This window comes from Phyllobates terribilis, unplaced genomic scaffold (genome assembly GCF_046119375.1).
Source record: "Phyllobates terribilis strain yellow unplaced genomic scaffold, ASM4611937v1 Scaffold_5__5_contigs__length_657084704, whole genome shotgun sequence".
Lineage (NCBI taxonomy): Eukaryota > Metazoa > Chordata > Amphibia > Anura > Dendrobatidae > Phyllobates > Phyllobates terribilis.
Window position 1 is genome coordinate 81116155 of NW_027362765.1, and position 144179 is coordinate 81260333.

Consider the following 144179-nt stretch of genomic DNA (forward strand, 5'->3'; position numbering starts at 1 on the left):
GGGGTGTACTCACTTATGCTGAGCACTGTATGTATAACGTACTGAGAATACAGGGGGGTGTACTCACTTATGCTGAGCACTGTATGTATAACGTACTGAGGATACAGGGGGTGTACTCACTTTTGCTGAGCACTGTATGTATAACGTACTAAGGATACAGGGGGTGTACTCACTTATGCTGAGCGCTGTATGTATAACGTACTGAGATTACAGAGGGGCGTACTCACTTTTGCTGAGCGCTGTATGTATAACGTACTAAGGATACAGGGGGGTGTACTCATGCTGAGCGCTGTATGAATAAAGTACTAAGGATACAGGGGGGTGTACTCACGCTGAGCGCTGTATGATTAATGTACTGAGAATACAGGGGGGTGTACTCACTTACACTGAGCGCTGTATGTATAATGTACTAAGAATACAGGGGAGTGTACTCACTTATGCTGAGTGTTGTATGTATAACGTACTGAGAATACAGGGGGGTGTACTCACTTTTGCTGAGCACTGTATGTATAATGTACTGAGAATACAGGGGGGTGTACTCACTTTTGCTGAGCACTGTATGTATAATGTACTGAGAATACAGGGGGATGTACTCACTTATGCTGAGCGCTATATGTATAACGTACTGAGAATACAGAGGGGTGTACTCACTTTTGCTGAGCGCTGTATGTATAACGTACTAAGGATACAGGGGGGTGTACTCACGCTGAGCGCTGCATAAATAACGTACTGAGAATACAGGGGGGTGTACTCACTTACACTGAGCGCTGTATGTATAATGTACTGAGAATACAGGGGAGTGTACTCACTTATGCTGAGCGCTGTATGTATAACGTACTGAGAATATAGAGGGGTGTACTCACCTTTGCTGAGCGCTGTATGTATAACGTACTAAGGATACAGGGGGGTTTACTCACTTATGCTGAGCGCTGTATGTATAACGTACTGAGAATACAGGGGGGTGTACTCACTTATGCTGAGCGCTGTATGTATAACGTACTAAGGATACAGGGGGGTGTACTCACTTATGCTGAGCGCTTTATGTATAACGTACTGAGAATACAGAGGGGTGTACTCACTTACGCTGAGCGCTGTATGTATAACGTACTGAGAATACAGAGGGGTGTACTCACTTATGCTGAGCACTGTATGTATAACGTTCTGAGGATACAGGGGGGTGTACTCACTTATGCTGAGCACTGTATGTATAACGTACAGAGAATACAGGGGGGTGTACTCACTTATGCTGAGCACTGTATGTATAACGTACTGAGGATACAGGGGGGTGTACTCACTTATGCTGAGCACTGTATGTATAACGTACTAAGGATACAGGGGGTGTACTCACTTATGCTGAGCGCCGTATGTATAACGTACTGAGAATACAGAGGGGTGTACTCACTTTTGCTGAGCGCTGTATGTATAACGTACTAAGGATACAGGGGGGTGTACTCATGCTGAGCGCTGTATGAATAACGTACTAAGGATACAGGGGGGTGTACTCACGTTGAGCGCTGTATGATTAACGTACTGAGAATACAGGGGGGTGTACTCACTTACACTGAGCGCTGTATGTATAATGTACTAAGAATACAGGGGAGTGTACTCACTTATGCTGAGTGTTGTATGTATAACGTACTGAGAATACAGGGGGGTGTACTCACTTTTGCTGAGCACTGTATGTATAATGTACTGAGAATACAGGGGGGTGTACTCACTTTTGCTGAGCACTGTATGTATAATGTACTGAGAATACAGGGGGATGTACTCACTTATGCTGAGCGCTGTATATATAACGTACTAAGGATACAGGGGGGTGTACTCACGCTGAGCGCTGTATGAATAACGTATTGAGAATACAGGGGGGTGTACTCACTTACACTGAGCGCTGTATGTATAATGTACTGAGAATACAGGGGAGTGTACTCACTTATGCTGAGCACTGTATGTATAACGGACTAAGGATACAGGGGGGGTGTACTCACTTATGCTGAGCGCTCTATGTATAACGTACTGAGAATACAGAGGGGTATACTCACTTTTTCTGAGCCCTGTATGTATAACGTACTAAGGATACAGGGGGGTATACTCACGCTGAGCGCTGTATGAATAACGTACTGAGAATACAGGGGGGTGTACTCACTTACACTGAGCGCTGTATGTATAATGTACTGAGAATACAGGGGAGTGTACTCACTTATACTGAGCGTTGTATGTATAACGTACTGAGAATACAGGGGGGTGCACTCACTTATGCTGAGCACTGTATGTATAATGTACTGAGAATACAGGGGGGTGTACTCACTTTTGCTGAGCGCTGTATGTATAACGTACTAAGGATACAGGGGGGTGTACTCATGCTGAGCGCTGTATGAATAACGTACTAAGGATACAGGGGGGTGTACTCACGTTGAGCGCTGTATGATTAACGTACTGAGAATACAGGGGGGTGTACTCACTTACACTGAGCGCTGTATGTATAATGTACTAAGAATACAGGGGAGTGTACTCACTTATGCTGAGTGTTGTATGTATAACGTACTGAGAATACAGGGGGGTGTACTCACTTTTGCTGAGCACTGTATGTATAATGTATTGAGAATACAGGGGGATGTACTCACTTATGCTGAGCGCTGTATATATAACGTACTGAGAATACAGAGGGGTGTACTCACTTTTGCTGAGCGCTGTATGTATAACGTACTAAGGATACAGGGGGGTGTACTCATGCTGAGCGCTGTATGAATAACGTACTAAGGATACAGGGGGGTGTACTCACGTTGAGCGCTGTATGATTAACGTACTGAGAATACAGGGGGGTGTACTCACACTGAGCGCTGTATGTATAATGTACTAAGAATACAGGGGAGTGTACTCACTTATGCTGAGTGTTGTATGTATAACGTACTGAGAATACAGGGGGGTGTACTCACTTTTGCTGAGCACTGTATGTATAATGTACTGAGAATACAGGGGGGTGTACTCACTTTTGCTGAGCACTGTATGTATAATGTACTAAGAATACAGGGGGATGTACTCACTTATGCTGAGCGCTGTATATATAACGTACTGAGAATACAGGGGGGTGTACTCACTTATGCTGAGCGCTGTATGAATAACGTACTGAGAATACAGGGGAGTGTACTCACTTATGCTGAGCGCTGTATGAATAACGTACTGAGAATACAGGGGGGTGTACTCACTTACACTGAGTGCTGTATGTATAATGTACTGAGAATACAGGGGAGTGTACTCACTTATGCTGAGCACTGTATGTATAACGTACTAAGGATACAGGGGGGGTGTACTCACTTATTCTGAGCGCTCTATGTATAACGTACTGAGAATACAGAGGGGTATACTCACTTTTTCTGAGCCCTGTATGTATAACGTACTAAGGATACAGGGGGGTATACTCACGCTGAGCGCTGTATGAATAACGTACTGAGAATACAGGGGGGTGTACTCACTTACACTGAGCGCTGTATGTATAATGTACTGAGAATACAGGGGAGTGTACTCACTTATACTGAGCGTTGTATGTATAATGTACTGAGAATACAGGGGGGTGCACTCACTTATGCTGAGCACTGTATGTATAATGTACTGAGAATACAGGGGGGTGTACTCACTTATGCTGAGCACTGTATGTATAATGTACTGAGAATACAGAGGGGTGTGCTCACTTACGCTGAGCGCTGTATGTATAACATACTGAGAATACAGAGGGGTGTACTCACTTATGCTGAGCACTGTATGTATAACGTACTAAGGATACAGGGGGTGTACTCACTTATGCTGAGAGCGGTATGTAAAACGTACTGAGAATACAGAGGGGTGTACTCACTTTTGCTGAGCGCTGTATGTATAACGTACTAAGGATACAGGGCGGTGTACTCATGCTGAGCGCTGTATGAATAACATACTAAGGATACAGGGGGGTCTACTCACGCTGAGCGCTGTATGATTAACGTACTGAGAATACAGGGGGGTGTACTCACTTACAGTGAGCGCTGTATGTATAATGTACTAAGAATACAGGGGAGTGTACTCACTTATGCTGAGTGTTGTATGTATAACGTACTGAGAATACAGGGGGGTGTACTCACTTTTGCTGAGCACTGTATGTATAATGTACTGAGAATACAGGGGGGTGTACTCACTTTTGCTGAGCACTGTATGTATAATGTACTGAGAATACAGGGGGATGTACTCACTTATGCTGAGCGCTGTATGTATAACGTACTGAGAATACAGAGGGGTGTACTCACTTTTGCTGAGCGCTGTATGTATAACGTACTAAGGATACAGGGGGGTGTACTCACGCTGAGCACTGCATGAATAACGTACTGAGAATACAGGGGTGTGTACTCACTTACACTGAGCGCTGTATGTATAATGTACTGAGAATACAGGGGAGTGTACTCACTTATGCTGAGCACTGTATGTATAACGTACTAAGGATACAGGGGGGTGTACTCACTTATGCTGAGCGCTGTATGTATAACGTACTGAGAATACAGAGGGGTATACTCACTTTTGCTGAGCCCTGTATGTATAACGTACTAAGGATACAGGAGGGTGTACTCACGCTGAGCGCTGTATGAATAACGTACTGAGAATACAGGGGGGTGTACTCACTTACACTGAGCGCTGTATGTATAATGTACTGAGAATACAGGGGAGTGTACTCACTTATGCTGAGCGTTGTATGTATAACGTACTGAGAATACAGGGGGGTGCACTCACTTATGCTGAGCACTGTGTGTATAATGTACTGAGAATACAGGGGGGTGTAATCACTTTTGCTGAGCACTGTATGTATAACGTACGGAAAATACAGAGGGGTGTACTCACTTTTGCTGAGCGCTGTATGTATAACGTACTAAGGATACAGGGGGGTGTACTCTCGCTGAGCGCTGTATGAATAACGTACTGAGAATACAGGGGGGTGTACTCACTTACACTGACCGCTGTATGTATAATGTACTGAGAATACAGGGGAGTGTACTCACTTATGCTGAGCCCTGTATGTATAACGTACTAAGGATACAGGGGGTGTACTCACGCTGAGCGCTGTATGAATAACGTACTGAGAATACAGGGGGGTGTACTCACTTACACTGAGCGCTGTATGTATAATGTACTGAGAATACAGGGGAGTGTACTCACTTATGCTGAGCGTTGTATGTATAACGTACTGAGAATACAGCGGGGTGCACTCACTTATGCTGAGCATTGTATGTATAATGTACTGAGAATACAGGGGGGGTGTACTCACTTATGCTGAGCACTGTATGTATAATGTACTGAGAATACAGGGGGGTGTACTCACTTATGCTGAGCGCTGTATGTATAACGTACTGAGGATACAGGGGGGTGTACTCACTTATGCTGAGCACTGTATGTATAACGTACTAATGATACAGGGGGGTGTACTCACTTATGCTGAGCGATGTATGTATAACGTACTAAGGATACAGGGGGGTGTACTCACTTATGCTGAGCGCTGTATGTATAAAGTACTGAGAATACAGAGGGGTGTACTCACTTACGCTGAGCGCTGTATGTATAACGTACTGAGAATACAGGGGGGTGTACTCACTTATGCTGAGCACTGTATGTATAACGTACTGAGGATACAGGGGGGTGTACTCACTTATGCTGAGCACTGTATGTATAACGTACTAAGGATGCAGGGGGTGTACTCACTTATGCTGAGCGCTGTATGTATAACGTACTAAGGATACAGGGGGGTGTACTCACTTATGCTGAGCGCTGTATGTATAACGTACTGAGAATACAGAGGGGTGTACTCACTTTTGCTGAGCGCTGTATTTATAACGTACTAAGGATACAGGGGGGTGTACTCATGCTGAGCGCTGTATAAATAACGTACTAAGGATAGAGGGGGGTGTACTCACGCTGAGCGCTGTATGATTAACGTACTGACAATACAGGGGGGTGTACTCACTTACACTGAGCGCTGTATGTATAATGTACTAAGAATACAGGGGAGTGTACTCACTTATGCTGAGTGTTGTATGTATAACGTACTGAGAATACAGGGGGGTGTACTCACTTTTGCTGAGCACTGTATGTATAATGTACTGAGAATACAGGGGGGTGTACTCACTTTTGCTGAGCACTGTATGTATAATGTACTGAGAATACAGGGTGATGTACTCACTTATGCTGAGCGCTGTATGTATAACGTACTAAGGATACAGGGGGGAGTACTCATGCTGAGCGCTGTATGAATAACGTACTGAGAATACAGGGGGGTGTACTCACTTACACTGAGCGCTGTATGTATAATGTACTGAGAATACAGGGGAGTGTACTCACTTATGCTGAGCACTGTATGTATAACGTACTAAGGATACAGGGGGGTGTACTCACTTATGCTGAGCGCTGTATGTATAACGTACTGAGAATACAGAGGGGTATACTCACTTTTTCTCAGCCCTGTATGTATAACGTACTAAGGATACAGGGGGGTATACTCACGCTGAGCGCTGTATGAATAACGTACTGAGAATACAGGGGGGTGTACTCACACTGAGCGCTGTATGTATAATGTACTGAGAATACAGGGGAGTGTACTCACTTATGCTGAGCGTTGTATGTATAACGTACTGAGAATAAAGGGGGGTACACTCACTTATGCTGAGCACTGTATGTATAACGTACTGAGAATTCAGAGGGGTGTATTCACTTACCCTGAGCACTGTATGTATAACGTACTGAGAATACAGAGGGGTGTACTCACTTTTGCTGAGCGCTGTGTGTATAACGTACTAAGGATACAGGGGGTGTACTCACTTATGCTGAGCGCTGTATGTATAACATACTGAGAATACAGGGGGGTGTACTCACTTATGCTGAGCACTGTATGTATAACGTACTGAGGATACAGGGGGGTGTACTCACGCTGAGCACTGTATGTATAACGTACTGAGAATATAGAGGGGTGTACTCACTTTTGCTGAGCGCTGTATGTATAATGTACTAAGAATACAGGGGAGTGTACTCACTTATTCTGAGCGTTGTATGCATAACGTACTGAGAACACAGGGGGGTGCACTCACTTATGCTGAGCACTGTATGTATAATGTACTGAGAATACAGGGGGTGTACTAACTTTTGCTGAGCACTGTATGTATAACGTACTGAAAATACAGAGGGGTGTACTCACTTTTGCTGAGCGCTGTATGTATAACGTACTAAGGATACAGGGGGGTGTACTCACGCTGAGCGCTGTATGAATAACGTACTGAGAATACAGGGGGGTGTACTCACTTACACTGAGCGCTGTATGTATAATGTACTGAGAATACAGGGGACTGTACTCACTTATGCTGAGCACTGTATGTATAACGTACTAAGGATACAGGGGGGTGTACTCACTTATGGTGAGCGCTGTATGTATAACGTACTGAGAATACAGAGGGGTATACTCACTTTTGCTGAGCCCTGTATGTATAACGTACTAAGGATACAGGGGGTGTACTCACGCTGAGCGCTGTATGAATAACGTACTGAGAATACAGGGGGGTGTACTCACTTACACTGAGCGCTGTATGTATAATGTACTGAGAATACAGGGGAGTGTACTCACTTATGCTGAGCGTTGTATGTATAACGTACTGAGAATACAGGGGGGTGCACTCACTTATGCTGAGCACTGTATGTATAATGTACTGAGAATACAGGGGGTGTACTCACTTATGCTGAGCACTGTATGTATAATGTACTGAGAATACAGGGGGGGTGTACTCACTTATGCTGAGCGCTCTATGTATAACGTACTGAGGATACAGGGGGGTGTACTCACTTATGCTGAGCACTGTATGTATAACGTACTAAGGATACAGGGGGGTGTACTCACTTATGCTTTGCGATGAAAGTATAACGTACTAAGGATACAGGGGGGTGTACTCACTTATGCTGAGTGCTGTATGTATAACGTACTGAGAATACAGAGGGGTGTACTCACTTACGCTGAGCGCTATATGTATAACGTACTAAGAATACAGAGGGGTGTACTCACTTATGCTGAGCACTGTATGTATAACGTACAGAGAATACAGGGGGGTGTACTCACTTATGCTGAGCACTGTATGTATAACATACTGAGGATACAGGGGGGTGTACTCACTTATGCTGAGCACTGTATGTATAATGTACTAAAAATACAGGGGGTGTACTCACTTATGCTGAGCGCTGTATGTATAACGTATTGAGAATACAGAGGGGTGTACTCACTTTTGCTGAGCGCTGTATGTATAACGTACTAAGGATACAGGGGGGTGTACTCATGCTGAGCGCTGTATGAATAACGTACTAAGGATACAGGGGGGTGTACTCACGCTGAGCGCTGTATGATTAACGTACTGAGAATACAGGGGGGTGTACTCACTTACACTGAGCGCTGTATGTATAATGTACTAAGAATACAGGGGAGTGTACTCACTTATGCTGAGTGTTGTATGTATAACGTACTGAGAATACAGGGGGGTGTACTCACTTTTGCTGAGCACTGTATGTATAATGTACTGAGAATACAGGGGGGTGTACTCACTTTTGCTGAGCACTGTATGTATAATGTACTGAGAATACAGGGGGATGTACTCACTTATGCTGAGCGCTGTATGTATAACATACTAAAGATACAGGGGGGTGTACTCACTTATGCTGAGCACTGTATGTACAACGTACTAAGGATACAGGGGGGTGTACTCACTTATGCTGAGCGATGTATGTATAACTTACTAAGGATACAGGGGGGTGTACTCACTTATGCTGAGCGCTCTATGTATAACGTACTGAGAATACAGAGGGGTGTACTCACTTACGCTGAGCGCTGTATGTATAACGTACTGAGAATACAGAGGGGTGTACTCACTTACGCTGAGCACTGTATGTATAACGTACAGAGAATACAGGGGGGTGTACTCACTTATGCTGAGCACTGTATGTATAACGTACTGAAGATACAGGGGGGTGTACTCACTTATGCTGAGCACTGTATGTATAACGTACTAAGGATACAGGGGGTGTACTCACTTATGCTGAGCGCTGTATGTATAACGTACTGAGAATACAGAGGGGTGTACTCACTTTTGCTGAGCGCTGTTTGTATAACGTACTGAGAATACAGGGGGTGTACTCATGCTGAGCGCTGTATGAATAACGTACTAAGGATACAGGGGGGTGTACTCACGCTGAGCGCTGTATGATTAACGTACTGAGAATACAGGGGGGTGTGCTCACTTACACTGAGCGCTGTATGTATAATGTACTAAGAATACAGGGGAGTGTACTCACTTATGCTGAGTGTTGTATGTATAACGTACTGAGAATACAGGGGGGTGTACTCACTTTTGCTGAGCACTGTATGTATAATGTACTGAGAATACAGGGGGGTGTACTCACATTTGCTGAGCACTGTATGTATAATGTACTGAGAATACAGGGGGATGTACTCACTTATGCTGAGCGCTGTATGTATAACGTACTAAGGATACAGGGGGGTGTACTCACGCTGAGCGCTGTATGAATAACGTACTGAGTATACAGGGGGGTGTACTCACACTGAGCGCTGTATGTATAATGTACTGAGAATACAGGGGAGTGTACTCACTTATGCTGAGCACTGTATGTATAACGTACTAAGGATACAGGGGGGTGTACTCACTTATGCTGAGCGCTGTATGCATAACGTACTGAGAATACAGAGGGGTATACTCACTTTTTCTGAGCCCTGTATGTATAACGTACTAAGGATACAGGGGGGTATACTCACGCTGAGCGCTGTATGAATAACGTACTGTGAATACAGGGGGGTGTACTCACTTACACTGAGCGCTGTATGTATAATGTACTGAGAATACAGGGGAGTGTATTCACTTATGCTGAGCGTTGTATGTATAACGTACTGAGAATACAGGGGGGTGCACTCACTTATGCTGAGCACAGTATGTATAACGTACTAAGGATACAGGGGGGTGTACTCACTTATGCTGAGCGCTGTATGTATAACGTACTGAGGATACAGAGGGGCGTATTCACTTACGCTGAGCACTGTATGTATAACGTACTGAGAATACAGAGGGGTGTACTCACTTTTGCTGAGCGCTGTGTGTATAACGTACTAAGGATACAGGGGGTGTACTCACTTATGCTGAGCGCTGTATGTATAACATACTGAGAATACAGGGGGGTGTACTCACTTATGCTGAGCACTGTATGTATAACGTACTGAGGATACAGGGGGGTGTACTCACTTATGCTGAGCACTGTATGTATAACGTACTGAGAATACAGAGGGTGTACTCACTTACGCTGAGCACTGTATGTATAACGTACTGAGAATATAGAGGGGTGTACTCACTTTTGCTGAGCGCTGTATGTATAATGTACTAAGAATACAGGGGAGTGTACTCACTTATTCTGAGCGTTGTATGCATAACGTACTGAGAACACAGGGGGGTGCACTCACTTATGCTGAGCACTGTATGTATAATGTACTGAGAATACAGGGGGTGTACTAACTTTTGCTGAGCACTGTATGTATAACGTACTGAAAATACAGAGGGGTGTACTCACTTTTGCTGAGCGCTGTATGTATAACGTACTAAGGATACAGGGGGGTGTACTCACGCTGAGCGCTGTATGAATAACGTACTGAGAATACAGGGGGGTGTACTCACTTACACTGAGCGCTGTATGTATAATGTACTGAGAATACAGGGGACTGTACTCACTTATGCTGAGCACTGTATGTATAACGTACTAAGGATACAGGGGGGTGTACTCACTTATGGTGAGCGCTGTATGTATAACGTACTGAGAATACAGAGGGGTATACTCACTTTTGCTGAGCCCTGTATGTATAACGTACTAAGGATACAGGGGGTGTACTCACGCTGAGCGCTGTATGAATAACGTACTGAGAATACAGGGGGGTGTACTCACTTACACTGAGCGCTGTATGTATAATGTACTGAGAATACAGGGGAGTGTGCTCACTTATGCTGAGCGTTGTATGTATAACGTACTGAGAATACAGGGGGGTGCACTCACTTATGCTGAGCACTGTATGTATAATGTACTGAGAATACAGGGGGTGTACTCACTTATGCTGAGCACTGTATGTATAATGTACTGAGAATACAGGGGGGGTGTACTCACTTATGCTGAGCGCTCTATGTATAACGTACTGAGGATACAGGGGGGTGTACTCACTTATGCTGAGCACTGTATGTATAACGTACTAAGGATACAGGGGGGTGTACTCACTTATGCTTTGCGATGAAAGTATAACGTACTAAGGATACAGGGGGGTGTACTCACTTATGCTGAGTGCTGTATGTATAACGTACTGAGAATACAGAGGGGTGTACTCGCTTACGCTGAGCGCTGTATGTATAACGTACTAAGAATACAGAGGGGTGTACTCACTTATGCTGAGCACTGTATGTATAACGTACAGAGAATACAGGGGGGTGTACTCACTTATGCTGAGCACTGTATGTATAACATACTGAGGATACAGGGGGGTGTACTCACTTATGCTGAGCACTGTATGTATAATGTACTAAAAATACAGGGGTGTACTCACTTATGCTGAGCGCTGTATGTATAACGTATTGAGAATACAGAGGGGTGTACTCACTTTTGCTGAGCGCTGTATGTATAACGTACTAAGGATACAGGGGGGTGTACTCATGCTGAGCGCTGTATGAATAACGTACTAAGGATACAGGGGGGTGTACTCACGCTGAGCGCTGTATGATTAACGTACTGAGAATACAGGGGGGTGTACTCACTTACACTGAGCGCTGTATGTATAATGTACTAAGAATACAGGGGAGTGTACTCACTTATGCTGAGTGTTGTATGTATAACGTACTGAGAATACAGGGGGGTGTACTCACTTTTGCTGAGCACTGTATGTATAATGTACTGAGAATACAGGGGGGTGTACTCACTTTTGCTGAGCACTGTATGTATAATGTACTGAGAATACAGGGGGATGTACTCACTTATGCTGAGCGCTGTATGTATAACATACTAAAGATACAGGGGGGTGTACTCACTTATGCTGAGCACTGTATGTACAACGTACTAAGGATACAGGGGGGTGTACTCACTTATGCTGAGCGATGTATGTATAACTTACTAAGGATACAGGGGGGTGTACTCACTTATGCTGAGCGCTCTATGTATAACGTACTGAGAATACAGAGGGGTGTACTCACTTACGCTGAGCGCTGTATGTATAACGTACTGAGAATACAGAGGGGTGTACTCACTTACGCTGAGCACTGTATGTATAACGTACAGAGAATACAGGGGGGTGTACTCACTTATGCTGAGCACTGTATGTATAACGTACTGAAGATACAGGGGGGTGTACTCACTTATGCTGAGCACTGTATGTATAACGTACTAAGGATACAGGGGGTGTACTCACTTATGCTGAGCGCTGTATGTATAACGTACTGAGAATACAGAGGGGTGTACTCACTTTTGCTGAGCGCTGTTTGTATAACGTCCTGAGAATACAGGGGGGTGTACTCATGCTGAGCGCTGTATGAATAACGTACTAAGGATACAGGGGGGTGTACTCACGCTGAGCGCTGTATGATTAACGTACTGAGAATACAGGGGGGTGTACTCACTTACACTGAGCGCTGTATGTATAATGTACTAAGAATACAGGGGAGTGTACTCACTTATGCTGAGTGTTGTATGTATAACGTACTGAGAATACAGGGGGGTGTACTCACTTTTGCTGAGCACTGTATGTATAATGTACTGAGAATACAGGGGGGTGTACTCACATTTGCTGAGCACTGTATGTATAATGTACTGAGAATACAGGGGGATGTACTCACTTATGCTGAGCGCTGTATGTATAACGTACTAAGGATACAGGGGGGTGTACTCACGTTGAGCGCTGTATGAATAACGTACTGAGTATACAGGGGGGTGTACTCACACTGAGCGCTGTATGTATAATGTACTGAGAATACAGGGGAGTGTACTCACTTATGCTGAGCACTGTATGTATAACGTACTAAGGATACAGGGGGGTGTACTCACTTATGCTGAGCGCTGTATGCATAACGTACTGAGAATACAGAGGGGTATACTCACTTTTTCTGAGCCCTGTATGTATAACGTACTAAGGATACAGGGGGGTATACTCACGCTGAGCGCTGTATGAATAACGTACTGTGAATACAGGGGGGTGTACTCACTTACACTGAGCGCTGTATGTATAATGTACTGAGAATACAGGGGAGTGTATTCACTTATGCTGAGCGTTGTATGTATAACGTACTGAGAATACAGGGGGGTGCACTCACTTATGCTGAGCACAGTATGTATAACGTACTAAGGATACAGGGGGGTGTACTCACTTATGCTGAGCGCTGTATGTATAACGTACTGAGGATACAGAGGGGCGTATTCACTTACGCTGAGCACTGTATGTATAACGTACTGAGAATACCGAGGGGTGTACTCACTTTTGCTGAGCGCTGTATGTATAACGTACTAAGGATACAGGGGGTGTACTCACTTATGCTGAGCGCTGTATGTATAACGTACTGAGAATACAGGGGGGTGTACTCACTTATGCTGAGCACTGTATGTATAAGGTACTGAGGATACAGGGGGGTGTACTCACTTATGCTGAGCACTGTATGTATAACGTACTGAGAATACAGAGGGTGTACTCACTTACGCTGAGCACTGTATGTATAACGTACTGAGAATATAGAGGGGTGTACTCACTTTTGCTGAGCGCTGTATGCATAACGTACTAAGGATACAGGGGGGTTTACTCATTTATGCTGAGCGCTGTATGTATAACGTACTGAGAATACAGGGGTGTGTACTCACTTATGCTGAGCGCTGTATGTATAACGTACTAAGGATACAGGGGGGTGTACTCACTTATGCTGAGCGCTGTATGTATAACGTACTGAGAATACAGAGGGGTGTACTCACTTACGCTGAGCGCTGTATGTATAACGTACTGAGAATACAGAAGGGTGTACTCACTTATGCTAAGCACTGTATGTATAACGTACTGAGGATACAGGGGGGTGTACTCACTTATGCTGAGCACTGTATGTATAACGTACTGAGAATACAGGGGGGTGTACTCACTTATGCTGAGCGCTGTATGTATAACGTACTGAGAATACAGAGGGGTGTACTCACTTTTGCTGAACGCTGTATGTATAACGTACTAAGGATACAGGGGGGTGTACTCATGCTGAGCGCTGTATGAATAACATACTAAGGATACAGTGGGGTGTACTCACGCTGAGCGCTGTATGATTAACGTACTGAGAATACAGGGGGGTGTACTCACACTGAGCGCTATATGTATAATGTACTAAGAATACAGGGGAGTGTACTCACTTATGCTGAGTGTTGTATGTATAACGTACTGAGAATACAGGGGGGTGTACTCACTTTTGCTGAGCACTGTATGTATAATGTACTGAGAATACAGGGGGGTGTACTCACTTTTGTTGAGCACTGTATGTATAATGTACTGAGAATACAGGTGGATGTACTCACTTATGCTGAGCGCTGTATGTATAACGTGCTGAGAATACAGAGGGGTGTACTCACTTTTGCTGAGCGCTGTATGTATAACGTACTAAGGATACAGGGGGGTGTACTCACGCTGAGCGCTGTATGAATAACGTACTGAGAATACAGTGGGGTGTACTCAGTTGCACTGAGCGCTGTATGTATAATGTACTGAGAATACAGGGGAGTGTACTCACTTATGCTGAGCAGTGTATGTATAACATACTAAGGATACAGGGGGGTGTACTCACTTATGCTGAGCGCTGTATGTATAACGTAATGAGAATACAGAGGGGTATACTCACTTTTGCTGAGCCCTGTATGTATAACGTACTAAGGATACAGGGGGGTTTACTCACGCTGAGCGCTGTATGAATAACGTACTGAGAATACAGGGGGGTGTACTCACTTACACTGAGCGCAGTATGTATAATGTACTGAGAATACAGGGGAGTGTAATCACTTATGCTGAGCGTTGTATGTATAACGTACTGAGAATACAGGGGTGTGTACTCACTTACAATGAGCGCTGTATGTATAATGTACTGAGAATACAGGGTAATGTACTCACTTATGCTGAGCGTTGTATGTATAACGTACTGAGAATACAGGGGGGTGCACTCACTTATGCTGAGCACTGTATGTATAATGTACTGAGAATACAGGGGGGTGTACTCACTTATGCTGAGCACTGTATGTAAAATGTACTGAGAATACGGGGGGGTGTACTCACTTATGCTGAGCGCTGTATGTATAACGTACTGAGGATACAGGGGGGTGTACTCACTTATGCTGAGCACTGTATGTATAACGTACTAAGGATACAGGGGGGTGTACTCACTTGTGCTGAGCGCTGTATGTATAACGTACTGAGAATACAGAGGGGTGTACTCACTTTTGCTGAGCGCTGTATGTATAACGTACTAAGGATACAGGGGGGTGTACTCACGCTGAGCGCTGTATGAATAACGTACTGAGAATACAGGGGGGTGTACTCACTTATGCTGGGCACTGTATGTATAACGTACTGAGGATACAGGGGGGTGTACTCACTTATGCTGAGCACTGTATGTATAACGTACTAAGGATACAGGGGGGTGTACTCACTTGTGCTGAGCGCTGTATGTATAACGTACTGAGAATACAGAGGGGTGTACTCACTTTTGCTGAGCGCTGTATGTATAACGTACTAAGGATACAGGGGGTGTACTCACGCTGAGCGCTGTATGAATAACGTACTGAGAATACAGGGGGGTGTACGCACTTACACTGAGCGCTGTATGTATAATGTACTAAGAATACAGGGGAGTGTACTCACTTATGCTGAGTGTTGTATGTATAATGTACTGAGAATACAGGGGGGTGTACTCACTTTTGCTGAGCACTGTATGTATAATGTACTGAGAATACAGGGGATGTACTCACTTTTCCTGAACACTGTATGTATAATGTACTGAGAATACAGGGGGATGTACTCACTTATGCTGAGCGCTGTATGTATAACGTACTGAGAATATAGAGGGGTGTACTCACTTTTGCTGAGCGCTGTATGTATAACGTACTAAGGATACAGGGGGGTGTACTCACACTGAGCGCTGTATGAATAACGTACTGAGAATACAGGGGGGTGTACTCACTTACACTGAGCGCAGTATGTATAATGTACTGAGAATACAGGGGAGTGTACTCACTTATGCTGAGCGTTGTATGTATAACGTACTGAGAATACAGGGGGGTGCACTCACTTATGCTGAGCACTGTATGTATAATGTACTGAGAATACAGGGGGGTGTACTCACTTTTGCTGAGCACTGTATGTATAACGTACTGAGAATACAGAGGGGTGTTCTCACTTTTGCTGAGCGCTGTATGTATAACGTACTAAGGATACAGGGGGGTGTACTCACTTACACTGAGCGCTGTATGTATAATGTACTGAGAATACAGGGGAGTGTACTCACTTACACTGAGCGCTGTATGTATAATGTACTGAGAATACAGGGGAGTGTACTCACTTTTGCTGAGCACTGTATGTATAACGTACTGAGAATACAGAGGGGTGTGCTCACTTTTGCTGAGCGCTGTATGTATAACGTACTAAGGATACAGGGGGGTGTACTCACGCTGAGCGCTGTATGAATAACGTACTGAGAATACAGGGGGGTGTACTCACTTACACTGAGCGCTGTATGTATAATGTACTGAGAATACAGGGGAGTGCACTCACTTATGGTTAGCACTGTATATATAACGTACTAAGGATACAGGGGGGTGTAATCACTTATGGTGAGAGCTGTATGTATAACGTACTGAGAATACAGAGGGGTATACTCACTTTTGCTGAGCGCTGTATGTATAACGTACTAAGGATACAGGGGGTGTACTCACGCTGAGCGCTGTATGAATAACGTACTGAGAATACAGGGGGGTGTACTCACTTACAATGAGCTCTGTATGTATAATGTACTGAGAATACAGGGGAGTGTACTCACTTATGCTAAGCGTTGTATGTATAACGTACTGAGAATACAGGGGGGTGCACTCACTTATGCTGAGCACTGTATGTATAATGTACTGAGAATACAGGGGGGTGTACTCACTTATGCTGAGCATTGCATGTATAATGTACTGAGAATACAGGGGGGTGTACTCACTTATGCTGAGCACTGTATGTATAACGTACTAAGGATACAGGGGGGTGTACTCACTTGTGCTGAGCGCTGTATGTATAACGTACTGAGAATACAGAGGGGTGTACTCACTTTTGCTGAGCGCTGTATGTATAACGTACTAAGGATACAGGGGGGTGTACTCACGCTGAGCGCTGTATGAATAACGTACTGAGAATACAGGGGGGTGTACGCACTTACACTGAGCGCTGTATGTATAATGTACTAAGAATACAGGGGAGTGTACTCACTTATGCTGAGTGTTGTATGTATAACGTACTGAGAATACAGGGGGGTGTACTCACTTCTGCTGAGCACTGTATGTATAATGTACTGAGAATACAGGGGGTGTACTCACTTTTGCTGAGCACTGTATGTATAATGTACTGAGAATACAGGGGGATGTACTCACTTATGCTGAGCTCTGTATGTATAACGTACTGAGAATACAGAGGGGTGTACTCACTTTTGCTGAGCGCTGCATGTATAACGTACTAAGGATACAGGGGGGTGTACTCACACTGAGCGCTGTATGAATAACGTACTGAGAATACAGGGGGGTGTACTCACTTACACTGAGCGCTGTATGTATAATGTACTGAGAATACAGGGGAGTGTACTCACTGACGCTGAGCGCTGTATGTATAACGTACTGAGAATACAGGGGGGTGCACTCACTTATGCTGAGCACTGTATGTATAATGTACTGAGAATACAGGGGGGTGTACTCACTTATGCTGAGCGTTGTATGTATAAAGTACTGAGAATACAGGGGGGTGTACTCACTTATGCTGAGCGATGTATGTATAACGTACTGAGAATGCAGGGGGGTGTACTCACTTATGCTGAGCACTGTGTGTATAATGTACTGAGATTACAGGGGGGTGTACTCATTTATGCTGAGCGCTGTATGTATAACGTACTGAGAATCCAGGGGGTGTACTCACTTACACTGAGCGCTGTATGTATAATGTACTGAGAATACAGGGGGTGTACTCACTTATGCTGAGCGCAGTATGTATAATATACTGAGAATACAGGGGGGTGTACTCACTTATGCTGAGCACTGTATGTATAACTTACTGAGAATACAGGGGGGTGTACTCACTTATGCTGAGCGCTGTATGTATAACGTACTGAGAATACAGGGGGGTGCACTCACTTATGCTGAGCACTGTATGTATAACGTACTGAGAATACAGGGGGGTGTACTCACTTATGCTGAGCGCTGTATGTATAACGTACTGAGAATACAGGGGGGTGCACTCACTTATGCTCAGCACTGTATGTATAACGTACTGAGAATACAGGGGGGTGCACTCACTTATGCTGAGCACTGTATGTATAACGTACTGAGAATACAGGGGGGTGTACTCACTTATGCTGAGCGCTGTATGTATAACGTACTGAGAATACAGGGGTGTGTGCTCACTTACGCTGAGCACTGTATGTATAACGTACTGAGAATACAGGGGGGTGTACTCACTTATGCTGAGCGCTGTATGTATAATGTACTGATAACATAGGAGTGTACTCACGAATGTGTCTCTCTCTTCCTCTCTCTCTTGTCCTGGACATATTGTCGTCATGGCGCCACACTGAGCATGCTCAGTCTATCGAGGCTTCAGACAGAGACACGCATCCCCGGTTATATTATAGATGTATATATATCCTGTATATAGGTGCAAGACTTAAACTAATAATAAAATCGTGTTTTTATTTATCAATTTAAAAGAACATGATATTAAAGGGAATCTGTCACCCCCTGGGACTTTTCAGACCTCTACTATGGGCATACAGGTGATAGAAATGTAAATCTATACTTACCTGTATGGCCCATATTAGAGGTCTGCTTGCTTTGATATATCTTTTTATAAAATCCATTTTCCTAGGCTTAGCGACCGGGGGACGCCAAGAAATGCCTGCCTACCTGTGAGGGGTGTAACCCTGCCCCTCGTTACATACCTACTTAATTTAAATATTCCCCCCCTCTCCTGCACGTCACAGGGCCCAGTGACGTGCACTGTAGATCTGTACATCCCACGCATGCGCAATGCGCCTATAACTTGAGGCGCTTTTTTTTCTCTCTGCCCTATTTTACACTGCTGTGCTCTAGTGCGGGGAGTTGTGTCACCCTGGCCTGGATGCCACAAGTGTAATTAAAGCTGTGTCTGAGAGCAAGGGGGAGGTTCTCTAGTCAGGGGAACATTAGCATGCAATGCCTCCTGTCTCAGGCCAGTAGGGGGAGCTGGCTGCCCCTATAAAAGCTGGTACTGGGGGCAGGGTTAGAGAGAACTTGAAGGCCTGTCTCAGGACTGAGACTTGTCCCAGAGCAGATCAGGGACAGACAGTTGTATTGCACCTAAGAGGAAGTGTGGCAGGAGGAGAGCCACAAGCCAGAGACAAGAGGCGAAGAGAGCCTGTCTTGGCAGATAACGGACTTAATCTACCAGACTTTGGTGTCTGAGGCTGGGAGGATTCTACATCCTCCAGCAGATAACCAGTCCGCAGGGGACTGTATATTACTTGGCCTAAGAAGCCTGAAGGCCCTGCCACAACAGAAGGGACCAGCAAAGCCGTACAAGGCTGGAAGCAGAAAGGAACCCATGTCGCAGGCCATACAGGCGAGAATACACGGAGAGCTCGGAAACGTGGGCTGTTACCCTATAAGAGGAGATAGCCAGAAGGAGCACTGAAAGCACCGTAGGCCTACACCCTCACCCTGACCAGGGCCAATTTCCCCGTTGCTCTCAGACATCCAGGTCCCCTCCTAGCCGGGACTGTTTGTGGGTCAGTTTACCTGTTCTAGTAAAGACCCTGGACTGCAACCTGTTGTCTTTGTGCTCCTTGCTCCTCCAGCACTATCAGCACTGGGACTCTCACTACCATCACTCCCACCATCCATTATACTGCCCTGGGGCCGCACTCTTCCCGTGTAGAGTCACACTACCCTACCTGCACACCTCATCAGCCCCAGCGGTCTGCATGCAGCGGCGGTTCCTAATAACCGCAATCCACGGGTGGCGTAGTCGGACATTATCATCAGCACATAACGGACTACCACTGGCCTGACCACCCTGAGCCACGGAACCGGGTTGCCACTACTACTCCCATCGTTCCCCTATTGCCCGGATCCGAGTGCCCCACGGCCCAGGGGGCGAGTCAGCTTTGGCGTAGTCGGCAGGATTTCGTGCCTGCAACCACCGGGTATTGCGTGCCTTCAAAAGACTGTCATACCTGCCGTGGTGAAGGTTCCCGCCATCCGGAGCCGTTTCCCGCCATCTTCAGTCGGTTCCCGCAATCTTCAGCTGTTTTCCCGCCATCCGAAGTCGTTTTCCCGCCGTCGGACGCCATCTTCAGGACGCCGCGCGGGAAGAAGAGGGACGTGGACGTCCAAACCGCGCGAGAACCGAAGCTCCGCCCCACGCACCGACGCTGCGCAAGGTCCTGGAAGGGAGAGAGAGCGACGCTGACGTCATCAGGATGCGACGCCAGGTACTCGTCCATAGCAGCAGCAGCGGAGCCGCGGCCTACAGAAGAGGATCGTCGGAAGGTAGGCCACGCTTAACTAGGGGGGAGGAAGATGTCGGATACAGAGGCGCCCACTACCACCAACGCAGCTGCAGCAGCGGTGATGCCCTTTTCCCTGCCCTACATCCCTGGAGCGGCCTGGCTGCCCAAGTACTCAGGGGAGCCCCATGCCCTAACTGACTTTAAGGAAAGGCTGTACAGTTTGTTCCAGGTTTACCCCCTGACAGAGGAACAGAAGGTCAGCATATTAACAGGGCAGTTAACTGGCGCAGCCCAAAGGGAGGTAAAATCATGGCCCACTGAGGAGAAAAGGACTGTGAAGGGTATTCTGGCCCGACTGCGGGGTACCTTTGACACACGTACCTCCTCTGAGATTAAAATGAGGTTCTATGGATGTAAGCAGCAGGCACAGGACAGCATCAGAGACTATGCCCTAAATCTGCAGGAAGCCTTGAGGGCTATTCAACAAACTGACCCTGGCAGTGTGCAGGAAACGGATAAGCTGCTAACAGAACAATTCATAGAAGGTCTGCTGTCTAGCGCCCACAGGGCCCAACTGCGCCTCATGTTCTTTCAGAACCCCGACCTGACCTTTGCCCAATTTAAGGACAGGGCCATAAGGGTGCTCCGTGAATCTGCAACCAGTGGCGCTATAAACCCCCGGCACCCTGCTCTCACCTACCACCAGGAGGCGGCGCCCTCCTCTATGGACCCCGTGGGGGCTGATGCACAGGCCCTGAACCAAGCCCCGTCGAAAGACCTGCACCACCAAGTCCAGGAGCTGACCAGGAGCGTCGCGGCGTTGACCAGGACCTTCCAGGCCTTGCAAGTAGACCCGTCAAGACCCACCGAGCTGGCTTCAAGTCCGGAGGATGTCCCGTGGCGTCGAAAGAGGAGGATCCCGTCGTTCCGAGGGAGGCCCACAGACCGCTACGCAGAGGATGGACAGCCCATTTGTCGTCGATGCAACCAGCCCGGACACATTTCCAGGTACTGTAATTTAAACGGGTCCAACCTGGGGCAGAGGGCCAAACCCCAGGCATAAGATCACCAGGCCCTTATAATTGGCGTGATAAGTACGTTGGGGGGCGCCCGGTTTTACCCGTGGTGATGGACGGTATCCCCATGAGTGCCTTGCTGGATACTGGGTCGCAAGTAACCACTATCCCTTATGTACTTTTTAAGCAGTATTGGACTGATGCTGATATAACACGGTATCCAGACAGTGACTTGAGCATCATCGCCAGTAATGGCTTACCCGTGCCGCAGATGGGGTTCAAGGAGATGACCATTAAGATTGGTAAAGATGAACTGCCGGCACAGGGAGTGATTATTGTGGACATTGACCGACGTGAAAGTCACCCTAAAATAACTGTGGGTACTAACGTGATTGAAAATTGTCTTTCAGAGGTAATTGTAATTCTACAACAGATGGCGGTGAATGCTAGTTCCAGCCAACAGAGAGTCCTCAACAAGGAGATAAAAGCCCTGATGAGACGGCAGCAGGTAGAACTGTCTGGTGGTGAGATCGGTAGCGTAAGAATGAGTGACCCATTCCCCATTTCCATGCCTCCCAAAAGTGAAATGATGATCTGGTGTCGGACTGCAATCGGGTTGAGAGGTAGAGACTACCAAGCCATGGTAGAACCCGTGTACTCAGACAGCAGGCCCACCATTTTGACAGCCCGGGGGGTGGTTGATGTCCGTCATGGGAGGGTGCCCGTCCGCATCCTCAACATTGGGGAGAGGGAAGTACACTTACCCAGGTACGCTACACTCGCCAAACTGTTTGTTGTCGAACACCAAGCTATCAGGGCCGTGGAACCCTTGCCTCCATCTCCACAGGCGGAGGGTAATGGCTCCCAGAAACAAAAGGAGGACTGGTGCCAGAAACTCCACGTGGGTGCTGACTCCACTCCCCTGCACCAAAAACAAGGAGTCTACCGGGTGGTACAGGAGTACGAGAGAGTCTTTAGTAAGCACCCGCTAGACTTCGGCAGAGTAAAAGGGATAGAACACCACATCCCCACAGGGAGCCACCCACCGATAAAACAAAGACACCGACCTGTACCCCCTGCACATTATCAGAACGCAAAGGGCATGCTAAGAGAAATGAAGGAAGCTGGGGTCATTAGAGATAGCTGTAGCCCCTGGGCAGCCCCCTTGGTTCTGGTGAAAAAGAAAGACGGCACCATGAGAATGTGCGTGGACTATAGACAAATCAACCGTATCACCCACAAAGACGCATATCCGCTGCCTAGAATAGAAGAGTCTTTAGCCGCACTAAAATCAGCTAACTTCTTTTCTACTTTGGACCTTACTAGCGGGTACTGGCAGGTTCCTGTGGCAGAGGCTGACAAGGAGAAGACCGCCTTCACCACCCCGATGGGACTGAGTGAGTTCAACTGTATGCCTTTCGGGCTCTGCAACACACCAGGGACCTTCCAGCGGCTGATGGAATGCTGTCTAGGGCACCGAAACTTCGAGACGGTCCTCCTTTACCTGGACGACGTGATCGTCTATTCGAAGACCTACGAGGACCATCTAAAGCACCTGGCCGAGGTGTTCGAAGCCCTGGCAGGCTACGGCCTGAAGGTGAAACCATCGAAGTGTCACCTGTTGAAACCAAAGGTCCAGTACCTAGGGCACGTGGTAAGCGCGGAAGGAGTGGCCCCCGACCCTGACAAGGTCACGGCAATCAAGAGCTGGCCAAGCCCCTCGAACATCAAAGAGGTGAGACAGTTTCTCGGGTTGGTAGGCTACTACCGAAGGTTCATCCCCGGGTTCACTAAGATGGCAGCTCCTATGCAGGACCTCCTGATCGGACAGTCTAAGTCCAGAAGTCAAAAGCCACCCTTCAAGTGGGATAAACCGGGAGAGGAGTCCTTCCGCCAGCTAAAGATGGCCCTCACGGGGGATGAGATCCTGGCCTACCCTGACTATGGCCAGCCTTTTATTCTCCACACAGATGCCAGTAATGTGGGACTGGGAGCCGTACTGTCCCAAAACCAACAGGGCAGAGAACGGGTGATCGCATACGCCAGTCGGAAGCTGAGGCCCACCGAGAGGAACCCGGAGAATTACAGCTCCTTCAAGCTAGAATTCTTGGCGGTGGTGTGGGCCGTGACGGAACGCTTCAAGCATTACCTGGCCTCCGCAAAGTTCACCGTGTACACGGACAACAACCCGTTGACACACCTGGACAATGCAAGACTGGGTGCCCTAGAACAGCGGTGGATGGCCCGTCTCTCCAACTATGACTTCGTGATCAAGTACCGGGCCGGCAAAACCAATGCCAACGCTGACGCCCTATCGAGGATGCCTCACTTACCTGAAGGTGACGAAGACCCAGAAGAGCTGGAGGAGGTAGAACTCCCCGCGTTTCACCGGTATGGAGCCGCTCAATACTCCCACCGCGTGAAGGAGGAGGATCTAACAACCGTGATGATAAATCCCCTACCTCACCACAGCTGGGCCGAGACCCAAGATAGTGACCCTGCCATCCGCCTGGTGAAAGATCTGCTGACCCAGGAAGACGCCCGCATGGATCCGGATGCCCCAGAGGAAGCCAAGCAGCTATGGAAAGAGAAGAGCAAGCTGTTCCTCTACGAAGGCAAGTTGTGCAGAAGGATTGTCAACCACCGGACGCACGAGCTGACCTGGCAAGTCGTGGTCCCAAGGCGGGATGCAGCTATGGTCCTGGGGGCTTACCATGACAGAGCGGGGCACTTCGGTTGGAAGAAACTGGAGTTCCTGCTAAGAGGAAGGTTCTTTTGGGTCGGCATGAGAGGAGCTGTAGAAAAATGGTGCAGAGACTGTGGCCCTTGTCACCTAAGGAGGAAGGACCGTGCCAGCCAGAAGACACCCTTGAGGCCCATCGTCACCACGCAGCCTCTTGAGCTGGTAGCTCTGGACCACGTCAAATTGGCTCCAAGCCGGTCTGGATACATCTATGCCCTGACAATCGTGGACCACTATTCCCGTTTTCTAGTGGTGGTCCCGGTAAAGGACTTGACAGCCCAAACAGCGGCCAGAGCCTTCCAGCAGTACTTCTGCCGTCCACACGGGTATTCGGAACAGGTCCTGACAGACCAGGGTCCAGCGTTCGAGGCTGAAATCTTCCAGGAGTTCTGCAACCTCTATGGCTGTAAGAAGATTCGGACAACGCCTTACCACCCACAAACCAACGGGATGTGTGAGAAAATGAACAATATAGTCATTGATCTCCTAAAGACGTTGCCCCTGGAGGAACGCAGCCTGTGTCCAGAAAAACTGCCCGACCTGATAGACTTATACAATCATATCCCGGTGAATGCTACCAACTGCACCCCGGCTTACCTGATGCGGGCCAGACCAGGTAAGCTGCCTGTAGACCTGGAGATGGGAGTCCTAACACCTGAGGACACCTCCCCGGATGCGGACTGGGATACGGAAAGGCAACTGCAGTACAAGAAGGTACAGGAAAGTGTGGAGAAGAGCCTGGCCCAGGTGAGAGAGAGGCAAGAAAAATTCTTCAAACAACACGCCCCTGCTGGTCCCCTAGAACCTGGTGAGCAGGTCCTGAAGCGGAAGAGAAGGCTACATAAGTTGGACGACCAGTGGGAAAGGGAACCCTACACCGTACTGCAGTCTGACCACGACAACCCAAAGGTGTGCGTAATCACCAAGGACGGAGGAGAAACCACTAGTGTCGTCTCCAGAGACCACCTCAAAAGGTGCCCCGAGCAACTCCGTAGTGCAGAAGAGGATCAGAGTGACCTTGAACCCGCAGAGGACAAGGAAGAAATGATCAGCACCGTTCTCGGAGAGTTCCCTCAGTCCTGGACTCGCATAAATGATGCCATAGTGGTACCCGTCCTGCATTTCCTGCAACCGGCACAGCAACAACCAACACCAGAGCCGGAAGGTGAAGAGGAGCGAGCGGTTCCAGAGGCAGAAGAGCCTGTACCAGCAGCCCAGGAGAGTCAACCCTCTGCTGACAGTGAGCCTGCCATGCCTGCGGTAAGCCAAAGGACCCGCAGACAGCTGCCTGCCCTACCTGTACACCCAGCTGGTAGCTGTACCCCTAACGCTAGTGGGGAAAGCCAAGTCAGTCCACCGCCAGACAGTGGGTTAAGGAGGTCAACTAGGAGCACAAAGGGGCAGATACCCGCTAGCTGGAAAATATAGAGTGCACTAATTGTAAATAACCATGTTGCCAAATGTTGAAAATGTTTGCAAAGTTACATGCATGTTTGGTAATTCTGTGTTTCAGTTTCTTGCAGCTACCATAAGGACTCAAAGGTTATGGACTTTTTATAACAGGGACCTTGTATGGACTGCGTTCGGAGCCTAACCCAGGAATGAACTAAGACTGTAAAGGACTTGGGGTAGGACAGACCCCCACCTGGTTAAGGCTCCCCGTTGTGCTGGTGATATGGACACCCGGTCACAGGCCACACTGTGACCTTAAGAACTCAAACTGTGCGTCGTTTGTCTATTAATGTTTTATAGTCATGTATATTATCTTTGTTTACTGTTTAGTCCCGGAGTACTAAATTTCACTAGGGGGGAATGTGTCACCCTGGCCTGGATGCCACAAGTGTAATTAAAGCTGTGTCTGAGAGCAAGGGGGAGGTTCTCTAGTCAGGGGAACATTAGCATGCAATGCCTCCTGTCTCAGGCCAGTAGGGGGAGCTGGCTGCCCCTATAAAAGCTGGTACTGGGGGCAGGGTTAGAGAGAACTTAAAGGCCTGTCTCAGGACTGAGACTTGTCCCAGAGCAGAGCAGGGACAGACAGTTGTATTGCACCTAAGAGGAAGTGTGGCAGGAGGAGAGCCACAAGCCAGAGACAAGAGGTGAAGATAGCCTGTCTTGGCAGATAACGGACTTAATCTACCAGACTTTGGTGTCTGAGGCTGGGAGGATTCCACATTCTCCAGCAGATAACCAGTCAGCAGGGGACTGTATATTCCTTGGCCTAAGAAGCCTGAAGGCCCTGCCACAACAGAAGGGACCAGCAAAGCCGTACAAGGCTGGGAGCAGAAAGGAACCCACGTCGCAGGCCATACAGGCGAGAATACACGGAGAGCTCGGAAACGTGGGCTGTTACCCTATAAGAGGAGATAGCCAGAAGGAGCACAGAAAGCACGGTAGGCCTACACCCTCACCCTGACCAGGGCCAATTTCCCCGTTGCTCTCAGACATCCAGGTCCCCTCCTAGCCGGGACTGTTTGTGGGTCAGTTTACCTGTTCTAGTAAAGACCCTGGACTGCAACCTGTTGTCTGTGTGCTCCTTGCTCCTCCAGCACTATCAGCACTGGGACTCTCACTACCATCACTCCCACCATCCATTATACTGCCCTGGGGCCGCACTCTTCCCGTGGGGAGTCACACTACCCTAGCTGCACACCTCATCAGCCCCAGCGGTCTGCATGCAGCGGCGGTTCCTAATAACCGCAATCCACGGGTGGCGTAGTCGGACATTATCATCAGCACATAACGGACTACCACTGGCCTGACCACCCTGAGCCACGGAACCGGGTTGCCACTACTACTCCCATCGTTCCCCTATTGCCCGGATCCGAGTGCCCCACGGCCCAGGGGGCGAGTCAGAGTCACTGTGACTTCCGCTCCAGTGACCTCCGGCGTGCGCAACAATGAGGTTTGGTCCCCACTTCCTCCCGGAAAGTTGCTATCAGGATGCCAGGAGGAAGTAGGGACCAAACCTCATTGTTGGGCACGCCGGAGGTCACTTGAGCGGAAGTCACAGTGACTCCCCGGCGCCTGCGCACTCGACCACAGCAGTAAAATAGGGCAGGGAGAAAAAAAAAAGTTATAGGCGCATTGAGCATAAGTGGGATGTGCAGATCTATAGTGCACGTCACTGGGCCCTCTGACGTGCAGGGGTGGGGGGGCATATTTAAATTAAGTAGGTAGGGCGGGCATTTCTTGGCGTCCCCCGGTTGCCAAGCCTAGGAAAAAGGATTTTATAAAAAGATATATCAAAGCAAGCAGACCGCTAATATGGGCCATACAGGTATGTATAGATTTACATTTCTATCACCCGTATGCCCATATTAGAGGTCTGAAAAGTCCCAGGGGGTGACAGATTCCCTTTAAGACAGTAAGAACAGCTGTATAAATCAGAGATGCTAAAGGCAATATCAGAAAAAATCCAGAGGCAGGGAATATAGACTGCATAGAGAGGGTGGGACCAAAACAGATGGCTTGGTGTTAGTAAAAGTCACAAGCTAGGCCCCAGTAAAATGTATAGTGCAAATGTAACAGAAGATAAATCCTAAGGCTATGTGCCCACGATGCAGAAATGAAGCAGAAAATTTCTGCAGCATTTCTGCATCTCCCTGGCAGAAAAAAACGCATGCAGATTGTGCATGCGTTTTTCCTGCAGAATACATGCGGATCCACATGCGGGTTCACATGCGTTTCCGCATGCAGATTGACAAGCACTTTCCAGGCGATAGCATCACTTGGAAAGTGCTTGACAACTAGGTCACACTGTATAAATCCATGCAAACAGCATGGATTTATACAGTGTGAACCGTAAAAATAAAACAAATAAAGCTATACTCACCCCCGAGGCCCCGGCGTGGCTGCAGCGCTGCTTCCTGGCTGGTTCCCGGCTGCCGGCATATCGCGAGACAGAGCGGTGAAGGGCCTGCGGTCACATGACTGTGACGTCACCGAAGGTCCTTCAGCGCTGCTGGCATTCAGAGAGAAGACGCCGGACAGGTGAGTATAAACTTTATTTGTTATTTTATTCTTTTTTTACAGGTACAATGGTACCCAGGTCTGGATGAGAGTCTCCTCTCCTCCAGAACTGGGTACCATCCGCACATAGAGACGCATAGAAGCCGCTTGTACAAATGTACAGTCGCGGTTTCTATGCGTCTCAATGCAAGTCAATGGCGGGAGTTCCGCTGCGCTTCCGCAAAATTAAATGACATGCTGCGGATTTTTGTACGTAGCATAAACGCTGCGGAAAAATCCGCAGCATGTGCATAGAACTTGCGGAATCCCATTGGGGACCATGGGGTGCGGATATACTTGCGTTTTTCAAGCGTTTACGCTGCGGAAATTCCGCAGCATATACGCTTGAAAAATGCTACGTGGGCACACAGCCTTAGTATAAACAGACAGAATCCCTACCACTAATACTACTATTATTACTATGCAGGCAGCCATCCTCACCCAAGGGGCGTTTAACATTGACTGCTTCATCTGTGGGTGCGACGAGGTGAACGCGAAACGCCATCATCTAAGGGTGGCTGCCTGCATAGCAGGGATTTTCTGAGGTATTGATTTGTCTTCTTTTCATGTCTGTTATATACACAAAAACCTGCAAATGGCAGTAATGTAACAAATTACATTATAGGGAAAGGACATTTTGTACATCTGAGTGGCCTTGACCAGTAATGACCTCTCAGGAACTCACAGGACTGGGATTGCAAATGTACATTTCATACTAATGTATACTAAAGTTGCACGCGGAGTAACGTGCACAAAACATTGTATGAAGCAGCTGATGAAGCAGGGGGTGCACAACCCCAATTGCAAAAAAAAAGCTTGGGACACTGCGTAAAATGTAAAGAAACCAGAATACAATGATTTGGAGATCTCTTATATTCATATTTTATTCACAGTAGAACATAGGACACAGATCAGTAAGCACGTTGAACTTTGGACATTTTTCCATTTAATTTGAAGAAATGATCTCATTTTGAAATTAATGGCAGAAACATATCTAAAAAAAAAAGTTGGTACGGGGTTAACAAAAGGCTGGAAAAGTAAGGTAAGTGTTATTAATAAAAAATAGCTGGCAAGTCAATTTTCAACTAATTCCCATTACTATGCATAAAAAGAGCATGTTAGAGAGGCAGAGTCTCTCAGAAGCAAAGATGGTCAGAGGTCACTGATCAATTAACAACTGCATCTAAAAATTGTGGAACAATTTCAGAAACATGTTCCACAAAGTAAAACTGCAAATACCTTGAATACCCCTCAATCTACAGCACATAATTACATGAAAACATTCAGAGGTTCTGGAGAAATCCATGTGCACAGGGGACAAGGCCGACGGTCAATACTGGATGCTCGTGATCTACGGTCCCTAAGGCGTCATTAAAGACAGGCATGATTTGGTCATGCAAATCTCTGCATGGGCTCAGGAATATTTCCAGAAATCAGTGTCTGTGTGCACAGTTCGCCGTGCAATCCACAAGTGTAAGTGAAAGATCCATCATTTAAAGAAGAAGCCATATATCAGCACAATCCAGAAACGCTGCCGTCTTCTCTGGGACAAAGCTCATTTACAATGGAAGGAAATATTGAAAACTGTTCTGTGGTCAGATGAATCAGACTGATGAGACCCGGGCACACAACAGAAATATTCCCATGAATAAACAAGACCACACAATATATAACTTTTAAAACAACTCCTTTTAATGGATGGAGGTCGGTCACAGCAAAAATGTATGTAAACGGTTAAGGAACATCTCTGTTCCAGTAGCACTATAAGTGCAAAATTGTGCAAAACAGCCGGACTCCCAGCGAGAATAACCATTAAAACATAAAATACCATAACTGACCGCCAAGGAGGAGCTCAGGGCTAAACTGCGCTCCGACCCCCACCCATTAGCATCAAAGCCTGCTCAATGCCATCCTGGATGCCGACAAGAAAATATCCAGGCCGATGTCGGTGAGATGGACACCATCATTAAGCATGAGCCTAGAATTGTCCCCTTCAAGCTGGCGGTGTCAAATAACAACACCCCCTTTGAAACGTACAAAGCGGGACATGCGAGCATTGAGGATTCTGCAAGAGCTTTCAACAGCCGCCGACTCTCTAGCACCCTGCCACACAACGCGAAGAATGACCTCAGACCAAACCAAAACCAGCTCTGAGAAGAAGCAGTGAAACTTGTCCACATCAGACCGCATCATCGTCAGCAGCTCGGCAAGGCGTAAGGAGCAGAGGTCATTCCTGCCAGCATGAAGAACAAGAATGACGGGGGAGGAGGCAGGCTGGGAAATCCTCACAATCTCCAGTAAAACTTGAGACCAGGTTAGGCCACGAATGCCTTTCCAAAACACCTTCAAACCCCGGAAACCGAGGCCTCTTCCTCCTGGACGACTGTCTGCTCTTTGGGCGGCCCAGAAAATGTAGGAGTGACCTAGGATCCACAAAGTAGGTCTGGTAGCACCTAAGGGAAAAAATTATGTTATTAAATTAGCAAATCCGGTCTGATATACTTTGCAAAGCAAGCAGAACGCCATCTGCCAATCCGTTGAATCTCGACATTGGATAAACCTGCTCGAGCAGCTTCGGTAGCCGCCACAATTCTAAACAAGTGGGTGCCAAAATCTTTCGGGGGAAGACCTAGTAAACCCAGGCCTTTATGAAAAAGGGAATGAAATTGAAACTTTGTCAGAGGGGAACCGTCTTCATGGGAAAAAATGAATAACCACAGCGTTTGTGTTGAAGGAAATTCGCTACTAAAGTTAGTGGGCATATCGGACCCGGAATGGAAAACACAGGGACCCATGTCCCTGAGCCTGAAGGGTCTGTTTTGGATTTACGTATACGAATACGTAAGCCACCCTGACAGAAAGATACATCATTGTGGCAAAGGCCTCCTGGGCTGCGCTTAGAGGCTGATACCAACTCACTAATGCCGAATGCACCAAAGAATGCAAGACCAAAAGCGACTGAAAATAAAGACACCTCGGAAGGAGAGGAGCAGAGGGCAGGTGTGCACTCAATAAGGCGCTAAAGGAGGTTAAAGGAAATGGGCCGTCTGCTCTCCTCCTGGGGGTGACTCCTGCTCCAGCCCCTTACAGCCCGCCGTATAATAAAAAAATTTGTCACATCCACCCATTCACGGAGCTGAAAGTGAAAAGACAAACCTGACAAACGGCTTTGGGCAACAGCACCTGAGGCACCAGTACTGTGAAGGTGAAGAAGATACTGTATAGTAACTTCTAAATGGTCAGAGTTGGAAGAGGAAACCGGTTTGTTACCTACGAATACAAGCCACTCATTCCATGCCTTACCGTAGGCCCGCCAAGTCGCTGGGGCAACAGATGATCTGACCAGCGGCATTAGCTGTTCTCCACAACCTCCCATACACTGGATGGGCATGGGAGACCCTCCGACTGGGCACTGGGTCGAAATCTCTGAAAATCAAAACGCGAAAGTGAGTCAGCGACAACATTCATAGAACCAGGAATATGGCCTGCCCGAAACCATATGTTAAAAGATAGACATTGTAATACTAAAAACCTGATTAGCTTTATCACCGGAATGGACGAAGATGCAAGATGATTTATCGCATGGATTACACTCATGTTATCACACCAAAAGCAGATGCACTTATTGCGCAACTGGGACCCCAGATGCAAATTGCAACTGCAATGGGGAAAAGTTCCAGCAAAGTAAGATTTTTAACCCAGTCTCTGGAGTGCCAGGACTCGGGCCACTTTTCAGCACACCACTGGTCTCCAAAAATCACACAGAAACCTAAAGATCCGGAGGCATGAGAAAAAAGAGACAGATCCTCGTTAGAAGACTCCGCTGATTGGAAACAAGTACGACCATTGTAAGAGGAAAGAAACTGTCTCCAAACCACCAGGTCAGCTCGCAAAGGAGGGGGTGGGGTTATACGGATCCGGTGATGAGGAAGCTCTATGCCTTTAGTAGAAAGGGACAGACGGCAAGAAAAGATTCTTCCCATGGGCATGACCCGACATGCAAGAACAAGGAGGCCCAACAGGGACTGCATTTGACGCAGAGTGACGCTTTTGACAGCGAAAAAAACTTTAATGATAGATAATAATTTTGAAATCTTGTCCTTGGGCAGGAGAAAAACCATTTCTACTGAGTCAATTTCAATACCCAGGAAAGATAGAGAAGATGTTGGTCCGACAGTTTTTTCAATGGAAAGAGGAGCTCCAAAACGAGACATAAAAGAACAAAAAGTGTTCAACAAATATTGACAAGAACTAGAATCCCGAGGGCCAACGAACAAGAAATCATCAAGATAATGAATGATTGAAAAGGAATTTGTTTCATACTTAATGACCCATTCAAGGAAGGAGCTAAACAGTTCGAAATAATGGCAAGAAATGGCGCAACTCATTGGAAGGCAGGTGTCGTAGTAGTATTGCCCATCCACCAAGCAACCTAAGAGGTGATGATAGTCAGGATGAACCAGCAAGAGGCGAAAAGCCGATTCAATGTCAGATTTTACCATTAAAGCTCCTTGATCGGCATCCCTGACCAGGGCGACTGCTCTATCAAAGGAAACATATGTGACAGATGCGTCACTATCAGAAATGCCGTCATTAACAGAGGAACCCTTAGGATGTGAAAGGTGGTGAATGAAACAAAACTTTCCGCTCTCCTTCTTCGGTACAATACCTAACAGAGATGCCCGTAGATTGTAAAAAGGAGGGGTTGAAAAAGGACCCTTAATTCTCCCCAAAGATATTTCTTTTTGAAGCTTCTCCGCCAGTATCTGAGGAAAATCTCTGGCAGATTTTAGATTTGAAGAAAGACAGGGAAACTTGCTGAAAGTGAAAGGAATAAAGAAACCAAATGTGAAACCAAAGCGGAGTTGGGCCCCTGCCTCTTTATTGGGGTACAGGTCGAGCCACGGCCCCATCTCAGACAAGCTCACTGGAGTCCTTTTTTTGAGATTGACCAGAGGGCATGGTTGGAAACTTAGTGGAGGGGCGGGAACATTTAATGGCTGCATGAGGGGCTTCGCATGTGGAGCACTCATGCTCATATTTACAGAGTCCGTAAAAACGGCAGTGCCCCTCATTGAAAAGCCAGCATGTGCCCGGTCTGCGAATGGCTGCTGACCCGGGACCAACAAGGGGGCCACGGGCCGTTGACTGAAAGGAAGATGATGCCTTTTGGGCCATCATTAATCTGAGCCATGTATCCGTGGCTTTTACCCCCCATCCCAGATGAGGCTGAAGGGACAAGCGCCTTCTAAAATTCTCATCATAACGCCACCAGGCACTGCCTCCGTGGGACTTGTAAGAATTATATATAGAGTCTATATAAACAAACATCTCAGAGCATCGCTCAGGGTGCCTCTGACCCATGATACATCCCATAACAAAGAAGGCCTCAAGCCAATTATTCATAGTCCTCGCGACCTTCGGTTTGCGGTCATAAGGTCTATCGGCTACACGGCGTTTCTTGTCAATGGTGTGTTGGTCAGTAGAAACCAGAGACCAAATATCAATGTATTCATTTGACCAAATTTTATTTTGAGTTTCCTCATCTAAGTGAGATTCTAAAGAGGAAATACTGCAGAAGAAAACGTACTTATGTATGCTAGCCTGGACCGGGGTGAGGACCCGCTGAACTGGGGGGTTCTGCATTAACATAAGTGGGTTGACTAAAATTTTTCTACCTGAGGTGGAAGCTACTACCAGTGATGAACCATCCCCCCAAGCCCCGGAATAATGGTACTCACCGCAGCCTTGCTGAATCGTCGGGACGGGAACAGAAGTGGGAGCGATAATACCCTCCTGACGTTGAGGAAGTCCGGGTGCCTGTTACGGAGCCGTGAACGTCGATGTGAACCCCTCTGCGAATCAGCTGAAGAATTAGATGACTCGTCCGTAGATGACGGTGAACGCCAGCGCAAGGACCTAGAGCAGTAGCTCCTTCTGGCTGATCTTGAGCTATATGAAGAATTACTGGTACACCGTTTATGCGATTTTTTAGAATGTCTGCATGGAACTGGGCTGCATGAAGTTGAAGGGGATGAAGAATCCGCGGTTCGGGTACCGCGCCCGCGATGACGAGCCAGAGAACCTGCACCCGCAGATGGACCAGCAATGGGAATGGATGCCATATCGGAGCCAGAGGGCATCAAAGGTGCTGTGGAAGAGATGATTGGGTCGGGGAGGTTAGGAATGGGGGCTAGCACCTGCGGAATGGGTGGGGGCTGTGGGGAGGGCAGGGGTGGTGACGTGGCTAAAATCACTACCTGTGATGGATAGCTGATTGGTAGTGGTGTAGGCGGGGGGGGATTAATACGCCTGAGGGTGCCGGTGGTTGTGGATTAATGGCAGCCTCCTCAACAGAGGAAGAGCTGCAACTAGCATAGCCACCCATGGCTACAAAAGCTGGCTGCTGGTGTAAAGTCGGGCAAACAGAGGAGTAAAGAGGGGGCTCTGCAATGCTCTGCAGCATGCAGAGATTATTGACCCCTTGAAAAAGCCTATGTGAGGGGGGTACACTTTTATTGGGCTGTGAGGTGGGGGTTGGAACTACCGTCTCTGCGATACCAGATATGCAGCGTGCAGCAGCCGCGGGTACTGTGTGAGGGACAGTGAGCGGCACTTTATTTAAAATTGGCGCCGAGAGTGAAGAGGGAAGGGCCCATCCTGAGCTGCTGCACACGTTGTGTGCAGCAGCCGAGGAGAAATCAAGATGGTGGGTGGGCGGGACTACAAACAGACTCGGCGCAGGAAGCGCCGCGCTTGACAGTGGTGGTGGCGGCGCTGTGTTGCCTTCTAAGCATGAAAGGCTTACAGCCGCCACCATTACACCCCGCTGTGAAGATGATCTCATCGCCGGCGCGCGCTCGGCGTTCTTGCGCACGCGCCGGGATGAGTCATCACTGGGGCTGAGTCTGACTGGTGGGCGGATTAGCCAAGCAGGCCTCCGGCCGCCAGAGGGGTCCTGACACTGCTGGGGAGGAGGAGCGCCCAGCTCACCAAGTATGCAGGTAAGCCAGGTGTTCCTCTCCATCCTGATCTTTTCCCTGACAGCATGGGCAAGACTGTCACTGTCTGCCATCTTACCGGTCTCTTACCAGCAGACAACCAGTCTCCGGGTCCCACGCTGTGGGGTAAGACCGGAAGATGACACACAGGGACATTTATATGAAAGGGAATGGGAGTAGGACAGGAAACAGGGAACCATTGGGCAGGCCACAAACGGAGAAGGGAATATGGGAATACAGGGGATTTTAACCCCTTATAGCAAGGCACCTCAGTCAGAGGCATCTGACTAAGGGTCAGACTGCCCTACAAACTGTGAAACTCTTTATGGCAACCATGGACTCCTTGTCCTGGGAACTCAAGAGGAGAGGGACCATCCAGCTTGTTAGAGTACAGTTCATGCTTCTCTGAAGGTACGAGGTTACATTAGTGCCTATGGCAGGGGCAGCTTAGATGTTTGGAAAGGTGCTATCACTGCTGAGCATTATATAGAGGTGTTAGAACCACATATGCTCCATCCAGACAATGTCTGTTTCAGAGAAGGCCGTGTATATTTCAGCAAGACACTGCTAAACCACAAACTGCATCCATCATAACAGTATGGCTTCGCAGAGGAAGAGTTCAGGTGATAAACCGGCTGCCAGCAGTCCAGACCTTTCACCAATACAAAACATTTGGTAAATTCTGAAATGAAAAATCCAGGAAAGAACCCAGACTGTAGACATCAGACAAGAATGGGACAACATTCTTCTCCCAAAACTTCAGCACTTGGTTTTCTCACTTCCCTGACGTTTATAGACCACTGTAAAAAGAAGAGCAGATGCGACACAATGGTAAGCACGGCCGGGCACAACTTTTTTGAGATGTGATGCTGCCATCGATTTCTAAATTAGTAATTTTATTTCAAATGTAATCGAAAAATGTCCAACGTTCACCTTCTGATCTGTTCTATGTTCTGCTGTGAATAAAATATAGTGATAAGATAATTCCAAATCTTTGTTGTAAGGTTTATACTGATGTATTCTGCAGTGACATGAGGAGTGGCATGTGTGGCGCCCCTGCGGGTTTAGTCGCAACAGAGGTACTGCATCTCACCCAGAGGTGTGGTATCCCACTCTCAGGTAAGGATGGAGTACAGCCCGAGATCCACACACTTGCATCCATTACACTCCACTTCAGAGGGAAGGGCGAGATTGCTCCTAAGGGAGAGCACAGTCCCTGGTCCCTAGCTGAAGGGGGGAACCATGTATTGGATGTGGGTGGAGGAAGTAGTTTAGGGGAGCACTTCAGTAGGAGTATGAGACAGCAAGGAACCATCTAGAAGGTGTCCAGTCAGAGAAGACTGCCTGAGGAGGAGGAGTGGGAGCAGGAGCTCTGTAGGAGCTCTGCTCAGGAAGAGAGGAGCAGGCCTAGAGAGAGAGGCGCAGGAGGACTGGCAGGACAGGAAGGAAGCAGAAAGGAAGGCTCCAGGAGGAACAGAAGGGATCCTAGGGGCACGGGAAGTGCGGATGCCACCAGTGCGCCTGAATCTGCAGGAACGTAGAGGGATCAGGCCGCAGAGGGGACTGGCCCCTAAACTAGTGGAGAACTACAAGGCTCAGCTAGAAACCGGAGGCTGCAGTACTTGCAAGGTGCAGCTGCCAACCACCACAATTACATCGCCGAAAAGGTGGCCACAAAGGGTCCAGGGGACTGCAGGTTGCCCGACAAGATCCGAGGCTACTGGCTTAGGACACTGATTGTGAGGCGCAGGGCAGGAGGGTGAGAGCCAGGGCAGGAAGACGACCGAGGAAGGCACACAGAATGGGGTCCCATTAAGTACTCCTGAAATACCTGAGAGATTGCTGAACCCCTGCCTTGGTAAACACAGGACGACGTGGGAGATTACCCTGGTCCTGGTAGCCTGGAGTTCAACAACTGTGAGTAAACCTTGAAGACTGCACCCCATTGCGTCCTGGAATTATTATCTGCGCCATCCCCACTGCACAGCAACATCTACCTCATCTATAACATCACTGCACCGCCCTGGAGCTTAGTTCTACCTGTGGAGAGCTGAACCAACTCTGCTGCGTCACCATCAGCTCCAGAGGACCTGCTCCGCAGCGGCGGCCCCATATAGCCGCATACCACAGGTGGCGTTACGAACATTAAACTATAAAAACTATAATCCCCTTTTATTGATGGCCCTGGGTCACTCACCGGGTCACTGCCACTGTGACATCCCCTGCACCGACTGGCCCGGCACCGAGTACCCCACGGCCCAGGGGGCGCGTCACCTGCACATAACATTATATGAAGAGGAGTCATTTTAGGAGTTATTAAAACAAAATATATCAGCATCTCATGTGTGGTACTATCTGCTGAGCGGTGTATCTAGGCATCTCATGTGCGGTACTGTCTGCTGAGCCTGTGTATCTAGACATCTCATGTGTGGTACTGTCTGCTGAGCGGTGTATCTAGGCATCTCATGTGTGGTACTGTCTGCTGAGCGGTGTATCTAACCCTATCCTGTGTGATACTGTCTGCTGAGCGGTGTATCTAGGCATCTCATGTGTGGTACTGTCTGCTGAGCGGTGTATCTAGGCATCTCATGTGTGGTACTGTCTGCTGAGCGGTGTATCTAGACATCTCATGTGTGATACTGTCTGCTGAGCGGTGTATCTAGACATCTCATGTGTGATACTGTCTGCTGAGTGGTGTATCTAGACATCTCATGTGTGGTACTGTCTGCTGAGCGGTGTATCTAGACATCTCATGTGTGGTACTGTCTGCTGACCGGTGTATCTAGACATCTCATGTGTGATACTGTCTGCTGAGTGGTGTATCTAGACATCTCATGTGTGGTACTGTCTGCTGAGCGGTGTATCTAGGCATCTCATGTGTGATATTGTCTGCTAAGTGGTGTATCTAGGCATCTCATGTGTGATACTGTCTGCTGAGTGGTGTATCTAGGCATCTCATGTGTGATACTGTCTGCTGAGCGGTGTATCTAGGCATCTCATGTGTGATATTGTCTGCTAAGTGGTGTATCTAGGCATCTCATGTGTGATACTGTCTGCTGAGTGGTGTATCTAGGCATCTCATGTGTGGTACTGTCTGCTGAGCGGTGTATCTAGGCATCTCATGTTTGATATTGTCTGCTAAGTGGTGTATCTAGGCATCTCATGTGTGATACTGTCTGCTGAGTGGTGTATCTAGGCATCTCATGTGTGATACTGTCTGCTGAGCGGTGTATCTAGGCATCTCATGTGTGATACTGTCTGCTGAGCGGTGTATCTAGGCATCTCATGTGTGATATTGTCTGCTAAGTGGTGTATCTAGGCATCTCATGTGTGATACTGTCTGCTGAGTGGTGTATCTAGGCATCTCATGTGTGATACTGTCTGCTGAGCGGTGTATCTAGGCATCTCATGTGTGATATTGTCTGCTAAGTGGTGTATCTAGGCATCTCATGTGTGATACTGTCTGCTGAGTGGTGTATCTAGGCATCTCATGTGTGGTACTGTCTGCTGAGCGGTGTATCTAGGCATCTCATGTTTGATATTGTCTGCTAAGTGGTGTATCTAGGCATCTCATGTGTGATACTGTCTGCTGAGTGGTGTATCTAGGCATCTCATGTGTGATACTGTCTGCTGAGCGGTGTATCTAGGCATCTCATGTGTGATACTGTCTGCTGAGCAGTGTATCTAGGCATCTCATGTGTGGTACTGTCTGCTGAGCGGTGTATCTAGGCATCTCATGTGTGATATTGATGCTGGGCTGTGTATCTAGGCATCTCATGTGTGATACTGTCTGCTGAGCGGTGTATCTAGGCATCTCATGTGTGATACTGTCTGCTGAGTGGTGTATCTAGGCATCTCATGTGTGGTACTGTCTGCTGAGCGGTGTATCTAGGCATCTCATGTGCGATACTGACTGCTGAGCGGTGTATCTAGGCATCTCGTGTGATACTGACTGCTGAGTGGTGTATCTAGGCATCTCATGTGTGATACTGACTGCTGAGTGGTGTATCTAGGCATCTCATGTGTGGTACTGTCTGCTGAGCGGTGTATCTAGGCATCTCATGTGTGATACTGTCTGCTGAGCGGTGTATCTAGGCATCTCATGTGTGATACTGTCTGCTGAGTGGTGTATCTAGGCATCTCATGTGTGGTACTGTCTGCTGAGCGGTGTATCTAGGCATCTCATGTGTGGTACTGTCTGCTGAGTGGTGTATCTAGGCATCTCATGTGTGGTACTGTCTGCTGAGCGGTGTATCTAGGCATCTCATGTGTGATACTGTCTGCTGAGCGGTGTATCTAGGCATCTCATGTGTGATACTGACTGCTGAGCGGTGTATCTAGGCATCTCGTGTGATACTGACTGCTGAGTGGTGTATCTAGGCATCTCATGTGTGATACTGACTGCTGGGCCAAGCTTTCCTTACTTATTTTCCTCCCTGTGTGATGTTTCTGGCTAGTGTTAGCCATGCCTGGTGGTCACATGCTGCTGCCTTCATGCGCGCGTCTGCGGCCCCCAAACATTTCAGGACTTTTCTTATAAATTCCGGCACAAAGGACAGTCGTCATGGTGACAGCACAATGGCCGCTCTCCATACTGTAATTAAGTCGCTGTTGTTAATTCCCTTGTAAACCCGGAAGATATGATTTCTCTTTGGCCGGATAATTATTTCTAAATTGCTTGTGTGCCACAGTGACAGTGAAATATGACGTTCAGGTGGATGATCGCGCTCTGTCCCGGGCTCGGTGATACACGCGCTGCCATTAATGTCTCTAAGGTGTGATCTGCAGAATGAATATAAATGGCTGCTGGAAATCTCAGTAAGTCTCATCAGACTCCGTCCCACGGAAGAGGATCGCATGCAAAAAACTGGGCCAAACAACACGAAACGCGCACAATGTGAACGAGCACCCAGAATGTCACACAGACTGCAGTCACATCTGCTCCCTCCGGACACGAGTGGCCCGATCCTCGCAACGGGAAATGAATGATCCTTTATGATTTTAATTCTTTCTGTAGATTGCAGTGCAAATTTGCAAAAAAAATCAGCAGCAATATTGGCAGCAGTGGCATTTACTGCTGTGGATTTCACTGTGGTTTTTGCACTGTGGAAAATCTGTAGTGGATAGTGACACGTGGAAATGTGGCCTAAAGGAATGTTCAGAACTGGGCGCAGATTTCACCCTTTGCAATGGACATATAACAAGTGCAGATTTTACTGTTGATTTTTTAGCATTTTCATACATCTGCACCAAGTACTGCGATGTGTGAACCTCTGCAAATGCAGATCTGCAACAAAATTAGCATGTAAAACATTTTGCTGCAGAACAAACTGTAGAAAATCTTTTAAGTATGAACATACCATCGCGATGCAAGTCAATGAGTTCGGACTGCACTTAGATGGCATCTGAGTGCAGTTCGATGGAGAAGATGGAGAAATCTTGTTACACGCACGCCGCTAGGTTCAGATAGGGGCGAGACAGGTTACATGAATTATTTGGAATCCTGGGGGAACTCAGGGCGACCATAGACCATGTGCTGCAGCTTCTCTCAGGCACAGAGGGGTATTGACCCTCAGGTACAGACACGTAGGTTGTTTCACTTGCTGACCAGACACACTTGACAAGAGTCCTCATAAACGGTAGAACAGTAGTATTTAATAAGAAGCCACACAGCCAGTGCAAGTTAAGTCTTATGAACAACAGGCTCCAGTGACAAACAGTACAATTTCATTAGCAACACAGCAGTTCACTTTCTTCCCAGTAGTACAGGACAGCACAGTTCTAATGCAAAGGCACATTAATGAACACAGCCTTCTTTACAGCACAATGTGATGGAGGGGGGGGGGGAGGGTTTGCTGAGGGAGATGATCCCTGTGACACCATTTCTTCCAGTCCTTATCTTTCTGCCTGACAATACTCTGCACTGCTAGTTCAGGAACTCTACCTGACCCGTGCTTAGCTTCACTCCTGACTTGAATCCTTTTCACTTGCAGGGGCGCTTCTGTGAGATACAGAACACACACACCACCTTTCTCTTCGGCTCCAGCCAGACAGTAAACAACTTCCCCACAATCCCCCTCGGGCTCTGCTAAAACACTCCCCTTCTCCCGTGACTGTGTTAACCCCTCTAGTTGCTGAATGCTTCTAGAGCACAACACTTCCTGTCTCCTGTGCTTGTGTTACTTCTAATAGTTGCTGAATGCTTTTAAAGCAACAGCCCTACTTCTGCATGTCACACTCTGCAACAGCACTACTTCTGCATGTCACACTCTGCAACAGCACTACTTCTGCATGTCACAATCTTTTTTTCCATATTCTCCATGTCCGAGAAAATTGTATTATACTGTGATCAAACTCTGATTGTGTGACCCAGGCCTCATACTCGTTACATACATCGCATTTTGGTTTATGGTGCTTTCTCATTAACTTTTCTATAAGACTTGAAAAATGCACCTGCTATAAAGAAGAAGATCAAAATCTATGGCTTGCGTTTATTGCGGTGCTTGATTTATATATTTTTATACTGAGTGTTGAGATATTTTTAGGATAGCATTTTCTTGCCCTGACACTTTCTTCTTGTGGGATTGTGGCAAAATGACACCTTCTATAATTGTGTCCTGGTATCTTTCCATCTACGACAAGTTTAGCATCAAATTGGATAATTAACCTTTAGATTAGTTATTATCAGGAGGCTTGAAGGAAAGGCTCCTCCTCAGCGTTTTCCAGTACAAGTGAGGCTTGTCAGACCTTATCCTTTCATCCTGACATTGCTTGTATCATGAGTCCGCTTTTCCCGATGTTCTGAGCCGTCTATCTGCTCCTTTAAGTTCCCCATCTGCAGAGTCGCGGGATTCTGATGCACCATATGGCGGCCGTCCTTTCATCAGCGTGATTGCTCTCCGAGGACATCACTGCTTGTAGGACAAATGATGATAGCAAGTTAAAAGTGTAATTATTCATTATTGAAACTTTAGATGACTCTCCGGTCAGTGATAAAATCAGGTAACAAGTAGACACTGTACATATAGCTCCCGATCATCACAAATAAAAACTTCAGCCGGCTGTAAATCCAAGCCACAGAGGGAGATCTCTGTCAATGAGCCCAATGTGGAATGATGCTTTCGAGACAACGCAACCAAAAACCATCCGTCTTCACCTTCACCTAAAAAAAACCCTTTGCAAACTAAAAAAAAGTGAAGAGCTCTGCAAAAACAACCAAGTATTTTTAGGAAGATCCAAAAAAAGCTTCAACATTCTGGGCATCCCTTGGTCAACTGGAACATAATCCTACAAAAATCCAGAAGATCGGGTAGTTGAACAGTCAAGATTTCTCACCTATGCTTTACTTGATCAAACTCTCTCACACCTTTTTCATCTATTAATTAATCATTTTTAAAATCATTTCAAATCAGTTGTTTCATTTACGTTCTCAAATACAAATATGTGAAAGGAAACATATGAGAAATTTATTAATCAAACATCAAAACTTCCTCAGACAGTTCTCTTCTCCTTTTTCTGTTCTCTTTGCTTAGTGAGGCATACACAGACACACAATGCAAAGATTGAGTCAACTTTTACACTTTTTATCTGGTTTCAGGTGTGATATTCACATGCTTGAAACAAAGTTGTTTACCCACAATTTTGGAAACGTGCCAACAATTTTGTCCTGCCCATTTTTGGGGTTTTGTGTGAAATTATGTCCAATTTGCCTGTTTTTCTCTGTTATTTTTGTGTTTTTCCAATACACACAAAGGAAATAAACAGGTGTATAACAAAACATGTGTAATTGCAATAATTTTCTGGGAGAAATACTTCATTTTCTGAAACAATTTCAAGGGTGACAACACTTTCGGCCATGACTGTATGTGAAAAGAAACATATGATAAATGTATTAATCAAACCTCAAAACTTCAATATCTTGGTCATCCCTTGGTCAACTGGACTCATAAACCTCCAAAGATTCAGAAGGATGGGGGTGATTAAACAGTTAGGACATCTCCCTCAGTTTTACTCTGCCACACTCTCTAATACATTTTTCCATTCATCCATGATTCATCTTCAATCAAATCTTTGACAATACGTTCATTATTTGGTCATGACCCGATAGCTTCTGAAAAATCCAGAGGATCGTGTGGATGAACAGTCAGTACATATCCTTCAGTTTTACATGACCAGAGTCTTTCAAATGTTTTACACCCATCCATTAATTATCTTCAATTAAAAAATAATTATTTTGGTCACCCCCTGGTCAATTAGACCCGTAAATCTCCAAACATCCTGGATATTGGAGCGGTTGAATGGTTGAGACATTGCCTTCAGTTTTACTTGACCATACACTCCCACTCTTTTTACACCCATCAATTAATCATCTTCAATAAAAATTTCTATGTCACGGTCATTCCTTGTTCCACAATACATAAAAATCCCGAAGATGGTAGAACAGTTGAGACATCTCCTGCTGTTTTCCTCAGCTGAAATTTCTCACACTTTTAACACCCATATATTAATCATTTCATTCAAAATGTCTTTGTTATCCCTAGGTCAGATGGACCCACAATCCTACAAAAATCTAGAAGATCGGGGTGGTTGAACAGGTGAAGCATCTCTTGTTTTAAACCTCCATACATCTAGAAGATTGGAGTGATTGAACAGTCAGGACATCTCCTTCAGTTTTACTCGACTATTCACTCCCACTCTTTATACACCCATCCCTTAATCATCTTCAATAAAAATGTCAACATCTTAATCATCCCTTGTTCCATTAGACCCATACTCCTTCAAATATCCCGAAGATCAGAGTGGTTGAACAGTTGAGACATCGCCTCCTGTTTTCCTCACCTTGAATCTCTCACACTTTTAACACACATCTATCAATCAATGATCTGGGCATCCCTTGATCAACTCGATCCATAATCCTCCCAAAATCTAGAAAATTGGAGGGGTTCAATAGTTAGGACATTTCCTTCAGATTTACGGTACTTTTCCAGAGTCTCCTACATTTTTTCCACCCATCCATTATTCATCTTCAGTCATAACTTCAACATCATGGTCACCCTTGGTCAATTAGAAACATTAACCTCTAAACATCCAGAAGATCGGAGTGGTTGAAAAGTCGGGACATCTTCAGTTTTACTCGACCGTACACTCCCACTGTTTTTACACACATCCATTAATCATCTGCAAACAAAATTTCAACATCTTGGCCATTCCACTAGACCCATCCTTCAAAAATCCAAAAGACTGGAGTGGTTGAAAAATCGGGAAATCTCCTTCAGTTTTACTCGACCATATTCTCCCACACTTTTCCATTCACTAATTGATTATCTTCAATCAAAACTTCAATGATCTGGGCATCCCTTGATCAACTTGACCCATAATTTTCCCAAAATCTAGAAGACTGGAGTGGTTGAATAGTCAGGACATTTCCTTCGGATTTACTCTTATGGACTCTCCCATATTTTTTTCCATCCATTCATTATTCATTGTCAATCAAAACTTCAACAACATGGGCAAACCTTGCTCAGCTGGATTCATAATCCTCCCAAAATCCGTTGCAGCGTCGGCGTCCCTGCCCTCTGCTAGGCAGGGACGCTGTTCCCCTCACCTCTCTGCTCCGAGCCCGGCGTCCTCCTCCCGCTCTGCTGCCAGCGCGCGCTCCTTCCCGGCCACTGTGCTTAGGGCGCGCGCGCGCTCCCTCCCTCTTAAAGGGGCCGCGCGCGCCGTCCTAAGGAGTCCCCGGCCAATGGCCGGAGGACTTCACCATATATAAGGCACCTCCTCCAAAATGGAGGTGCCCGAGCAATGTTGTTGCACTGTTCACTACTCTGCTTCAGCCCTCAGGTCCCGTTGCCAGTTACCTGCCAGTTACCTGCCTGATTCCTGCCAGAGTCCTGCCAGTTTGCTGTCTGTTTCCTGCCTGATATTCCTGCTACCTGCTTGCTAGCCTGAGGTCCGACGGTCTGCCTTCCTACTCCTGTCAGTCTGTCTATAGACCAGCTTGCCCGCTCACCTGGGAGCGCTCCTCTGCTACCTGCCTGCTAGCCTACCTGGAGGCTCCGCCGTCACGTGCTGTGACCACCTGCTATTCCAGAGACTCTTGCCCGCTCACCTGGGAGCGCTCCTCCGCTACCTGCCTGCTTGCCTACCTGGAGGCTCCACCGTCACGTGCTGTGACCATCTGCTATTCCAGAGACTCTCGCCTGCTCACCTGGGAGCACTCATCTGTCATCCGCCTGCTAGCCTACCTGGAGGCTCAGCCGTCACAGATCGTACCTACCCTATACCCAGAGACTGTCCCGGTCACTTGCTGTGACCTCCTGCCCGTTCACCCAGAGACTGCCCCAGTCACTTGCTGTGACCTCCTGCCCGTTTACCTAGAGACTGTCCCGGTCACTTGCCGTGACCTCCTGCCCGTTCACCCAGAGACTGTCCCGGTCACCTGCTGTGACTCCCTGCCCGTCTTCCCTGGTCGCCACCCGCTCCCTTACAAGGACCGCCCCCTTGTATAGTAGCTCAGAGGTTCCACCTACCAGACCCGTTACAGTTTGCTCGGGCCCTGGAACCCGGTGGCACCCAAGCTCCCTCGCTCTCGGACCTCTGTCATGAACTGTCCCGTCAGAGGTACCAACAGGAGTCCATCCTGGGTCATCTGCGGAATGTCAATTCTCGCCTGGACACTCTGACTGCTCCACCAGCAACCACCGTCAGTGCCATGACTCGCAACCCGGCAGCTCCGCTGCCCACCAATACCATGGTATCCTACCCCGGACCCCGGCTTTCTGCACCTCCTCGCTTCGGAGGCGACTCCGCTCAGGCTCGGGGCTTCATAAATCAGTGCACCCTGCACTTTGAACTCCTGTCCCACCAGTTTAACTCCGACCGGGCCAAAATTGCCTTCATCATGTCCCATCTCACCGGGGAGGCCCTGGCCTGGCTAAATCCTCTATGGGAGAGAGGATACCCCCTGGTGTCCGATTTGCCTGCCTTTCTCACGGCTTTCCGGAAAGTCTTTGACGAACCCGGACGGAAGACCTCATCCGCATCATCTCTGCTACTCATCCACCAGGGAAATCTCACCGTGGGCCAATATGCCATACGGTTCCGTACCCTTGCCTCGGAGCTGGCTTGGGATAACGACGCTCTGGTATCTGTCTTCTGGGAGGGTCTGTCCGGCCGTATTAAAGATGAACTCGCCGGTCGGGACATTCCAACCACTCTCGATGACTTAATAACCCTTGCCACCCGGATTGACCTACGGTTCCAGGAGCGTGCCAAAGAGGTCACCCGTGAGAGGAGGTTTCCACGTCTAGCTCCTACTTTTCAGAAACCCGTCACTCCCTCCGTCTCTCCCCAGGTACACTCTCCTGAGCCTATGCAGGTCGACCAGACCAAGATGGTCAAAACCCGTCAGGACTTACGCCGTGCCGAAGGGAGCTGCTTCTACTGTGGCAGTAAGGAGCACCGGATCCGTACCTGCCTGGAGAGGTCGGGAAACGCCTGTGTCTAGGTTCGCTCAGAGAGGTCCACCTAGACAAGAATAAATCCTCTCCATCTCTGCTACTGTCAGTCTCTATTATCTGCGGGGAGAATCGTTATTTCGAACTAGCCCAACTTGACTCTGGAGCGGCCGGGAATCTTATTTCACAGTACCTGGTAGAAAAATACCGCATTCCCACCAAACCTCTGGCTGTACCATTATCTGTCGCTGCTGTGGATGGGGGCCTCTTACCACATCCCATCCAACTCATCACCGAATCCATAACTCTGCAGGTGGGAATGCTGCATTCTGAGAGCATCTCTTTTCATGTTCTACCTGGACTCTCTCACGCCCTCTTACTAGGTCTACCTTGGCTCCAGAGACATGCACCCGTGCTTGACTGGCAGACCGGAGAAGTCCTTCGCTGGGGACAGGACTGTCATAAGACTTGTTTGGTTCCTGTTCATCCCGTCCGTCCTTCTCCTACCCCAACTAATCTACCTGGACTTCCGATTCCCTATTGGTCATTTGCTGATATCTTTAATAAAAAGGAGGCAGAGACATTACCCCCTCATAGACCATACGACTGTCCTATCGACCTGTTACCCGGTACTACTCCTCCCCGTGGGCGTATTTACCCATTGTCCGCTGCTGAGACCCGGTCGATGTCCAAATATATTGAGGAGAATTTGGCCAGGGGATTCATCCGGAAATCTACCTCCCCGGCGGGAGCAGGCTTCTTCTTCGTAAAAAAGAAGGACGGCTCTCTCCGTCCCTGTATAGACTATAGAGGCCTTAACCAGATCACGGTGAAGAATAAGTACCCCCTTCCGCTCATTCCAGAATTATTTGATCGCCTGAGGGGGGCTAGAGTCTTCACCAAACTGGACCTCCGTGGGGCGTACAACCTGGTCCGTATCCGTCAAGGGGATGAATGGAAGACTGCATTCAACACCCGGGACGGCCACTATGAATATCTGGTAATGCCCTTTGGTCTCTGTAACGCTCCTGCCGTCTTTCAAGAGTTGGTCAATGACATCTTCCGGGACCTTCTCTACTCCTGCGTTGTGGTGTACCTGGACGACATCTTGGTCTTCTCTCCGGATCTCCAGACTCACCGGAGGGACGTTCGTCAGGTCCTGCTCAGGCTCAGGCAGAATCACCTCTTCGCTAAATACGAGAAGTGCCTCTTTGAGCAGACCTCGCTTCCGTTTTTGGGCTACATTATTTCTCAGACCGGCCTACGAATGGATCCAGAGAAACTGTCTGCCATCGAGAAATGGCCCCGACCGGAGGGGTTGAAGGCCATTCAGCGGTTCCTGGGCTTCGCCAACTACTACCGCCTCTTCATACCACACTTCTCTTCCCGGACTGCCCCAATTTCCGCGCTCACCCGTAAGGGTACTAATCCCAAGGAGTGGCCGTCCGAAGCAGAGGAGGCCTTTCTTTCCTTAAAACAGGCCTTCTCTTCCGCCCCGGTGCTGCATCGTCCGGACGGCAACAAGCAGTTCTTCCTGGAGGTTGACGCCTCCTCCTCTGGAGCCGGAGCTGTACTTTCTCAAAAATCATCTTCCGGGAGAATGGTAACTTGTGGTTTTTTCTCCAAACTCTTCTCCTCTTCTGAGCGCAATTATTCCATAGGAGACCGAGAGTTATTGGCCATCAAGCTGGCATTGGAGGAGTGGCGTTACCTACTCGAGGGGGCTCTTCATCCGGTAATAATTTACACTGACCACAAGAACTTGGCTTACCTCCAGCATGCCCAGAGACTTAACCCGCGCCAAGCCCGGTGGTCCTTGTTTTTTGCTCGCTTTGATTTTGTTCTACATTTTCGCCCGGCTGACAAGAACATCAAAGCGGACGCCTTGTCCCGATCCTTTCTGGTATCTGACCTCGAGGAGGAACCTAAACATATCATCGATCCCGCCAGAGTAATGCAGGTGGCTCCCATGAGTCTAAATCGTCTCCCTCCCGGTAAGACGTTCGTATCGGTACCTGATCGGGAGAGGATCCTACACTGGGGTCATTCATCTAAACTAGATGGCCACGCCGGTCAGAAAAAGACCCTCCAGCTTATTACCCGGCACTACTGGTGGCCTAACCTGCACAAGGATGTAATAGACTTTGTTTCTGCCTGTGTGTCCTGCGCCCGCAACAAAGTTCCGAGACACCTGCCAGCCGGTCGCCTCCTTCCTCTGCCAGTACCTGCTGCCCCCTGGCAGCATATAGCGATGGACTTCATAACTGATCTTCCCGTCTCTGCCGGTTGTACGGTCATTTGGGTGGTAGCTGACCGCTTTTCCAAGATGGCTCACTTCATTCCCCTGCCAGGCCTCCCGTCTGCACCCGAGCTGGCTAAAGACTTTATCCGCCACATCTTCCGTCTTCATGGCCTGCCCCGTCACATCGTGTCGGATCGTGGGGTACAGTTCACTTCTCGTTTCTGGAGAGCCACTTGTAAATTGCTAGACGTCACCCTGGACTTCTCCTCCGCTTACCACCCACAGTCTAATGGTCAAGTGGAGCAGATCAATCAGATCCTGACCAGTTACCTCCGGCACTTCGTTAATGCCCACCATTCTGACTGGGTGGATCTCCTGCCATGGGCCGAATTCTCGTACAACAATCACGAGAGCGAATCCTCCTCCAAATCCCCGTTTTTTGTAGTCTTCGGTCAGCATCCTCGGATCCCGTTTCCCGTCTCCACCTCGGTGGACAATCCGGCTGCGGAATCTCTTGTTAACAAATTTTCCTCCATATGGGAGAGTACCCGGTCCGCACTCCTTCTGTCATCCGAGCGTATGAAAAGACATGCTGACAAAAAACGTCTGGATCCTCCTCAATTCCGTCCAGGGGATAAGGTCTGGCTCTCGTCCAAGTATGTCCGGCTCAAGATTCCTTCCTATAAGTTAGGGCCTCGGTTCATCGGTCCTCTGGAGGTCATCAGTCAGATCAACCCGGTGGCCTATAAATTGAAACTCCCGGCCAACTTGCGGATCCCTAACTCCTTCCATGTATCTCTCCTCAAACCCGTGGTACTTAACTCTTTTTCCAAGTCTACAGGTACGCCTCCTGCTCCGGTTTCCGCTGAAAACGAATTTGAGGTAGAGAACATTCTGGCCACCAAAAGGGTAAGAGGGAAGACCTTTTTTTTAGTAGATTGGAAGGGGTTTGGTCCTGAGCAGAGAACGTGGGAGCCCCGGGAGAACATCCATGCCCCTCTCATCCTTGCTAAATTTCTGTCTGGCCTAAAAAAGGGGGGGCCTAAAGGGGGGGGTACTGTAGCGTCGGCGTCCCTGCCCTCTGCTAGGCAGGGACGCTGTTCCCCTCACCTCTCTGCTCCGAGCCCGGCGTCCTCCTCCCGCTCTGCTGCCAGCGCGCGCTCCTTCCCGGCCACTGTGCTTAGGGCGCGCGCGCGCGCGCTCCCTCCCTCTTAAAGGGGCCGCGCGCGCCGTCCTAAGGAGTCCCCGGCCAATGGCCGGAGGACTTCACCATATATAAGGCACCTCCTCCAAAATGGAGGTGCCCGAGCAATGTTGTTGCACTGTTCACTACTCTGCTTCAGCCCTCAGGTCCCGTTGCCAGTTACCTGCCTGATTCCTGCCAGAGTCCTGCCAGTTTGCTGTCTGTTTCCTGCCTGATATTCCTGCTACCTGCTTGCTAGCCTGAGGTCCGACGGTCTGCCTTCCTACTCCTGTCAGTCTGTCTATGGACCAGCTTGCCCGCTCACCTGGGAGCGCTCCTCTGCTACCTGCCTGCTAGCCTACCTGGAGGCTCCGCCGTCACGTGCTGTGACCACCTGCTATTCCAGAGACTCTTGCCCGCTCACCTGGGAGCGCTCCTCCGCTACCTGCCTGCTTGCCTACCTGGAGGCTCCGCCGTCACGTGCTGTGACCATCTGCTATTCCAGAGACTCTCGCCTGCTCACCTGGGAGCACTCATCTGTCATCCGCCTGCTAGCCTACCTGGAGGCTCAGCCGTCACAGATCGTACCTACCCTATACCCAGAGACTGTCCCGGTCACTTGCTGTGACCTCCTGCCCGTTCACCCAGAGACTGCCCCAGTCACTTGCTGTGACCTCCTGCCCGTTTACCCAGAGACTGTCCCGGTCACTTGCCGTGACCTCCTGCCCGTTCACCCAGAGACTGTCCCGGTCACCTGCTGTGACTCCCTGCCCGTCTTCCCTGGTCGCCACCCGCTCCCTTACAAGGACCGCCCCCTTGTATAGTAGCTCAGAGGTTCCGCCTACCAGACCCGTTACAGTTTGCTCGGGCCCTGGAACCCGGTGGCACCCAAGCTCCCTCGCTCTCGGACCTCTGTCATGAACTGTCCCGTCAGAGGTACCAACAGGAGTCCATCCTGGGTCACCTGCGGAATGTCAATTCTCGCCTGGACACTCTGACTGCTCCACCAGCAACCACCGCCAGTGCCATGACTCGCAACCCGGCAGCTCCGCTGCCCACCAATACCATGGTATCCTACCCCGGACCCCGGCTTTCTGCACCTCCTCGCTTCGGAGGCGACTCCGCTCAGGCTCGGGGCTTCATAAATCAGTGCACCCTGCACTTTGAACTCCTGTCCCACCAGTTTAACTCCGACCGGGCCAAAATTGCCTTCATCATGTCCCATCTCACCGGGGGAGGCCCTGGCCTGGCTAAATCCTCTATGGGAGAGAGGAGACCCCCTGGTGTCCGATTTGCCTGCCTTTCTCACGGCTTTCCGGAAAGTCTTTGACGAACCCGGACGGAAGACCTCATCCGCATCATCTCTGCTACGCCTCCACCAGGGAAATCTCACCGTGGGCCAATATGCCATACGGTTCCGTACCCTTGCCTCGGAGCTGGCTTGGGATAACGACGCTCTGGTATCTGTCTTCTGGGAGGGTCTGCCCGGCCGTATTAAAGATGAACTCGCCGGTCGGGACATTCCAACCACTCTCGATGACTTAATAACCCTTGCCACCCGGATTGACCTACGGTTCCAGGAGCGTGCCAAAGAGGTCACCCGTGAGAGGAGGTTTCCACGTCTAGCTCCTACTTTTCAGAAACCCGTCACTCCCTCCGTCTCTCCCCAGGTACACTCTCCTGAGCCTATGCAGGTCGACCAGACCAAGATGGTCAAAACCCGTCAGGACTTACGCCGTGCCGAAGGGAGCTGCTTCTACTGTGGCAGTAAGGAGCACCGGATCCGTACCTGCCTGGAGAGGTCGGGAAACGCCTGTGTCTAGGTTCGCTCAGAGAGGTCCACCTAGACAAGAATAAATCCTCTCCATCTCTGCTACTGTCAGTCTCTATTATCTGCGGGGAGAATCGTTATTTCGAACTAGCCCAACTTGACTCTGGAGCGGCCGGGAATCTTATTTCACAGTACCTGGTAGAAAAATACCGCATTCCCACCAAACCTCTGGCTGTACCATTATCTGTCGCTGCTGTGGATGGGGGCCTCTTACCACATCCCATCCAACTCATCACCGAATCCATAACTCTGCAGGTGGGAATGCTGCATTCTGAGAGCATCTCTTTTCATGTTCTACCTGGACTCTCTCACGCCCTCTTACTAGGTCTACCTTGGCTCCAGAGACATGCACCCGTGCTTGACTGGCAGACCGGAGAAGTCCTTCGCTGGGGACAGGACTGTCATAAGACTTGTTTGGTTCCTGTTCATCCCGTCCGTCCTTCTCCTACCCCAACTAATCTACCTGGACTTCCGATTCCCTATTGGTCATTTGCTGATATCTTTAATAAAAAGGAGGCAGAGACATTACCCCCTCATAGACCATACGACTGTCCTATCGACCTGTTACCCGGTACTACTCCTCCCCGTGGGCGTATTTACCCATTGTCCGCTGCTGAGACCCGGTCGATGTCCAAATATATTGAGGAGAATTTGGCCAGGGGATTCATCCGGAAATCTACCTCCCCGGCGGGAGCAGGCTTCTTCTTCGTAAAAAAGAAGGACGGCTCTCTCCGTCCCTGTATAGACTATAGAGGCCTTAACCAGATCACGGTGAAGAATAAGTACCCCCTTCCGCTCATTCCAGAATTATTTGATCGCCTGAGGGGGGCTAGAGTCTTCACCAAACTGGACCTCCGTGGGGCGTACAACCTGGTCCGTATCCGTCAAGGGGATGAATGGAAGACTGCATTCAACACCCGGGACGGCCACTATGAATATCTGGTAATGCCCTTTGGTCTCTGTAACGCTCCTGCCGTCTTTCAAGAGTTGGTCAATGACATCTTCCGGGACCTTCTCTACTCCTGCGTTGTGGTGTACCTGGACGACATCTTGGTCTTCTCTCCGGATCTCCAGACTCACCGGAGGGACGTTCGTCAGGTCCTGCTCAGGCTCAGGCAGAATCACCTCTTCGCTAAATACGAGAAGTGCCTCTTTGAGCAGACCTCGCTTCCGTTTTTGGGCTACATTATTTCTCAGACCGGCCTACGAATGGATCCAGAGAAACTGTCTGCCATCGAGAAATGGCCCCGACCGGAGGGGTTGAAGGCCATTCAGCGGTTCCTGGGCTTCGCCAACTACTACCGCCTCTTCATACCACACTTCTCTTCCCGGACTGCCCCAATTTCCGCGCTCACCCGTAAGGGTACTAATCCCAAGGAGTGGCCGTCCGAAGCAGAGGAGGCCTTTCTTTCCTTAAAACAGGCCTTCTCTTCCGCCCCGGTGCTGCATCGTCCGGACGGCAACAAGCAGTTCTTCCTGGAGGTTGACGCCTCCTCCTCTGGAGCCGGAGCTGTACTTTCTCAAAAATCATCTTCTGGGAGAATGGTAACTTGTGGTTTTTTCTCCAAACTCTTCTCCTCTTCTGAGCGCAATTATTCCATAGGAGACCGAGAGTTATTGGCCATCAAGCTGGCATTGGAGGAGTGGCGTTACCTACTCGAGGGGGCTCTTCATCCGGTAATAATTTACACTGACCACAAGAACTTGGCTTACCTCCAGCATGCCCAGAGACTTAACCCGCGCCAAGCCCGGTGGTCCTTGTTTTTTGCTCGCTTTGATTTTGTTCTACATTTTCGCCCGGCTGACAAGAACATCAAAGCGGACGCCTTGTCCCGATCCTTTCTGGTATCTGACCTCGAGGAGGAACCTAAACATATCATCGATCCCGCCAGAGTAATGCAGGTGGCTCCCGTGAGTCTAAATCGTCTCCCTCCCGGTAAGACGTTCGTATCGGTACCTGATCGGGAGAGGATCCTACACTGGGGTCATTCATCTAAACTAGCTGGCCACGCCGGTCAGAAAAAGACCCTCCAGCTTATTACCCGGCACTACTGGTGGCCTAACCTGCACAAGGATGTAATAGACTTTGTTTCTGCCTGTGTGTCCTGCGCCCGCAACAAAGTTCCGAGACACCTGCCAGCCGGTCGCCTCCTTCCTCTGCCAGTACCTGCTGCCCCCTGGCAGCATATAGCGATGGACTTCATAACTGATCTTCCCGTCTCTGCCAGTTGTACGGTCATTTGGGTGGTAGCTGACCGCTTTTCCAAGATGGCTCACTTCATTCCCCTGCCAGGCCTCCCGTCTGCACCCGAGCTGGCTAAAGACTTTATCCGCCACATCTTCCGTCTTCATGGCCTGCCCCGTCACATCGTGTCGGATCGTGGGGTACAGTTCACTTCTCGTTTCTGGAGAGCCACTTGTAAATTGCTAGACGTCACCCTGGACTTCTCCTCCGCTTACCACCCACAGTCTAATGGTCAAGTGGAGCGGATCAATCAGATCCTGACCAGTTACCTCCGGCACTTCGTTAATGCCCACCATTCTGACTGGGTGGATCTCCTGCCATGGGCCGAGTTCTCGTACAACAATCACGAGAGCGAATCCTCCTCCAAATCCCCGTTTTTTGTAGTCTTCGGTCAGCATCCTCGGATCCCGTTTCCCATCTCCACCTCGGTGGACAATCCGGCTGCGGAATCTCTTGTTAACAAATTTTCCTCCATATGGGAGAGTACCCGGTCCGCACTCCTTCTGTCATCCGAGCGTATGAAAAGACATGCTGACAAAAAACGTCTGGATCCTCCTCAATTCCGTCCAGGGGATAAGGTCTGGCTCTCGTCCAAGTATGTCCGGCTCAAGATTCCTTCCTATAAGTTAGGGCCTCGGTTCATCGGTCCTCTGGAGGTCATCAGTCAGATCAACCCGGTGGCCTATAAATTGAAACTCCCGGCCAACTTGCGGATCCCTAACTCCTTCCATGTATCTCTCCTCAAACCCGTGGTACTTAACTCTTTTTCCAAGTCTACAGGTACGCCTCCTGCTCCGGTTTCCGCTGAAAACGAATTTGAGGTAGAGAACATTCTGGCCACCAAAAGGGTAAGAGGGAAGACCTTTTTTTTAGTAGATTGGAAGGGGTTTGGTCCTGAGGAGAGAACGTGGGAGCCCCGGGAGAACATCCATGCCCCTCTCATCCTTGCTAAATTTCTGTCTGGCCTAAAAAAGGGGGGGCCTAAAGGGGGGGGTACTGTAGCGTCGGCGTCCCTGCCCTCTGCTAGGCAGGGACGCTGTTCCCCTCACCTCTCTGCTCCGAGCCCGGCGTCCTCCTCCCGCTCTGCTGCCAGCGCGTGCTCCTTCCCGGCCACTGTGCTTAGGGCGCGCGCGCTCCCTCCCTCTTAAAGGGGCCGCGCGCGCCGTCCTAAGGAGTCCCCGGCCAATGGCCGGAGGACTTCACCATATATAAGGCACCTCCTCCAAAATGGAGGTGCCCGAGCAATGTTGTTGCACTGTTCACTACTCTGCTTCAGCCCTCAGGTCCCGTTGCCAGTTACCTGCCTGATTCCTGCCAGTTTGCTGTCTGTTTCCTGCCTGATATTCCTGCTCCCTGCTTGCTAGCCTGAGGTCCGACGGTCTGCCTTCCTACTCCTGTCAGTCTGTCTATGGACCAGCTTGCCCGCTCACCTGGGAGCGCTCTTCTGCTACCTGCCTGCTAGCCTACCTGGAGGCTCCGCCGTCACGTGCTGTGACCACCTGCTATTCCAGAGACTCTTGCCCGCTCACCTGGGAGCGCTCCTCCGCTACCTGCCTGCTTGCCTACCTGGAGGCTCCGCCGTCACGTGCTGTGACCACCTGCTATTCCAGAGACTCTCGCCTGCTCACCTGGGAGCACTCATCTGTCATCCGCCTGCTAGCCTACCTGGAGGCTCAGCCGTCACAGGTCGTACCTACCCTATACCCAGAGACTGTCCCGGTCACTTGCTGTGACCTCCTGCCCGTTCACCCAGAGACTGCCCCAGTCACTTGCTGTGACCTCCTGCCCGTTTACCCAGAGACTGTCCCGGTCACTTGCCGTGACCTCCTGCCCGTTCACCCAGAGACTGTCCCGGTCACCTGCTGTGACTCCCTGCCCGTCTTCCCTGGTCGCCACCCGCTCCCTTACAAGGACCGCCCCCTTGTATAGTAGCTCAGAGGTTCCGCCTACCAGACCCGTTACATCCGTAAGGTCGGAGTAGTTGAACAGTCAAGACATATTCTCTTGTTTTAATCAACCAAACTCTCCCACACTTTTAAAACCCATCCACTAATCATCCTCTATCAAAACTTTAAAAAGGTCAGCTTCCCTTGGTCAACTAGACCAATAATATTCGAAAAATCCAGAAGACTGAGATGGTAGAACAGTTGAGACATCTCCAGTTTTCCTCGACTGGGCTCTCCCACACTTTTGAAATCCATCCATTAATCATGTTCAGTTAAACCTCAAGGAGTAAATTATTTACATTAAGGATATTATATGGGATTGTCTCAGGATTACATTTTCATTTGGGATGAGCTTTTTAGAGGGATAGTAGTGGCCTCCGAGACATTTGTGAGTAACTTCCGAGTCATTTGTCATCTTTGAGTCAACAGATCTGCTCTCACACCTCGAGTTTAATTTACTACAAAATATACAGTTTATAGAGCTCATAGATTTGGGGTTAAAGGTGCAGCTTCTGAAGAAGGTGCTCAACACCATATGGACAATCCTCGTGTACTGGTTTGGTCATTGATAGGTTTTTACACCAAGAGTGGTTCATATTGTCAACCCAAAACCATATTTGCTTCACTCAAATTAAATTAAAAGGGAATCTCACAACCCCTCCAAAACATTATTCAAAGTGCTTACATGGTCCGATACATGATTTAGCCCCTATGAAAATGATTATTTGGATAGAAAAACAGTTTTATTTCATATGTAAATAGGGGTTCCTCTGTGCATCCCTAGCATGGCAAAGGGCTCAGTGCACCGTTCCATGCGTTCAGAGTGAACGCTACCTGAATTGAATCCCTGATCCTGCACATCTGCACTGAAACTGCAGGAGCCAGGGTGCACTCAGTGCCAGTGCCAGCAGGATCTCATGCCCTTCTCCTGTCTGCAGCGGCTGCCGCAGACAGGAGAGGGGAATGACAATGTGCTTGCACTGACACTGTGTGCATGTGATCAGCTCCTGCAATGTCAGGGTAGACGTGCAGGGCCAGGGATTCAATTCAGGTAGCGTTCACTCTGGGTGAGCAAGTGATGCCAATGAAGCTAAGGGGAGGTACCCAGCATGCTGTTTGAGGGGGTGAGTGTGTAAGAAGATGGAAGTTTGGCCCACATTCCCCCTTGAAGATATGTGTAATACTGCAATGTGATGTGATATGTAGCATGTTTAGTAATGTGTGTTGATATTGATAGAGTTGTGTTCTGCCCAGCGCTAAGTAGTTGCTAGGGACGGATAGAGTTAATAGTTGGGACTAGCCCAGAGTGGGAGGAGATAAAGTGAAGGGATAGAGACAGTTTCCAGTCAGAAGTCAGATAGGGCCCAGTGTGCAGCGGAAGTGAACCTATGGTCTGACTAGCGAGCAGAGCCGCATGAGGTGGGTGTCCCTGAAGTGAGAGGAGACCGAGGCAATTGGCAGCGAGATCCAGAGTAGAGATGAGGAAAAGTGATAGAAGGAGTGAGTGATTTACCGGAGACGGGGTTCCGGGGCAGGAGGCCTAGTGGGACGGTCCTGAGTTTGCAAACCAAAGAGGTAACGGGACGCATCAGAGCAGAGAACGGGAGATGAAGACAGTGCCCCAGGCGGCATTTGCAAGACGCCGGCAAGCAGAGAAGCTAAGTAACGGCCATAGTGGCCTAAGTAGTTCCCCTAAGGTGAAAAGGAAGTGGAACCGTGGGTTGAAGTACAGGACTCTCACTTACTGACTGTAGTCATGTTGTTGGGGACCAGGGAAGCTCCCAGAGCACTGTGCTGGGTGGTGGTGAAGGCAGAGGCTCTAACTGAGGCTGAACTGAGTGAGTTTAGGAGGGAGAGAGAGAATGTGAATGAAGATATTCCATATGAATAGGGCAGCATGGTGGCTCAGTGGTTAGCACTGCAGCCTTGCAGCTCTGGGGTCCTGGGTTCAAATCCCACCAAGGACAACATCTGCAAGGAGTCTGTATGTTCTCCCCATGTTTGCATGGGTTTCAACCGGGGTCTCCGGTTTCCACCCACACTCCAAAGACATACTGATAGGAAATGTAGATTGTGAGTCCCACTGGGGACAGTGCCGATAATGTCTGTAAAGCGCTGTGGAATTAATGGAGCTATATAAGTGAGTAAAATAAATAAATATGAAGATGAAGATATTCTATATGTCAAGAGAAACATCCATGAAGTTTTGTACCCGCTATCCATTGTACATATCCATCCCTACATTGCTGTTCGGTAAAAGACAATTTATTTTGGCATGGTAGTCTCCCTCATTGAATCTCTCACCATCTGGTCCTGGCCAGCCGAAGTCACCAGCATCATGTGGCCTGCAAGGGTGTAGTGTCCCTGTAGACAAAGTCCACACTCCCAGCCAGGACCACCATTTTCATGTTGTGTGCCGGGGAGTGAAGGACGAGTACCTCGCCCACAGCTACCGCCCCGCGCCACGTTACTGGTGCACCGAGAAGCCCTCATTTACATATGACCATAAGAGCTTACACTCTATATGAGAGAGAGAAAGTGGTCCACGCTGACCATAAGAGCTTACACCCTATAGGAGAGAGAGAAAGAGGACCCTGCTGACCATAAGAGCTTACACTCTACAGGAGAGAGAGAGGACCCTGGTGATCATAAGAGCTTACACTCTACAGAAGAGATAGAGGACCTTGCTGATCATAAGAGCTTACACCCTAGAGGAGAGAGAGAGAGAGAGAGAGAGGACCCTGGTGATCATAAGAGCTTACACTCTACAGAAGAGAGAGAGGACCTTGCTGATCATAAGAGCTTACACCATAGAGGAGGGAGAGGACCCTGCTGACCATAAGAGCTTATACTCTACAGAACAGAGAGAGAGGACCCGGCTGAGCATAAGAGCTTATGTGGCGCCCCGAGGGTTCGGCCGCTACAGGGGTATTGCACCTCCACCAGAGGTGTGGTATTCCACTCCCAGGTAAGGATGGAGTATGGACCAGGGCTCAGTTAGCTGCATACACCACACACACCCCATTTCCGGGGGACAGCTCTACGGTGCTCCCATTTATATATATATATATGCAGGCACATCTGACTATGTCCCTGGCTGGAGTGGGGAGTGGGGAGGAAAACCCAGTGGTGTAGGAGCAGATAGGGGTTGGGTTCTGAGCATAGGTAGGAGCTCATTGGGTGCTGGTCACCTGAGCTCACACACAGAGGAGGAGGTATATAAGGCGGGCACCATCTTAATTCTGAGGAGAAGTTCAGTGGAGAGGTGACAGGGAGCAGAGGCTCTGTAGGAGCTCTGCTCACAAGGCAGGCCTAGAGAAGAGGCCGGGGCCAGAGAGGAGAAGTGAAGGAGGAGAAGGAAGGAAAGAGGGGAGACAGAGGAGTAGAAAGGCTCCAGAAACAAGAAGGCAGAAGGGACCCTAAGAACCCACGAGATATCGGGTGAAGGGTCAGGCAGAATAAGGGTACCGGATTCCCAAGTTGGTGGAGGTAAATCATCCCTCAGCCAAAGACTGGAGGTCATGATCATCTATTGGTGCGACCCCCCGCCAAATCTGCTAGGAAGGCACCACATAGGATAACGGGAAACCGGGCCCACGTTTGCCCGCATAGATCCGCGGCAGCTGGACAGAAGTTTGGTCACTGGTGGGGCACGAGAGGCCAGAGAAAGGACAGAAGGGGGTCCTGTGCCATACTCCTGAATTGCCTGGGGGTTGACCGAGCCCCTCACCTGGTGGACGCAGCATGGCTTGGGCAGTGACATGGATAACAACTGTGAGTAAAAACCCTGGACTGCATCATTGGACTCTGTGTTATTTATGCTGCTCCTGCACCATCACCCCCAGCATCCACATACGCTGCCCTGAGGCTACACTCTTCCCGTGGGGAGTTATCCTATCCCTGTGCTGCATATCTACATCAGCCTCAGCGGTCTGCCTTGCAGCGGCGGTCCTCCCTGACCGCAATCCACGGGTGGCGTAGTCGGACATTCAAAACCTACAAATACACTGCCACACCATTTGGTCTGACCACCCTGAGCCACGGGATCGGGTTGCCACTACTACCCCCATCATCACACTGAAGCCCGGTTCCGAGTGCCCCACGGCCCAGGGGGCGAGTCACTTACACTCTACAGGAGAGAGAGAGAGGACATTGCTGATCATAAGAGCTTACATTCTACAGAAGAGAGAGAGAGGACCCCACTGACCATAAGAGCTTACACTCTACAGGATAGAGGAAACCCCGTTAACCATAAGAGCTTACATTCTACAGAAGAGAGAGAAAGAGGACCCCGCTGACCATAAGAGCTTACACTCTACAGGAGAGAGGGAACCCAGTTAACCATAAGAGATTACACTCTAGAGGAGAGGGAGAAAGAGGACCCTGCTGACCATATGAGCGTACACTCTATAGGAGAGAGAGAGGACCCTGCTGATCATAAGAGCTTACACTCTTCAGAAGAGAGAGAGAGGACCCCGCTGACCATAAGAGCTTACACTCTGCAGGACAATAAGAAAGAGGACCCTGCTGACCATAACAACTTACACTCTATAGGAGGGAGAGAGGACCCCGCTGACCATAAGAGCTTACACTCTACAGGAGAGAGGACCCCGCTGACCATAAGAGCTTACACTCTACAGGAGAGAGAGAGGACCCCGCTGACCATAAGAGCTTACACTCTACAGGAGAGAGAGGACCATGCTGATCATAATAGCTTACACTCTACAGGAGAGAGAGAGGACCCTGCTGACCATAAGAGCTTACACTTTACAGGAGAGAGAGGACCCTGCTGATCATAATAGCTTACACTCTACAGGAGAGAGAGAGAACCCTGCTGATCATAAGAGCTTACACTCTACAGGAGGGAGAGGACCCTGCTGATCATAAGAGCTTACACTTTACATGAGAGAGAAGATCACACTGACCATAAGAGCTTACACTCTACAGGAGAGAGAGGACCCCACTGACCATAAGAGCTTACACTCTACAGGAAAAAGAGGACCCTACTGACCAAAAAAGCTTACACTCTACAGGAGAGAGAAGATCCTACTGACCATAAGAGATTACACTCTACAGGAGAGATAGGACCTTGCTGACCATAAGAGCGTACACTCTACAGGAGAGATAGGACACATCTGTCCATAAGAGCTTACACTCTACAGGAGAGATAGGACCCTGCTGACCATAAGAGCTTACACTCTACAGGAGGGAGAGAGGACCCCGCTGACCATAAGAGATTACACTCTACAGGAGAGAGGACCTTGCTGATCATAAGAGCTTACACTCTACAGGAGAGATAGGACCCTTCTGACCATAAGAGCTTACACTCTACAGGAGGGAGAGAGGACCCCGCTGACCATAAGAGCTTACTAAACGCTACAGGAGGGAGAGAGGATCCCGCAGAACATAAGAGCTTATACTCTACAGGAGCGAGAGGACCCTGCTGACCATAAGATCTTACACTCTACAGGAGCAAGAGGACCCTCTTTCCTGGCACCAGCCCTAAATATGGCAGAGCACCTACATATTTTTACAGTACTGGAGCTGAAATGATATACAGTGCATTGTGAAAGTATTTGGCCCCCTTGATCTTTTCTACCTTTTGCCACAGTTCTGGCATAAAGATATAAAATTCTAAGTTTTTTGGGAAGAATCAACAACAAGTGGGACACAATCGTGAAGTGGAAAGAAATTTATTGGATATTTTAAACCTTTTTAACAATATAAAAAAACTGAAAAGTGGGGCGTGCAATATTATTCGGCCCCCTTGAGTTAATACTTTGTAGTGCCACCTTTTGCTGCGATTACAGCTGAAAGTCGCTTGGGGTATGTCTCTATCAGTTTTGCACATCGAGAGGCTGAAATTCTTGCCCATTCTTCCTTGCAAAACAGCTCGAGCTCATTGAGGTTGGATGGAAGGTGTTTGTGAACAGCAGTTTTCAGCTCTTTCCACAGATTCTCGATTGGATTCAGGTCTGGACTTTGACTTGGCCATTCTAACACCTGGATACGTTTATTTTTGAATCATTCCATTGTAGATTTTGCTTTATGTTTGGGATCATTGTCTTGTTGGAAGATAAATCTCCATCCCAGTCTTAGGTCTTTTGCAGACTCCAACAGGTTTTCTTCCAGAATGGTCCTGTATTTGGCTCCGTCCATCTTCCCATCAATTTTAACCATCTTCCCTGTCCCTGCTGAAGAAAAGCAGGCCTAAACCATGATGCTGCCACCACCATGTTTGACAGTGGGGATGGTGTTTTGAGGATGATAAGCTGTGTTGCTTTTACGCCAAACATATCGTTTTGCATTGTGGCCAAAAAGTTCGAGTTTAGCTTCATCTGACCAGAGCACCTTATTCCACATGTTTGGTGTGTCTCCCAAGTGTCTTGTGGCAAACTTCAAACGAGACTTTTTATAGATATCTTTGAGAAATGGCTTTTTTCTTGCCACTCTTCCATAAAGGCCAGATTTGTGCAGTGTACGACTGATTGTTGTCCTATGGACAGACTCTCCCACCTCAGCTGTAGATCTCTGCAGTTCATCCAGAGTGATCATGGGCCTTTTGGCTGCATCTCTGATCAGTCTTCTCCTTGTTCGAGATGAAAGTTTAGAGGGACGGCCGGGTCTTGGTGGATTTGCAGTGGTCTGATACTCCTTCCATTTCAATACGATCGCTTGCACAGTGCTCCTTGAGATGTTTAAAACTTGGGAAATCTTTTTGTATCCAAATCTGGCTTTAAACTTCGCCACAACAGTATCTCGGAACTGCCTGGTGTGTTCCTTGGTCTTCATAATGCTCTCTGCACTTGAAGCAGAACCCTGAGACTATCACAGAGCAGGTGAATTTATACGGAGACTTGATTACACACAGGTGGATTCTATTTATCATTACCAGTCATTTAGGACAATGTTGGATCATTCAGAGATCCTCACTGAACTTCTGCACTGAAAGTAAAGGGGCCGAATAATGTTGCACACCCCACTTTTTAGTTTTTAATTTTTTTAAAAAGTTTAAAATAACCTATACATTTTGTTCCACTTCACGATTGTGTCCCACTTGTTGTTGATTCTTCCCCAAAAAATTTGAATTTTATATCTTTATGTTTGAAGCCAGAAATGTGGCAAAAGGTAGAAAAGTTCAAGGGGGCCAAATACTTTCACAATGCACTGTATTTCTGTTAGATGATACAGCACAGCCGAGCGGGTTGCAGTCAGGTGGAGGAATGGAGTAATAGTTATTTATGGGACATCGCCTGCAGTCAGCGCCTCCGATGATCTGTAATACTTTATAATTATCGGCATCTGGCCGGCAGACTCCGGTGATAGCACGGCTCCTCCTGTGTGGTCCCCGCAGTACGGAGGGGCTGCAGCTGGAGGAGATATTGGATAAGTGGCATCTGGAGGATAGGAGTGATAGAACAGGCAGCGTGTGTAATATTTCAGCCATATTATTAAGCGACTGCAGGCACATGTGTGAGCGGAAAGGTTATAAAGGGGAACACCGCAGTAATGAATCAGATGCCGGCAGGTGACTGTAGATCTCCAGGCGGGGGCGGATATATCATTGGTGCAACCTGTGCAGCCGCACAGGGGCCCAAGAGGTCAGAGGGCCCAAGAGGTCAGGGGGCCCAAGACGTCAGGGGGCCCAAGACGTCAGGGGGCCCAAGAGGTCAGGGGGCCCAAGAAGTCAGGTGGCCCAAGAGGTCAAGGGGCCCAAGATGTCAGGGAGCCTATTTCTGCCTCCAAAGCAGGTGGATTTGTGCATTATGATAAACTATTGGACTGCATTTTTTTGGTATTTTTGAGCATTTTTGTGGCATTTTATGGACGTTTTTTTTAGCTCAGTTTAACAATGAAGAAACCACTGTTTTTTTAAGCAAAAACGCTGGCGAAACACTAAAAAAAATGCCCGGACGTCTTTTGTGCCTTCCCACTGACTTTTATTATAAAGTATAGAGTGTCTGGAAGAACAGACCCTTTACCGTGTTTAATCATGCGGCGTCTTTGGAAAACATGAAGGGGTTAAAAGACTGAAAATAGAAAAGCATATGTTCATTCTTGAGCGTTTAGTGCTTTTTCAGGTGGTTTTAGGAGCGGAATCCCCCTGAAAAAGACGTCATGTGCACAGAAAAGACACAACACGCTACATATAGTTTATACAGTGTAAATCTAGCCTTAGGTACAGCAGCTCAGCAGCCAGTATCACATATGGTAACATTAGATACACAGCTCAGCAGACAGTATTACACAGGATAGGATTAGATACACAGCTCAGCAGACAGTATCACATATGGTAACATTAGATACACAGCTCAGCAGACAGTATCACACAGGATAGGATTAGATACACGGCTCAGCAGACAGTATCACACAGGATAGAATTAGATACACAGCTCAGCAGACAGTATCACACATGATAGGGTTTGATACACAGCTCAGCAGACAGTATCACACATGATAGGGTTAGATACACAGCTCAGCAGACAGTATCACACAGGATAGGGTTAGATACACAGCTCAGCAGACAGTATCACACAGGATAGGGTTAGATACACAGCTCAGCAGACAGTATCACACATGATAGGGTTAGATACACAGCTCAGCAGACAATATCACACAGGATAGGGTTAGATACACAGCTCAGCAGACAGTATCACACATGATAGGGTTAGATACACAGCTCAGCAGACAGTATCACACATGATAGGATTAGATACACAGCTCAGCAGACAGTATCACACATGATAGGATTAGATACACAGATCAGCAGACAGTATCACACATGATAGGATTAGATACACAGATCAGCAGACAGTATCACACATGATATGATTAGATACACAGCTCAGCAGACAGTATCACACATGATAGGGTTAGATACACAGCTCAGCAGACAGTATCACACAGGATAGGGTTAGATACACAGCTCAGCCGACAGTATCATACATGATAGGATTAGATACACAGCTCAGCAGACAGTATCACATAGGATAGGGTTAGATACACAGATCAGCAGACAGTATCACACATGATAGCGTTAGATACACAGCTCAGCAGACATTATCACACATGATAGGATTAGATACACAGCTCAGCAGACATTATCACACATGATAGTATTAGATACACAGCTCAGCAGACAGTATCACACAGGATAGGGTTAGATACACAGCTCAGCACACAGTATCACACATGATAGGATTAGATACACAGCTCAGCAGACAGTATCACACATGATAGGATTAGATACACGGATTGGTAAATTACCGTTCAGACCTTGCTTATGTACAGCATATAGCGGGGGTGCCCTGGATCTTGTACAGTACACAGTATATATGAATGTATACAGTACAGACCAAAAGTTTGGACACACCTTCTCATTTAAAGATTTTTCTGTATTTTCATGACTTTGAAAATTGTACATTCACACTGAAGGCATCAAAACTATGAATTATCACATGTGGAATTATATACTTAACAAAAAAGTGTGAAACAACTGAAAATATGTCTTATATTCTAGGTTCTTCAAAGTAGCCACCTTTTGCTTTGATGACTGCTTTCACACTCTTGGCATTCTCTTGATGAGCTTCAAGAGGTAGTCACCGGAAATGGTTTTCACTTCACAGGTGTGCCCTGTCAGGTTTAATAAGTGGGATTTCTTGCCTTATAAATGGGGTTGGCACCATCAGTTGTGTTGTGCAGAAGTCTGGTGGATACACAGCTGATAGTCCTACTGAATAGACTGTTAGAATTTGTATTATGGCAAGAAAAAAGCAGCTAAGTAAAGAAAAACGAGTGGCCATCATTACTTTAAGAAATGAAGGTCAGTCAGTCTGAAAAATTGGCAAAAGTTGAAAGTGTCCCCAAGTGCAGTTGCAAAAACCATCAAACGTTACAAAGAACTGGCTCACATGAGGACCGCCCCAGGAAAGGAAGACCAAGAGTCACCTCTGCTTCTGAGGATAAGTTTATCCGAGTCACCAGCCTCAGAAATCGCAGGTTAACAACAGCTCAGATTAGAGACCAGGTCAATGCCACACAGAGTTCTAGCAGCAGACACATCTCTTCAACAACTGTTAAGAGGAGACTTTGTGCAGCAGGCCTTCATGGTAAAATAGCTGCTAGGAAACCACTGCTAAGGACAGGCAACAAGCAGAAGAGACTTGTTTGGGCTAAAGAACACAAGGAATGGACATTAGACCAGTGAAAATCTTTGCTTTGGTCTGATGAGTCCAAATTTGAGATCTTTGGTTCCAACCACCGTGTCTTTGTGCGACGCAGAAAAGGTGAACGGATGGACTCTACATGCCTGGTTCCCACCGTGAAGCATGGAGGAGGAGGTGTGATGGTGTGGGGGTGCTTTGCTGGTGACACTGTTGGGGATTTATTCAAAATTGAAGGCATACTGAACCAGCATGGCTACCACAGCATTTTGCAGCGGCATGCTATTCCATCCGGTTTGCGTTTAGTTGGACCATCATTTATTTTTCAACAGGACAATGACCCCAAACACATCTCCAGGCTGTGTAAGGGCTATTTGACCAAGAAGGAGAGTGATGGGGTGCTACGCCAGATGACCTGGCCTCCACAGTCACCAGACCTGAACCCAATCGAGATGGTTTGGGGTGAGCTGGACCGCAGAGTGAAGGCAAAAGGGCCAACAAGTGCTAAGCATCTCTGGGAACTCCTTCAAGATTGTTGGAAGACCATTTCCGGTGACTACCTCTTGAAGCTCATCAAGAGAATGCCAAGAGTGTGCAAAGCAGTCATCAAAGCAAAAGGTGGCTACTTTGAAGAACCTAGAATATAAGACATATTTTCAGTTGTTTCACACTTTTTTTGTTAAGTATATAATTCCACATGTGTTAATTCATAGTTTTGATGCCTTCAGGGTGAATGTACAATTTTCATAGTCATGAAAATACAGAAAAATCTTTAAATGAGAAGGTGTGTCCAAACTTTTGGTCTGTACTGCACATCAGTATGGTCGCCCATTGTGCAGTCTTTACCCTTTATTGGGGCCCCTGTAGTACATAGTGTGGTCTCATTATTTGGGTGCTACTGCCCACACCTACAGATCTACATTAGACCCAGCAGCAGTGATCACTGTGGGTCAGTGTTTAGGACAGGATGATTATAGGGTGCGGTGTCAGTGTTCCCGTGCTCCACGGCAGCTCTCAGTAACATACAATTGTGCTCAAAAGTTTCCATACCCCGGCAGAACTTTTCCTTTCTTGGCCTTGTTTCAGAGAATATGAATGATAACAAAAAAACTTTTTCTACACTCATGGTTATTGGTTGGGTGAAGCCATTTATTGTGAAACTACTGTGTTTCTCTTTTTAAATCTTAATGACAACCAAAAACATCCACATGACCGTGATCAAAAGTCCACATACCCCAGTCCTTAATACCGTGTATTGCCCCCTCTAACATCAATGACAGCTTGAAGTCTTTTGTGGTAGTAGTGGATGAGGTTCTTTATTTTCTCAGATGGTAAAGCTGCCCATTCTTATTGGCAAAAAGCCTCCAGTTCCTGTAAATTCCTGGGCTGTCTAGCATGAACTGCGCGCTTGAGATCTCCCCAGAGATATTGAGGTCAGGAGACTGAGATGGCCACTCCAGAACCTTCACTTTGTTCTGCTGTAGCCAATCACAGGTCGACTTGGCTTTGTGTCTTGGATCGTTGTCATGTTGGAATGTCCAAGTATGTCCCATGCACAGCTTTCAGGCTGATTGTAAATTTGCCTCCAGTATTTGCTGATAACGTGCTGCATTCATCTTTCCTTCAACTTTTACCAAGTTTCCTGTGCCTTTGTAGCTCACACGACATCCCCAACACATCAGCGATCCACCTCCGTGCTTTACTGTTGGAATGGTGTTCCTTTCATCATAGGCCTTGTTGACTTCCCTCCAAATGTAACTTTTATGGTTGTGGCCAAAATGTTCAATTTTGGTCTCATCACTCCAAATTACCTTGTTCCAGAACTTTTGAGGCTTGTCTCTGTGCTGTTTGGCGTATTGTATTGAGATAGTTTGTGCCATTTGCACACTAATGGCTTTCTTCTGGCGACTCGACCATGCAGCCCATTTTTCTTTAAGTGCCTCCTTATTGTGCGTCTTGAAACAGCCACACCACTAGATTTCAGAGAGTCCTGAATTTCAGCTGATGTTATTTGTGGGTTTTTCTTTGCATCCCGAACAATTTTCCTGGCAGTTGTGGCCGAAATTTTGGTTGGTCTACCTGACCGTGGTTTGCTTTTTACAGAGCCCCTGATTTTCCATTTTTTAATCACAGTCTGAATGCTGCTGACTGGCATTATCAATTCCTTGAATATTTTTTTGTATCTCTTTCCTGTGTTGCACAGTTCAACTACCTTTTCCCGTAGATCCGTTGACAATTCTTTTGCTTTCCCCATGACTCACAATTCAGAAACGTCAGTGGCTGGATGAAAGATGCAAAAGTCTGTCTGGATCCCAGAAACCCACTCAGCTTTTATGCGCACACACTGATGACAAGCAAACAGGTCACAGGTGAGGATGTTACCTTTAGTAGCCATTCAAACCCATTTGTAACAAATTCTGTGCATTTTATCAGGAAAAATCACCAGGGTATGTGAACTTTTGATCAGGGTCATTTGGATGTTTTTGGTTGTCATTAAGATTTAAAAAGAGAAAACACAGTGGTTTGACAATAAATGGCTTCACCCAACCAATAACCATGACTGGAGAAAAAGTTTTTTTTGGTATCATTCATATTCTCTGAAACAAGGCCAAGAAAGCAAAAATTCTGCTGGGGTATGTAAACTTTTGAGCACAACTGTACACAGCTCTGCTACATAATGAAGCCACTTGAGCACATACAGTATTAGAGTAATAATGACCCTTCCTTCAGGGAGTTTATACAATGGAGCTGATGAATCAGCGGCCCTGCCGGGCAGACCCTGAGACACAACATGTGGTCCCGCAGATGTCTCCCCTCTTGTTAATATAACACATCAGATGCCAATCACACTCGCGCTGAGATACGTGGGCGTCACGGGACGAGGCCATAGTTATGTGACTACTAAACACTGAGGCTCATGAGGGGCAAAGTGCAGGAAGCCGCAGCCATCAGTCTGCAGGAGGGGGCACAAACTTAAGATGAACCTCAACACCCAGGATCAGTGGCGGACACAGACTGTAGTGGGCCCCTGTGCAAGAAATTTTTGGGGGCCCCCCCCCTGCGCTTCATAAGGCAACAAAGTTATGTAAACATAACCCCCCCATGTGCAGCTCTCATCCCCCCCATGTGCAGCTCACCCCCCCGATGCATCTCTCATCCCCCCCCCGTGCATCTCTCATCCCCCCCATGTGCATCTCCCATTCCCCCCACTCCTAGTTAATTAATTGTATTTAAGAAAAATAAAACTTGTTATACTTACCCCCATGCGATCCCTGCAGAATCCTGGCGCTCGTCCACGTCGCTGCCACCAGGCTCTCCTGACGTTCGGCCATGTGACGGTGCCACATACATAGCCAACAGCTTTTGTTTTGGCCAAAAGATTTTTAAAGCCGCCACCACGATAAGGTAGACTCTTCTGGCCGGGCCCTACTCTAACCTATTAAAATTTTCTTAAAATATCCAATACTCTTTTTAGATATATTTTTATTTAGTTTTCTTTAAGGGAATGTGTCATATACATTTTTTTTTTAAATGACCAATAATACCACATACAGGGAATACCGCCACACCATCACCAGACCACATATTACCACAACATAGTGACCGAATAATACCACACAGAAGGGAGAAAAACTGCCACACCATGACCAGACCACATATTACCACCACATTACTAATATTACCACCACATTACTAATATTACCATAAGTGTCATAATACACGGGAGCTCTATACATGGTATGTATAATGTAAGTGTCCAGGTAATCTAGTGATCACCAGTGACATTATACACAGGAGCTCTGTATATAGTGTCAGTGTACAGGTAATACAGTGATCACCAGTGACATTATACACAGGAGCTCTGTATATAGTGTACAGGTAATACTGTGATCACCAGTGACATTATACACAGGAGCCCGGTACATAGTATATAGTGTAAGTGTACATGTAATGCACTGACTCACTGGTGACATCTCTAGGTGAAGTCCTTCAGCTACGCTTTTCTCCTTCATCCAGCACAGACCGCCATCACGTCTTCCAGCCAGGACTCGTCTCTGCATAAAATAACACAGTTATCTAGAGCACATTCCCCAACTTCTACATTACGCAGCTGAATACAGACGTGCATCCACCATCAATATATGGTTAGTTATTATGCAACCTACCATTCCAAATATAAATTGTAATCCACCACGGTGCCCCCATTAACTGTAAATAGGCACTTAATATATAATTTAATTAGAACCTCTACTCTATACTTCCTGCTCCCCGCATTCATTATTTACATGCACCCCCTGCCCCAATTCATTATATCATGTCCGTGCTCTCCCCACCCCATCGTCATTTATCATTTACTCTCCCCCACCCCACATTCATTATGTGCAGCTCATTATCCCCCTACTCCTAATTCCCCCATGTGCAGCTCATTTTCTCCCAATTCCCCCATGTGCAGCTCTCACCCCCCCATGAGCAGCTCTCACCACCCCCCCATGTGTCCCTCTCTCATCCCCCTCCCCCACATGTGCCCCTCTCTCATCCCCCCCATGTGCAGCTCTCACCACCCCCCCATGTGCACATCTCTCATCCCCCTCCCCCACATGTGCCCCTCTCTCATCCCCCTCCCCCACATGTGCCCCTCTCTCATCCCCCTCCCCCACATGTGCCCCTCTCTCATCCCCCTCCCCCACATGTGCCCCTCTCTCATCCCCCCCATGTGCAGCTCTCACCACCCCCCCATGTGCCCCTCTCTCATCCCCCTCCCCCACATGTGCCCCTCTCTCATCCCCCTCCCCCACATGTGCCCCTCTCTCATCCCCCCCATGTGCATCTCTCATCCCCCTCCCCCACATGTGCACCTCTCTCATCCCCCCCATGTGCATCTCTTATCTCCCCCCCATTGTGCATCTCTTATCTCCCCCCCCATGTGCATCTCTTATCTCCCCCCCATGTGCATCTCTTATCTCCCCCCATGTGCATCTCTTATCTCCCCCCCATGTGCATCTCTTATCTCCCCCCCATGTGCATCTCTTATCTCCCCCCCATGTGCATCTCTTATCCCCCCCCATGTGCACCTCTCTCATCCCCCCACCCCATGTGCATTTTTTATCATCCCCCCCCCACGTGCACCTCTCTCATCCCCCTCCCCCCACGTGCACCTCTCTCATCCCCCTCCCCCCACGTGCACCTCTCTCATCCCCCTCCCCCCACGTGCACCTCTCTCATCCCCCTCCCCCCACGTGCACCTCTCTCATCCCCCTCCCCCCACATGTGCACCTCTCTCATCCCCCCCACCCCATGTGCATCTTTTATCATCTCCCCCCACCCCATGTGCATCTTTTATCATCTCCCCCCACCCCATGTGCATCTTTTATCATCTCCCCCCATGTGCATCTTTTATCATCTCCCCCCACCCCATGTGCATCTTTTATCATCTCCCCCCCCCATGTGCATCTCTTATCTCTCACACACACACACACACACACACACACACACACACACACACACACACACACAAACACACACACACACCTCCCATTCCCCCCACTCCTAGTAAATTGTATTTTGAAAAAAACAAAACTTGTTATACTTACCCCCATGCGATCCCTGCAGAATCCTGGCGCTCGTCCAAATCGCTGACACCAGGTTCTCCTGCCTTCCGGTCATGTGACGGCGCCGTCACATGACCGGAAATCAGGGGAATCATGAAGGCGCTGCCGCAGGAGCGCAGCGCTGAGATGTCCCGAACCCGGCGCTTAGCATGGGGCCGGGGGCCCCATGAGGAGAGAGACTCACAAGAGGGGGCCCCCAACGGGGCTCCAAGGGGGCCCCTACCAGCTGGGCCCCACACTGGAGTCAGGGCAGACATGCCCTGATGGCGGCCCTGCTGGAGGCTGGAGCGGCCCCCTCTCCCTCGGGGCCCCCGTTCAATGAACCGGCTGCACGGGCGGTAGTTCCGCCCCTGCCCAGGATATATTAGGACTTTACAAGTCTCCTATTAAAATAGACGAGAAAGTGAATGTCGCTCCTCACTCATCCGCAGTCTTAAAGGGGCGATTACTCATCACTGATCACTGTTGGGAGAAACCATCACTTTATGATCGATGGGGATCAGACCTCAGGAATCCTGAGAATGAAAGGATCACGGTGATAAGTGATAGGGCCAGCAGCAACACAGAGTCTCCCCACCGAGAGACTGTACATTCTCAGCAAGAAGAATACCAGAATAGGCCGGAAATTCTGGGAGATTTCAGCTCTGAAGTTTGGAGAATTATCAATGCAGCTCTGGAATATAATACATTATGTAACTCAGGATCAGTACAGGATAAGTAATGTAATGTATGTACACAGAGACTCCACCAGCAGAAGAGTGAGTGCAGCTCTGGAGTATAATACAGGATGTAACTCAGGATCAGTACAGGATAAGTAATGTAATGTATGTACACAGTGACTGCACCAGCAGAAAAGTGAGTGCAGCTCTGGATATAATACAGGATGTAACTCAGGATCAGTACAGGACAAGTAATGTAATGTATGTACACAGTGACTCCACCAGCAGAATAGTGAGTGCAGCTCTGGAGTATAATACAGGATGTAACTCAGCATCAGTACAGGATAAGTAATGTAATGTATGTACACAGTGACTGCACCAGCAGAATAGTGAGTGCAGCTCTGGGGTATAATACAGGATGTAACTCAGGATCAGTACAGGATAAGTAATGTAATGTATGTACACAGTGACTGCACCAGCAGAATAGTGAGTGCAGCTCTGGAGTATAATACAGGATGTAACTCAGGATCAGTACAGGATAAGTAATGTAATGTATGTACACAGTGACTCCACCAGCAGAATAGTGAGTGCAGCTCTGAAGTATAACACAGGATGTAACTCAGGATCAGTACAGGATAAGTAATGTATGTACACAGTGACTCCACCAGCGGAATAGTGAGTGCAGCTCTGGGGTATAATACAGGATGTAACTCAGGATCAGTACGGATAAGTAATGTAATGTATGTACACAGTGACTCCACCAGCAGAATAGTGAGTGCAGCTCCGGAGTATAATACAGGATGTAACTCAGGATCAGTACAGGATAAGTAATGTAATGTATGTACACATTGACTCCACCAGCAGAATAGTGAGTGCAGCTCTGGGGTATAATACAGGATGTAACTCAGGATCAGTACGGATAAGTAATGTAATGTATGTACACATTGACTCCACCAGCAGAATAGTGAGTGCAGCTCTGGAGTATAATACAGGACGTAACTCAGGATCAGTACAGGATCAGTAATGTAATGTATGTACACATTGACTCCACCAGCGGAATAGTGAGTGCAGCTCTGGGGTATAATACAGGATGTAACTCAGGATCAGTACGGATAAGTAATGTAATGTATGTACACATTGACTCCACCAGCAGAATAGTGAGTGCAGCTCTGGAGTATAATACAGGATGTAACTCAGGATCAGTACAGGATAAGTAATGTAATGTATGTACACAGTGACTGCACCAGCAGAATAGTGAGTGCAGCTCTGGGGTATAATACAGGATGTAACTCAGGATCTGTACAGGATAAGTAATGTAATGTATGTACACAGTGACTGCACCAGCAGAATAGTGAGTGCAGCTCTGGATATAATACAGGATGTAACTCAGGATCAGTACAGGATAAGTAATGTAATGTATGTACACAGTGACTGCACCAGCAGAATAGTGAGTGCAGCTCTGGAGTATAATACAGGATGTAACTCAGGATCAGTACAGGATAAGTAATGTAATGTATGTACACAGTGACTCCACCAGCAGAATAGTGAGTGCAGCTCTGGAGTATAATACAGGATGTAACTCAGGATCAGTACAGGATAAGTAATGTAATGTATGTACACAGTGACTGCACCAGCAGAATAGTGAGTGCAGCTCTGGAGTATAATACAGGATGTAACTCAGGATCAGTACAGGATAAGTAATGTAATGTATGTACACAGTGACTGCACCAGCAGAATAGTGAGTGCAGCTCTGGAGTATAATACAGGATGTAACTCAGGATCAGTACAGGACAAGTAATGTAATGTATGTACACAGTGACTCCACCAGCAGAATAGTGAGTGCAGCTCTGAAGTATAACACAGGATGTAACTCAGGATCAGTACAGGATAAGTAATGTAATGTATGTACACAGTGACTGCACCAGTAGAATAGTGAGTGCAGCTCTGGAGAATAATACAGGATGTAACTCAGGATCAGTACAGGATAAGTAATGTAATGTATGTACACAGTGACTGCACCAGCAGAATAGTGAGTGCAGCTCTAGAGTACAATACAGGATGTAACTCAGGATCAGTACAGGATCAGTAATGTAATATATGTACACAGTGACTCCACCAGCAGAATAGTGAGTGCATCTCTGGAGTATAATACAGGATGTAACTCAGGATCAGTATAGGATAAGTAATGTAATGTATGTACACAGTGAGTCCACCAGCAGAATAGTGAGTGCAGCTCTGAAGTATAATACAGGATGTAACTCAGGATCAGTATAGGATAAGTAATGTAATGTATGTACACAGTGACTGCACCAGCAGAATAGTGAGTGCAGCTCTGAAGTATAATACAGGATGTAACTCAGGATCAGTACAGGACAAGTAATGTAATGTATGTACACAGTGACTCCACCAGCAGAATAGTGAGTGCAGCTCTGGAGTATAATACAGGATGTAACTCAGGATCAGTACAATATAAGTAATGTAATGTATGTACACAGTGACTGCACCAGTAGAATAGTGAGTGCAGCTCCGGAGTATAATACAGGATGTAACTCAGGATCAGTACAGGATAAGTAATGTAATGTATGTACACCGTGACTGCACCAGTAGAATAGTGAGTGCAGCTCTGGAGAATAATACAGGATGTAACTCAGGATCAGTACAGGATAAGTAATGTAATGTATGTACACAGTGACTGCACCAGCAGAATAGTGAGTGCAGCTCTGGAGTACAATACAGGAGGTAACTCAGGATCAGTACAGGATAAGTAATGTAATGTATGTACACAGTGACTGCACCAGCAGAATAGTGAGTGCTGCTCTGGAGTATAATACAGGATGTAACTTAGGATCAGTACAGGACAAGTAATGTAATGTATGTACACAGTGACTCCACCAGCAGAATAGTGAGTTCAGCTCTGAAGTATAACATAGGATGTAACTCAGGATCAGTACAGGATAAGTAATGTAATATATGTACACAGAGACTGCACCAGTAGAATAGTGAGTGCAGCTCTGGAGAATAATACAGGATGTAGCTCAGGATCAGTACAGGATAAGTAATGTAATGTATATACACAGTGACTGCACCAGCAGAATAGTGATTGCAGCTCTGGAGTACAATACAGGAGGTAACTCAGGATCAGTACAGGATAAGTAATGTAATGTATGTACACAGTGACTGCACCAGCAGAATAGTGAGTGCAGCTCTGGAGTATAATACAGGATGTAACTCAGGATCAGTACAGGATAAGTAATGTAATGTATGTACACAGTGACTCCACCAGCAGAATAGTGAGTGCAGCTCTGAAGTATAACACAGGATGTAACTCAGGATCAGTACAGGATAAGTAATGTATGTACACAGTGACTCCACCAGCGGAATAGTGAGTGCAGCTCTGGGGTATAATACAGGATGTAACTCAGGATCAGTACGGATAAGTAATGTAATGTATGTACACAGTGACTCCACCAGCAGAATAGTGAGTGCAGCTCCGGAGTATAATACAGGATGTAACTCAGGATCAGTACAGGATAAGTAATGTAATGTATGTACACATTGACTCCACCAGCAGAATAGTGAGTGCAGCTCTGGGGTATAATACAGGATGTAACTCAGGATCAGTACGGATAAGTAATGTAATGTATGTACACATTGACTCCACCAGCAGAATAGTGAGTGCAGCTCTGGAGTATAATACAGGACGTAACTCAGGATCAGTACAGGATCAGTAATGTAATGTATGTACACATTGACTCCACCAGCGGAATAGTGAGTGCAGCTCTGGGGTATAATACAGGATGTAACTCAGGATCAGTACGGATAAGTAATGTAATGTATGTACACATTGACTCCACCAGCAGAATAGTGAGTGCAGCTCTGGAGTATAATACAGGATGTAACTCAGGATCAGTACAGGATAAGTAATGTAATGTATGTACACAGTGACTGCACCAGCAGAATAGTGAGTGCAGCTCTGGGGTATAATACAGGATGTAACTCAGGATCTGTACAGGATAAGTAATGTAATGTATGTACACAGTGACTGCACCAGCAGAATAGTGAGTGCAGCTCTGGAGTATAATACAGGATGTAACTCAGGATCAGTACAGGACAAGTAATGTAATGTATGTACACAGTGACTCCACCAGCAGAATAGTGAGTGCAGCTCTGGAGTATAATACAGGATGTAACTCAGGATCAGTACAGGATAAGTAATGTAATGTATGTACACAGTGACTGCACCAGCAGAATAGTGAGTGCAGCTCTGGAGTATAATACAGGATGTAACTCAGGATCAGTACAGGACAAGTAATGTAATGTATGTACACAGTGACTCCACCAGCAGAATAGTGAGTGCAGCTCTGAAGTATAACACAGGATGTAACTCAGGATCAGTACAGGATAAGTAATGTAATGTATGTACACAGTGACTGCACCAGTAGAATAGTGAGTGCAGCTCTGGAGAATAATACAGGATGTAACTCAGGATCAGTACAGGATAAGTAATGTAATGTATGTACACAGTGACTGCACCAGCAGAATAGTGAGTGCAGCTCTAGAGTACAATACAGGATGTAACTCAGGATCAGTACAGGATCAGTAATGTAATATATGTACACAGTGACTCCACCAGCAGAATAGTGAGTGCATCTCTGGAGTATAATACAGGATGTAACTCAGGATCAGTATAGGATAAGTAATGTAATGTATGTACACAGTGAGTCCACCAGCAGAATAGTGAGTGCAGCTCTGAAGTATAATACAGGATGTAACTCAGGATCAGTATAGGATAAGTAATGTAATGTATGTACACAGTGACTGCACCAGCAGAATAGTGAGTGCAGCTCTGAAGTATAATACAGGATGTAACTCAGGATCAGTACAGGACAAGTAATGTAATGTATGTACACAGTGACTCCACCAGCAGAATAGTGAGTGCAGCTCTGGAGTATAATACAGGATGTAACTCAGGATCAGTACAATATAAGTAATGTAATGTATGTACACAGTGACTGCACCAGTAGAATAGTGAGTGCAGCTCCGGAGTATAATACAGGATGTAACTCAGGATCAGTACAGGATAAGTAATGTAATGTATGTACACCGTGACTGCACCAGTAGAATAGTGAGTGCAGCTCTGGAGAATAATACAGGATGTAACTCAGGATCAGTACAGGATAAGTAATGTAATGTATGTACACAGTGACTGCACCAGCAGAATAGTGAGTGCAGCTCTGGAGTACAATACAGGAGGTAACTCAGGATCAGTACAGGATAAGTAATGTAATGTATGTACACAGTGACTGCACCAGCAGAATAGTGAGTGCTGCTCTGGAGTATAATACAGGATGTAACTTAGGATCAGTACAGGACAAGTAATGTAATGTATGTACACAGTGACTCCACCAGCAGAATAGTGAGTTCAGCTCTGAAGTATAACATAGGATGTAACTCAGGATCAGTACAGGATAAGTAATGTAATATATGTACACAGAGACTGCACCAGTAGAATAGTGAGTGCAGCTCTGGAGAATAATACAGGATGTAGCTCAGGATCAGTACAGGATAAGTAATGTAATGTATATACACAGTGACTGCACCAGCAGAATAGTGATTGCAGCTCTGGAGTACAATACAGGAGGTAACTCAGGATCAGTACAGGATAAGTAATGTAATGTATGTACACAGTGACTGCACCAGCAGAATAGTGAGTGCAGCTCTGGAGTATAATACAGGATGTAACTCAGGATCAGTACAGGATAAGTAATGTAATGTATGTACACAGTGACTGCACCAGCAGAATAGTGAGTGCAGCTCTGGAGTATAATACAGAATGTAACTCAGGATCAGTACAGGATAAGTAATGTATGTACACAATGACTGCACCAGCAGAATAGTGAGTCCAGCTCTGGAGTATAATACAGGATGTAACTCAGGATCAGTACAGGATAAGTAATGTATGTACACAGTGACTGCACCAGCAGAATAGTGAGTGCAGCTCTGGAGTATAATATAGGATGTAACTCAGGATCAGTACAGGATAAGTAATGTAATGTATGTACACAGTGATTCCACCAGCAGAATAGTGAGTGCAGCTCTGAAGTATAACACAGGATGTAATTCAGGATCAGTACAGGAGAAGTAATGTAATATATGTACACAGTAACTGCACCAGCAGAATAGTGAGTGCAGCTCCGGAGTATAATACAGGATGTAACTCAGGATCAGTGCAGGATCAGTAATGTAATGTATGTACACAGTGACTGCACCAGCAGAATAGTGAGTGCAGCTCTGGGGTATAATACAGGATGTAACTCGGGATCAGTACAGGATAAGTAATGTAATATATGTACACAGTGACTGCACCAGCAGAATAGTGAGTGCAGCTCCGGAGTATAATACAGGATGTAACTCAGGATCAGTACAGGAGAAGTAATGTAATATATGTACACAGTAACTGCACCAGCAGAATAGTGAGTGCTGCTCTGGAGTATAATACAGGATGTAACTCAGGATCAGTACAGGATAAGTAATGTAATGTATGTACACAGTGACTGCACCAGCAGAATAGTGAGTGCAGCTCTGGGGTATAATACAGGATGTAACTCGGGATCAGTACAGGATAAGTAATGTAATATATGTACACAGTGACTGCACCAGCAGAATAGTGAGTGCAGCTCCGGATTATAATACAGGATGTAACTCAGGATCAGTGCAGGTTCAGTAATGTAATGTATGTACACAGTGACTGCACCAGCAGAATAGTGAGTGCAGCTCTGGGGTATAATACAGGATGTAACTCGGGATCAGTACAGGATAAGTAATGTAATATATGTACACAGTGACTGCACCAGCAGAATAGTGAGTGCAGCTCCGGAGTATAATACAGGATGTAACTCAGGATCAGTACAGGAGAAGTAATGTAATATATGTACACAGTAACTGCACCAGCAGAATAGTGAGTGCTGCTCTGGAGTATAATACAGGATGTAACTCAGGATCAGTACAGGATAAGTAATGTAATATATGTACACAGTGACTGCACCAGCAGAATAGTGAGTGCAGCTCTGGGGTATAATACAGGATGTAACTCGGGATCAGTACAGGATAAGTAATGTAATATATGTACACAGTGACTGCACCAGCAGAATAGTGAGTGCAGCTCCGGATTATAATACAGGATGTAACTCAGGATCAGTGCAGGATCAGTAATGTAATGTATGTACACAGTGACTGCACCAGCAGAATAGTGAGTGCAGCTCTGGGGTATAATACAGGATGTAACTCAGGATCAGTACAGGATAAGTAATGTAATGTATGTACACAGTGACTGCACCAGCAGAATAGTGAGTGCAGCTCTGGAGTATAATACAGGATGTAACTCGGGATCAGTACAGGATAAGTAATGTAATATATGTACACAGTGACTGCACCAGCAGAATAGTGAGTGCAGCTCCGGAGTATAATACAGGATGTAACTCAGGATCAGTGCAGGATCAGTAATGTAATGTATGTACACAGTGACTGCACCAGCAGAATAATGAGTGCAGCTCTGGGGTATAATACAGGGTGTAACTTAGGATCAGTACCGGATAAGTAATGTAATGTATGTACACAGTGACTCCACCAGCAGAATAGTGAGTGCAGCTCTGGGGAATAATACAGGATGTAACTCAGGATCAGTGCAGGATCAGTAATGTAATGTATGTACACAGTGACTGCACCAGCAGAAAAGCACAGGATCCTTACAATTAGCCGTTCTTCTAGACACACATTCACATCCATTTCTTCTGGCCCCCCCTCTCACTATTCATCTTTCCTGCTCTCAGTTCTCAGCACTTTGTCTCCCATTAGATGTAAACATTTTCTCTGTGTGAGTTAATAACAGCGATGATTAATTCTTGTCCCCGGGACCCTAAAAATACCACTCAGCTTCTTAAGTAAGGAGACAACATTTTTGAAGGTTTTACTGTAATCTCGTCTGGGGGCTGTGTCTCACCTCCCAGCTTACTGTGATTAATAACCTGGTAGCTACAATCCTCACAGCAGAATAGATATTTTATAATAATAATAGAAAAGAAATCTAAATTTTTTTTTATTTTTAACGATCACAGGAATTCCAGGAGTAATAAATCTTGGGAATGTTCCAGGACTTTTTGCTACATAGGGAAACATTCAGCTTGTGGTGATACCAAAAATGTGACACGACTGACATGTGACTGTCAGTGAGCCGTAGCCAAAAGTAGAGTATATTTATTAATTCATGTACCAGGTTCTTCCATCATGTGCCATCCATAGTAAAATGAAGTTACTGTCATGCCTCGGTTTCAGGACTAGATCAGGTGACCTCTTGCTGCATGGTCTCCCTTTCTGCTATGCCCCAGCCTGTTTGATCTCTGTCCAACGGCTGATGGTTCTTTTGTATTTTCTTTCCTTTCTTTGGTTTGCTTCTATTCAGGTGTCTATCACTTCCCAATTTGGTTCTGTCCTATCACTTCTTGGGAGGGGTGATTTATACTCACCTTGCACCTGCATCTTTGCTGGCTATATTTGAAGACAGATGATATTTGGAGATCCAGCTCCTCAGCTAGGCATTATTTTACCTGGTTAATCTCTGTTGCTTTTCCTATGGTTTGTTTGTGTGTCTTCCTCCCCAGTACCCTTTCCTTTCTTTTATGTTTGGGGTCTGGGAGGTTTTCCACGTATTCTGTTTGTTGTGTGGTTCTTCTTATTTTCTTCTGTCCCTCCGGTGTGTCTGTGTGATCAAGTTCATAGGCCTGTGCCTATTCCTCAGATTTTGTGTATTTCACTTTACAGTTATATTGTTGCACATTGTTTATAGAGAGGGTGCAGTTAAGGACATTCAGGGTAAGTCGAAATTGAGTGGAGGCGCTATTGTGTATAGTTAGGGTACCAACCTCCGCTGTCAGGCAGGGACAAATTAGGGTCAGATTAGAGACTTTCGTAGTCTGAACAGGGACCTGCCGGGTTCAGGTTTTTGTCTCTCCTGGTTTGTACGTTACTCTTGTGAGTGTGCTTATATAGTCATAAGTTACAACCAGAGTCCAAGTCAAAGAATGTAAGTTTGACAATGTGATTACTGCTACTAATTATGAACTTTATAATCTGGGATGTTTGTTATAGTTGAATAAATTAATGGATACTATTACATGGGCATTATAGTTACTGTTATACAGACGCTGTGTGTGATATAGATTGTGACAATAATCAGTATTATCACATGGGCACTATGGCTGGTACTGTTGTACAGGCAGTGTGGATTATAAAGATGATGACAGTAATCAGTACTATTACATGGGTACTATGGCGAGTACTGTTATACGGGTACTATGGCGAGTACTGTTATACAGGCACTGTGTGGGATATAGATGGTGACAGTAATCAGTACTATTACCTGGGCACTCTGGCGGGTACTGCTATACAGACACTGTGTGTGATATAGATGGTGTCAGTAATCAGCATTACCTGGGCACTATGGCTGGTACTGCTATACAGACACTGTGTGTGATATAGATGATGTCAGTATTCAGTATTACCTGGGCACTATGGCTGGTACTGTTGTACAGGCAGTGTGGATTATATAGATGATGACAGTAATCAGTACTATTACATGGGTACTATGGCGAGTACTGTTATACGAGTACTATGGCGAGTACTGTTATACAGGACTGTGTGGGATATAGATGGTGACAGTAATCAGTACTATTACCTTGGCACTCTGGCTGGTACTGCTATACAGACACTGTGTGTGATATACAGTACAGACCAAAAGTTTGGACACACCTTCTCATTTAAAGATTTTTCTGTATTTTCATGACTATTAAAATTGTACATTCACACTGAAGGCATCAAAACTATGAATTACCACATGTGGAATTATATACTTAACAAAAAAGTGTGAAACAACTGAAAATATGTCTTATATTCTAGGTTCTTCAAAGTAGCCACCTTTTGCTTTGATGACTGCTTTGCTCACTCTTGGCATTCTCTTGATGAGTTTCAAGAGGTAGTTACCCGAAATGGTCTTCCAACAATCTTGAAGGAGTTCCCAGAGATGCTTAGCACTTGTTGGCCCTTTGCCTTCACTCTGCGGTCTAGCTCACCTCAAACCATCTCGATTGGGTTCAGGTCTGGTGACTGTGGAGGCCAGGTCATCTGGCGTAGCACCCCATCACTCTCCTTCTTGGTCAAATAGCCCTTACACAGCCTGGAGGTGTGTTTGGGGTCATTGTCCTGTTGAAAAATAAATGATGGTCCAACTAAACGCAAACCGGATGGAATAGCATGCCGCTGCAAGATGCTGTGGTAGCCATGCTGGTTCAGTATGCCTACAATTTTGAATAAATCCCCAACAGTGTCACCAGCAAAGCACCCCCACACGATCACGTCTCCTCCTCCATGCTTCATGGTGGGAACCAGGCATGTAGAGTTCATCCGTTCACCTTTTCTGCGTCGCACAAAGACACGGTGGTTGGAACCAAAGGTCTCAAGTTTTGACTCATCAGACCAAAGCACAGATTTCCACTGGTCTAATGTCCATTCCTTGTGTTTTTTAGCCCAAACAAGTCTCTTCTGCTTGTTTCCTGTCCTTAGCAGTGGTTTCCTAGCAGCTATTTTACCATGAAGGCCTGCTGTACAAAGTCTCCTCTTAACAGTTGTTGTAGAGATGTGTCTGCTGCTTGAACTCTGTGTGGCATTGACCTGGTCTCTAATCTGAGCTGCTGTTAACCTGCGATTTCTGAGGCTGGTGACTCGGATAAACTTATCCTCAGAAGCAGAGGTGACTCTTGGTCTTCCTTTCCTGGGGCGGTCCTCATGTGAGCCAGTTTCTTTGTAGCGCTTGATGGTTTTTGCAACTGCACTTGGGGACACTTTCAAAGTTTTCCCAATTTTTCGCACTGACTGACCTTCATTTCTTAAAGTAATGATGGACACTGCTTTTTCTTGCCATAATACAAATTCTAACAGTCTATTCAGTAGGACTATCAGCTGTGTATCCACCAGACTTCTGCACAACACAACTGATGGTCCCAATCCCATTTATAAGGCAAGAAATCACACTTATTAAACCTGACAGGGCACACCTGTGAAGTGAAAACCATTTCCGGTGACTACCTCTTGAAGCTCATCAAGAGAATGCCAAGAGTGTGCAAAGCAGTCATCAAAGCAAAAGGTGGCTACTTTGAAGAACCTAGAATATAAGACATATTTTCAGTTGTTTCACACTTTTTTGTTAAGTATATAATTCCACATGTGTTAATTCATAGTTTTGATGCCTTCAGTGTGAATGTACAATTTTCATAGTCATGAAAATACAGAAAAATCTTTAAATGAAAAGTTTAAATGAAATCTTTTGGTCTGTACTGTAGACGGTGTCAGTAATCAGTATTACCTGGGCACTATGGCTGGTACTGCTATACAGACACTGTGTGTGATATAGATGATGTCATTATTCAGTATTACCTGGGCACTATGGCTGGTACTGTTGTACAGGCAGTGTGGATTATATAGATGATGACAGTAATCAGTACTATTACATGGGTACTATGGCGAGTACTGTTATACGGGTACTATGGCGAGTACTGTTATACAGGCACTGTGTGGGATATAGATGGTGACAGTAATCAGTACTATTACCTGGGCACTATGGCTGGTGCTGTTGTACAGGCACTGTGTGTGATATAGATGGTGACAGTAATCAGTACTATTACCTGGGCACTCTGGCGGGTACTGCTATACAGACACTGTGTGTGATATAGATGGTGTCAGTAATCAGCATTACCTGGGCACTATGGCTGGTACTGCTATACAGACACTGTGTGTGATATAGATGATGTCAGTATTCAGTATTACCTGGGCACTATGGCTGGTACTGTTGTACAGGCAGTGTGGATTATATAGATGATGACAGTAATCAGTACTATTACATGGGTACTATGGCGAGTACTGTTATACGAGTACTATGGCGAGTACTGTTATACAGGACTGTGTGGGATATAGATGGTGACAGTAATCAGTACTATTACCTTGGCACTCTGGCTGGTACTGCTATACAGACACTGTGTGTGATATACAGTACAGACCAAAAGTTTGGACACACCTTCTCATTTAAAGATTTTTCTGTATTTTCATGACTATTAAAATTGTACATTCACACTGAAGGCATCAAAACTATGAATTACCACATGTGGAATTATATACTTAACAAAAAAGTGTGAAACAACTGAAAATATGTCTTATATTCTAGGTTCTTCAAAGTAGCCACCTTTTGCTTTGATGACTGCTTTGCTCACTCTTGGCATTCTCTTGATGAGTTTCAAGAGGTAGTTACCCGAAATGGTCTTCCAACAATCTTGAAGGAGTTCCCAGAGATGCTTAGCACTTGTTGGCCCTTTGCCTTCACTCTGCGGTCTAGCTCACCTCAAACCATCTCGATTGGGTTCAGGTCTGGTGACTGTGGAGGCCAGGTCATCTGGCGTAGCACCCCATCACTCTCCTTCTTGGTCAAATAGCCCTTACACAGCCTGGAGGTGTGTTTGGGGTCATTGTCCTGTTGAAAAATAAATGATGGTCCAACTAAACGCAAACCGGATGGAATAGCATGCCGCTGCAAGATGCTGTGGTAGCCATGCTGGTTCAGTATGCCTACAATTTTGAATAAATCCCCAACAGTGTCACCAGCAAAGCACCCCCACACGATCACGTCTCCTCCTCCATGCTTCATGGTGGGAACCAGGCATGTAGAGTTCATCCGTTCACCTTTTCTGCGTCGCACAAAGACACGGTGGTTGGAACCAAAGGTCTCAAGTTTTGACTCATCAGACCAAAGCACAGATTTCCACTGGTCTAATGTCCATTCCTTGTGTTTTTTAGCCCAAACAAGTCTCTTCTGCTTGTTTCCTGTCCTTAGCAGTGGTTTCCTAGCAGCTATTTTACCATGAAGGCCTGCTGTACAAAGTCTCCTCTTAACAGTTGTTGTAGAGATGTGTCTGCTGCTTGAACTCTGTGTGGCATTGACCTGGTCTCTAATCTGAGCTGCTGTTAACCTGCGATTTCTGAGGCTGGTGACTCGGATAAACTTATCCTCAGAAGCAGAGGTGACTCTTGGTCTTCCTTTCCTGGGGCGGTCCTCATGTGAGCCAGTTTCTTTGTAGCGCTTGATGGTTTTTGCAACTGCACTTGGGGACACTTTCAAAGTTTTCCCAATTTTTCGCACTGACTGACCTTCATTTCTTAAAGTAATGATGGACACTGCTTTTTCTTGCCATAATACAAATTCTAACAGTCTATTCAGTAGGACTATCAGCTGTGTATCCACCAGACTTCTGCACAACACAACTGATGGTCCCAACCCCATTTATAAGGCAAGAAATCACACTTATTAAACCTGACAGGGCACACCTGTGAAGTGAAAACCATTTCCGGTGACTACCTCTTGAAGCTCATCAAGAGAATGCCAAGAGTGTGCAAAGCAGTCATCAAAGCAAAAGGTGGCTACTTTGAAGAACCTAGAATATAAGACATATTTTCAGTTGTTTCACACTTTTTTGTTAAGTATATAATTCCACATGTGTTAATTCATAGTTTTGATGCCTTCAGTGTGAATGTACAATTTTCATAGTCATGAAAATACAGAAAAATCTTTAAATGAAAAGTTTAAATGAAATCTTTTGGTCTGTACTGTAGACGGTGTCAGTAATCAGTATTACCTGGGCACTATGGCTGGTACTGCTATACAGACACTGTGTGTGATATAGATGATGTCATTATTCAGTATTACCTGGGCACTATGGCTGGTACTGTTGTACAGGCACTGTGTGTGATATAGATGGTGACAGTAATCAGTACTATTACCTGGGCATTATGACTGGTACTATTTCATTATATAGGCACTTTGTGCAGTACTATTATGCAAGCACAGGATGATGGAAATTAATGTAGTGATTGGTATTATCACATGGGCACTCTGGCTGGTACTGTTATATAGGCACTGTGTTTACTACCTCTAAATGGACACTATGAAAGATATTCAGTATATTCGCACAGTACTTGGAACTATTACATTGGCACTATGCCGGGATATAGGCATTGGGTGTGCTACTATTAAACTGACACTATAGATGAACCCAGTAATTGGTATTACTACATGGGCCCTCTATCTCTTATTATTATTCTGGCACTGTACATGTATGGATGGTTTACATGGAAACCAAGAAGGTACCGATACACTATGAATTATACTATTATACAGACACTATGGACGATATAGATGAGCATTGTGGTTGGTACTATTAGGCTGGTATAATGGCTGGTACTGTTATATAGACACTGTATAGTATAGTACTGCCAAGTGGATGATATACAGTGGATTAGTACAAAAATTGGAACTATTACATGGGCACCATGGCTGGCAATATTCTACAGTCACCGTGTATAGGATCATTATAGAGAAAGGCACTACGGATGAGTTTGTGTTCGCCCAGTGACTGGTACTCTACAATGATGCCAGCGGCACTATAATAAGTAAATTGGTACTTTGATGGTACTGTTTTATCAATGCACTGACATAGTTGGTATTATAATAGGCAGATTGGTACTATTATAGTGATGTTGGAAGGTTTCTGGATAATGGTACCATGCCAGTCAGCATTATAAGGGGGGGTATATTGGATAGATTTGCAACGGGCTTCAAAAGCGCTTGTCCACCTCTCCACCCTGTGATTGCTTAAGCCATATCATGAATCACTACCGCAGTACCCTAATGAGAGCTGAAGATATTTTTTAATAAGAAACCAAACCAGCAGCAATTCATGACCGTAGCAGTTTTACTCTATCATATAGGAGGAACGTGCCGGAGGCATCATCCTCTTATCAAGAAGTGAGCGCCGCTTCATCCCGATAGACGCATTCAGCACATGTCCCATCGCCGCCCCTGGAAGCTCATAAACCAGGGATTAAATTCAGGAAGGATCACAGAGATCTTACAACAACATTTTCGCAAAGCTAATCAGATGCTCGGCATTTCCACTTGGCAATGAGTCAGGTCAGTGCTGGTGCCAGATGGAAGTCACAATCCCTATGCAAAAAATAGCATCCCGTCCGTACAGCGAGGATTTTACTTCTGCTGCCTTTCATGTGAGATCCGGAAGCCAGGGCCCATAGACCGGAGGGAGACAGTCAGTGGGTCCAGGTCAAGACACCACCAACAAAGGGCCCATGAGGAACCAATAAAACAGATCCCTCGCTTATTGTGTTCATTACTATTTTGGGTCAAAATAATCCTTTTTGATATGCTAAATGAGTATTCCACCTCTGGGACCTGCACGTACATTGAGCCCGCAATCCCTGGCGCACCTGATGAGTCTATATGTGGCATCAGCACCAACGCTGATAAATCCTCGTAAAACACTGTGTGTGAATCCAGCCTATCCAACCAATGCAAAAGCTCCAATGGGACCCCCAATTATAGCAGTCTTTAACAGTATTGGTCTTTCCTATAGGCCAAAGGATTAATTCCCTTGGCGGTCCCTTTGCCACTCCCGATCTAGCATTTTTCCGTTCCCCTGCCAGTCTCTGATCCTCCTGCCCTATCTGGATGGACGTGACCATTGCAGCAGATTGTTTGTTCGATTTGGACTGACATGTGACTGCTGCAGCCACTCACGGGCAGCAGTGAAAATGTGTTGGCCAGTGATTGGCTGCAGCTATCCTATGCCTGTAAAGATAGAGCAGGAAATAGGGAGACTAATGGGGCACTGCAGTGCTCACATGTTCCCCACCGGTCTCTGAATTACCTCTTCCATCCAGACAAACATGTGACAACAGCCGACAATCACAGGCTACAATGGTGCCGTGTTGGCAAGTGATTGCTCACAGCCATCACATATCTGTCCACACTGAGTAGGAAGTACAGAGATCAACGTGGAACCAGGAAAGTGTTGGAACGGGTGCAGCAGGGGATCAGTAAGGTGAGTACAACATCTTTTATTATTTTACAGCAATATGAGTATTTAAAAAATGTTAAGCTGTTGGACAACTACTTCAAAGGGAATCTGTCAGCAGCAAGGTATAGGGACAGAGACCCTGATTCTAGCAATGTATCACTTAGTTTACTTGGTGCAGCAGTTGTGATATAATCACAGTTTTCTCTGCTGCAGATCTAGCAGAGCTCAGAATGCTGAGCTGTGTGTAACCCCCTCCACACCCCTGATTAGCAGCTGTCTATGTATACTGTGCTAATCAGTGAAGGGGGCAGGGTTGGACCAGGAGGCACAAGACACCAAGTCCTGTAGTAATAATCTCCTGCTGATAAAACACTAATTGTATTGAAACAGCAAAACAGCCTAGAAGGTGGCACATCTCAAGAAACAGAGTCTCTGCCCCTACATCATTCTGCTCTCAGATTACATAGCAGAGACTTGGTGACAGATTCCCTTTAAGGAGCATTTCATCTCCAACCTTTTCTGTAACTCTTGTGCCAACTCTCAGCATTCGCTGCCAACTCTCTCATCTTTCTGCTCTTTTTTTCGGCTACCACAAATCAACCTCCCCAAATGATCATGGCTTCCTTATATTTATTCTTTGAAGCCTGAGAATGGTTAGTTACAAATTCTTACATGAGTGAGAATGATACAACTAGGAAACTCCCACATTGTAATTGCTGCTGTTTTTGAAATCTTATTTTTTTAATTCTTATTAAGCATGGCATGTCAGAGTCAGGAGACTTATAGGCCATGCATGCTCTAGAGAAAAATATGCATATTGTCTCTTCAGAGAGGAAAAGGACTAGAACTCTAGCGCCACCTATTGGAAGCAGTGATCCTAAGGCGCTAGAGTTCTAGTCCTCTTCATCTATGATGAGACAATTTATATATTTAATTTCCCAGAGGAGCATGCATGGCTTATAAGTCTCCTCACTCTGACATGCCAGGCTTGGCTTGTCACTCTCCACAAGGAGAAACGTTACCCCTCAGATCCCTTTTTTTTATTCCGAAAGTTATACATGCATAGATATCACAGAAAATCAAATGACACCAATCACAACAGTCCGCTATCCAGACTTCACCCAGCACCGCAAACAGTTTTATCTCACCTGTCAGGCTGCCGTCACCGGTGATGAGTAATCTCTCGATCTTTCGGAGGCGAAGCCGAATGGTGAGCGCTAATCAAATTATTGCTGAACTATGAAAACATCTGTCAGTTTACACAGCAATGACCAAACCTCATACCTTCCTGTATGTGGACAATCCAGCAGGATTAGCCAAAATATGAGATAACAATGAGATTGTGAAAGACATGGAAAGTCATAAAGTCCCAGGCTGCTTAAGAAAACCAATCAACACAAGGTAAACCTATAATTTTATTTCACGTAAATACCGTGCTGCTCACCATTATTGGCACCCCTTCATTTTTTTCATAGACTGTACAATATCTTCAGAAATAAATGGAAATGTGCCAAAGTTATATCCTCAGGATTTTTTAATTAGTGGTCCAAAGTAATACAATAATAGAACATTGTTTTCAACTTACCTACTGCAATTTCAAAGAAGAAACAGCATGTGCAGCAATAAAGGCACCCCTAATTAATACTAGGTTGTATGCCCTTCGGCATTGCTGACAGCCTCCAAACGATTCTTGTAGCCATCTATAAGCTTCTTGCTCTTCTCAGCTGGAATTTTCTCCCATTCTTCCTTTGCAGTTTGTTCAAGCTCTTGAATGTTTGCAGGGTTCTTTTTCCCAATGGCCGATTTCAGCTCATCCCAAGGATTTTCAATGGGATAGAGGTCAGGACTCATTGCTAAACATTTTGAAACAGTCCATTTTTATTTTTCACCCATTCATGTGTAGTTTTGGATGTGTGCTTTGGGTCATTGTCGTGCTGGATGAACCATGATCTTCGATTCAAACCAAGTTTTCTTACACTGGGGAGGACATTTCACTCTAAAATCTCTTCATAATTCTCTGATTTCATGATTACAGTGATACGGTCAAGCCTCCAGTACCAGACGCAGCAGAGCAACCCCACAGCATTATAGATCCTCCAGCATGCTTTACTGTTGGTAAGGTGTTCTTTTCCTTATAAGCTTCATTGCGCCGTCTGCAAACAAAATGTTGCTTTGCATTGGTAAAAAGCTCTATTTTTGCTTCATCTGTCCACATAACATTTTCCCATAAGGATTGTGGTTTGTCATGGTAATCTTGGGCAAAGATCAGTCGTTCCTTTTTATGTCTTTTCTTCAGCAATGGTTTCTTCCTTGGCTTTCACCCATAAAGCTCTGCTTGGTTTAGTGTGTGGCGTATGGTACCTGTTGAAACCATGACCCTAGATTGTTCCAGGTTGGCCTTCAGGTCTTTTGATGTTTAGCGTGGTGTTTTTCCTAGCATTCACACCAACCTTCAAACACATCTCTTGTCAATTTTCCTCTTTCTCCCACGTCCAGGGAGGTTCTTGACGGTCCCATGCTTGGCAAACTTCTTAATAACATTGCGCACTGTTTAAACTGGGATACCAAAGTCTTTGGAGATGGCCTTATACCCTTTGAAGTCTGATGTTTGCTAATAATAGCAGTTCTGATGTCCTCAGACAGCTTCTTTGTCTTCACCATTGTGACAAAGGAACAGGGCCTACCATGTGGCTTTTTAAAACACTGAAGACATCATTCATTGGCTAATTCATGTCACATGGGCACTGACAATTAATCACAGATGAATCTCTTTTGTGATTTACCACAGGTGAGTCAAAATGTGTTTCCATACTAAATTAAAGTAAAGAGTGACAATACCAGTGTCATACACAGCAAGCTTTAGGTTTTTCTATTTTCCCTCCCATTGTTTTTTGTTTTAAATTATTGTTTATCATTTGCTCTTTTGTATTTAACACGAATACTCTATACAAGAAAGCTATTTCACTTGACTCTTTGCTTTTTTCAGGAGATATTCCACATTATGTCCTTAAACTTCATGCGTGCCAACAATGATGAGCAGGACTGTACATGAAACGTTTGGAAAAATCTCCATATTCTCTGCTTATAAGCTTAGTGTAAATGCTTACAACCTTCTCTGACACCCACAAAATCAATCTGTTGCTGTATAGTAAAAGGAGGGGAGAAGAGGGGGATGCAGCTGCAGTTTCTGTCTTTTACTACCTGTTAGATACAGCATGCTGTGAGAGGGGAGGAGAAGCCACAGAATGAGAAAAAAAATCATAAAGTGTAAAACTCGCCTCAGTCAGGGATTCCCTCACTGGTATTTCCTGTGTGTTGAGAAAGAATCAGGGAGTAGAGACCAGAGGAGCAGCGTACCGCCGATTGAGGGGGATCGGTAGAGGAGAGTATTGCATTTTTCTCTGCTTTAGTACTGTTACGGATCCGGGTGGTGGAACCTCTGTGCTGCGGTGCAAGGAGGGACCACAGGGGCGTGACTAAGTATCTACTCGGCCCGACCAAGGTCGCACGGCGGCTCAGTCGACTCCGTGAACCAGGGAAGAACCGAGCAGAGGGACCAGGTGCCACTCTGGGACCGATCTTGTATGAGAGCAGGTGACTCCCACAGGTCAGAAGGCAGGAACTGACCGGTACAGCGGATGAGACACGGCAGGCAGGCTGACAGGTGGTCCGGGTAGACAAGCAGGCCGATTCGGCTGATAGCCAGACGGGTGCTCCGGGTAAGCAGGCAGGCGGGCACAACTGGTAACAGGCTGGTGCTTCCAGGTAAGCGGGCTGGCGGGGACGGCAGGTAAAGACAGGTGCTTCCAGGTAAGGCGGCTGGCGGGCACGACAGGTAACAGGCAGGTGCTTCCAGGTAAGCGGGCTGGCGGGCACGACAGGTAACAGGCAGGTGCTTCCAGGTAAGCGGGCTGGCAGGCACGGCAGGTAACAGGCAGGTGCTTCCAGGTAAACAGGCGGGCAGAGCCCATAGACAGACTGGCGGACTGGACTGTAGGCAGACTGTCGGGCTGGAAAGTAGTCAGACTGGCGGACTGGGCTGAAGATCAGACTGGCGGACAGGACTGACTTGCAGAGGACCTGAGGGCTGAAGCAAAGTAAATATCACAGAGCAACAACCTAGCACAGGCACCTCCATATTGGAGGAGGTACCTTTTATAGGGAAAGTCTTCCGGCCATTGGCCGGGGACTTTTTAGGACGGCGCGCGCGGCCCCTTTAAGAGGGAGGGAGCGCGCGCCCTAAGCACAGAGCCAGGGAAGCTGCGTGCACCAGCAGCAGCTGCAGGGAGGCCGGAAGACGCCGGAGCAGGACCGTGGCGGTAAGGGGGACGGCGTCTCTGCTTGGCAGGGAGCAGAGACGCCGATGCTACAAGTACGCACCTCTTACGGAACTAAAAAGTCATCATCCAGACAACCCCTTTAAAGACACTTGGTCACAAGCCCCTTTTAGTATTGGTCACTGTTGACAGCACAGGTTGTATGCATTATAAGATTAAAATGTTGTGATCCCCTGCTGTAAGAAAAACTCCATTTTGCATTGTTGAGCCAACGAGTTGCACAATAAACACATAATAAAAAGAAAAAGCAAAAAATGCTATTAATCCTAATGGCAGCGCGCAATAATATGATAGATGGAGCCATTAGTCAGGCTGTGAACGTGGCAATCCTCCGCTCTGTATTGATGTAAAGCAGGATCATTGTCACCCATCTATTGTTACACGGCGGTGAGCGCTGAACGCTTGGAGGCACAGCGCAGCGTAAGCATCCTGTACGGTATAATTAGTGTTTTCTCTCTCATTTTTCTTCCTTTATATATTTTTTATGCAGCTTCAGATCTAACAGAGATGTTTCATTCAATAACAGCAAACAGTGGCGGAAAGACTGTACACGGCTGATGCCAGGATTCTGGGGTAATTATCCGTCCGAGATAATGACTAGGCTTCGGAGATGAAGAGGTTGTACGAGATTAAAGAACATGGCTTTCTTCCAAAAACAGCGCCACCCCGTTATCCGGTTGTGTGCTATGCCGCAGCCCCCCATCAACATTAGACTAACATGCCTACAATTTAAGGCCTCATTCACATGACCGTTTTGCACGTCCGTATTTCTCATGGATACAACACGTATCCATTATAGTCTATAGGGCTGTTCACAAGTCAGTCTTTTGCCAACAGCACGGATGAATGTATAGGAGAAGTTGTCATTTATTTATTTTTCCATCCATGAAAAACACTGATGACACACGGACCAAACAATGATGACACATGGACCAAACACTAATGGCACACAGACCAAATACTGATGACACACGGACCAAACACTGATGACACACGGACCAAACACTGATGACACACGGACCAAACACTGATGACACACGGACCAAACACTAATGACACATGGACCAAATACTGATGACACACGGACCAAACACTGATGACACTGATGGTAAAAACGGACACACGGACCAAACACTGATGACACATGGATCCAAAACACTGATGACACTGATGGTAAACACAGACACATAGACCAAACACTGATGACACATGGATCCAAAACAATGATGACACACGGACCAAACACTAATGACACACTGACCAAACACTGACGACACATGGACCAAACACTGATGACATACTGACCAAACACTAATGCACATGGATCCAAAACAGTGATGACACATGGATCCAAAACAATGATGACACACGGACCAAACATTAATGACACACTGACCAAACACTGATGACACATGGATCAAACACTGATGACATACTGACCAAACACTGATGACACATGGATCCAAAACACTGATGACACACTGACCAAACACTAGCCAGACACTGATGACACACTGATGGCAAAAACATGCACACTGACCAAGCATTGATTACACAGGGACCAAACACTGATGGCACACAAACCAAACATTGATGACACACTGACCAAACACTGATGACATACTGACCAAACACTGATGACATAGTGGCCAAACACTGATGACACACTGTTGGTAAAACCATGCACACCAACCAAACACTGATGACACTGGTACCATTTTTTGTGTACATGAAAAATACTCATGTCTGAATGAGGCGTAATGTGTATGGGGTTACCAGACAGATGATTGTCGAAGAAGTTAAGGATCTGGCATGCCTGATTTAAGACGACCGCTCCTTTTGTTCTCGGTGAGATAAGCCATGATCAGACATGTCTGACAGCGGCTCTCTCATAGAGAACACAGGCGAAGTGAGCGCTCCTCTGTATGGGAGAGTCAGGCGAGATGGCTGCCGGATGACTGATCGCCTGAACCATCGTTCTGTCGACAACATCTAAGGTGTATGAGGGGCTTAAGTTATATTCCTTTCAATGAAGCTAAGCTGCAGTCACATAGTAATTTGGAATAAGAGCCAAATAACATGGATCCAAATTCCACCACCAGCAGCGTTGGGTTACTTGGATTGCTTCAGATTTTGCGCAGAATCTTTGGGCTGCCCATGCTGTATACATACAAGGGAGACGAAGTTGCTTATTTTGATCACAAGGGTGTAAGTGAACATCTCTGATCCCAGTTGTGTGACCCTTAAAGCTTGGCGATCAGTACTGATTGATGTGAGGAAAATGTGCCCTGTCCCGGGCAAGTCAGGCAATAAGATCACTGAGGCTGATTGGAAAATTGTAACAGGCGAAGGAAGGTGCCCGGGGCTGTCTAATCTTTTACTGAAAAACAAAAAAACATAATAAAAATAAAATAAACATAAAATCTCACGCCACAACATAAAAAATACAAAAACTGCAATTTTAACTAAGTACATGTTATGTAATCGAAATCACAAAAACATATAAATCTTATAAATGCGCACACTTATTTTGACCTGGGCAATAAGAACTAGACCCCCTCTTAATTTAAACAGTGAACGCCTTAACAAAAGTAAAAAATAATACTATAATCCCCCCCCCACCCAATACTAAAAAGATCATTAAAATGAAACTTTACTATAAAACAATAACACATTAAAAATAAAAGATGACCACAAATAGCCATAAATAGAACAAGAAAATTCCCGTTGACAAAAGGCAAAAAAGCTAAAAATAAATCTGGTCCTTAAGGGAATAAAAGGAATGCAATCACCAACAAGAGAAACTTCACAAAAATTTTTGGAGGAACAGCGGTGGGATTGAAGCTTCGATACATGACCTTTTATTCTGGTTCTATCGACTTCAGAACTTACCAGGATAAATGGACGGGAAATCCTCATCTGTTTGTGTTTCATAAGCGAAGAATGTGGCAGCTCCGAGGTGTTATAAACTCATTACCAGACATTATACCCAGCCAAAAATAATTGATACGGGGGCTCAAAAACACACGACGTCCTTGAGAGTCATCGGTAGAAAGTTAGGAGCCAATTTTCTTTAAAGGTCCATATGTGACTGAAGCGGCAAATCTTCACTCTGTGCTGTAATGTCAGAAAGCAAATGTAACAAAAGAATTAAAAAAAGTTCTAAAAAGTTATCGTGTTTTGCAAAGTTAAGATTCTCTACATCTTTTCCGGGCCTGTTTAGATGCCATCAAGCCCTTACCGTGGTTGTCCCATAAGCAGCATGTATCACCTATCCACTAGGTAGGTAAGTGGTGGCCAGCTGCTGAGATCCACACTGGTCCCAAAAATGGGGTACAAGGAGCTCTGCGAGCATGTGCATCCACCACTTCTGTAGGCAGTGAATGGAGCAGTGGTTCCACATGCTCAGTGGAACACGTTAGGGACCCCCATTATCATGATCAAAGGAGTTGAGACTAAAATCAGTCTTGTAGAAATGATACCAATGACACAGGCTAAACTCATCCTGATCATTCTATCTTCAGATGGTGGCTAGCCTTGTTTTCCAAAGATGTTATGGTTTAGCGATATTTTGTCCTAAACCAGCCAGGGCAAAGGGGGGAGGCTTTTGCAGCTAGTTGTCTTACATCCACACACACAGGACAGTGAGGAAGAGGAGGGAGCAAGGCTAAGTTCCTGAGACACAAAGAAGATTTCTTTTTATAGAATATAAAATTAGAATTTTAAATGGTTACTGTCATTACAACAAGCTTTCCATAAATAATTGTACAAGTGAAAGTAAGAAATGTGCTCCACTAATGAGCCACTTCTTCCTCTGCCCTTGCCTCCTGAACTCATCTTTCCTTCTCTTGGACAAAACAAGACAGGTTGCCAGTTCACTGAGAGATCAGATTACAGTTGCCTATTGAAGTCTATGAAGTGAAGAGAGAGAGGAGGAAGAGAAAGGAGCAGCTGCGAAATATGAGAGATAGAGGTACAGACACACACAAACCCTGCTGCTGAGACTTCTAGTAAGGCTATGATCAACATGGCAACTTGTAGACAACCCTGGCAACTTGTAGACAACCCTGGCAGCTTTGCCATCGCTCTTATGGCGGCTCTGCTGCTGGTGTCTTTTGCTCTACACTGTAAAGTATACTATTGCTACTATTGTTTTATCTCATCCCAGTACTGGATTCACATCTACACTGCTCAGTATGAGCTGCATAATATCCCCAATGCTGATGCTGTTTCTGAACATGCCCTAATTTGTGATAGGAAAATGGGAATCCCTAATATCTGTGTCTGCTGTGTATGAGCTACATCATGGCAGCTGGTCTCCATGCACTAGCTCAGAGTCAACAGAAAGTTTGAGTTAAATCCTGCAGGGGGAAAAAATTAAGGATACACATGATATAATGGCCAGAAATTGTGTTATTCCTCGTGTAGACACACATGACTGCTTATTCTGAAAAGTCACAAAAAAAGCATCTAAAATTGCTGAAACTTTCCAGATTTTGGCTAAAAATCAGTGTTAAATAAAAAGTAATAAATAATATCTCTGGAACCATATGGGGGAATATATAAATATATACTTGAATTTCTTAGGGGAGCAGTGGGAATAAAATAAGAGCAAAACCTGCCCCCATTTGACCTGGTGACAGGTCCTCATTTAAGAAGTTTTGGGTTTAATCCCAAGTGTTATCTTATTTTAATGATATTGATGACCTATCCATAAGTCACCAATATCAGATTATCGGGGTTCCCCCCATCAGCTGTTATCAGTAGCGGTGTCGCACTTGCACTGATCAGATATTCATGACCTATCCTAAGGATAGCTCATCAATATCACTAGTCTGAACAACCCCTTTAAGAAAGGATTTTTTTTTTGAATATTTTGTGCATTTTCAGTGTGTCGTGTTCCTTTAAAATCAACGCAGGTATCCTCATTCAGCCCGAGATTCTACATCTGCACAAAAAAATGCCTTATTGGTTTATACGTCGCGGCCCCTAATAATTATAAAATAAGCAAAAACAGAGACATATATTACACAAATAAACCCAGCGGGAGACAGCACAGGAGATAAAGGGACACTCTCGCCCTGCGCTCCGGCTCCTGAGTGCCTCGTTGTGTTAAAAATAACATTCATTAACCAAGACGAGTAGCTGAGATTTCCATAAATAAACGCGGAGGCCTGGTAATAATTTGTGGGGGGCGAAAGGGGTAGGGGGGAGCCACAGACGGTTCCAGCTATCTCCTCCATCCACAAAATCCCTGACCCACGCACCATTTTCAGGATCAGCAAGTTGTGCTTGCACAGGAGAAGGGAATGTTTGCCTTGGGTCAGCTCCACCGGCCCGGCAAACACCTCTCGTCTGTGTGGGGACGCAGGCTCCATTCACTACAGCCAATGTGTTAGCAATTGATAACCAGTAATGGTTTCCTTCTGCTCCCCAGAGCTGGGAAATTGTCCTTAGCGGGACCAAAATGAGAAGAACTGCGGGCTATTGTGTACGGCGGTGCAGCTCGGGTTATACACCCTGGCAGACGGCACAAGGGAAATTGCACTAGTGCGATGAAAGACATATTTGTGTGTTGTGAGGTCAGACATTGACTTATGAGGGAGCTACCTATAGAGGGCGCAAGAGAGGCAGCGTTGTTTAATCCGGTGGAGAGCTCATTTGCATACTATTTTTCCCAGGGAGCATTTCCAGTCCTGGAACAACTGGCAGTCTCCAGAAGGAGATACAGTCGTCTACTGGAAATTGACTCAAGACTTCTATGAGAGAGTGTAGTGAGCATGATGGGCTCCACAAAGCCCACCAGAGATGATGTAGACCCACTTGGTCGCTAAAATATTTAATGGCGGCTAATCCAAAGAGCGTATTCCAAGGGATTGTGAGTTCTTCGCCCTTACAACGGGGTTTAGGCTTTTCCGTTTGGGGATTACTGTGTTGCTACCCCCAGAATAGTTTACTCTTGGCCTGTAGATGGAAACAAGACACCAAATTTGAGCATATCTACCAACATTTACTGTGCGAAATTCTGTACATTTAGAGAAACGCCTGAAAACGCACGAGAACGACCTCCGAATGCTCATTTTTGGGCACTGTTTTGCGATGTTTGTCCCTTTTGTGGTCAAGTTCAAGTAACTGACTAAGCAAAACCACGGCTCTTATAAATGAGGTGCAAAGGCAGCAAACCCAAATCCTGGGTCAAATGGACACTGGTCAGATGAATACGAAGTTAGGTCGCACAGAGCAGACATACAGAGGTCCAGTGGTACAAGAGGAATATCACCTTGGCACTGAACAGGAACTAAAAAAACATTATTCCTTAGTTGGGTTGTGTGAAAAGGATCCTTAACGAGAATCTGTTAGCAGGTTTTTTTGTATATAATCTGAGAGCAGCGTAATGTAGGGGCAAAGACCCTGATTCCAGTGATGTGTGACTTACTGGGCTGTGTTTTTCTGTTTCAATAAAATCAATGTTTTATCCATAGGAGATTACCACTACAGGAATAGGTGTCTCGTGCCTCCTGGTCCAACCATGCATGGTCTTTGCACACCATCATTGCTGAATCCCCTTCTTATGGCACAAGCACACCATTAGTTGGGGACCCAGCAGGAAGACCAGGTACCAATGGTTCAGACTGAAAAGCAGTAGAGTTGAATGGTCTGCCAAGTACAAAGGACTTGCTCCAAAGAGTTTCAGCATGGAGCGGGGCATCAAGCAGACGTGGAAGCAACACAACGGGTCCTGACACTGAGTTGTGTACAGTAGTGCTGTGCAGGGAGAGTGAAGTGAACTGTCCACATCATTCTTAGGTCTCATGCAGATGTCTGTTTTTCGTGTCCGAGTGCTAACCGTGTTTTTGACAGATAGTGTGGCGCCCCTGCTGCGCATTAGTGCCACAGATCCTAGAGGGGTGCATGGACGGATTTCTCCACAAGAGGCCCCCACAGCATACACACACCTCCACCTTCCACCTCAGACCACCAGAGGGAGCCCGGATATGGATATAAAAAGGGAAGGTGGAGCTAGGCAGTTCAGTCTAGTCTAGAGAACACAGCTAACAGTTCAGCAGTGGAGCACGAGGCTCCTGCAAGCTAGACTCAGGGAGCTCAGTTAGAGCCCAAGGCGTGCCGACGCCATAAGAGCGGTGAAGTGCGGCAAGCTGCCGCTAGTGTGTATAGCCTAGTGAGGGCCGAAGGCTAGAGGAGTGAGTAGCATTGGGGGCAGAGGAGCTGTACAAGCTCACCCCAGAAAACATATACCGGACACCGGGTCCGCGTCTACAGGGCCGTATACCCCCCTGTAGAGATAACCGGAGACCCCTGGAAGACTTCAGGTCCCAGGATCACCCAAGAGCTGATACGTACCAGAGTCAGGAGTCACGGAGGCCCCGCAAGCTGGGAGAGTGCTCTCCAAGAGAAAGCCCTACCACAAAGTCAGCCGGTGCAGGACAGAGACAAAGTTAGGCTTAGCTCCAGGCAGGTCAGAAACTTACTACACAAAGGCAAGAAACAGGAGGCCCTATACCCGCTCACTGGGGAGAATCCTGATATGCACCCTTCACCCTACAGTGCTCCGGAATGTGCCTGAACTCCATCAGTAAAAGGTACTGAAGTGAACTGTGTGTTTGCCTATCCTTCTTCAGACCCGGCTGGGTCTCCTCTGTCCTGCATTCCTACATCCACGCTGCCCTGAGGCCTAGCTCCACCTGTGGGGAGCTATATCACCCAAGCTGCCTTAACACCGGCCTCAGTGGGCTGCCGCAGCGCTGGTGATCCTCACCAGACACCACAGGTGGCGTCACGAACTTTCATATAATTATCCACCCTTTAAAAGAGAGGCCCAGGGTACGGGCCCGGGAGCCGACTACCGCGACATCCCCCAAAACTAACTACAAGGCCCGGGCGCCGCGTCCTCCCCATCCCCTGGGCACGTCAATAGCACTCGTACCTGTGATTGTTTAGTGACTCATTCACATGTCGTTGATTTTTCGCAGCCCGAGCGGTCTGCAGAAAACATGACCGATTTTGATCTTAGTGTCAGATTAAAATTGGCAATGAAAGTCTGTGGGTCCATGAAAAAGTCAGACCGCACTCTGAGGGTGGTCTGACTTTCATGGACTCTCACATAAGAGAAGGTGGAGAAATTTTTTTTTACTCCAGGTATGACCAAACTCTGGTCATACGTGTGAAAAACAGACGTCTGAATGAGACCTTAGGCTATCTTTCTGGGGGTTTTCCTGTACTAAGAACATGTAAAAATCCTGCTCTTATCAATTCTTCTAATGCCAATTTTCAATGGTTCCTCAGCTTAAAAACAGTTATTAGTCCACAAAGAACAGCCCAAAAATCATTCTGGACTAATCTATAGACAAGCATAGTAATGACTTAAGTAACAATCAGTGATTGAGTTGGTTCTTCTTGGAGACTTTGTCCAGCTTTATTCAATTCAGGCTGTCTCCTGGCATTGAGTTTTCTCCATTTGTAAGGGCATGGACAGTACCTCAACTTGCACAGCATGGAGGTTCTGTGGTTAGCATTGATATTATAAAGGCGGAGAAGTTGCCTAAACACCCTCTCTGAAAACCCCTTATATATTATGGCATTGTCCTGCTGTTTTATGTGTTTTGTTCCCATGTTGGCTGTAGTTTCCTTGTTATTTAGAGGTGACAGGGTTAACAGTAAGGGCCAACTCCAGTTTATGAGGGCTATATGGGCTCAGGAAGTGAGCTCCTGGTTGTTTGGGAGTTGAAGATTAACTACTGAACAGATATGAAGTATTGTTGATTAAGAGAAAGGCCATAAGTGGAGAGTGTGTTTAGCGATAGAAGATTTAGCTACTGTACATATAAGAACTATTGTCAATTAGGAGAAAGGCCACAGATGAAGAGTGTGTTTAGCGACAGAAAATTTAGCTGCAGATAAGAAGAATTGTCGATTAGAAGAAAGGCCACAAGTGGAGAGTGTGTTTAGTTCCAGAAGATTTAGCTACTGTACAGATATGAAGTATTGTTGATTAGAAGGAAGGCCACAAGTGGAGAGTGTGTTTAGCAACAGAAGATTTAGCTACTGTACATATAAGAACTATTGTCAATTAGGAGAAAGGCCACAGGTGGAGAGTGTGTTTAGCGACAGAAGATTTAGCTACTGTACATATAAGAACTATTGTCAATTAGGAGAAAGGCCACAGGTGGAGAGTTTGTTTAGCGACAGAAAATTTAGCTACAGATAAGAAGAATTGTCGATTTGAAGAATGGCCACAGGTGGAGAGTGTGTTTAGTTCCAGAAGATTTAGCTACTGTACAGATATGAAGTATTGTTAATTAGAAGGAAGGCCACAAGTGGAGAGTGTGTTTAGTGACAGAACATTCAAAGGATAGCAAGTACCAGGAGAAGTTTGCAGGAACTGATTCCTATATGGCTGGAGTGCAGAGATTGAAGAAGAGTAGTAAGAAGGTATTTTCCACCCGCAGAGATTATGGCCATTGCATAACAGAACTGGGGAAGGTGTAATTCCCCTAGGCAGCAAGAAGGATTAGAGAATTCCTATTCTGACCAGGAGATGATGTGGAGGTACACCTGTAGTGGAGGATGTAGAAAGTAAGAACAAAATTAAGTAGTCTGACACTCATGTACACTACCTATACCATTGAAATGCCGTGTGTTACGCATAAGAATAAAGCCTCTGTATGATATAGAAGAAATGTGCAAGATGTTTTGTGCCTGCTAACGTTTAAGAAATTCCAGTAAAGAAGTTTTTATCTTTTTACATTGGACTCTGGTCTCACTGATTCGTCTCATATTTTCAAGGTCCCCGTACCATCAAACCACTTGTGGACTGAATAAGGGTTTTCAGCAACTTCCAGATCACTCGCACACACTCACCCAGGCTTGGACTGGCCCACAGGAGAATCCTCCGGTGGGCCACCACCCTCTTATATGAGCAGCACTTGCACAATATACTTGAATCACTATGTACAGACAAAGGCGGCATCTTATTCATGTAACAATCCTCCATTTATTGCTATATAAATATGTGATTGAGAATAATGTCACATTTGCATTTAGCTGAAAAGTGGGGCCCTACAGTTGATTACTAGTTGGCCCTTGGCACCCCAGTCCAACACTGCGAGAGGTACTGTAACCGGGTGCTTTGGGACCACGAAGCAAACCTCGCAACGAAGGGTCCCTTACAATATCTTACTGCGGTCCACAATACCTACACAGAGTTTATAATGTCACCACATGTTTCTATAGGTTTCTTCTGAGACTGCAAAAAACATACTGATAGGTTCCTTTAGAAATTAGATTGCGAGTGATGACAATCTCTGTACAGCGCTGTGGCATATGCTGGTGCTATATAATAAAAACTCTGCAGCTTTCCTACCAAACACGGCTGAAGAATATAAATTCACTGATTCTGCAATTCTCAGTGTAATTTCCGGGAGAAACGTGTTTTATTTTTGGAGCCACCTCCCCGGGTGCTGATACAGGATAGGTTTAAGGTCTTACAACTGAGGAGGAGTTTGTAGCGGAGGGGATCAAGCCGGGGTTTATTACCAGCTCCTTCCTCCCCTAATTAGAAGGCAGGTCATCTTTAATGTGATGCCAGCAGACAGATGAGCATTAGGGTCCTGTTTGATGTGCGGCACATCAGGACACAGCATATCGAGAGGATGAAGTCATTGCTGCGGTGAACGCCTAATTTACCCCTATTGAATCAATCTGGGGCTGTTGCTCGCAGCCTCTTCCAATTATATCAGGATTGCAGCCTGGTTTTACGCCTGGTCTGATTTGTGGCACGTTCTCCAGCCGTAGTCCCAATATACCGAGCCTAAAATACCCTACGATGACAGAGAAGTCTCTACTGACCCACAGAGCTTGCAATTTTTCTTGGTTACATCAGGACTCGCATATTAGAGTAGGTAGAGAAAAATGACATTGTATATTTAATAAAGCAAAAATCTGTTTGCTGTCCTAATTTTGCTACAATGTATCGCTGTAGGTAAAAATCTGGAGTCCTTGGCGTTTAGCTCACATTGGATTGTCTTCTATAGTTACAAACGCAACGGTCCCTTATCCGTGAGATGAAAACCGAAGATCGTAAATCGCAAGCTGACGTTTTCTTATAGTTAAGGTTTTCTGCACTGATACATTGTAACAAAATGTTAGGACAGGTGAGAGATTTGTGCTGATGATGCTCTTAGCTCATAGAGGATTGTCTGGATACAATTACAAACGAACCTACTGCTGTGGGAAGCATTAGAGCTGATGAGAGTTTTAGCCTCTGAATGTAAATTCAGATGTTGCTATTCACAGCAAGCAATGGTCTTGAAACTGCCAAAGAACTGAACCAGAAAGTGCATTCGAAATTTGCAGAGCGGTTTATTAGATATTTTCCGTGCCTTTGATATTGATGATGACCTGTCCATGAGATAGACCATCAATATCAGATTGGTGGGGTCTGACCAAAGAACGCTGGAGCTCCAGAGAGTCTTTTCCCCTCTAGTGTTTACAGCACAGAACCATACATCTGATGGTGGCTATACCTGGTACTGTAGCTCAGTGCCTTCACTACAATGGGGAAAAGCTGAAAAAAGCTACAGTACCGGGCACAGTGCAGTACGTGCAATAGTTTCTTTGCCTTGGGCGACTGTCACACTATCAGTATTTGATCTGTATTTTACATCAGTATAAAAACATGTGCACCACTTCTGCATTTTTCACCCACTTCTAGTTTTGGATTACAAATACTGATGTGAAATACTGACCAAATACTGATACTGTGACCATAGCCTTATACTGCAACTCAATACCATTCACTTCAATGGGACCATGTTGAAGACAGCTACAGTTCCAGGCACAGTGCAGTACATATGATAATCTCTTTGTCTCGTACTTCAATTCAATACCATTCACTTCAATGGGACCATGATGAAGACAGCTACAGTACCGGGCACAGTGCACTACATGTGATAATCTCTTTGTCTCGTACTTCAATTCAATACCATTCACTTCAATGGGACCATGATGAAGACAGCTACAGTACCGGGCACAGTGCAGTACATGTGATAATCTCTTTGTCTCGTACTTCAATTCAATACCATTCACTTCAATGGGGCCATGCTGAAGACAGCTACAGTACTGGGCACAGTGCAGTACATTTGATAGTCTCTTTGCCTTGTACTGCAACTCAATACCATTCACTTCATTGGAGCCAAGCTGAAAAAAGCTACAGTATTGGCACAGCGCCGTACATTTGGTAGTGTCTGTGTCTGGTACTGCAACTCAATACCATTCACTTTAATGGGGCTAAGCCACAGTACCATGTAGAGTACTGTAAATTTAGGATTGTCTGAGACTGGTGCTGGAGCTGTCTTCAGCTTATCCCCATTCATGTGAATGGTATTGAGCTACAGCGCCAGGTAAAGCCGCCACCAAATGTACGGCACCGTGAAGAAGAATGAAGATGAAGCCACTTCTGTTACAACACTTAGACCCCATCAGACAGCATGGGTGTCTGGAGAAGAACCCTGACTGATCCTTTAATAACAAATATCTTTAATATCAAAGGTCCCCCCCCAACACATCACAGTCCTCACATAAAAGCCATATCTGTTTCTTTTTTTTAATCTTCACGGTCATTGTAGATGTTTGCAGCCGATTCATCAATTTTAACTTTTTAAAAACTTGCAATTTTTTTTTGCACATAAACATTCCAGTGTAAAACCCCTTGGAGATTTTGCTCTAAAAATGCGCTAAAAAATTAAAAGACTAAAATAAAGAGCAATTCATAAACCAGGGGGTGGGAGGGAATTTGAAGAATTTGTAAGAGAAAAAAAATGAAATGATACAAGATTAAAAGAAGAAAAGTGACTTTTAAAGAAAAGAAAAAAATTAATCGGTCCCTAAGTACTTGGGAAAAATTTCTGGTTATCGTTAAAGTTTACGGCAATCTGTGAAGCTGACCAATAAATCAAAATTTCTGGAAGAGGCCACATTCATGTCACTCCGAAACTTCTATAAACTCGCGAAGAATTACAGGATAAATCGATTTAGATAATGTGACAGATGAAACCTCCAGAGCAATGTGTGACGAGAGGGCGATGGTGGGGCCAAGGTGCGAGGAATGGAGCACGCATCGATAACAGGAGAATTTCACTCCATCTTTTCACACTGTGTGGGGGCAAAAAAGATAAGGAACCGTAATTAGAGAGAGAGAGATAGAGTGCATTCTCTCCAGCTCTTCCACCTTTTCTGAAGGATGACCCTTAGGCATTAAAGGGAAGATATCACCAGGTGTTTCATACAAGCTATACCCAAAACCCTTGTGCTGTCCTTAATGGCATCTCCACTACAGCCCAGCTCCCCCGCATACATAAGAAAATAACTGTTCCAATTGTCCCACGCCGTAAGCTAGTCAACACCCTCTGGTTCGCTCGGCGCCTCCCCTTCTCCATGATCTTACACATTGTACATACACCAAATTATGCTCCGGCTCATTTATTTGGTTTTGCTGTAGTTTTTTGCACATTTTACACATGAGCTGGGCATTTTCTGAGCATGGGCACGTGGCTGAACAGCCCTGCTCTGCCCTTATTCACATTGAGGTTGGCTGACACAGGGTTAGGTTCTAATACTACAGACAGGTTAGGACTGTCCCGATGGGTACACCTGGTCGCGGTGGGATTGCTTTTTTCAAAATAGTGTGAACTAAGTACTCTATGATATTTACATGTGCTATTGTTATGTACTTATTTATACACTCCACGGTATAAGCTCATTTTGTTTGTTTTTTGGGTTATGTCCATACTATAACATTCATAAAAAGGAGCGTCACTTTGTAAATACATTACTCTCCTTATTTCAATTCTATCTGTTATGCTCCAGAGCAGCATTCATAACCTCTGCTGATTACTACTGGAAAAAGACAGGACGCTCGATGGCAGACAGAGCCCTAATAGCTTAACAAAGCTCATATAATACAGGATTTTCAGATGACTACCCAGTGATAGATATACAGAGGACATATAAAAATCACACTAAGCTCAATGCAGACACTGATCAAGCAGGGAATGCTGCAAAATATCAGCTCTGATGTCAGCAGAGTTTTGGATATGGCTATAGATTTTTATACAGGGTGTAACTGAGGATCAGTACAAAATAATGTAAATAGTGTTTACAGAGTGACATGACTGCAGAATAGTGAGTGCAGCTCTGGAGTATAATACAGGATGTAACTCAGGATCAGTGCAGAATAAGTAATGTAATATATGGACACAGTGACTGCACCAGCAGAATTGTGAGTGCAGCTCTGGGGTATAATACAGGATGTAACTTAGGATCAGGACAGGATAAGTAATGTAATGTATGTACACAGTGACTACACCAGCAGAATAGTGAGTGCAGCTCTGGAGTATAATACAGGATGTAACTCAGGATCAGTACAGGATAAGTAATGTATATACATAGTGACTGCACCAGCAGAATAGTGAGTGCAGCTCTGGAGTATAATACAGGATGTAACTCAGGATCAGTACCGGATAAGTGATATGATGTATATACACAGTGACTCCACCAGCAGAATAGTGAGGGCAGCTCTGGAGTATAATACAGGATGTAACTCAGGATCAGGACAGGATAAGTAATGTAATGTATGTACACAGTGACTACACCAGCAGAATAGTGAGTGCAGCTCTGGAGTATAATACAGGATGTAACTCAGGATCAGTACAGGATAAGTAATGTATATACATAGTGACTGCACCAGCAGAATAGTGAGTGCAGCTCTGGAGTATAATACAGGATGTAACTCAGGATCAGTACAGGATAAGTGATATGATGTATATACACAGTGACTCCACCAGCAGAATAGTGAGTGCAGCTCTGGAGTATAATACAGGATGTAACTCAGGATCAATACAGGATAAGTAATGTAATGTATGTACACAGTGACTGCACCAGCAGAATAGTGAGTGCAGCTCTGGAGTATAATACAGGATGCAACTCAGGATCAGTACAGGATAAGTAATGTAATGTATGTACACAGTGATTGCACCAGCAGAATAGTGAGTGCAGCTCTGGGGTATAATACAGAATGTAACTCAGGATCAGTACAGGATAAGTAATGTAATGTATGTACACAGTGATTGCACCAGCAGAATAGTGAGTGCAGCTCTGGGGTATAATACAGGATGTAACCCAGGATTAGTGATGAGCGAGCACTAAAATGCTCGGGTGCTCAATGCTCGGGTCGAGCACATTGGAATACTGGGGTGCTCAACCCGAGCAACGAGCCCAATGTAAGTCTAAGGGAAACTCGAGCATTTTTCAGGCGGCTCCCCCCGGCGGTCTGCAGAGGGCCTAAAAATTGCCCAAATCGATGGGAACAGTGCTCAAATGACATGGGGACAGCATGGGGAAGACCCCTGGAAGCATTTCTGATTCCCAGGTCACTTCTGTCAACAACGTTGTCAGAGTATTACTCCACTTTTACGGACTCACAATAAAACATACCAAAACGAAACCAAAATGGATTTTCCTGGGAAATATGTTAAGGAACATCCTTTCCAGGGCAATGACTTGTATATAAAGCAAAATAAATAACCAAAAACAAAAATGCTCCTCCACACTTTGGGCTATGTTCACACGTAGCGTTTTTTGATGCTTTTTTTCACTTTTGCATTGCTTTCAACTGTGACAAATGCATTCACCAGGAAATGTCATTTTAACATTTTACAACCTTATCTGGCCATGTAGTGTGTGAGATATCATCAGACACATCGTGTTTCATTTACGAAGGAGGGACTCTGAAAGTCACAAAGCCTATTTTTATAGGGTCATCAGGCGGCCTTTACTATTCTTAAAGGGCCAGCAGTCGGCCCTCACTATTCTTAGAGAGCCATCAGCCGGCTATGTTTTATTGTTCCCATTACTAAAGAGTGGGTCTCCTATACTGTTATTGTGTATGCAGTGAGTGGCAGGGCTGCCCAAAATTTGGACGCACCCCAATACCACTTTGAAAATTTGGATGCACCCTAATACCCCTTTGAAGAAACTTAGAGGAGGGCCTCCTGAAAACAATGTTCCCATTATTAGGAAGTGGGTCTCCCATTGTGTTTGCCTATGCAGTGAATGCAAGGGTTGCCAAAAATTTGGAGCCACTCCAATGCCCCTTGGAAGAGACGTAAAGGGCCTCATGAAAAAATGTTCCCATTATTAGGATGTGGGTCTCCCATAGTGTTGACCTATGCAGTGAATGCAAGGGTTGCCAAAAATTTGGAGGCACTCCAATGCCCCTTGGAAGAGACGTGGAGGTCAGAGGGCCTCCTCAAAACAATGTTCCCATTATTAGGAAGTGGGTCTCCCATTGTGTTGGCCTATGCAGTGAATGCAAGGGCTGCCAAAAATTGGGAGACACTCCAATGCCCCTTCGAAGAGACGTAGAGGGCCTCATGAAAAAAATGTTCCCATTATTAGGAAGTGGGTCTCCCATAGTGTTGACCTATGCAGTGAATGCAATGGCTGCCAAAAATTGGGAGGCACTCCAATGCCCCTTGGAAGAGACGTGGAGGAGGGCCTCATAAAAAAATGTTCCCATTATTAGGAAGTGGGTCTCCCATTGTGTTTGCCTATGCAGTTTATGCAAGGGTTGCCAAAAATTTTGAGGCACTCCAATGCCCCTTGGAAGAGACGTAGATGGCCTCATGAAAAAATGTTCTCATTATTAGGAAGTGGGTCTCCCATAGTGTGTTGACCTATGCAGTGAATGCAAGGGCTGCCAAAAATTGGGAGGTACTCCAATGCCCCTTGGAAGAGACGTGGAGGAGGGCCTCATAAAAAAATGTTCCCATTAGAAAGGAGCGGGCCTCCTATACTTGTAATGCCCATGCACTAAGTGTATGGGCTGACAAACATTTACCCCTGGGGGGTATACATGAACATACTGTATAAAAATTTTTTTTTTACGGCCATCATAAACACTCTTTAAAAAAATTATGTGGGTGTTGCATCACGGACCACGGTCACCCTGGTGATATGGTGGTGGAGGATGAGGAGAATGAAGAGGACAAGAGCAAATAGCCAAAATCAGGAAGCGTATACCCATGTCTGGGTGTGAAAAGGTGCATGGGAATACACCTCCCAAGAAAAGACACTGGATTTGAGTTTATGTTACGCTGCTATCATTCGGTGGTGTTGAAAAGTCTGGCCCAATCCAGCCCTTGTTCATTTCTATAAGAGTCAGCCTGTCAGCATTTTCAGTTGACAGGCGGATGCGCTTATCAGTTATAATTCCACCAGCGGCACTAAAAATCCGCTCTGACCCCCCTCAATGACTTGTTACAGGGAAGAGCCACTTCCCCGAAGGCTAATTTTGAATATAGTCAATTACAACACTTCTATTCAACTGTGAAGAAGCGCACACATCTTCATAGAGATCTCACAAACTTTGAAAAATTGTGCCTATCATTGTCACCCCCTACACACTCCATCTCCCTACTGTATAATCTCCTCATTGCCCAGGTAGCTGACAATAGGCCAGGATTCTGCGGTGCATGGGAAAGGGAACTGGGGAAGTCCTTCTCTGACTCACAATGGGATAAATGTTTCTTCCTAACACATAAAACCACAATAGGGTCCAAAGCTCAGGAAACCTCCTTCAAAATTATCTCTAGATGGTACCGGGTACCAGCAGTACTTCATAGATGGTACCCAGTGGTCTCAGACAGATGTTGGAGATGTGGGGAGGGGGAAGGGACAATGTCACACATATGGTGGGGGTGCCCTATAATAAATGCATTTTGGGCAAAGGTGGTTCCCATGATTGAGAAAATAACTGGTTTGACTATCCCTAATACGCCAGAAGCCCTCCTTTTATCAATGTTACCAATAAGTAAACGTAGTTATAAAAGGTCATCAATAGGCTACCTAATACAGGCGGCTAAGAATGTCATTCCATGACACTGGAAAAGCAGAGACCCACCCACTGTGGAGGAATGGTTTGCGGAGATCTCCCTCCTTAATAGGATGGAGCATCTGATTGCCATCTCACCGGCTGATGTTGATAGATACTGTGTGATTTGGAGGGATTGGATGGATTTCCAAAACTCTGACGCCTACCATCTAGCCCCCAACTAAAGTTATCCGGGATGTCGTCACAACAATGATCATAATCACACTCTATTGATTGGAAGTCTGCCGTGGTCCGCTCCCTCTCTCTCTATCTTTCATATGGAAAAATACATGCTTGATCTGGATATTGATGGAAAACCCTCCCTGTACCCCCCCAATGTACTGTAGTTATGCATAGATTTATAGTTACGTTACCCCTTTTACTATGTATATTGTATTTTCTTGTACTTTTTCAACACAAAAAAAAAAAAAAAAACTTGAAAAATCCGCTCTGACAAAACGCTAGCGGCAGGGCAGGCCAGGACCTCCAAGGCATAGAGAGCCAGTTCATTCCACGTATCCAGCTTGGATACCCAATAATTATAAGGCACAGAGGAATCACGGAGGACGTTGGTACGGTCGGCAAGGTACTCCCTCAGCATCTTCCCAAACTTTGCACTCCTTGTGAGAGTACCCCGCGCCTCAGGGCTTGTGCGATGGGAGGGGTTGAGAAAATTCTCCCAGAACTTTGACAGTGTTCCCCTGCCTCTGCTGGATTGAAGTTGTGTCTCTCTCGCCTGTACTCCTTGGTTGTCCAACGAAGTGTGACCTCTGCCGCCAGCGTTTTCAGATGGGAATTTTTTTAATAGTTCCGCAACAAGGGCCTTCTGGTACAGCCCCATTTTTGCAGACCTGTCCGCCTCAGGAATAAGAGATATAAAGTTCTCCTTGTAGCGTGGGTCTATAAGTGTCACCAACCAGTAATGACTGTCACCCAAAATTTTGAGAACGCGAGGGTCATGGGAAAGGCAGCGTAACATAAACTCAGCCATGCGTGCCAGACTAACAGACAAGACTTCCGTGTCCTCACCAAGAGGATTACTGACTATGCTCTCCTCCTCCTCCTCTCTGTCCTCTGGCCATCCACGCTGAAAAGACGGTATGACAGCTCTGCAGGTAGTACCGTCTATAGCGCATGAAACTAGCTCCTGTTCTTCCTCCTCCGCTTCCTCATTGTCCCCCAATCCACGTTGGGATGAGATGAGGCTGGGCTGTGTGTAATCACCCTGTATGGTTCCTTGCTCCATCTCATCGTGCTCTGCCTGCAATGCATCCTCTTTGATTGTGAGCAGAGAGCATTTCAGAAGACAGAGAAGCAGGATGGTGACTCTAATTATGTCGTCATCGCTGCTCACCATCTTGGTGGAGTCCTCAAAGTTTTAGAGGATGGTACATATGTCTGACATCCATGTCTACTCCTGAGGTTGTACTCAACAACTGCCCTCTTCTGCTCACAAATCCTTCCCAACATCTGCAGTGTAGAGTTCCACCGCGTGGGGACATCACACACCAGTCTGTGAGCCGGAAGCTGCAAATGCTGCTGAAACACGGCAAGGGCAGCGGAAGCTGTAGGTGACTTTCTAAAATGGGCACACACAGGCGTACTTTAACAAGCAGATCCGGCAGCTCCGGGTAGGATTTGAGAAACCACTGAACCACAAGGTTAAGCACATGGGCCAGGCATGGTGCGTGTGTGAGCTCGCCTCGCCTAAGAGCCGCCACCCGGTTCCGGCCATTGTCACACACAATCATTCCTGGCTGTAGGTTCAGTGGTGTGAGCCACAGATCTGCCTGCTCTTTGATAGCTGGCCACAACTCTTCAGCATTGTGTGGTTTGTCACCTAAGCATATTAGCTTCAGCACAGCCTGTTGCCGCTTGGACGAGGCAGTGCTGCAGTGCTTCCAGCTTGTGACTGATGTGGTCATTTCGGAGATGGAGGCTGAAGAGGAGGAGGAGGCTGAGGTGCAGGAGCTGTAGACCATGGGGGCAACCCTGATTGACCTTGGGCCCGCAATACTTGGCGTTGGAAGGACGTGTTCCGTCCCAAGGTCCGACTGGGTCCTGGCTTCCACTATGTTAACCCAGTGTGCCATCAACGAGATGTACCGTCCCTGCCCACAAGCTCTTGTCCACGTGTCCGTGGTTAGGTGGACTTTCCCAGTAACTGCGTTGTTGAGGGCACGGCTAATGTTTTGGGACACGTGCTTGTGTAATGCGGGGACGGCACACCGGGAGAAATAGTGGCGGCTGGGGACCGAGTACCAAGGGACGGCCTCCGCCATCAGGTTGCGGAATGCTTCCGTCTCCACGAGCCCAAAAGGTAACATTTCGACCGCAAGCAGTCGTGAAATGTGAGAATTTAGTAGTGTGGCTTGTGGGGCGTTGGCTACGTATTTGCGCTTGCATTCCAAGGACTGGGGTATGGACAACTGAACACTGCGCTGGGACAAGGACATGGACGTGCTTCCTGATGCTGCTACTTGAGAATGTGCAACGACAGGTGCTGAGCAGGGGGCATCTTCGCATGCACCATGGACAGGGGATTGGCTTGCATGCACAACAGCGGAAGAAGCAATGGTGCCACCCGCAGACACTGTTCCTGGACCCTGGAGTTCGGCCCACAAAGTCAGGTGCTTTACTGCCATGTGCCTGATCATGCTGGTGGTGGTCAGGCTGCTAGTTTTGCCACCGCTGCTGGCCTGGCAGGTGGTGCAAATGGCCTTTTTGGGGTTGTCGGCCGAGTCTTTAAAAAACAACCAGACTTGGGAAGACCTAACAGTTGTACTGGCAACTTCCTTCTTGTTGGTGTTACGGGGAACGGTTGCCTGCCTTCTGTCTGAGGCCACCACACTGCTTCTTCCCACCTGTTGGGGTGCTCTGCCTCCCTCCCCCTGTGTGCTGCTGTCCTCGCTCTGCTTGTCCTCCTGCCAGGTTGGGTCAGTTACTATATCATCCACCACCTCGTCTTCCGCTTCTGAACCCTGGTCCTCCTCCTGACTTTCTGGCAATTGTGTCTCATCATCGTCCACCTCTTGGGACACTTTCCTACCGTCGCCTTCGTGTGACCGTGGCTGCTCAAATATTTGGGCATCGCTACATGTGATCTCCTCTTGCCCTGCTTCAAGTGGACCGGGTGAGAGGCCCGAATCTATAAATGGAAAAGTGAACAGCTCTTCAGAGTGTCCAAGTGTGGGATCATTTGTTTCCGGGCATTCGGCATGGTGGGAGGAAGGAGGATCAGGGTGAGGAATATGCGGTCCAGACTCACGGCTACTGAGACTTGACCGTGTGGAAGACAGGATGGTGGTGGTGGTGGTGGTGGCTGGAAGCATTATTCGCTATCCAACCAACAACCTTTTGACACTGCTCTGGATTCAATAGTGGTGTGCTGTGGTCCCCTAGGAATTGGGACAGGAATGTCGGGCGAGAAGATGTGGGTGTTTGTCGTGGCACAATTTCTGCTTGCCCACGGCCTTGTCCTCGGCCTCTGCATGCACCATCACCATGACGTCCAGTTCCCCGTCCCTTGCCACATGCCTTGCCCATTTTAAATGGAGGACAATATCTTCCACGCTCACTACAAATGACTGAATTTGGAGCGAACTTATATGTGATTCGTGTGACGGAGAAACCACAGTTTTAAATACCCGGCCTGTAGGTAACTATTTTGAACAGCAAACTGGTGTCAAAAACTTCGCTGACACAGTGAAAAAAAAATTGAATGGAGGCCAAAAATGGCAGTATTTTATGACAACGTATATGTGAGCCGTGTGACGGAGAAACCACAGTTTTAAAAAGCTGAATTTTTAGCGCTGTAATATGGAAAGGAGCTGGCTGTATTCTGCAGTGCCAACAAGCAAATGGCGCAGAAAAACGATGTTCTCTGGATTGCTTTTTAAGCAAATAATGAGGAATAAGATCCAAAAAAAAATTATTCCTGGCCCCTGAGAACTGGGCCTATTTCTAGAAATATAACAGCAGCAGAAGGCAGAACTGGAATGGAGCCTCTTGTCCTATGTGCACTGCAGTCTGCTATATACACTGCCTGCCTGCCTATATACACTGCCTGCCTGATATCTCTGCAGATGGATTAGTCCTCAGAAGGACTGTTTGTTAAGATGGATATGTGTAATGTACGGGTTTTCTCCCTACACTACCTAATACACAACCAAATCTCTCCCTGACACAGCAGCAGCTCTCCCTACACTGTCTGATCCGGAGTGACTGTGACGAGCACAGCGGCGCCAGGTCTGATATACACCTGATGATGCTGTGCGGCCATCCAATCACTGAAATGCCACAACCAACATGGCTACGGCATTACAGTGAGTGGCAGGCAATCCCTGCATGTTCATTGGCTCTGTAAAGAGCGTCAAACATGCAGGGAGGGGACCTGAGCATCCGCCCAAGCATCTCGCAGGTACTCGGCGAGCTCCGAGCATCTCGAATACTGAGATGCTCGGGCGAGTACCGCTCCCTTATCACTACTCAGGATCAGTACAGGAGAAGTAATGTAAGGTATGTACACAGTGACTGCACCAGCAGAATAGTGAGTGCAGCTCTGGAGTATAATACAGGATGTAACTCAGGATCAGTACAGGATAAGTAATGTATATACATAGTGACTGCACCAGCAGAATAGTGAGTGCAGCTCTGGAGTATAATACAGGATGTAACTCAGGATCAGTACAGGATAAGTAATGTAATGTATGTACACAGTGACTGCACCAGCAGAATAGTGAGTGCAGCTCTGGAGTATAATACAGGATGTAACTCAGGATCAGTACAGGATAAGTAATGTAATGTATGTACACAGTGACAGCACCAGTAGAATAGTGAGTGCAGCTCTGGAGTATAATACAGGATGTAACTCAGGATCAGTACAGGATAAGTAATGTAATATATGTACACAGTGACTCCACCAGCAGAATAGTGAGTGCAGCTCTGGAGTATAATACAGGTGGTAACTCAGGATCAGTACAGGATAAGTAATGTAATGTATGTACACAGTGACTGCACCAGCAGAATAGTGAGTGCAGCTCTGGAGTATAATACAGGATGTAACTCAGGATCAGTACAGGATAAGTAATGTAATGTATGTACACAGTGACTCAATCAGCAGAATAATGAGTGCAGCTCTGGGGTATAATGCAGGATGTAACTCAGGATCAGTACAGGATAAGTAATGCAATGTATGTACACAGTGACTGCACCAGCAGAATAGTGAGTGCAGCTCTGGAGTATAATACAGGATGTAACTCAGGATCAGTACAGGATAAGTAATGTAATGTATGTACACAGTGACTGCACCAGCAGAATAGTGAGTGCAGCTCTGGAATATAATACAGGATGTAACTCAGGATCAGTACAGAATAGGTAACGCAATGTATGTACACAGTGACTGCACAAGCAGAATAGTGAGTGCAGCTCTGGAGTATAATACAGGATGTAACTCAGGATCAGTACAGGATAAGTAATGTAATGTATATACAGTGACTGCACCAGCAGAATAGTGAGTGCAGCTCTGGAGTATAATACAGGTGGTAACTCAGGATCAGTACAGGATAAGTAATGTAATGTATGTACACAGTGACTGCACCAGCAGAATAGTGAGTGCAGCTCTGGAGTATAATACAGGATGTAACTCAGGATCAGTACAGGATAAGTAATGTAATGTATGTACACAGTGACTCAATCAGCAGAATAATGAGTGCAGCTATGGGGTATAATGCAGGATGTAACTCAGGATCAGTACAGGATAAGTAATGCAATGTATGTACACAGTGACTGCACCAGCAGAATAGTGAGTGCAGCTCTGGAGTATAATACAGGATGTAACTCAGGATCAGTACAGGATAAGTAATGTAATGTATGTACACAGTGACTGCACCAGCAGAATAGTGAGTGCAGCTCTGGAATATAATACAGGATGTAACTCAGGATCAGTACAGAATAGGTAACGCAATGTATGTACACAGTGACTGCACAAGCAGAATAGTGAGTGCAGCTCTGGAGTACAATACAGGATGTAACTCAGGATCAGTACAGGATAAGTAATGTAATGTATGTACAGTGACTGCACCAGCAGAATAGTGAGTGCAGCTCTGGAGTATAATACAAGTTGTAACTCAGGATGAGTACAGGATAAGTAATGTAATGTATGTACACAGTGACTGCACCAGCAGAATAGTGAGTGCAGCTCTGGAGTATAATACAGGATGTAACTCAGGATCAGTACAGGATAAGTAATGTAATGTATGTACACAGTGACTGCACCAGCAGAATAGTGAGTGCAGCTCTGGAGTATAATACAGAATGTAACTCAGGATCAGTACAGGATAAGTAATGTAATGTATGTACAGTGACTGCACCAGCAGAATAGTGAGTACAGCTCTGGAGTATAATACAGGATGTAACTCAGGATCAGTACAGGATAAGTAATGTAATGTATGTACACAGTGACTCCACCAGCAGAATAGTGAGTGCAGCTCTGGAGTATAATACAGGATGTAACTCAGGATCAGTACAGGATAAGTAATATAATGTATGTACACAGTGACTCCACCAGCAGAATAGTGAGTGCAGCTCTGGAGTATAATACAGGATGTAACTCAGGATCAGTACAGGAGAAGTAATGTAAGGTATGTACACAGTGACTGCACCAGCAGAATAGTGAGTGCAGCTCTGGAGTATAATACAGGATGTAACTCAGGATCAGTACAGGATAAGTAATGTATATACATAGTGACTGCACCAGCAGAATAGTGAGTGCAGCTCTGGAGTATAATACAGGATGTAACTCAGGATCAGTACAGGATAAGTAATGTAATGTATGTACACAGTGACTGCACCAGCAGAATAGTGAGTGCAGCTCTGGAGTATAATACAGGATGTAACTCAGGATCAGTACAGGATAAGTAATGTAATGTATGTACACAGTGACAGCACCAGTAGAATAGTGAGTGCAGCTCTGGAGTATAATACAGGATGTAACTCAGGATCAGTACAGGATAAGTAATGTAATATATGTACACAGTGACTCCACCAGCAGAATAGTGAGTGCAGCTCTGGAGTATAATACAGGTGGTAACTCAGGATCAGTACAGGATAAGTAATGTAATGTATGTACACAGTGACTGCACCAGCAGAATAGTGAGTGCAGCTCTGGAGTATAATACAGGATGTAACTCAGGATCAGTACAGGATAAGTAATGTAATGTATGTACACAGTGACTCAATCAGCAGAATAATGAGTGCAGCTCTGGGGTATAATGCAGGATGTAACTCAGGATCAGTACAGGATAAGTAATGCAATGTATGTACACAGTGACTGCACCAGCAGAATAGTGAGTGCAGCTCTGGAATATAATACAGGATGTAACTCAGGATCAGTACAGAATAGATAACGCAATGTATGTACACAGTGACTGCACAAGCAGAATAGTGAGTGCAGCTCTGGAGTATAATACAGGATGTAACTCAGGATCAGTACAGGATAAGTAATGTAATGTATATACAGTGACTGCACCAGCAGAATAGTGAGTGCAGCTCTGGAGTATAATACAGGTGGTAACTCAGGATCAGTACAGGATAAGTAATGTAATGTATGTACACAGTGACTGCACCAGCAGAATAGTGAGTGCAGCTCTGGAGTATAATACAGGATGTAACTCAGGATCAGTACAGGATAAGTAATGTAATGTATGTACACAGTGACTCAATCAGCAGAATAATGAGTGCAGCTATGGGGTATAATGCAGGATGTAACTCAGGATCAGTACAGGATAAGTAATGCAATGTATGTACACAGTGACTGCACCAGCAGAATAGTGAGTGCAGCTCTGGAATATAATACAGGATGTAACTCAGGATCAGTACAGAATAGGTAACGCAATGTATGTACACAGTGACTGCACAAGCAGAATAGTGAGTGCAGCTCTGGAGTATAATACAGGATGTAACTCAGGATCAGTACAGGATAAGTAATGTAATGTATGTACAGTGACTGCACCAGCAGAATAGTGAGTACAGCTCTGGAGTATAATACAAGTTGTAACTCAGGATGAGTACAGGATAAGTAATGTAATGTATGTACACAGTGACTGCACCAGCAGAATAGTGAGTGCAGCTCTGGAGTATAATACAGGATGTAACTCAGGATCAGTACAGGATAAGTAATGTAATGTATGTACACAGTGACTGCACCAGCAGAATAGTGAGTGCAGCTCTGGAGTATAATACAGAATGTAACTCAGGATCAGTACAGGATAAGTAATGTAATGTATGTACAGTGACTGCACCAGCAGAATAGTGAGTACAGCTCTGGAGTATAATACAGGATGTAACTCAGGATCAGTACAGGATAAGTAATGTAATGTATGTACACAGTGACTCCACCAGCAGAATAGTGAGTGCAGCTCTGGAGTATAATACAGGATGTAACTCAGGATCAGTACAGGATAAGTAATATAATGTATGTACACAGTGACTCCACCAGCAGAATAGTGAGTGCAGCTCTGGAGTATAATACAGGATGTAACTCAGGATCAGTACAGGAGAAGTAATGTAAGGTATGTACACAGTGACTGCACCAGCAGAATAGTGAGTGCAGCTCTGGAGTATAATACAGGATGTAACTCAGGATCAGTACAGGATAAGTAATGTAATGTATGTACACAGTGACAGCACCAGTAGAATAGTGAGTGCAGCTCTGGAGTATAATACAGGATGTAACTCAGGATCAGTACAGGATAAGTAATGTAATATATGTACACAGTGACTCCACCAGCAGAATAGTGAGTGCAGCTCTGGAGTATAATACAGGTGGTAACTCAGGATCAGTACAGGATAAGTAATGTAATGTATGTACACAGTGACTGCACCAGCAGAATAGTGAGTGCAGCTCTGGAGTATAATACAGGATGTAACTCAGGATCAGTACAGGATAAGTAATGTAATGTATGTACACAGTGACTCAATCAGCAGAATAATGAGTGCAGCTCTGGGGTATAATGCAGGATGTAACTCAGGATCAGTACAGGATAAGTAATGCAATGTATGTACACAGTGACTGCACCAGCAGAATAGTGAGTGCAGCTCTGGAGTATAATACAGGATGTAACTCAGGATCAGTACAGGATAAGTAATGTAATGTATGTACACAGTGACTGCACCAGCAGAATAGTGAGTGCAGCTCTGGAATATAATACAGGATGTAACTCAGGATCAGTACAGAATAGGTAACGCAATGTATGTACACAGTGACTGCACAAGCAGAATAGTGAGTGCAGCTCTGGAGTATAATACAGGATGTAACTCAGGATCAGTACAGGATAAGTAATGTAATGTATATACAGTGACTGCACCAGCAGAATAGTGAGTGCAGCTCTGGAGTATAATACAGGTGGTAACTCAGGATCAGTACAGGATAAGTAATGTAATGTATGTACACAGTGACTGCACCAGCAGAATAGTGAGTGCAGCTCTGGAGTATAATACAGGATGTAACTCAGGATCAGTACAGGATAAGTAATGTAATGTATGTACACAGTGACTCAATCAGCAGAATAATGAGTGCAGCTATGGGGTATAATGCAGGATGTAACTCAGGATCAGTACAGGATAAGTAATGCAATGTATGTACACAGTGACTGCACCAGCAGAATAGTGAGTGCAGCTCTGGAGTATAATACAGGATGTAACTCAGGATCAGTACAGGATAAGTAATGTAATGTATGTACACAGTGACTGCACCAGCAGAATAGTGAGTGCAGCTCTGGAATATAATACAGGATGTAACTCAGGATCAGTACAGAATAGGTAACGCAATGTATGTACACAGTGACTGCACAAGCAGAATAGTGAGTGCAGCTCTGGAGTATAATACAGGATGTAACTCAGGATCAGTACAGGATAAGTAATGTAATGTATGTACAGTGACTGCACCAGCAGAATAGTGAGTGCAGCTCTGGAGTATAATACAAGTTGTAACTCAGGATGAGTACAGGATAAGTAATGTAATGTATGTACACAGTGACTGCACCAGCAGAATTGTGAGTGCAGCTCTGGAGTATAATACAGGATGTAACTCAGGATCAGTACAGGATAAGTAATGTAATGTATGTACACAGTGACTGCACCAGCAGAATAGTAAGTGCAGCTCTGGAGTATAATACAGAATGTAACTCAGGATCAGTACAGGATAAGTAATGTAATGTATGTACAGTGACTGCACCAGCAGAATAGTGAGTACAGCTCTGGAGTATAATACAGGATGTAACTCAGGATTAGTACAGGATAAGTAATGTAATGTATGTACACAGTGACTCCACCAGCAGAATAGTGAGTGCAGCTCTGGAGTATAATACAGGATGTAACTCAGGATCAGTACAGGATAAGTAATATAATGTATGTACACAGTGACTCCACCAGCAGAATAGTGAGTGCAGCTCTGGAGTATAATACAGGATGTAACTCAGGATCAGTACAGGATAAGTAATATAATGTATGTACACAGTGACTCCACCAGCAGAATAGTGAGTACAGCTCTGGAGTATAATACAGGATGTAACTCAAGATCAGTACAGGATAAGTAATGTAATGTATATACACAGTGACTGCACCAGCAGAATAGTGAGTACAGCTCTGGAGTATAATACAGGATGTAACTCAGGGTCAGTACAGGATAAGTAATGTAATGTATGTACACAGTGACTGCACCAGCTGAATAGTGAGTGCAGCTCTGGAGTATAATACAGGATGTAACTCAGGATCAGTACAGGATAAGTAATGTAATGTATGTACAGTGACTGCACCAGCAGAATAGTGAGTACAGCTCTGTAGCAGAAATACAGTATTAAATATAGGAAAAGGACATAGTAACAGCATTTGTACCTGATAAAGCCAACAGAGTAAACAATGAATTATATTTAATATTTAGTCTGTGTATGGAGAACCTGTTGTATTTAACCCTTTGTTACCAGGCACCTCTTATCAGGAATCTATCAGATAAGTGTGTGATACATTTTGACACATTTTCTCTTTTTTTTTCCAGCTGAAACAATACAGTCATATGAAAAAGTTTGGGCACCCCTATTAATCTTAAGCTTAATGTTTTATAAAAATTGGTGTTTTTGCAACAGCTATTTCAGTTTGATATATGTAATAACTGTTGGATACAGTAATGTTTCTGCCTTGAAATGAGGTTTATTGTACTAACAGAAAATGTGCAATCTGCATTCAAACAAAATTTGACAGGTGCATAAGTATGGGCACCTCACCAGAAAAGTGACATTAATATTTAGTAGATCCTCCTTTTGCAAAAATAACAGCCTCTAGTCACTTCCTGTAGCTTTTAATGAGTTCCTGGATCCTGGATGAAGGTATTTTTGACCATTCCTCTTTACAAAACAGTTCCAGTTCAGTTAAGTTTGATGGTCGCCGAGCATGGACAGCCCTCTTCAAATGATCCCACAGATGTTCAATGATATTCAGGTCTGGGGACTGGGATGGCCATTCCAGAACATTGTAATTGTTCCTCTGCATGAATGCCTGAGTAGATTTGGAGCGGTGTTTTGGATCATTGTCTTGCTGAAAGATCCATCCACTGCGTAACTTCAACTTTATCACTGATTCTTGAACACTATTGCCAAGAATCTGCTGATACTGAGTGGAATCCATGCGTCCCTCAACTTTAACAAGATTCCCAGTGCCGGCATTGACCACACAGCCCCAAAGCATGATGGAACCTCCACCAAATTTTACTGTGGGTAGCAAGTGTTTTTCTTGGAATGCTGTGTTTTTTTTGCCACCATGCATAACGCCTTTTTGTATGACCAAACAACTCAATCTTGGTTTCATCAGTCCACAGGACCTTCTTCCAAAAAGAAATAGGCTTCTTCAAATGTGCTTTTGCATACCTCAGCCGACTCTGTTTGTGCGTACTTGCAGAAACGGCTTCTTTCGCATCACTCTCCCATACAGCTTCTCCTTGTGCAAAGTGCGTTGTATAGTTGACCGATGCACAGTGACACCATCTGCAGCAAGTTGATGCTGCAGCTCTCTGGAGGTGGTCTGAGGATTGTCCTTGACTGATCTCACCATTCTTCTTCTCTGCCTTTCTGATGTTTTTCTTGTCCTGACACTTCTGGCCTTAACAAGAACTGTCCCTATGTTCTTCCATTTCCTTACTATGTTCCTCACAGTGGAAACTGACAGGTTAAATCTCTGAGACAGCTTTTTGTATCCTTCCCCTGAACAACTATGTTGAATAATCTTTGTTTTCAGATCATTTGACAGTTGTTTTGAGGAGCCCATGATGCCACTCTTCAGAGGAGATTCAAACAGGAGAACAACTTGCAAGTAGCCACTTTAAGTAGCTTTTGTCATGATTGCATACACCTGGCTATAAAGTTCAAAGCTCAATGAGGTTACAAAACCAAAAAAAGTGCTTTAGTAAGTCAGTAAAAAGTAGGCAGGAGTATTTAAAACAAGAAAATGATAAGGGTGCCCATACTTATGCACCGGTCAAATTTTGTTTGAATGCAGATTGCACATTTTCTGTTAGCACAATAAACCTCATTTCAAGGCAGAAACATTACTGTGTCCAACAGTTATTACATATATCAAACTGAAATAGCTGCTGCAAAAACACCAATTTTTATAAAACATTAAGCTTAAGATTAATAGGGGTGCCCAAACTTTTTCATATGACTGTATGATAAATGCTTCTCCATGTTTTCTCCTTCTTCATGAAGGGGCCCCCAATTAATCACTTTGTTACAATTCTGCTAATGCCTGTGTGATGAGATTGTAAGCTTAATGAGCTCCCCCAGCCGTCGCCAGCAAATTAGCTCCGAGTACCAGGGGCTTAGGCACAATTTCCCCAACAAAATGTGAAAAGACATAAGCCACAAGCTAAGCGGTCCTCCTGCTAATTAATACGTGACAACATGGTAATGACTAAAGGAGGAAAATCCCACAAGTGTCGGCCCAGAATCCTGATTAGGGCTGTACCAAAGGATCACTATAAGGGTGACTCATTGTCTGTATGTCATGTACACTGCCATGTAGTGCTGTGGGAAAAAGTGCAACTCTCTTAAGGAAACTGATTCACAGGTCAAAGGAGCACCTCCATTTTTACTCACAACAAGGAAATGATGGATTCTTGATTAAATGAGTATTATAGTAGTTATATTCTTGTACATAGGGGCAGTATTATAGTAGTTATATTCTTGTACATAGGAGCAGTATTATAGTAGTTATATTCTTGTACATAGGGGCAGTATTATAGTAGTTATATTCTTGTACATAGGGGCAGTATTATAGTAGTTATATTGTTGTACATAGGAGGCAGTATTATAGTATATTGTTGTACATAGGAGCAGTATTATAGCATTTATATTCTTGTACATAGGGGGCAGTATTATAGTAGTTATATTCTTGTACATAGGGGGCAGTATTATAGTAGTTATATTCTTGTACATAGGAGCAGTATTATAGTAGTTATATTCTTGTACATAGGAGGCAGTATTATAGTAGTTATATTGCTGTACATAGGAGGCAGTATTATAGTAGTTATATTCTTGTACATAGGAGCAGTATTATAGTAGTTATATTCTTGTACATAGGGGCAGTATTATAGTAGTTATATTGTTGTACATAGGAGGCAGTATTATAGTATATTGTTGTACATAGGAGCAGTATTATAGCATTTATATTCTTGTACATAGGGGGCAGTATTATAGTAGTTATATTCTTGTACATAGGGGGCAGTATTATAGTAGTTATATTCTTGTACATAGGAGCAGTATTATAGTAGTTATATTCTTGTACATAGGAGGCAGTATTATAGTAGTTATATTGCTGTACATAGGAGGCAGTATTATAGTAGTTATATTCTTGTACATAGGAGCAGTATTATAGTAGTTATATTCTTGTACATAGGGACAGTATTATAGTAGTTATATTCTTGTACATAGGAGGCAGTATTATAGTAGTTATATTCTTGTACATAGGAGCAGTATTATAGTAGTTATATTCTTGTACATAGGAGGCAGTATTATAATAGTTATATTCTTGTACATAGGAGGCAGTATTATAGTAGTCGTATTCTTGTACATAGGAGCAGTATTATAGCATTTCTATTCTTGTACATAGGAGCAGTATTATAGTAGTTATATTCTTGTACATAGGGGGCAGTATTATAGTAGTTATATTCTTGTACATAGGGAGCAGCATTATAGTAGTTATATTCTTATACATAGGGGGCAGTATTATAGTAGGTATATTCTTGTACATAGGGGCAGTATTATAGTAGTTATATTCTTGTACATAGGGGGCAGTATTATAGTAGTTATATTCTTGTACATAGGAGCAGTACTATAGTAGTTATATTCTTGTACATAGGGAGCAGTATTATAGTAGTTATATTCTTGTACATAGGAGCAGTATTATAGTAGTTATATTCTTTGTGATAAAGCGGCCTGCTCGGCTGTACACATATGTAGACACGGAACACTGTTTTCTTTAAATTTCGGGTTGGTTTATTAAAACATACCACAAACCACCCTGGAGTCCATAAAGTAAACACAGCCCATTCGGCATAATGGGAAAACAAAACAAAAAAAGATACAGTACAGTCCGTACATCGGTTGGGGTCCAGCCACTCAGGGTTAGCCACACACTGTTCAGATTTAGCCCAACACATGCAAGCTCCTCTCTGGAGCAAGCCTCTCCAGATACTGAACCACACCTGAGTCACAAGCCTGGCTATTTAAAGCTCAGACCACACCATGGGGTGGAGATACGGTGAATGGCCTCCCTCCCGCACTATGACCATTCAATTATAAAACATGCCCTTTTAAATGTGGCTGATTAACCCTCTCTGCACCCCCCCCTTCCTCTGCCCAAAGCCAGGGGTTTTGGCACCTTCACTCATTAAACATGGAAATCTGGATAGGGCATCTGCATTACTATGTAGTTTCCCGGGCCTGTGCTCCACATGAAAATTCAAGTCATGGAGTGCGAGAAACCACCTCGTCACCCGGGCATTCTTCCCCTTGATTTCCCTCATCCATCTCAAGGGTGCATGATCTGATACTTTCCTGAACTATCAGCCTAACAGATAGTATCTCAGGGTATCAACCTCCCACTTGACGGCCAAGCACTCTTTTTCTACAATGGCATAGTTCTTTTCACAGACAGAGAGTTTCCTGCTTAAATACAGGATGGCATGTTCCTCCCTGTTCACTTCTTGGGACAACACGGCTCCCAACTCAACCTCCGAGGCGACCGTCTGGACCACAAACTCCTTATTGAAGTCCTGAGCAAACAAGACCGGCTGCTTACACAGGGCGAGCTTTAATTCCTGGAATGCTCCCTCCGCTTCAGCCTCCCATTTGGCCATCGACATCTTCGTCCCTTTAAGCAGGTCGGTCAGGGGTGCAGCTATCATGGCAAAATTCGGGATAAAATGCCGATAGTACCCCACAATTCCCAGAAACACCTGAATCTGTTTCTTAGAGGCTGGTTGTGGCCAATTTTGGATTGCCTCTACCTTATTGACTTGCAGCTTGATTTCGCTCTCCCGACGATGTAGCCCAAGTATTTCGCCTCTGCTTTTCCCATAGCACACTTCTTTAGGTTTATTGTAAACCTGACCTTCCTCAGCGCATCAAGTACTGCCTGGACCTTCAGTAGGTGACTTCCCTAATCCAGGCTGAAGATCACAATATCATCCAGGTACACAGCGGCGTACTTCTCGTGCGGGCTAGGACCCGGTCCATGGCCCTCTGGAAGGTAGCTGGAACTCCCTGCAGACCAAACGACATTCTGGTGTACTGAAAGCACCCGTCAGGTGTAGAGAAGCTGTCTTCTCCTTGGCCCTTGGTGACAGAAGAATTTGCCAGTACCCTTTTGTCAGGTCCAGGGTAGTGATGTATCTGGCTGGCCCTAGCCTCTCAATAAGTTCATCGACCCGGGGCATCGGATATGTGTCGAATTTAGACACTTCATTTAGCTTTCTATAGTCATTACAGAAGCGCCATTCTCCGTCCGGCTTTGGCACAAGTACAATGGGGCTGGACCAGCCTCTCTTTGACTCCTCGATGACGTCCAGGTTTATCATTCTCCGCACCTCCCTGGAGATCACCTTGCAGTGGGATTCGGGGATTTGATATGGCCTCTGGTTCACCCGTACATGCGGTTCCGCCTGGATCTCATGTTCCACATCCTGCGTACACCCAGGCAACCCCGAAAACAGGTCTCAGTTTCTCTGAAGCAGCTCTCGGCACTGTTGCTTCTGGGCCGGTGACAGAGTCTCTGCTACTGTGACATCCTTGGCCCTGGCTTCAGGATGGGCCCCCAGGCACGTAGTTTCCACCAGTTTCCTGTCTCGCCATGGTTTAAACAGGTGTAGGGTTTGGTACTCACTCAACTGCGGTTGAGGTAGGCAAAGGAGGCGTTTTCATAGAGTATCCAGGCTGGTTTATTTTGACAGCATAAACAGCTCATGAAGCAAACAAAAAACAGCCTTTTTCCGGCACAAAAAGAGATAACAGAACAAAACTCAAAATAACAAGTCCATACAGCACAGCCTCATCCGTTTAAATAAAGTGCCTTTCTCTGCCTCCAGCAGAGTCTGAGCAGCACATGCAAGGTCTGCTTACCTTGCACAACGCACACTCACTAGAACAGACCCAGCTGCCTTAAATCAGGACATTTCAAGACCTAGACTGGAGGTAAGTGAGCAGCCGATCCCACCCAGCTCTTTCAGCTGCTCGTAAAACCCGGCCCTTTAATCCAGGCCCATTAACTACCTCTCAGCACTATGTGTGCTGGAGCCTGCTTCTCCAGGTCCTACATCACCGAGGCTTGGAACCTCGGGGACACATACCTCTCGTCCACAACCTGTCCAGCTGCAGCCTTACACAGGTTAATGTGGTATACCTGGTAGGGCTTTCTTCTTCCTGGTGGGTGTACCTTGTAGTTGATGTCACTCAACGTTTTGACCACCTCGTATGGCTCTTGCCACTTGGCCAGGAATTTACTTTCCACCGTGGGGATTAACACCAACACCCGGTCTCCACGGCTAAACTGTCTCAGTCTCGCCAACCGGTTGTAGACCCTTGCTTGGGCCTCTTAGGATTGGAGGAGGCTCTCCCTTACAATTGGCATCACCTTCTCGATCCGGTTCTGCATTTGGGCCACATGCTCGATGATGCTCTTGTGGGGTGTCACCTCGGCATCCAATGTTTCCTTTACAATATCCAGAAGTCCGCGAGGATGCCGTCCATATAGCAGCTCGAAGGGGGAGAATCCCGTAGAACTTCCCTAACTTAGAACAGCAGTTAGGGGAGTAGGCAATCCCAGTCTCGGTCATCCTTTCCCACCACCTTCTTCAACATAGACTTCAGGGTCTTGTTAAACCTCTCCACAAGGCCGTCCGTCTGCGGATGGTGCACGGAGGTCCTGAGATGTGTAATTTGGAGAGCTTTACACAACTCCCTCATCACTTTTGACATGAAAGGGGTTCCTTGGTCTGTCAGGTTCTCCTTTGGCAGGCCTGTCTGGGAGAAAGTATGTACTAGCTCTGGAGCTATACTCCTAGCAGAAGAGTTTCTCAGTAGTACCGCCTCCGGGTGCCGTATCGCATAGTTCATCACCACTAAAATGTATTGGTGCCCCCTGGCAGACTTAACCAAGGGACCAACAAGGTCCATGGCAATCCGGTCGAATGGGACCTCTACAATGGGCAGTGGCACTAGGGGACTGGGAAAGTGGGTTACTGGAGCAGTTAGTTGACAGGTAGGGCAGGATCAGCAGAAATTAACAATGTCTCGGTGACATCCTGGCCAGTAGAACCTCTGCAGGACCCGCTCTTGTGTTTTCTTTACTCCCAGATGCCCATCCAAGACATGAGAATGAGCCAGCTATAACACCCTACGCCTATAGGGACCCGGCCCCAACAACTGCTCTAGCACTTCCACTCTCGGTTTAGTGACCCGATAAAGCAGCTCTTCATTTATGGTGAAATATGGGAACCTATCAGCCCCCAGCTCTTGAGCAACCCCATTTATTACCAACACATTATCAAATGAATTCTTCAGTGTAAAATCCTGCAATTGAGCAGTACCAAAATTTCCCCCAGACACCCCCAAATCCGGAATCTCGGCCTCCGGGGTCACCGTCTCGTCCTCGTCATCAAAGACACACAGGGGAACTCATCTACCTCTGACTGCGATGGTGATGCATCATGGTGTAACCGTCTCCTGTTTGGGACACTTGGTACCCCCACTTTCCGTCACAAGTCCCAGAACAGGCTGAAGTCCCGCCTTATTATTACCAGGTGGAGTAGGTCCTTAACCACCCTGACCTCATGGGACTCAGCCCCACAGTCAGTTTGTATAGTCACCCTGGCAATAGGGTAATCCTTGGTGTCCCCGGGAATGCACCATACACCCACGTTTTTCCCGGGGATCAACTGGTGTGGGAGTGTGGCCCATATCAGAGTCACCAAACTCCCTGAGTCCAAGAGTCCATCCACCAGTACCCCATTTATGGTCACAGGATGTTATGGATCTGGGTGGTGGAACCTCTGTGCTGTGATACAAGGAGGGACCAGAGGGGCGTAACTAAGTGCCCACCCGGACCGACCCTGGTCACACGGCGGCTTAGTCAACTCTGTGAACCAAGGAGGGACCGGGAAGGTGAACAAGGTGCCACTCTGGGACCGACGTTGTGTGAGAGCAGGTGACTCCCACGGGACTGATGGCCGAGGCCGACAGGCACAACGGATAAGCACGGCTGTTAGCCAGGCAGGTGATGCGGTTAGACAGGCACGGCCGATAGGCAGGCTGGTGGGCTCGGCAGATAGACAGTCAGGCGGACACGGCTGATAGGCTGGCGGGCACGGCTGATAGACAGGCTGGCGGGCACGGCTGATAGACAGGCTGGCGGGCACGGCTGATAGACAGGCTGGCGGGCACAGCTGATAGACAGGCTGGTGGGTACTGGAAGCTGAGGACTGAGGAGAGTGTTAGCACACAAACAACAATCTTGCACAGGCACCTCCATTTTGGAGGAGGTGCGTTATATAGGGGAAGTCCTCTGGCCATTGGCCGGGGACTCTTTAGGACGGCGCGCGCGGCCCCTTTAAGAGGGAGCGCGTGCGCCCTATGCACAGTGCCCGGGGAACTGCGCGCGGTGCGCGCACCCCGGGCAGACGCTGGAGGGGAGCCAGAGGATGTTGGACCGGGAACGCGGCGGTGAGGGGATCGACTTCTCTGCCCGGCAGGAGGCAGAGACGCCGACGCTACACAGGACATGACTGTGGCCCCTCACCGGGCTGATAGTCCACACTGAAGGTAGGGTAGGCATAGTAAGAACACCGGCGTCCCAGGCTACAGTCCATCGGCTCTGTGATCAGGGGGCAGTGGGCGGCTATATGGCCTGGGTCGTGACACCTCCAACATATAATATCTCCCACAGGGATCTTGGACATTGCCTCCCCCACCAATTTGAAACCTGGTGTCACGCAAGGTGTGGGAAAGACTAATTGCAACACAAAGGGAAGAGGGAAAGGGGGGAGTGAGTACCTCGCCCTGTCTTTCCGTGGCGTTAGGCTCACGCTAGGGAAGGGAGGGGAAGAGCACTAGTCAATCCCCACTGAACACTAAAGACAACAAGGGGAACAGACAAGGGAAAATCGTTTAGCTTTAGTCGACTCCAGACAAATGCACACATGTCCTCTAGCATCAGAGAGGAAGAAGTACTGCTCTTGCTCAAGCCTTCACAAGGGGCAATGAATATCGCTGGTACATCACTCTGGCACACAGCAGGTATTTATACACCCAGGCCAGGGTGTTAATTAACCAGAGGAAGGTAGTCGCTGGGTCCTAGAGATGCAGCTTCTAAGAAGTTGTCTGTAATGCCAAACGAAGAGATATCCTGCAACCAACTGCAGAGTGACTGTTTGTCACTTCTGACACACCCGTGACAGTACCCTATCCTCTACGAGTGCCATCCGGACACTCAGGATAAGAGGTGTGAAATGAACGAACCAACCTGGGAGCTTTCACCTCTGATGCTGAAACCCACATCCCCTCCTCTGGACAATAGCCCTTCCAGTGTACCAAGTATTGTAGAGAACGATGTTGGAGACGAGAATCTACAATCCTCGAAATCTGGAACTCCAGATTACCATCAACCATTACTGGGGGCGGCGGTAGAGGTGAGGGCTCAAGAGGTTCCACATACTTCTTGAGTAAAGACCCGTGGAACACGTTGTGGACCTTAAGGGCCTGAGGAAGTTCAAGACGAAACACTGCTGGGTTAGGCTATGTGCCCACGATGCAGAAATGAAGCAGAAAATTTCTAGAGCATTTCTGCAACGCCCTGGCAGAAAAAAAGCTTGCAGATTGTGCATGCGTTTTTCCTGCAGAATACATGTGGAATACATGCGGATTCACATGCGTACCCACATGCGTTAATGCATGTGTTTCCGCATGCGGACTGACAAGCACTTTCCAAGCGATAGCATCACTTGGAAAGTGCTTGACAACTAGGTCACACTGTATAAATCCATGCAAAAGGCATGGATTTATATAGTGTGACCGTAAAAATAAAAAAATAAAGCTATACTTACCCCCGATCCCCCGCCGCGTGTGCTGTCGCGCTCGTCCTGGCTTCTTCCGGGTTGCTGGCATCTCGCGAGACAACCTGTGGTCACATGACCGCGACGTCATCTCAGGTCCTGGAAGGTAAGCGCTGCAGGGGCCGCCGGACAGGTGAATATAAACTTTATTTATTATTTTATTCTTTTTTTTAACAGGTACAATGGTACCCAGGTCTGGATGAGAGTCTTCTCTCCTCCAGAACTGGGTACCATCCGCACATAGAGACGCATAGAAGCCGCTTGTACAAATGTACAGACACGGATTCTATGCGTCTCAATGCAAGTCAATGGCGGCGCTTCCGCTGCGCTTCCGCAAAATTAATGAACATGCTGCGGATTTATTTGCGCTGCAGAAACGCTGCGGAAAAATCCGCAGCATGTGCATTGACATTGAGGAATGCCATTGGGGACCATGGGGTGCGGATTACCATGCGTTTTTGATGCGTTTCCGCTGTGGGAATTCCGCAGCATAAACGCATGAAAAATGCATCGTGTGCACGCAGCCTTAATGATGGTGGTTATTTTATAGGAACCAATAAACCTAGGTCACAGCTTCCAAGAAGGAACTTTCAATCTTATATTCCTGCTAGACAACCACACAAAGTCATTCACATTCAGGTCCGGACCTGGCAAGCATTTTCTGTCAGCCATATGTTTATACCTGTCTCCCATGATCTTTAAATTACTCAGAACATCCTGCCATATCAAGGAGAGCGACGAAGCAAACCATTCCTCCTCAGGAACTCCTGAAGCTCCTCCCCCGCTAAAGGTACCAAACTGTGGTTGATAACAGTATGCACCGAAGAACGGTAACCTGCCAGTGGATTCTTGACGGCAAATTCTGCCAGCGGTAAGTAGGATGCCTACTCCTCCTGATTTTCGGAGCCGAAACACATGAGGTAGGTCTCCGAATTCTGATTGACACACTCGGTCTGTCCATTCGACTGAGAGTGGAAGGCAGAGGAAAAGGACAGCTGCACCCCCAGTCGAGAACAGAATGCCTTCCAGAACTTGGAAACAAACTGGGTCCCCCGATCTGACACCACATCGGAGGGAACCCTGTGAAGCTTCACAATCTCATTTATGAACACCTGAGCAAGTGTCTTGGCATTTGGAAGTGCACGCAATGCGACGAAGTGAACCATTTTACTGAACCTATCTACTACCACCAAAACCACCGTTTTGTCTGCAGAAACCGGTAGGTCAGTAATAAAATCCATGGACAAGTGTGTCCATGGCCTACTAGGGATAGGTAGCGGAAGAAGAGTACAAGACGGACAGGTATGTGAAACCTTAGAACGAGCGCAAATACTACAAGCAGCTACGTATTCATTCACATCCCAATGCAACCCCTGCGAAAATGACAAGAGAGAAGGTCTACGGTTGTCTAACCACCTGGATGCCCAGCAAGCACAGAGTTATGATGTTCCTGAATTACTTTGCAGCGCAAATTAGATGGTACAAATAACCTTCCTGAAGGGCAGGAGGCAGGGGGGTCCCCCTGGGTCTCCAACACCTCACCCTCCAGTTCAGGATACAGTGCCGAAATGACTACCCCTTTCTGTAATATCGGGGTAGGGTTCTCATTGTCACCACCACCAGGGAAGCTCCGGGACAAAGCATCAGCCTTGACATTTTTGACCCCTGGACAGAAAGTGACAACAAAAGTGAACCTAGTAATAAACAGGGACCATCTGGCTTGCCTAAGGTTAAGACGTTCAGCTGACTGGAGATATGCAGGTTCTTATGGTCAGTAATAACAGTAATAGGATGAACAGCCCCCTCCAACCAATGTCGCCATTCCTCGAACGCCAATTTGATCGCCAAAAGTTCCCTATTACCCACGTCATAATTTCTATCAGCCGAAGACAATTTTTTAGAAAAGAAGGCGCATGGACACCATTTACCAGGGACGGACCCAGAGACAACACAGCCCCAACCCCGACATCCGACGCATCAACCTCCACAATAAAGGGTTGGGAAACATCGGGTTGACTGAGTATAGGTGCAGAGGCAAAATAATTCTTTAAGGAAGAAAAAGCCTGGAGGGAGACATCCGACAATTTGGAAAAATCAGACCCCTTCTTAGTCATGTCAGTAAGGGGTTTCACAATTACAGAGTAATTTTGAATGAATTTCCGGTAAAAATTAGTAAAGCCCAGAAAATGTTGTAGAGCCTTCAGGTTCTCGGGACGTTCTCAATCAAGCACTGCACGGATCTTCTCCGGATCCATCCGGAAACCCGAAGATGACAACAAGTACCTCAAAAACTGCACCTCCTGAACAGCGAAAACACATTTTTCCAGTTTGGCATAAAGTTTGTTATCCCTTAATATCTGGAGCACCTGCTTAACATGCCCCCGATGTGTCTCGAAATCAGGTGAGTAAACCAAAATATCGTCCAGATAGACTACCACAAACCTCCCCACCAAATGCTGGAAAATATCATTTATGAAATGCTGGAATACCGCAGGTGCATTGGTCAAACCAAAAGGCATAACCAGACTCTCAAAATGTCCTTCCGGGGTATTGAATGCTGTTTTCCATTCGTCCCCTTCTCTGATTCTAACCAGGTTGTAGACTCCCCTTAAATCCAACTTGGAGAATAGCTTAGCTCCTACAACCTGGTTGAACAAATCTGGAATCAGAGGAAGAGGGTATGGATCACGGATGGTAATTTGATTTAATTTCCAGAAATCTAACAGGGACGTAGACCGCCATCTTTTTTCTTCACAAACAAGAACCCTGCTGCCACGGGCGAAGATGAGGGTCTGATATGGCCCTTCTCCAGACTTTCCGCAATGAAATCCTTCATGGCTTGTCTCTCAGGGCCAAAAAGATTATACAGTCTGGACTTCGGTAGTTTAGCTCCTGGGGTAAGGTTAATAGGACAGTCATAAGCACGATGAGGAGGCAAATCCTGACACCCCCTCTCAGAAATAACATCCTCAAAACCAGACAGAAAAGCAGGTAGTATTTCCGTAGAGACAGTAGCAAGGGAAATATCTAAACAGTTCTCATGGCAGTAATCTCCTCGTTCAATAATCTCCCCTGTTTGCCAATCCACCAACGGATTATGTTTAACAAGCCAAGGAATACCCAAAACAATAGGTGTGGGAAAATTGTCCAGAACATAGCAAGGGATTATTTCACAATGAACTGATCTCACCCTCAGTTTTACATTATGTACAATCTGAGTAAATGCTTTCTGTGCAAGTGGTGCCGAGTCGATGGCAAAGATGGAAATAGGTTTAGCTAAAGACCATAAGTTTTCACAAACACAGCATCTACCATGCTGACTCCGGCTCCACTGTCAACAAACACAGAAATGTTCTCGGTTTTGCTCTCTAGCACCACCTCTGCTGTCAGGACAAAGCAGGAACTGCAGGTTTGCAACAAATGCACCCCTTGTTTATCCAACTCCAGACTACCAAGAGTTAATCGAGTCTCCTTCTGTTTAGGAATTGAAGGACAGGTCCCAACAAAACGCCTTTTTTTCTTGCGAATCTCCGGGGAGATGTAAGATGCAGAGACACCCCCTAACTGCATGGGTTCCTCCACCTTCTGCAGTACTAGTTCACCCCCAGACCGCTCCCCTGGAAGAGGTACACAACCCCGACAAGAAGGCCCCGGAGAAGGTGTCTATCCTGAAGGCGTCTATCAAAATGTATGGCCAACGACATGGCAGCCTCCAAGGACTGAGGGGTTTCATATACTGCCAAAGCATCTTTCAACCTTTCAGTAAGCCCCTCACAAAATTGACTTCTAAGGGCTGAGTCATTCCATTTGGAATCCGTTGCCCATCTACGGAGTTCAGAACTGTACGTCTCCACTGACCGATTCCCTTGCTGAAGGCGACATAGCCTAGACTCAGCCAATCCGACTCGGTCAGGGTCATCATAAATGAGGGCCAGAGCCCAGAAAAACCCTTCCACAGCCCGGAGACAAACCGAGTCATGCGGCAAAGAAAACACCCACGACTGAGGATCTCCCTGCAGTAGAGAGATCACAATTTCAACCTGTTTCTGGAGGAGTAAGCATGAAGTTTAAAATACAAGGCCTCCTTGAAAACAAAACACTTGTTCCTACCTCCTGAAAACCTGTCCGGGAGGGCAACATTGGGTTCAGGCTGGACAGGCCTACCTGCAGAGACCTCCACATTGGCGACATGTAGCCGCTGATGCTGCTGCTGAAACTCACAGCGGAGGTCATTCACCTCTAGAGACAGGCAAGCCCAAAAACACACAGAGAGAATAACAAAACAAAACCCAAAGTGTCAGTCCTTTTTTTTCCATTTCAAAATGTGCTCGGTCAGGGATAATGTCACGCAAGGTGTGGGAAAGACTAAGTGCAAAACAAAGGGAAGAGTGAAAGGGAGCCCATACTCTAGGGAAAGGGGGAAGTGGAGACCTCCTAGGCTGAGCTAGTGTCACCCTGTCTCCACTAATGTCCCTATATTAGGTCTTCACCAATCGCCTCATGCGTACCTCGCCCTGTCTTTCCCTGGCGTTAGGCTCAGGCTGGGGAAGGGAGGGGATGAGAACTAGTCGATCCCCACTGAACACTAAAGACAACAAGGGGGGACAAACAAGGGAAGATAGCTTACTTTTGTCGACTCCAGACAAATGTGCACACGTCCCCTAGCATCAGAGAGGAAGAAGTACTGCTCTTGCTCAAGCCTTCACAAGGGGTAATGAATATCTCCGAAACCTCCCTCTGGCACATAGAAGGTATTTATACACCCAGGCCAGGGTGTTAATTAGCCAGAGGAAGGTAGCCGCTGGGTCCTAGAGATACAGCTTCTAAGAAGTTGTCTGTAATGCCAAACGAAGAGATCTCCTGCAACCAACTGCAGGGTGACTGTCACTTCTGACACACCCGTGACACCTGGACGCCCTACCCCTTTTTGGGCCTCCGCCCCTTGGTGAGTTCCCCAATATGGAGTGGGCTGCTTTCACAAGGAACTCTCGGCCCCCTGATACCTCTGGACAAGACCAACCAGTTCATCAGAGTTCCGGGGATGACCCTAGGCAACCCAAGTCTGCATTGGCCTTGGCAGGGAATGCACGAACCGGTCCGCAACCACTCGCTCAACCATCTGTGCAGGGGTAGAGGACTCCAGCTGCAGCCATTTTTGGACCAGGTGTTGTAAGTCAAACATTTGGGGGCGAGGGGGTTTATCATGGTAATACGCTCAGCGGTGGACCCGCTACGCCTTGACAGTCATCGTCACCCCCAAGCGCGCCAGAATTTCAGTTTTTAATTTCCCATACTCCTTGGCATCTTGCAAGGCCAAGTCATAGTAAACCTTCTGGGGCTCCCCCGTCAAGTATGGCACCAGCACCTCTGCCCATTTCTCTGGCGGAAGCTTCTCCCTCTCAGCGACCCTCTCAAATACCGTCAGAAAGGCTTCTAAGTCGTCACCCGGGGTCATTTTCTGCAGATCTCCCCTCACCGCCTTCAAGATGGAAAAGTCGTCCACTGACATTAGCATTGGAGCTGTCGCCGTGCCATGAATCGCGTCAGTGAGCAAATCGATCTGCTGCTGCTGTTGTCGGCGCTGGTCCTGTTGCTGGATCTGGAGCTGCTGCATAAGTAGCTTAGTGGTCTCCATTTGCGCCATCTATTGCTGCTGCTCCCTGTGCTGCTGTAGCTGCTGCTGTGCTTGCACCAGATGCTTAATTAGTTCCTCCATTTTGTCTGGGGTCACTTGCTGGCTTATGGAAGACTTCACTCAGGACATGCAGCACCACTTATAACAATCATACGTGTTCGTTGGGAATGGTGTCGGCAATTCTAACACCACCTGTGGTAAAGCAGCTTGCTCGTCTGTACACGGAGATAGACACAGAACACTGTTTTTTTAAATTTTGGGTTGGCTTATTAAAACATGTCATAAACCACCCTGTAGTCCATAAAGTAAACACAGCCCATGCAAGCTCCTCTCTGGAGCAAGCTTCTCCAGATACTGAACCACACCTGAGTCACAAGGCTGGCTATTTAAAGCCCAAACCATACCCTGGGGTGGAGATATGGTGAATGGCCTCCCGCCCGCACTACGGCCATTCACCTATAAAACATGCCCTTTTAAATGTGGCTGATTAACCCTTTCTGTATCTACTATGCAGGAGAAGACTTTCATGTTTCACATCACTGAAGCTAATTGTTAGAACCTTGCTCTTAGGTTTTTTTTCCTTTGCTGGTCACATGACCTTGTTGGCCTATTTAATCCTGCTCCGCCCTTCTGGCTTTGCTGGACTTCATTGTATAACTACTTTCTAGCTAGCCTGTGCTCTGTATCTAACTCTGTTAGTTTGCTTGGTCTACGGACCTCTATGTTCTATATATTTTGTTTGTTCGTCTGTCTGCTACTATTTCTGTTAGGAGGTGTCCCATTTTCCTCCCAGTCCTTAGTACTTGTAGGGATTCCTTCCCCACATCTATAGGTTTCCGTACAGACTAGCTTAGGACTTTAGCAGGTCTGATCGCAGGATCAGGTTCCCTGTTACATCGTAGGGATTCAGCTGAGTTCTATCGTAGGGACAGATCTCCTCTCTTTCCTTAGCTCTGGTAGCAGAACATAACAGTAAGTCCAGCCTGCAAATTCTCCAAGGAAAGATTTTTCTGTTCCACCATGGTGTCGGTTCAGGATTTGGCTCATCGCCTGCAGGGACTCTCTCTGGAGGTGGCCGAGCTCCGTCAGCACGTGAGTAACTGTCCTGGAGCACATTTCTTGGAGCCTAAGGTATGTTTGCCGGATCTATTTTTTGGTGAACACCGAGAATTTTTTTCATTTAAAAATGCTTGCTTATTGTATTTTCGTTTGAGACCCAAGTCCTCTGGGGATGAATCCCAGCGCATAGGGTTCATTATGTCACTTTTGCGCAAAGAGCCTCAGGAGTGGGCCTTTTCTTTGCAACCTAGTGATACATGCTTCAGATCAGTGGATAGTTTTTTTTTCTGCTTTGGGACTATTATATGATGATCCTGACCGTGTCGCATCAGCTGAGACTGAGTTGAGACGTTTGAAACAGGGATCAGGTAATGTGGAAAAATATTGTACTCATTTCCGTCGTTGGTCTACTCAAACAGGGTGGAACGATTCTGCTCTGAAAAGTCTATTTCTTGCTGGGCTCAATGAAAGGGTTAAAGACCTGCTAATTGCTTATCCTACACCTGAAGATTTGCAACAGGCTATGCAATTAGCTATACGGGTGGATAGGAGACTGCGTGCAAGGGTTAATGAGAGCAAATCCTCTGCTATGTCAGTTTCTGGTTATGAGAATGTGTGTACTAACAGTGGTGAACCGATGGAGATTGGATCGGTGGCACCTCGCTCTCAAGAAAAAGACCGTCGATTTTCTGAAGGCTTGTGTTTCTATTGCGGAAAATCTGGTCATTTGATTAAAGGCTGTGAGCTTCGTATGAAGAAAGAAAAAAAAATGGTCACTCATGCCCGTATTGCCTGTTTAAATTCCAAGGGTGTATTTTTAGCTGCTTCCACGATTGCTCAGGAAAAATTAATGGAATTTCGGGTGTTTGTTGATTGTGGGTCTACTCTGAATGTAATTGATGGGGGATTCTTGGAAAGACTCAATTTAAAACCCGAACCTTTATCATCCCCCATTGCTGTGGTTTCTGTGGATGGTTCCCCTTTGAAGAATATTACTCTCAAGGTCTGTGAATTTCCTCTCACTATTAATGGTGTTCACCATGAGAAATTGGATTTGGTAGTTTTGAATAACTTGCCTTCTCCAGTAATATTGGGATTGCCCTGGTTAAAATTTCACAATCCTGTACTGGATTGGTCTACCAGTGAAATTAAATCCTGGAGCCATAAATGTTATGACAAGTGTTGTAACGGGCGTATTGCAGCTTTGGATAGGGGAGAATTGCCTGTTCCTATTCAGGATTTTTGGAGAGTTTTTTCTGAGAAGGAATCGCAGGTTTTGCCTCCCCATAGAGACTATGATTGTTCTATTGAATTTGTCCCTGGAGCGACTCTTCCTAAAAGTCGTTTATTTAACCTTACTATTCCTGAGAGGAAGGCTTTGGAGGAATACATACAGACAAGTTTGGCCGCCGGTCACATTAGGCCCTCTAAGTCTCCTGTGGCGGTTGGATTTTTTTTTGTAAAAAAAAAGGACGGCGGTTTACGTCCTTGTCTGGATTTTCGTGAGATTAACAAAATTACTGTACGCAATCCTTACCCACTGCCATTGATTCCTGATCTGTTTAACCAGTTAATGGGGGCCAAGTGGTTCTCTAAAATTGACCTTAAGGGGGCATACAATCTGTTGCGCATGAAGGAGGGTGACGAATGGAACACTGCTTTTAACACTCCTGTGGGTCATTTTGAGAATCTGGTTATGCCTTTTGGTCTTACTAATGCTCCTGCATTTTTCCAGAATCTTATTAATGACATCCTTAGACCTTTGATCGGCAAAAATGTGGTTGTGTATTTGGATGACATTTTGATTTATTCGCCGGATCTGGAGTCTCATTGGCGGAGCGTACGTGAGGTATTACAGTTATTAATGGACAATTCGCTTTTTGCTAAGCTGGAGAAATGTGAGTTCGCTGTACAGAGAATTAGTTTTTTGGGTTACATTATCTCCAGTGAAGGTTTTGAGATGGACCCGGTTAAAGTTCAAGCTGTACAGGAATGGCCTAGGCCTATTGGTTTGAAATCGATGCAGAGGTTTTTAGGTTTCGCCAATTATTACAGAAAATTCATAAAAAATTTTTCTAGTATTGTCAAACCTCTGACCGATCTCACCAGGAAAGGTGCTGATGCGGTTCAGTGGTCTTCTGAGGCCATTGAAGCTTTTGTGTATCTCAAGGAGAGGTTCACCTCTGCTCCCATCCTTATGCAGCCTGATGTGACTAAGCCGTTTTTGGTTGAGGTTGATGCTTCCTCTGTGGGGGTTGGCGCAGTATTGTCTCAGGATAACGGGGATGGATTACATCCCTGTGCTTTTTTTTCAAAAAATTTTTCGGAGACTGAACTGAATTACGATATTGGTAATCGGGAATTATTGGCTATTAAACTCACATTTGAACACTGGCGCCACTTCTTGGAAGGTGCGGAATTTCCCGTTCAGGTTCTTACGGATCATAAAAATCTGATTTATCTTGATGCTGCCAAGCGCCTGAATGCCCGTCAGGCTAGGTGGGCACTGTTTTTCTCGCGGTTTAATTTCTCCGTTACTTACATCCCTGGTACTAAGAATGTTAAGGCGGATGCCTTGTCTCGCAGTTTTTCTCCCATAGTCGGTGCTGAGAAAGAGGAGAACATTTTACAACAAGGTGTTGTGATAGCTGCTTTGGACTCCGTTTTGGAAGATGAGATTCTTAAAGCACAGGAGAATGCCCCATCTAACACTCCTCATGGGAGGTTGTTTGTGCCTGGTACCTTTAGGAGAGAATTGTTTGTTGAGTGTCACGAATCTCGGTTGGCAGGTCATCCCGGAATCTCTGAGACCAAGAGACTGGTGGGTCGCAGTTTTTGGTGGCCTGGATGGCAGAAGGAAGTCATTAAGTGGGTGCGTCAATGTACTATATGTGCTAGATCTAAGTCCTCACATACTCCTGCTGCGGGGTTGCTTTGTCCTTTGGAGGTTCCCAGTGCTCCTTGGACACATTTGGCTATGGACTTTATAACTGACCTTCCCCCCTCTGAGGGTTTTACTGTCATCTGGGTGGTCGTGGACCGTTTTAGCAAGATGTGTCACTTGGTTCCCTTCGTCAAACTGCCCTGCGCTAAAACTCTCGCTAAGGCCTTTGTCAAGGAAATTGTCAGACTTCATGGCGTTCCTACTGACATTGTTTCTGATAGGGGTCCTCAGTTTGTGGCTCGTTTTTGGCGTGCCTTTTGTGACAGGTTGGGAGTTCATTTGTCGTTCTCGTCCGGATATCATCCTGAATCTAATGGCCAGACAGAAAGGAAAAACCAGGATGTTGAGCAGTTCTTGCGTTGTTTTGTGGCAGACAATCAAGAGGGGTGGTCTGAGTTTCTGCCACTTGCTGAATTTGCTCTGAACAATCATACATCTTCTTCTGCTGGTTGTTCGCCTTTTTTTTGTTGTTCTGGGAGACATCCGTCGTTTGGGTCGTTCTCCAAGTTGGGATCTGCCGTGCCTGAGGAGGAGAATTTTTCCGGTGATTTGGAGAGAGTTTGGACGGATGTGCGTGGTAATCTTCAGGAGGCCAACAGAAAATCTAAAGACTACTTTGATAGGAAACGACAGGAGGTTTTGTTCGCTGTTGGTGACATGGTTTGGTTGTCCTCTAGGAATCTGCGGTTGAGGATTCCTTCTAAGAAATTGGGTCCCAAGTTTGTAGGGCCCTTTAAGGTGCTTCAGGTTGTCAACCAATCTGCTGTTAGGTTGGAGGTTCCTACCTCCTGGAGAATTAATCCGGTATTTCATGTCTCTCTGTTAAAAAAAGCTGTTGTGTCGGATGGTGACGCCTCTGCCTCTGTTCCTCCGGTGGTGGAGGACGGGGAATATGAAATTTCTCGCATCCTTAACTCTAGACGGTATAGAGGTAGTTTGCAGTATCTTGTGGCCTGGAAAGGTTTCGGACCCGAGGATAACTCTTGGGTGAGGTCAGATGATGTTTCCGCGTCCAGACTTATCAGAGCGTTTCACAGGAGATTTCCTGATAAGCCTGGTCCTAGGGGATCCGGAGGATCCTCTTAGAAGGGGGGGTACTGTTAGAACCTTGCTCTTAGTTTTTTTTTCCTTTGCTGGTCACATGACCTTGTTGGCCTATTTAATCCTGCTCCGCCCTTCTGGCTTTGCTGGACTTCATTGTATAACTACTTTCTAGCTAGCCTGTGCTCTGTATCTAACTCTGTTAGTTTGCTTGGTCTACGGACCTCTATGTTCTATATATTTTGTTTGTTCGTCTGTCTGCTACTATTTCTGTTAGGAGGTGTCCCATTTTCCTCCCAGTCCTTAGTACTTGTAGGGATTCCTTCCCCACATCTATAGGTCTCCGTACAGACTAGCTTAGGACTTTAGCAGGTCTGATCGCAGGATCAGGTTCCCTGTTACATCGTAGGGATTCAGCTGAGTTCTATCGTAGGGACAGATCTCCTCTCTTTCCTTAGCTCTGGTAGCAGAACATAACACTAATAGCCTCAGTGAAACATATCTCTCCTCCAGTAGTCTGCCAGTGACTTTGTCACATCTTTTACATAAGAGCAGTATTATAGTAGTTATATTCTTGTACATAGGAGGCAGTATTATAGTAGTTATATTCTTGTACATAGGGCAGTATTATAGTAGTTATATACTTGTACATAGGGGTAGTATTATAGTAGGTATACTCTTGTACATTGGAGCAGTATTATAGTAGGTATATTCTTGTACATAGGGGGCAGTATTATAGTAGTTATATTTTTGTACATAGGAACAGCATTATAGTAGTTATATTCCTGTACATAGGGGCAGTATTATAATAGTTATATTCTTGTACATAGGAGCAGTATTATAGTAGTTATATTCTTATACTGTATATAGGCAGTATTATAGTAGTTATATCCTTGTACATAGGTTGCAGTATTATAGTAGTTATATTCTTGTACATAGGAACAGTATTATAGTAGGTATATTCTTGTACATAGGGGGCAGTATTTTAGTAGTTATATTTTTGTACATAGGAGCAGTATTCTAGTAGTTATATTCTTGTACATAGAGGCAGTATTATAGTAGTTATATTCTTGTACATAGGACGCAGTATTATAGTAGTTATATTCTTATACATAGGAGCAGTATTATAGTAGGTATATTCTTGTACATAGGGGGCAGTATTTTAGTAGTTATATTTTTGTACATAGGAGCAGCATTAGGAGCATGATTTGACACTTCCTCCTCCCCCCATTGCACATCACACAGCAGGGGATGACAATCATTTCTAGTTGAGCTCCTCCCAGGGTTAAGGGAATATGAAATATATAAGATATGATGTAAAAACATTCAGTAGCAAAAATGCAGTTAGTGCAATCTGCTCTATAGTCTCTTCACTTTGTAATTTAGGAATGATTGCTGCACATATGATGCTAATATCAGCTGTCAGTGGAATTGCCCTTTAATGGGTTTTCACTGTATTTCTGGGAGACATGGAGAAATATCGCCTTCCATAATGTTCCTAATCACTTCCATTGAGAGTCTTCGTAATGACAATGTAACTGGAAACTTCTGCTACGCTGCTGTTTGCATTCTGTCCAAATGTAGCCACAGCCTCCACCATACAAATGACTTCACATTAAACGTCATTGCTCCCAGGTCCGGGCTCCTGACTGATGTCTCTGCAGCTTATTAAATCCCCATCACATTCCTTAA